Genomic DNA, 144179 nt, shown 5'->3' on the forward strand with positions numbered 1-144179 from the left:
GGCAAGACATGTTGGAATGTGTACGGTTATGGGTGAAGGAAGTGCGTGAACGAGAGAAACGTGAGAAAGAGCTGTTTGATAAAGAGCAACGGAAAAATGATCATGTGAGAGCGCAGGAAGCGAAGCGTCGGGAAGAAAGAGAACTGGCGGAGAGACAAGAGAAAGAGCGTAGGTTGCAAGTCTCGGGTCAATATGCTGTCCGCCAGCCACTTTATCCTGTTCTTACTAATCTTGAAGATGATTTTTATTTATTAGATCGTTCTCTGCCCCCTTATGTTGGCGCGTCCGCCCCGAGATCGCAGGATTCTGGATCGGTATCGGATAAGGTACGTTATCAGTTGAGCGTATGGGTGAGCTTCGGAATATTTCTTTGCGTGCGCTTAAAGGCAAACTATCCCTTGCTGAAGTGTTGGAATCTTTGGGAAGTTGGCAGGATAGAGAGAAGCTGTATTTTGCGGCAACTTTTTCTGATGAAGTGATTACTGCCTTTCGGAAATATTCTGATGTTTTCGAGCCTGATGCTGTAGTTTTAGATGCTAAAGCATTACGTAACGGTACTTTTTCTCCCTCTAAGGTACCCGATGCGGTTCGACGGTTGTTTGCATTACGGGACACGGCGTCCGAACTTAAAGAGAGAGCGCGCCTAAAGGCAGGGGAGACGGAGCATTCGGATTCACGTACCGGCGGCGACCAATCATCTACCTCCCATTCGGATAAGAGTGAACTAGTGCATGCTAAACCGATGCGAGAGGCGGCACCTTTGTATGTTCCTCCTAAAGGAGCAGGAACTAGTTCAGACATGTCTTCCCCTGATGCTAGGGGATATTTTGTGTATAATTGGGTTGATACTCCCTGACATAGGGCTGATGTTATGGCATTAAAGAATGCATTGCCTGACCCCCGCAAGAATCCAGCGGCCTTTTACGAAGAGGTCGAGGGGGCTTTGAATTCTTGTACTATGACTTTAGCAGATATAGATTTGTTCTTTGGGCTTATTTTACCACCGGATATGTGGCGATCTGTGCGGAAGGTGGATGATCACGCCGCTTTTAAGGCCAAATGGTCTGAGATTGAGGATGTGGATAGGGAGAGAAAACTCGCGAAAAAACCACCCCGGCTTATTTTAGATCTTCCCACTGCTATTTTGACTAAATTGAAAACAATTATCCCCCCTAAAAAGATTGATTGGAATATGTTAGCCTCGTGTAAACAGAAGGTTGACGAATCAGTCTCAGACTTCTTTACACGTTTTGAGGAGACATTTCATGATTTCAGTGGTCAGTCACTTACGGATGATACGGGTCGACATCTTTTTGTCGATAAATATGTGGCGAATTTATTACCGGGAATAGCAGCTCGTTTAAAAGCGAGTGAAAGTTCTTGGTCTACCTCGTCTCCAGCATCCCTCCTGACTATGGCTCAGTATTACGAGCGTCAGGAACAAGAAGCGAAGGGGCATGAGGAGAAGAAATTGAAAGATTTGAAAACTAAGGTGATGTTAGCACAAGTATATGGTTCGCCTCGTCGGGGTGTCGACAGAGGTAGAGGAGGATCCTATGGTCCCTCTTCCGTTCGGTCAGACGTTAATAGAAATAAATGTGCGTATTGTAAACAGTCGGGTCATTGGGCTAGAGATTGTCCGGTATTATATGCATCTCGTCAGGGACGTGGTCAGGGACCACCGAGAGGTAGAGGGGGCTTTTCGAATTTCAGAGGGAATTCCAATGATCGTGCTCGATTTGACTCTAACGTGCAGCAACGAGATAGACCTAATGTATTTGATCGACAAAATCAGTATCAAATGTCTGGGAATGACCGCCCTGGGTACTATGATTCGCAGCATGCATAGGATTGCGTTGGATGGGGGTTGGAATCAGTTGAAGTACCGGTTGATCAGAAGGGTCCTTATGTTTCAGCAAGCGTTTTGGGTTCTACTGATCGGTTCCTAGTTGATACCGGAGCTACTCGCAGTGCACTGTCCAAACAATTGGTTCCGAGGGCTCCCCCATCTGGCTTAATGGTTACATTGGTAGGGTTTGATGGTACACTCTCTCGCAGCCCTCTTTCTCGACCCCTTGCCTTCCATGTTGATCACTTTTCTGCACCCTGTCCGTTTTTGCTCGCTCCGAACACGCCCGACAACATTATGGGTCTTGATATGCTTAAGCACTTTAGGGCTACGATCCGCTGCTCCCCTACTGGAGTACGTGTGATATTAAACGATAATTACCCCTTGACAGACCGGATGTGTGTGGTTGCGGAGGATACTGCATTAGCTTCCCTCCCTCATTCTTTGTGGGCCACTTCGCATACTGATGTGGGACAGATGGTGATTCCGCCTGTCCACATTAGTGTCCAGGAGGGTGCGGTGTTACCTCGCCTCCCTCAGTATCGTATTTCCCAGGAGGGGGAGGAGGCACTCATACAGATTGTGCAAGATTTGATTAAGGTGGGAGTAGTGGAGGAAGTTCCCTATAATGTTTGCAACAGTCCTATTTTACCCATTTTGAAGAAAGATACCGATACCAGGGTTTATCGTTTTATCATTGACTTAAGGGAAGTGAATAAGATAGTGATACCTCAGTATCCAGTGGTTTCTGATATCACGACGTTACTCACTTTGGTCCCGCCAACGGCGACCACGTTTTCAGTCATTGATTTGAAAAATGCTTTCTTTTCGATTCCTATTCATCCTGATAGCCAATATCTTTTCGGCTTCACTTTGAATAATAGGTCTTATAGATTTTGCAGAGTCCCTCAGGGTTATACAGAGAGCCCTAGTATTTACAGTCAAGCATTGAAAAGGCAATTGGATTCTTTTGTTCTGCCTGAGTGTGTCGCCCTCATACAATATGTCGATGACATCTTGTTGGCGGCTGACACTCCTGAGCTGTGTGAGCAGACTACGTTATCTTTGCTTTCCTTTTTGGCATTTCACAATCACAAAGTGTCGAGGAAGAAATTGCAATTCTGTAGACCAAAGGTGACTTATTTGGGTCACCTTTTGTCTAAGGAGGGGCGTGCACTCACACCAGATCGTATTCAAGCAATTTTGGACACGCCAGTACCTTCCACACAGAAGGATGTGCGTGCATTTTTGGGTCTTGCCTCTTTCTGTAGGCAATGGATATTGGGGTTCTCACACATAGCTAAGCCATTGTTAGCACTTTTGACAAAAGACACTCCGATTCCTCTTCCCTGGTCAAATGAGTGTGAAATTGCCTTCCAGCAATTACGGCAAGCCCTTTGTTCAGCACCAGTGTTAGGTACCCCTGATTATACGAAGCCCTTTTCACTGTATGTGCATGAGAAAGATGGATGTGCATTATCAGTTTTAGTGCAGATGCAGGGCGACAAGCAGCGCCCTTGTGCATATTTTTCGGCTGTACTTGATCCTGTTGCACGAGCATTACCAGGGTGTTTTCGCTCGGTTGCGGCGACAGCTGTGTCAATACGCCAAAGCGAGGGAATCGTGTTATCTCACACATTGTTGGTTTAGTTCCCCATGCTGTGGATGCCCTGCTTAATCAGACAAAGACGCAGCATTTGACCAGTGCTCGTTTAACGGGATATGAGTTGACGCTTCTGGCTCCTCATATTACGTTAAAGAGGTGTGCAACGTTAAATCCAGCCACATTGTTGCCGTTCCCGGAAACTCAGTCTGAAGCACGGAAAGCACATGATTGTATTCTTGCAACTGAGGAACAGACAAAGGGTCGTATTGATCTCCAGGATACGCCCTTTACAGATGTAGATGGAGAACTGTGGGTGGACGGATCATGCCTGAAGCTACCAGATGGTACGACTTCAGCAGCGTATGCAATTACCACATTACAAACAATAGTGGAGACAGCACGCATACCGCAGAAATCAGCTCAAGCAGCGGAACTGATAGCATTAACACGAGCATGTGAGCTCAGTGCAGGATTGTGTGTGAATGTTTATACAGATAGCCGCTATGCCTTCGGAGTAGCGCACGATTTCGGCATACTCTGGAAGGAGAGAGGGTTTCTAACATCACATGATAATGTATGGGGAGTTAGTTCACAACCTTTTGACTGCATTAACATATCCAAAGAAGATTGCTATAGTTAAATGTAGTGCCCATAAGAAGGTGGTTGATAAAGTGGGAGAAGGGAATGCTTTAGCAGACCGGGTGGCACGAGAGACTGCGATGCAGCCTGGTGCTACTGCAATGTATGTTGTGAAATCGCAGATAGGCAGATAGGAAAATGGCATGATGCCAGGAGAGAAGTGTTGGAGATACAGAGGACCGCTTCCGATAAGGAACGGGAGCAATGGTCCAATGATGGAGAATTAGATGATGAAGGGTGTTGGAGAAGTAAGCAGATGGATAAATGGAAGTTACCCACAGCCTTCGTACAACCTATGGTTCAGATGGCACATGGACTAGCGCATGTCGGAGCTTCCGCAATTGTCAAATTACTCACACGAGTTTGGGAGCATCCGGAGATCGCTAGTACGGCCAAAAGGGTAGTGCAGACCTGTATGATTTGCCTAAGGTACAACCCAGGAAAGGGTACACGAACTCCAGCAGGAGGATTTGCAACACCTACTGCACCCTTCGAGGTTTTGCAGATGGATTACATTCAGCTTGAGCGCTGTAACAATCTGAAGTATGTTCTAGTAGTGGTTTGTGCCTTCAGTAAGTGGGTGGAGGCATACCCTACGAAAGACAATACTGCAATGACTACAGCCAAGATGCTATTGAAGGAGTTTTTCCCTCGATATGGTGTTTGCAGATTGTTGTGGAGTGATAACGGACCTCATTTTATAGCAGACGTTATCAAGTATGTCCTGAAAGGCCTAGGCATTACTCAGAAGTTCCATGCAGTGTTTCACCCACAGTCTGCGGGACTGGTTGAGAAATATAACGGTACTTTGAAGCTTAAGATTGCGAAGATCCAAGCTTCGACTTCTCTGACTTGGCCAGATGCTTTACCGCTGGCATTATTGTCAATTAGATCGATACCGCATTCTCGGACCGGTCTCACACCCTACGAGATTGTGTTTGGACGCCCAATGAATATTTGGGGTCCACCAAAACCGCAGTTAGTGTATGATGTACCTTGTGTAATGATGAGTGATTATCTGGCACAGTTAATTTGGTTTCTATTCATCAACAGGTTCGAGAAGCGCTCCCTGATCGGTCCACAGGTGAAGGTCATAACCTCCGACCTGGCGATCAGGTCATGATTAAGGTGTTCGAAAGGACGAACAGTCTGGAGCCGAGATGGGTTGGTCCTGAGCAAGTCTTGCTCGCAACGAGGACAGCTGTGCGAGTTTCCAATCGGAAGAACTGGATCCACTCCTTGCACTGTCGTAAAGTGCCGCCTGGATTGGTGGACCCTGCTGTGCTGACCGACCATCGAGAAATCCTGACTGCGGAGAAAGGCCGTGCTGTGGAACCGAACGACACTGAGGAGCTCTTCCCGGACCAAGCGATCCCTGGAGGAGGGAGATATCATCTTCGACCGAGGAAGTGATTTTTCTTTTTCTGTACCCAGATACGTTGTCAGAACGGCCCTTAGGTTAGTGAAACGGAGAGCCAATGAGGCAAGGGGGGGGATCAGCCCTGCATTAGTGTAGTGACACCCGTCTTGGCCCGCTGGTGAAGAAATCAACCGCTGCCTAAGGGGAAGAGTTCTGACAACCTTTTTAGTTTCAGGAAGATATTGACTTTTTACTGCAAGATGGAAAAGAAGAAGATTCTTTGTGCGACAAGCTTTATTATCATTGTAGCTATTGTTGGTATAACCACATGGTTTGTTGAGGATGTGACTCCTGCCCGTGAGTTGCTTGTTTTGACCACTCCAGTGCCTGAGGAGCACTACTTTTATACCCTTCCGTATCAAGAATTGAAGCATCGTCAGTCTTATTTGAATAACACTTTCATCCAGATGCTGCATCATACCCATGTTGCTACGAATGCTACGAACTGTTGGATATGTGGTATGATGCCAGCTCATCAGAAGAAAGGAGGAACGCCGTTCATACCTCTTCCTTTCTCTCATAATGGCTCTTGTAGAGCATGGTATACTTTGCTTTTTGCCACACGGAAACCTACAGTGGGACGATTACTTTTCAGACTTAATAGGGAATGTCATCAAGATAAAGATGGCTATCCACAGGCGAATGGGACAATATGGGAATGGGAAGAATATCGACCAGACAATGAATCGATTCCCTACATTTTCACGAACACCAGAGACACTGCAGGGAAAGAGCGCTTTGTGATTCAAGTGGCACAAGCTCAAGCGGACCTGTGTGTCCAGAGTGTGGGTCATATTCCTGTTGGTGTTAGTGATTGTATTATTGTTCTGAATATAGATGGACTAAATAATAGTACTTTCTTAGCCTCCCATAATACGTACTTCGTATGTGGGAATAAGGGTTATTATCGCTTGCCAGCCGGCTGGTCCGGAGTATGTTATGTAGCATTTTTATTACCTCCTGTATTCTTAGCACCCGCATCTTATCATAAAGATTTGAAGTTGTTGAATAATGTGACTGTAAATAGGTATAAACGTACTCTATCCATTGATGATGTTGATCAAACTGATACTAGCCTACAGCAGTATGTTAATTTTAATTTAGGATTGTTTTTCTTTGTTGGAGCTGCCCTAAATAGTAGGAAGGTTCGAAGATTGACAAGAGTCGTAGAGGCTGTGACGAATCAAACCGCTGCTGCTCTTGGGAATCTTACGGAAGAATTACAAATTACTAGAATCGTTGCATTACAGAATCGTATGGTATTAGATGTTATGTTAGCTGATAGAGGTGGAGCATGTAAAATTATCGGAAGTAGTTGCTGTGTGTTCATTCCTGATCATATGCCATCAGTTTATAACGCTATTAATAAATTGCATAAAATCGCAGCTGAGATTCATACAGAAAATGGCACTTGGTCCTTTTCTGGATGGTTTTGGGCATTGATCACTACATGGGGATGGAAGGTTTTAACTGGTCTCTGCATTATTGTAGCAGTCCTGTTTTCCTGTTGCATCTGTGTCCAGTGTGGTCCTTTACTCTGTTCTCTATGTGTGTCATTTTGTATTCCTGATAAGAAAGCTATTGCCAACGTCACCCATCAGAAACATTTAACCAAAGAGGTGGAAGAGATGATGAAAATTGACATATATGATGATTATCCTAATAAGCCGAATGTCTTCAGTAAATGCTGAAAGGGTCGTCTGTTGAAAACTAAAACGGCGATATGATTAAGCATTTACTAAAGACATGAATTCTGCTTCCTTAGAAAATGTTTCTTGTCTTATGTTGACTAATGTCTGGACTCCATTTTGTATTGTCATGTCTCCACGTGCTTCGCACGAGAAGAGTCCTTCCTTCTTGTTAGTTGCTCTTGTAATCTGCCTAGTAACAGTCTATAAATAGCTCCTTTGTCCGTCTGGCGCATGCCCAGACTTGACCACATCTGTTATCAGTTAGTCCTTGCTTGACCATGTTTTCGCGGGCTCAGGAAATTGCTGCCCCCGCCCACATATTGATTCTGTATCGAAAATGTCCATAAAAGGTAAAGAACTTTGCCTCATGTTGTATCCACCCACTTATGAGCCCCTCTGTTGTGTATAAAAGGGGACCGTGTACGCAAGTTCTTTGTGCTACTCTATGCAATACTGAAGAGTGTTGTATAGGTTGTAGGACCACCCTTAAGGGTTAATAAACTTTGTCTTTGTATTTGCAGCTTCCGTGCCAACTTCCTTCTAACTTTTGTTACAGGAGAGCGAACCCTTGTATTTCTGCAGGCCTAGCTGGGGCCTGTATTCTTCATCTGGGACAACGCATTTTCCGAGATAAAGTTCTAACTCTGACTGGATGACCAGTTCAAAAATCTGCATGTTGTGATTTGAATTAAAATTGCACTGTGTCACGTGCGTCGTACTGTCACGTGAAGTGCTGTTGGAGACTGGGCACTATGGTGCTCTCCCTGTACTCGAAGTCTGCCTCCTTAAAAGTACTTCATCATCACTACTGTTGGAAAATAAAGTCGTCTTGTGCTTAGCTGCGCTGACTGCATGCTCCTTAGGTTTCAAAATAACCTGCTTCCCAAACCATGCGGGTTAGCACTGTGGGAAGTATTCTCCACATGAAACCTAAAATATTACATTTTTAACCATTTCTTTTTGGCAATTTTGCCAGTTACATTTACAATTAATTTTAATTTTCAAAAATAAACATTCTTACGTGTGTACTGTATGTTGATGTGATTAAAGTTTACTACAGCTCGAAAGCCTTTGACGTGCAATAAGCCGTAATACAATGTTTGTGACCTGAGTTATTTATCTTTGTCTTTTTGCATTTCTTGGCTGTATCATCAGGGATTTTCTTCTTGGGAGGCCGCATTTACTTGAGTATGAAAAATCACACTATTTGTACAGTAGTCAGCAGCTGCCATCTTCCTTCGCTATAATTTGCATATTTGAAGTTCCTTTATTTTTGTCTGGGACGCAGCTGTCATGACCTAATACATCTCAGTTCCTTGCTCCAACATTAGATCCTGAGTTCTGTTTTTTGCATCATACATCTCACCTAGCAACAGTTACGGAGAGTTGTCCTGAGCTAGAACGCAAGAGCGAGGACCATCATATTTTAATTACGGCTGCAACGTTCCTGTCAAAGCTTATTTGGCTGAAATATTAGAGGTCCTCATGAGGTACCAATTAAAATACTGCATTCGTGCAAGTTGCAGCTTTGACACACTGAGCTATCAGAAATCTGGTACAATGTCATGTCTTAATGACCTGAACTAGTTTACATCTCACACAGCCCCTTCAGCATGTTGCCACCGTTTGAAAGCTCTGCCATTAAAACTCAGCAAGTTTGCTTCTGAATGCTGCGCTGATGCTCCTTTCGGCAGATGCTTGCCCTTGATCTTCCTGGAGAAAGTATGGTGATGTCAGCACTAGCTATGCATATGGGGTAAACTGGTTTGTAGTTCTATCGAAGCGTTTGTTGATGCCGAGGAAATGTGCTTACACTTATTACCCACCCATGAGTCTTATGTAATTATTTTTGTGTCACAATGTGTGTTCTGTACACCATTTTGCCCACGTGCAGCCACTGCGGCCTAGTAATGTGTGGTGCCCACTGAACCCTAATGTTATCTTTTACTAACCAATCAGGGCCTGTTATCTTTACTTTCATCGGAGCCAAAGCCACCTTTGTCAGGCCACAGGGGGTAGCGCTTGAGGGGGAGGGTGGCTGGGGGGGTTAGGGTGTCTACAATGTGGAGTCATGAGGTAAACTTTATTAAGTTAAAGCCATTTGCTTTGCTATATAATACTATTAGCAAAGCAAATGGCTTTAGCGTAATCTAAGGCGAGACCTATTGCATTTTCAATGCTTGTTATGGGTAGGGCTCCATGAGTTGCCAGGGTGCGTGTCCCAGAAGCACACAAAATACTTCCGGGGTCTGGTACCACCAACAACCAATCGCCACATGCCTTGTTGAGGAGCCCGACCCCCAATGCCAGCCTGGCAAAAACTGCCATATGTGCGGCCCCCCTGTTATCGGGGAGCTTTTGCCATCAGGCTTTTCGGTTATCATGCGACTGGTGTTTAGCCTTCCTCTGTACTGCCATTTGTGGATGGTAGGGGTGAGAAGTGGGACTGAAGACTGTTGTGAAAGGCGAGGAATCCTTTGTGTGTGTGAGGTTTGCTCTTTTGTCGTTCCCTGTTTACTCCTTCAGTTGATCTGCAGAGTGCCAGGGGCAGAAACCTCACATCTCTTTGTACCTCCGTTATGGTTGCTCCAGGCCCAGCTGTGAGAGTCATCACTCTGCACAAAGGCTGTGTCTAGAGAACACTTGAAAGAAGGACCACCCTAAACAGTTCCACAGTTTCAGACAGTGGATGCACATCTCCTGTCTGCTAGTTGTGTATACAAGTGGAACCCCAGTTCCAATTTCTATATGGCCAAGGAAAGGAGTGTCAATAGAGTAATCGGAGGGCTGCTGTGCAACCAGGGCTGGTGTTTGCCTGACAGCCAGTCTCCCAGAGGCAAGAGGACCTCACCTGAAGCCTGGACCTTTTGCTAGAGAAGCTCTGAACTTGTCCTGAAGCACCTAGACTCCTGCCTGTTACACCTGTCAGCCTTAGGATGGTCTTTTCAGAAATGTTTTTCCTTCATTCCCCTGTTTAGCTGAAATTTGTTTATGTTGGCTTTAAGACTCTGTGCACTTTACTACTACTAACCAGTGCCAAAGTGCTTCTGCTTGCTCCTTACAACATGGTGCAATAGGCCTACACCTGATTGGCACATTTAATTTACTTATAGGTCCCTAGTAAGGTGGTAAAACATGTGCCCTGGGCCTGTACATTAAATGCTGCTAGTAGGCCTGCAAGCCTTATTGTGCCACTCACTTAAGTAGCCCTTTAAAACATGCCTCAGCACTGCCATTGCAGCTTGTAGTGCAGTTTTAAACTGTCTATTCGTCCTGGCAAAATTAACCTTTTGCCAGGCTTGCACCTCCATTCCATTTTTAATACATATGTCACCCCCAGGTTAGTCCCTAAACAGCCCATAGAGCATGGTGCATTGAATTTAAAAAGTTGGATATGTAATTTTAAGTTTTACATGTTTTGGTAGTAAAAACCCATTAATTCGGGTTTCACTAATGTGAGGCCTACCCCTCCCATAGGATAACATTGGGTTACCCTATTACATTTAATAAGTGTCAACATTTGTTTAGGAGCAGGTTGATGTAATCTCTGATCACCAGGAGGTAAACACAGAGTCATGAAGGACACCTCTGAAACCATCATTGCCACCAGTTTGCTTTGCATCTCTGCCTCTCTTGACTATGACACCACTCGCTGCACCAGACTACTAGCATACCAAATGAAAAGACTACACGGGCCCGATTCACAGAACTAACTTAAGACTAAATCCTAAACTTACTACCATTTTGGTATTCACAGAAGGCACTTACTCATTTTGGTATTCACAGAAGGCACTTACTCATTTCGGTATTCACTGAAGTTAGGAGTCCTAACTTTAGTGAATATCGAAAGTCTTAAAATTAGGATTTTTCTCAGTTTAGTAGTAGTATAGTTAGGACTCCTAACTTTAGGACTCCTAAATGCCTTCTGTGAATACCTAAAGTCTTAAAATTAGGATTTTCCTCAATTTAGTAGTAGTAAAGTTAGGACTCCTAACTTTAGGACTCCTAAATGCCTTCTGTGAATACCGAAAGCCTTAAAATTAGGATTTTTCTCAGTTTAGTAGTAGTAAAGTTAGGACTCCTAACTTTAGGACTCCTAAATGCCTTCTGTGAATACCGAAAGCCTTAAAATTAGGATTTTTCTCAGTTTAGTAGTAGTAAAGTTAGGAGTCCTAAACTGAGAAAAATCCTAATTTTAAGACTTTCGGTATTCACAGAAGGCATTTAGGAGTCGTAAAGTTAGGACTCCTGACTTCTGTGAATACCGAAGTGAGTAAGTGTCTTCTGTGAATACCAAAATGAGTAAGTGCCTTCTGTGAATACGAAAATGGTAGTAAGTTTAGGATTTTGTCTTAAGTAAGTTCTGTGAATCGGGCCCCACAAGCCTAAAATACAGCAGGACACCTGCATGTTGAGCTAAATTATTCTTATTCTTATTATTAATAAACTGAATTTATAAGGCGCTCAGCTACACCCAGAGGTTTCCCGGCGCCAACAGGTAGGAGAGAGAAAAGCAGAATAGGGAATCAGAGATTGAACAACCAAATCTTCAGACTTTTACAGAATCTACCATAAGTGGTTTCCTTGTGTAAAGTGAGAGGCATGGAATTCCATCGAATGGGACCAAGATAAGAGAAGGAACGGCCATGCATACGAGACAGTTTGATTTTGGGGATAATGAACCTAATTTGCAGGGCAGAACGCAAAAGTCGTGAAGGAAGACAAAGTTGAACCAGCGATTGCAGGTATGTCGGGGCCACTCCAGTTTTGATCTTATACATATAGCAAAAAGCTTTGAACTTGATTCGATTCTCTATCTTCAGCCAGTGTAAATCGCGAAGATAGCCAGTGATTGAGGCAGTCTTTGGTACATTGCACAGCAGTCTAGCCGCCGCGTTCTGCACTACCTGGAGCCTTTGGATGGTAGCTTTGTTGAATCCCAGGTAAAGAACATTGCCATAATCCAGCCTAGACGTGACTAGGGCATGAACCACCGTTTTCTGTACCACGCGAGGTATCATCCATAAAATTGTCCTCAGCCATTTTAGGACATTAAAGCATGTGGCAGCTACCTTGGTAACTTGTTGTTTCATTGAGAGCTGGTTGTCAATAATGAAACCCAGACTGCGGACTTGGTGTACTGGCAGGGGTAAGGTACCCATTTTAGAGGGCCAGTGATGCAGTCCCCTGAGGTCGATTTTTTTTCCTAAGATCATACCCTCCGTCTTGTCTCCATTAAGTTTGAGCAAGTTGTTTTGTATCCAAGACGCAATTTTACTTAAGGAATGCCAACCAGCAACTTCCCAAATAAGAAGCCCCATGGGTTCACTGCACAGGCCAGAACCTCTTGCACAATCCTATGCTTTTGATGTAAAGGAGATTTCGGGCCTAAACATCTGCAAGACAAGACCAAACCTTATCACTCACTTGCCTAACTCCACTCGACCAGAAGCAACCTACCGATACTACCACACCCAATGCAGACGCAGAGATAAAAGATGTTTTAAAAGCAGGCATCCTTCCACCACAACATAACATAACATAACATAACATAACATAACATAACATAACACAAGTATTTGTAAAGCGCACGTTCACCCCCAAAGGGCCATCTTGGCGCTGAATAACAGATGTTTATTGTTACCCAACTTAATGGTGCCCATTGAGTTGGGTACTGCTTATGGGCCAGCTTACGCAAAGACATCCACAACACCCTAACCTCCTGCTCTCGAGCTAGACTGACAACTCACTTCTGACACCTTGGCACACAATTGTAATGGTCCACAGTAACCCCTCAGGATACGGGCGATGCACAAAGGGGTCCACCTCTTGATGTCCCCAACTCTGAATGTAAGACACAGAGTATTGAGGCAATCAAGCGAGGGAAAGGAATTAGGTGAGGAACAGCGGGGATGGGGATACCTGCAATCAAAAGAACACAAGATCAATACAGTTCCAGAAGAGGCCACTCAGTATATTCTCACTACGATGGACAGTTACCTGAAAACAATCTAGGTAGTGGCCGCTGTGTTCCTCTCTATGACCAGTAAAGATACATCTCTCAAACTGAAATGATATGTACCTATAACAACAAAGCAGAAACAGATTATAACACCATTCATTCCCACTCCTCATTGAAGGCGAACCCAACCCGCTCATACTTACCCTCCATTCCTTTCAGACAACAGAAAGAAGAAAAGAAACCAAGAAGAAAAAAGAATGCTGAGGGATACGGTCTTCCTGCACAGCAGTATCCGCAAGGTAGTCTCCTGTTTCACCGAGAGAAATCCCCGGCTCCTAGCCCTCCTGTGGAACCTTCAGAGAAATCCCTACTCAGAGCCCCCAGTAGTCTTGATAAGGAGCAAAACAAAAGAGAACAAAATAGTATCAAAAAATAGCCTCCATGGCTAATAAGGAAAACGTGCCCAAATCCAAGTCACAGAAAGTTATATACCCAGGGAAAGTGTCTATCATCCACTAGAAAAGGAAAGCGTTGATACCTGAAGTTATTTGATGCGAGGAACTGGAATCTATCCAGCACAGACTTCTGCTGCCACTCGAGCCCGAGCAGCAGTGAGTCACAGCCTTAAATGAATACTACGGCAACCGGAGATCAGAGACACTGGAATGTCACGGAAGGCTGACCTTTACCCAGTTACCTCCGGAAGACGATAACGAGTGGAATGCTCGCACCCAAGATCCGATCAAGGACAAAACTCATCCCTGCTTCTAATCAGCTGACAAGACAGCGATGCTCAGCGAAGCTTCTCAGCAACATGCAGCTCTCACGATGCGAACTGCTCCCCAGGAACGGAATTGGGGTCTCTAGTTGGCAATGGTTTGCACCTTTGTCCTAGTAGGTACCCATCCTTCTAGTCAGTATAAGGGAGCTACACTCCTAACATAACCTCTGCTGGTAGGTTGGCATGAGCAGTCAGGCTTATCTTAGAGGCAGTGTGTAAAGCATTTGCACATAACCAACAGTAATACAGTGAAAACACTACAAAAGGACACTACACCCGTTTTCAGTTGATGAACTGGAGTCGATGGCAGCAGCATCGGTAGGCCAAGGCCGCGGTGCGGGATGAGGACGGTGCGTTGTGTAACTTACGAGCCGTGCCCTCTGACCACCGTGCAAGCAGTGGCGTCAATGTCGGCGTGGAGCGGTATCGTCAGGGATACCAAAGTGATGTAGTGAAGTGAGGCGGTGCGAAGTGCGGTTCACACAGGTTCCGGTGCAAGCAGTGGCTTGGTGGCGGCACCAGATGGTGTTGTCGGTAAGACCAGGGTTGCGGTGCGGTATTGCAGCAGTGCCCTTGTGGTGCCTTCAGGACACGGAGTCAGCAGCAGCGTTGTAGACGGCGTCGGGTTTTGCTTTTTCTTCTGTTGCAGCACAAAAAACACTATCCCCAGTGCTGAGGACAGAAGAACTTGAAGTCTTTGCTGTTCCTGAGACTTCTTGAACAGGGGGCAAGCTCTACCTCAAACCCTTGGAGAAACACAATAAAGAAGTTGCAGACAGTTCAGTCCAGTCCTTTCACTGCCCAAGACAGAAGCAGCAACTGCAGGCCAACACAACAAATCACTCAGCAAAGTGGTAGTTCCTCCTCACAGCTTCTCCAGCTCTTCTTGGCAGTCTTCCTGGTCCAAAAGAGTTCTAAGGTTTAGAGGTTTGGGCACCACTTTCTATAGCCCAAAATGATTTGTTCTCTGGGGGCAGAGAGTGTCTGTGCCCATCCAGAACCAATTCTGTCCTCTCTGGTGCAGATTCCTGGTAGGAGGTGGAGACAGTATTGTCAGAGGCAGACCAGGCCCATTCAGGTGAAAGGAAATCTCCTCCCTCTAATGCAGCCCAGCTCCATTCAGCCCATCCCTGACCCACCTGGACACTCTGGAGCCACTGCTCCTCCCCAGCCCCTATCATCCCAAAACCAGACAGTCAATCCACAAACCCAGCAGAAGCATACTGGATGGTTGAGAAAGAAAATGCCTACTTTCTAAAAGTGGTATTTTCAAAAGGATGCATGTTTAGATTCTGAGTTCAGGCATACTAAACTTTATTTTTCGAACTTGTTCCCAGTGGTAGTTACATGTATACGATGTTATAAACAAACTCCCCATTCTGTCCTATGGGAACAGGTGTCCTTGCAATAATGAATAACGAAATTGACAGTAATGCACTATCAGGAATGCCACACACAGCAGGGCATGTCCTACCTTTCACATACACTGCACTCTGCCCACAGGGGTACCTTGGGCCTACCTTAGGGGGGACTGATATGTAAGAAAAGGGAAGGTTAGGGCCTGGCAAGTGGGTACACTTGCCAAGTTGACATGGCAGTACCAGACTGCACACAGGCTCTGCAATGGCAGGCCAGAGATACATTTAGAAGCTGCTTGTGTGGGTGGCACAACCAGTGCTGCAAGCATTTGATTTACAGGCCCTGGGCACACAGTGCATTGTACTAGGGATTGACTAACTAGTAAATCAAATCAGCCAATCATGGAAACACCAATCCATAATTACAATTTACAACAGGAGCACTTGCACTTTAACACTGAACAGCAGTGACCCGTTGTTTCCTGCCGCTGTGCCCCGCGGCCACGCCCCCTCGCCGCCCTGCTCCCGCCTCCCAGCTGCTCCTCCCCCCTCCACGCCTCATAAGGCGGCCGCTGCCCGACGGTAGAGGTGACCTCTGACCCTGCTTAAGGGCCAGGTCGCATTACCTGTGCGCGGCCACCCCGCTGCTGCCGCTCTTATGTGGGTTCGATCCTCCTGTGCCCAGGATCACCGTTCTGACTGTGGTTTGATTTCTGTTTTTCTCCCTCCTGCCTGTTTGTATTTTGTTTTCAGTCTGCTCCTGTATTTTACCGATTGTAGCCCACCTGCCCACCCCCACTCCCCCTTTTTTGCTCTCAGTGACCCGTTGTTTCCTGCCGCTGCCCCCCTTGGCCACGCCCCCTCGCCACCCTGCTCCTGCCTCCCAGCTGCTCCTCCCTCCCTCCGCGCCTCATAAGGCGGCCGCTGCCCGACGGTAGAGGTGACCTCTGACCCTGCTTAAGGGCCGGGTCGCTCCCCTGCCGCCGAACAGCATCACCTGTGCGCGGCCACCCCGCTGCTGCCGCTCTTAGTGTGGGTTCGATCCTCCTGTGCCCAGGATGTCAGGGACCCCACAAGTCTTACCTGTTACACTTGTGGAGCCATCTCGCAGGGACGCCGTGAGCAACCTCCACCGTTCCCCTCCCTACCTGATCAAAGGGAAGAATCAGACCCAGGCATGGAGGAGACCAGGGAAAGATGCCGAATGGGATCAGGGAAAAGACGTCGTGGTGGATCAGAGATGGAGTCACGCTAGGCCGGGAATGTTCTCTGAAGAATCACCAGCTAAACAGAGGAACAACAATGATCAGTGCACCTGCTTTCCTTTCGTGGTTCACATGTACAGACGTAACAACCTTACATGCTATAGGGCTGGTAGTAGGAGGGTATAGTCACCTGGCAGGTGGTTGTGGGTTCTTTCGTGTACTCCAGACAGAGGTTGGTCTTGACGTCTCAGGTGTAGAGGGTTCAGTGGCCGTCATAAATGCCTGTTAGGACAGCAGCATGTGATGGGCACACAAACGCGCTCCTGCGCGGTAAAGGGGCAAAAGAAGGAACTGTGTGACCACGCTTCCCTGTGCGTGTCACAACTGTGGTAGGAAGCGCTCCTGCGTGGTGAGGGGCAAAAGAAGGAACTGTGTGACCACGCTTCCCTGTGCGTGTCACAACTGTGGTAGTAAGCGCTCCAACGCGGTGAGGGGCAAAAGAAGGAACTGTGACCACGCTTCCCTGTGCGTGTCACAACTGTGGTAGTAAGCGCTCCTGCGCGGTGAGGGGCAAAAGAAGGAACTGCGCGACCACGCTTCCCTGTGCGTGTCACAACTGTGGTAGTAAGCGCTCCTGCGCGGTAAAGGGGCAAAAGAAGGAACTGTGTGACCACGCTTCCCTGTGCGTGTCACAACTGTGGTAGTAAGCGCTCCTGCGCGGTAAAGGGGCAAAAGAAGGAACTGTGTGACCACGCTTCCCTGTGCGTGTCACAACTGTGGTAGTAAGCGCTCCTGCGCGGTGAGGGGCAAAAGAAGGAACTGCGTGACCACGCTTCCCTGTGCGTGTCACAACTGTGGTAGTAAGCGCTCCTGCGCGGTGAGGGGACAAGGTAAGTCCGTAATCACGCTTCCAGCGTGTCACGGAGGAAGACTCGGTTGAAAGCGCTCCGGCGCGGTGAAAAGCAAGGCAAGTCCGTGACCACGCTTCCAGCGTGTCACGGGAGAAAGTGGCTTGAGGCGCTCCGGCGCGGTGTAACAGGCAGGGCGAGTCCGTGACCACGCTACCAGCGTGTCACGGGAGAAAGTGGCTTGAGGCGCTCCGGCGCGGTGTAATAGGCAGGGCGAGTCCGTGACCACGCTACCAGCGTGTCACGGGAGAAAGTGGCTTGAGGCGCTCCGGCGCGGTGTAATAGGCAGGGCGAGTCCGTGACCACGCTACCAGCGTGTCACGGGAGAAAGTGGCTTGAGGCGCTCCGGCGCGGTGTAATAGGCAGGGCGAGTCCGTGACCACGCTACCAGCGTGTCACGGGAGAGAGTAGCTTGAGGCGCTCCGGCGTGGCGTAACAGGCAGGGCGTGGAAACAGGCAGCCAAGCAGCGACACGTCCAGTACTGGAAGCACTGACGGGAGCGGCCGCCGTGGTTAAATGCGGCAGCACCCGGAAGTGCTTCCCAAGGTCCTCGTGAGCCCTAGACCGCGGACCTGAAAGCGGCGCGTGCTCCGAGAACCGGAAGTCGGTTCCTGCCCTAGAACGTCCCCGGCCGGAACCATGACAGTATCCCCTCCCAAGATCTCCCCTCCCCCACCCTACACAGGGGTAGCAGGGCGAGGTTTGCGTGGGTATTGGGCATGAAATGCGCGTAAGCATAGAGGGGCATGGCGGACATGGGACAGAGGTTCCCAGGAACGTTCCTCAGGACCATACCCTTTCCAGTCTACTAAATAAAAGAGCCGCCCTCTAGTTCTTCGGGAATCGAGTATGGCCCTCACCTCATATTCTTCGTGTTCGTCCCTGAGGATAGGAGGGGGCGGGCCGGTGATGCGAGTGCCTGAATGGACGGGACGTAGGAGGGAGACATGGAATACTGGGTGTATCTTCATCTGTTGAGGTAGAGTGAGTTTCATTGCCACTCGGTTGATGACCTTCTCGATGGGAAATGGGCCTACGTACCATGGTAATAACTTCTTAGGACCGTGCACGTTGAGGTTCTTTATGGATACCCATACCTCTTCCCCAACTTTGTACTCGGGTTATTTTTGTCTGTGGGCATCAGCGTAGTGTTTCTGGTTTTCTTTGGCTTAGCGAGCTCGAACCGTGCTTCCTGCCATATGGTATGTAACAGGGTATGGTACTCTTGGACAGTAGGGATGTGACAGGACAAAGTCTTTTCCCATGGCTCCGATCGTGGGTGCAGTCCTTGTAGACAGAAGAAAGGCGACATACCGGTAGATGCATGTTTACTGTTATTGCATGCATATTCCACCATCCAGATGGCTTCAGACCATTCTTGCTCTATGGATAACAGTAAACAACGGAGGTATTGTTCCATGGTTTTGTTGGTTCGTTCTGCCTGTCCGTCCGTTTGTGGGTGGTATGCCGTGGAAAGACGGGTTTCCATGCCCATGTTTTTGCATACCTCACCCCAGAACCTGGATTCGAATTGGGAGCCCCTATCTGTGATGAGAACAGAGGGTATGCCGTGCAACCGGATCACATGTTGTGCGAAAATCAAGGCTAGTTCGAGTGCTGATGGTAATTTTTTCAGGGGAACAAAGTGTGCCATTTTTGTAAGGTGGTCCACGATGGTGAGGACAGTGGTATAGCCGGTTTTTGTCCTTGGTAGCTCGACTACGAAGTCCATGGACACCGTATGCCAGGGGCAAGGAGGGACAGGAATCGGGTTCAAGAGTCCAATTGGGGGACTGGAGCGGGTCTTCCCTTGAGTACAGACAGCACAATGTTCTAAGTAGGAGCGGACTGTGGCTTCCATGGAAGGCCACCAGAAATGTCTGTGTAAGAGGTCCATGGTTTTGTGGAATCCTGGATGGATGGACAACGTATGATCATGGCACATGAACAACGCTTGTTGTTGTTGCCTGTCGAGCGGAAGGAAATATCGATCTCCTTTGAACAGGAAGCCATCCCGTACGGTGATTCCGTCTAGGTCTCCGATCCATTCTTCTGCTCTTCGTTGGCGTAGTTCGTCACGCAGCTGGGTGAAGAAGTTGGAGGAGAAGACCACCCCTTGGAAGCATTGTTCGGGGAGGATGGTCAGGAGTTCGGCCTTCGGTACGTTGTCTACGGCTTCGTCCAACCTGGACAAGGCATCGGCCTTGGCGTTTTCTCTTCCAGGGCGATAGGTGATGTGGAAGTTGTATTCATTGAAGAACAGGGTTCACCTTAATTGTCGGGAAGTGAGGGCTCTAGCTGAGCGAAGGAATTGTAGGTTCCTATGATTGGTGTATATGGTCACCGGGTATCGTGCGTCCTTGAGGTAATGTCGCCATTCGTCAAAGGCAGCCTTAATGGCGAGGAGTTCGTGGTCTGACACCGTATAGTTACGCTCCGCCGGCAGGAGTTTTCAGGAAAAGAAGGCCACAGGATGCAGAAGACCTGTTTCAGCGTTGTGTTGTGACAGGACCCCTCCCAGAGCGTTCTGTGATGCATCCGCTTCAACTATGAACGGCTGTCCTGGGTCGGGGTGCCGAAGGACGGGGGCGCTGGAGAAATGTTGTTTCAGGTCTTGGAATGCTTTTTCGGCTTCTGAGGTCCAGGAGAACGTTACTCCTTTACGTAGTAAGTTGGTAATGGGGGTAACGATACCAGAGAACCCCGTAATGAAGCGCCTGTAATAGTTGGCAAACCCCAGGAATCTCTGGACCTGTTCAATGGAACACGGTGAAGGCCATTGAAGGACTGCCTTGACCTTTTGGGTATCCATTTTGACCCCTTCCGGGGTTAGGATGTGACCAAGGAACTCTACCATGGTGGTGCGGAACACGCTTTTCTCCAGTTTAACGTACAGGCCGTGCCGCTGTAGTTGTGTTAAGACAGCACGGACGTGGTTAATGTGTTCTGGGATATTGTCGGAGAAGATCAAGATGTCGTCAATGTAGATGAAGCAAAACAGATCCAAGTATTCTCGTAGGACTTCGTCTATGAAATATTGAAATGCAGCCGGAGCGTTGCAGAGCCCGAAGGGCATGACCAGGTATTCGAATAAACCGTATCTCGTCCGAAAGGCGGTCTTCCATTCATCGCCTTTCCTGACCCTGACGAGATGGTACGCTCCTCGTAGATCAAGTTTGGTATAAACGGAGGCATTCTTTACCTGATCCAGAAGGTTGGAGATGAGAGGCAGAGGATAGCGATTCTTAATAGTTATAGCGTTTATGGCTCTATAGTCAATACACATCCTTAGATCTCCTTCCTTCTTAGCTACAAAGAAGAGAGGGGACGAGACAGGCGATTTGGAGTGGCGGATGAATCGGTTTTGTAGGTACTCTTCCAGATAGCTCCGTAGATGGAGGTTCTCCTTCTCCGTCAGGGAGTAGACACGGCTACAGGGAAGGGTCGAACCTGGTATGAGGTCAATCCGACAATCGAATGAGCGATGAGGTGGCAAGGTATGCGCTCCTTTTTTATCAAAGACAGAAGCCAGGTCTGCATAGGCCGTGGGTACACTGTCATGGGTGACCAAACCTGTCTCTATCATAGGCACTGATTGAGCTGGTATCGAGGTTTCACTAACCGCCGTCTCAGGAGGATAGAAATTGGCGGTACAGTGAGAGGAGTTCAGAGTCACGATCCGGGTCCTCCATTCTATGCGAGGGTTGTGTGTCTCTAACCAAGAAGTCCCAAAATGAGCTTAAACTGAGGTGCATCGATCACGGCAAAGGCGATTTTCTCCGTATGCCCGTTCGTGCACGTCATCTGCATGGCTTCGGTTTGGTACCGTATGAGTCCGGATGTTAGGTCGGTGCCATCCACAGCCTTCACGCTTTCTGGTCTACTCATAGCCACAGTTGGGATGTCTAATCCCTCCATGTAACCCGTGTCGATGAAGTTCCCCGTCGCACCTGAGTCAATAAGAGCGGTGACTGCCCACATCCGGCCGGTTGAGGAACAGAGCACAATTGACAGACCCATATGTCTGACGTTGACGAACGAGGCGTTGGGGGGGTTTCGCATGGAGGTAGAACCCAGTAGACCAACACCATCGCCTACTGGGTTTCGTCGTTTCCCGCTCCATCCGTGCGTGATCTTGTGATAGCAAGGGATTTGTGGATTGTTGGCTTGGCCGGTTTCACAGGGCATTCTTTGATGAAATGTCCGTTTTTTCCGCAATAGAGACACAGGTTTTGTTTTCGGCGTTTGTCTCTTTCCTCCCGGGTCAAAGGACCGCGGATCCCACCGATTTGCATGGGTTCGGGTGCCTCCTGGGCCTTCACCGGTTCGAACCTGTTTTTGTCGTGAGAGGAGAGGAACCGGACTTCGGTGCCCTTCTGTTTTTCGTTTTTTCGCTCCTGCAACCTGAAGTTTAACCAAACTACCAGATCAATGAACGACCCGATATCCTCCGGGGGGTCAGCCTGTTGCGCGAGAAGATCTTTGATGTCGTCTCGCAGTCCCCTATAAAAGACTGACACTTGCTTATGGGCAGGCCATCGTGCTTCAATGACTAGTCTATTGAATGTGGTTATGTAGTGAAGGAGGTCGGAAGAACCTTGTTTCAAATTCAGGAGCTCGTTGTCCGCGGTCTGTATGAAGGTGTGGCGAGCAAACATGCGTCGCAGGGCTTCTTTGAAGACAGGGAGCCTGTATAACATGGGATCATCGTTCTCGACCAAGGCAATCGACCACTGGGCAGCATCTCCCCCGAGATAGGACAAGATGAATGCAACCTTAGAGGCATCATCAGGGAAGGCGGTAGCCCGTGCCATGAAATGTAGTTAGCATTGGTTTAGGACAATGCTATATTTAGCGCTGTCGCCATAGAAGCGTTCTGGAGGAGCTAATTGGACGGGGTGAGGAGCTATCACCTGTATGGGTGAGGAATGGCTCTGTTGGTCGGGTACCACCCCCCCAGTTCTGGGCCTGACTGCAGGATCTGGGCCCCAGGCCCCTGTCTGTCCTGCTGCAATCTGGCCTTGTAGTGCGGTGATGTCTTGACGAAGACTCAGGTTATCTGCCTGTATGCATGTCAGCATCGTTGCGATGTCCTGCAGGGAAATGTCGGTGTTACTCATGGCGCCCAGGCGAGATATGTCAACGTGGGCTTCCAGTTCTGTCAGGGACCCCACAAGCCTTACCTGTTATACTTGTGGAGCCATCTCGCAGGGACGCCGTGAGCAACCTCCACCGTTCCCCTCCCTACCTGATCAAAGGGAAGAATCAGACCCGGGCATGGAGGAGACCAGGGAAAGATGCCGAATGGGATCAGGGAAAAGTCATTGTGGTGGATCAGAGATGGAGTCACGCTAGGCCGGGAATGTTCTCTGAAGAATCACCAGCTAAACAGAGGAACAACAATGATCAGTGCACCTGCTTTCCTTTCGTGGTTCACATGTACAGACGCAACAACCTTACATGCTATAGGGCTGGTATTAGGAGGGTATAGTCACCTGGCAGGTGGTTGTGGGTTCTTTCGTGTACTCCAGACAGAGGTTGGTCTTGACGTCTCAGGTGTAGAGGGTTCAGTGGCCGTCATACATGCCTGTTAGGACAGCAGCATGTGATGGGCACACAAACGCGCTCCTGCGCGGTAAAGGGGCAAAAGAAGGAACTGTGTGACCACGCTTCCCTGTGCGTGTCACAACTGTGGTAGTAAGCGCTCCTGCGCGGTGAGGGCAAAAGAAGGAATTGCGTGACCACGCTTCCCTGTGCGTGTCACAACTGTGGTAGGAAGCGCTCCTGCACGGTGAGGGGCAAAAGAAGGAACTGTGTGACCACGCTTCCCTGTGCGTGTCACAACTGTGGTAGTAAGCGCTCCTGCGCGGTGAGGGGCAAAAGAAGGAACTGCGTGACCACGCTTCCCTGTGCGTGTCACAACGGTGGTAGTAAGCGCTCCTGCGGGTGAGGGGACAAGGTAAGTCCGTAATCACGCTTCCAGCATGTCACGGAGGAAGACTGGGTTGAAAGCGCTCCGGCGCGGTGAAAAGCAAGGCAAGTCCGTGACCACGCTTCCAGCGTGTCATGGGAGAAAGTGGCTTGAGGTGCTCCGGCGCGGTGTAACAGGCAGGGCGAGTCCGTGACCACGCTACCAGCGTGCCACGGTAGAAAGTGGCTTGAGGCGCTCCGGCGCGGTGTGATAGGCAGGGCGAGTCCGTCACCACGCTACCAGCGTGTCACGGTAGAAAGTGGCTTGAGGCACTCCGGCGCGGTGTAATAGGCAGGGCGAGTCCGTGACCACGCTACCAGCGTTTCACGGGAGAAAGTGGCTTGAGACGCTCCGGCGTGGTGTAATAGGCAGGGCGAGTCTGTGACCACGCTACCAGCGTGTCACGGGAGAAAGTGGCTTGAGGCGCTCCCGCGCGGTGTAATAGGCAGGGCGAGTCCGTGACCACGCTACCAGCGTGTCACAGGAGAGAGTAGCTTGAGGCGCTCCGGCGTGGCGTAACAGGCAGGGGTTGGATACAGGCAGCCAAGCAGCGACACGTCCAGTACTGGAAGCACTAACGGGAGCGTCCGCCGTGGTTAAATGCGGCCGCACCCAGAAGTGCTTCCCAAGCTCCACGTGAGCACTAGACCGCGGACCTGAAAGCGGCGCGTGCTCCGAGAACCGGAAGTCGGTTCCTGCTAGAATGTCCCCAGCCGGAACCATGACAAGGATCACCGTTCTGACTGTGGTTTGATTTCTGTTTTTCTCCCTCCTGCCTGTTTGTATTTTGTTTTGAGTCTGCTTCTGTATTTTACCGATTGTAGCCCATCTGCCCACCTCCACCCCCCCCTTTTTTGCACTCTGTGACCCGTTGTTTCCCGCCGCTGTCCCCCGCGGCTACGCCCCCTCGCCACCCAGCTCCCGCCTCCCAGCTGCTCCTCCCTCCACGCCTTATATGGCGGCCGCTGCCCAGACGCGCAGTGGACGCACGCAGCGGGCGCGATGCGACCGCGCCCAGTGCCAGAACCCCTGGACCCCGCACACGCCACAACACCAGAATACGATACGACGCCAACACTCTTCACGCTCTCAACACCGGCCGAGACCACCGCTGCTTTCAGGCCGCCCTGAAACACACCCACAGACACTTCTCCTGCCACACTTGCAACTTCACTTGCGACACAACCACCAAAACCCCAAGGAATGGACCCAACCACCTTCGTTGAATACTCCTCAACACCCGCTCCGCGCGAAAGCACGCCGTCGAGCTCTGGGACCTGCTCAAGACGACCGCCCCAGACCTTGCCTTCCTGACCGAGACCTGGTGGAACGACTCCTCGGCACCTGACATCGCCATAGCCATCCCAGACGACTACAAGATCTCCCGCAGAGACCGCACCAACGGGATGGGAGGAGGAATAGCCATCGTCCACAAGTCCACCCTCCAGGTCCACACCCTCGCAGATGACTCCCTCAACGCCACCGAACACCTTCACTTCCGGATCCACACCGACCCCAACACCACCCTCAGAGGAACACTCATCTACAGACCCCCCGGACCCCGGGCTCAGTTCAGCGAGTCCACTGCCGACCTCACCTGCACCCACGCTCCTCCATGGACTACATCCTCCTCGGGGACCTGAACTTCCACCTCGAGAGCAACAACGACGCCAATTCCACCGCCCTGATCGACAACCTCGCCAACCTCGGCCTCCGACAACTCATCACCGCACTCACCCACGCCGCCGGCCACACGCTCGACCCCGTCTTTTTCACAAGCACCCACGTCACCATCAACCACACCACCGAACTCCACTGGACTGACCACCGATGCATCCACTTCACCTTCAAGAAACCAACCACGCACCACCACACCCAACAGCTGCCTCGCCGCTGCTGGAGAAAAGTTAACGAAGACCAGCTGACCTCCACCCTCACCCAGAACCCACCCACTGGCCCCACCGACACAGACACCGCCTCCCGAAACTTCAGACAGTGGATCAACGACTGCACCAACACACTCGCCCCGATCAAGAAACCCTCCATCAACTACCCCAGCAAGAAAGCCGCCTGGTTCACCGAAGAACTCCAGATCTCCAAACGAACATGCCGGAAGCTGGAGAAGAAATGGCTCCACGACCGTGCACCAGACAGCCACGCAGCCCACAAGGACGCCACCCGCAGACATCACCACCTCATCAGAACAGCCAAGAGATCGTCCTTCAAAGCCCGACTGGATAACAATGCACACGACAGCAAAGAACTTTTCAACATAGTGAAGGAACTCTCCAACCCCAGCGCCAACACCAACGACATCCCGCCATCAAAGGATCTGTGCAACTCACTGGCCTCCTTCTTCCATCGCAAGATCGCCGACATCCACGACAGCTTCAACTCCTCATCCGCCCCGACCGCAACAGACCACACCCCGAACACCACCTGCACCAACCAGCTGACCTCCTGGTCCCACGTCAACGGCGAAGAGACACACAAGGTCATGAACTCCATCCACTCAGGATCTCCATCAGACCCCTGCCCACACCATGTTTTCAACAAAGCTGACGCAACCATCGCACCCCATTTGAGAAAGATCATCAACATCTCCTTCGACACAGCGACCTTCCCGGAAAGCTGGAAGCACGCCGAAATCAACGCCCTCCTCAAGAAACCCAAGGCGGACCCCAAAGACCTCAATAACTTCCGGCCCATCTCCCTGCTCCCCTTCCCGGTGAAGATCATCGAGAAAATCGCCAACATGCAGCTGACCCGCCACCTCGAGGACAACAGCATCCTAGACCCATCCCAGTCCGGATTCAGACGCAACCATAGCACTGAGGCCACCCTTATCGTCGCCACTGACGACATCAGGCGCCAGCTAGACAATGACGAAACCTCAGCCCTCATCCTCCTGGACCTGTCTGCTGCTTTCGACACGGTCTGCCACCGCACACTAAGAACACGCATCCAAGAAGACGGAATCCAGAAGCAGGCCCTGGACTGGACCACGTCCTTCCTCTCCGGCAGAACCCAGAGAGTCCGCCTCCCGCCCTTCCGATCCAAAGCCAGCGACATCATCTGTGGCGTATCCCAGGGCTCATCCCTCAGCCCGACGCTGTTCAATGTCTACATGGCCCCCCTCGCACAAGTGGCCCGCCAGCACAACCTGAACATCATCTCCTACGCTGACGACACCCAGCTCATCCTCTCCCTCACCAAGGACCCGCACACCGCCAAGACCAACCTCCACAAGGGAATGAAGGCCATTGCCGAGTGGATGAGGAACAGCTGTCTGAAACTGAACTCGGACAAGACGGCTGTCCTCATCCTGGGTTTCACCCCCTCTGCTTGGGACGACCCCTGGTGGCCGACCGCACTGGAAGCAGCTCCAACACCCACGAACCACGCACGCAACCTAAGATTCATCCTCGACTCCTCCCTCTCCATGTCAAAGCAGGTCAACGCCATCTCCTCCTCCTGCTACAACACCCTCTGCATGCTTCGCAGGATCTACAAGTGGATCCCGACCGAAACAAGAAGAACAGTGACCCAGGCCCTCGTCAGCAGCAGGCTGGACTACGGCAACGCACTCTACGCAGGAATCCTGGCCAAACACCTGCAACGACTACTACGCATTCAGAACGCCTCAGCCCGACTGATCCTCAACATCCCCAGCCGCAGCCACATCTCCCCCCACCTCAGAGACCTGCACTGGCTCCCCATCAACAAGAGGATCACCTTCAAACTCCTCACCCACGCACACAAAGCACTCCACAACACCGGACCAGCATACCTGAATGACAGACTCAACTTTTACACCCCCGCCCGCCAGCTCCGCTCTGCCAGCCTCACCCCTTGCCGCCGTCCCGTGCATCCAACGAACAACCTCCGGCGGCAGATCCTTCTCCTTCCTCGCTGCAAAAACCTGGAACACCGTCCCCACCCATCTACGGCAGACACAGGACCTGCTCACCTTCAGAAGGCTCCTCAAGACCTGGCTCTTTGAGCAGTAGCAGCCCCCCCCCCCCTTCCTTCAGCGCCTTGAGACCCTCACAGGTAAGTAGCGCGCTTTACAAATTCACTGATTGATTGATTGAGAAAGTGCGCAGAGACACTAAACCTGCAAAAACAGTAAAAACTGGGAGATCAGAAAGTAAAAAGTCTGGGGAAACACGCCAAAAGATGCCAAGTCTAATATCCATCCAGGGTGCATTACAGCCTGGGTGGAGAACACGCCCAGGCTCTCATTCCTCAACTGAGTGCTGAACCACGGCGCTCAGACCGAGCACAACGCTGCATTGCAGTGTTGTGATTTGCTCAGGGGAGCCTATCCAGCTTCCTATTTCAGCAGAAGCCAGGAAGACGACTGAAGAGAAGCGGCGGCCGGCTGACAGGTAAGTGAAATATTCTTACATTTGTTTTCTCCATACTTAACCCAGCCCCCCCCCACACCGCTCCCCGCCCACTACTAATTCGCGGGAGAGCCTTTACCTTCAGCTCTCACTGCCGCTGGGAGTTATTGTAAAGAAGAAACCCTGAAGCCTGTCTCCTATCCCTGAATAGAAGCAATTAGGTGTTACCGCGTGCTATATAAAAATCACTTAACCAAGTGGCTGTTGCCTAATAATACCTTTTTACGAAATGATATTTAAACACTGAGGGCCTGATTCGCAAAGGTCCTTTGCACTCACGGCTGAGGCCCTGCAGTCGCGGGGGCGTCTCTGCACTCGTGGCGGAGGCCCTGCAGTCACGGGGGTTTCTCCCCACTCGCAGTTGCATCTCCGCAATGAGAACCTGTTACCCTTTAGTAGTGGTGCGAAGCAGTAATGTGAAGATTCGACTGTGTGTGGATTTGCACCATTTAAATAACAACATTGTGACAGACCGTGTTTGTTCCATTAGCGTGAACGAGCGTGCAATGGATGTTGCTGTGGGCGTTCTACTGCAACACCCATTGCTTTCTGAGGCTGCTCCAGATTTACAAGGAGGTGTAAATTTGAGGTAGCGCCAAAAACTAACACCATGGAAGGGCAGGCGTTAGAATGGTGAAACTAGGAGAAATCCTTTTATTTCTCCTTGTTTTTGCTTTTTCTATGTGTGCTGCATTCTGCATCACACACAGAAAGAGCAAAATGCCATTAATGAAATAATGACAACTCGCTACTTCTATGTCTGCTGCATTCTGCAGCACACATAGAAGGAACAAATCACCATTATGGATTGTTCATGTGCAGGAAGGGTCACCTTCCTGCACATAAACAATTATTCCCTGCAACACAGGCACCTTTAAGGGTGCCTGTGTTGGCTGCTAATTTTAGCACCAGCGCTAGAGAAAACATAGGGGTGCCCCGTATTGTTGTAAATACAGCGCATCCCTGCATTTTGGAAACGTCAGAGTGCAGCGCTGCCAAATTTGGCACAGCTCCATGTTCCGACATTTGCTAGTAAACATGCCCCAAGTATACAGTTAAAAAGGTTTCTTTGGTGTTGCTTTAGAGGTGGAAAGATTTGTTAAAAAAGTGTTCAAATTGTTGTGTACCCGACATCTTTACACGCTCAGGAGTGTTGGTTTTATTCCCAAACAGCCTTGAGAATCAATGGCAATTGATTTTGTGGGACCCATTGGTGAAGCAAAGTACATCATTGTGCTTGCGGATCTGTCTTGAGACGGCCTCGAGCGGACATTGTGGGCAAAGCGGATACTGACTCTGTCCTGAGGTTTGGGGTACGGTTTTTGTTTCTGAAGGCATTCCACCAATTATTTTAAGTGACAAGAGTGTAATTTTAATCTCCTGCATCAAAATAGTATTTTGAGATGGTTGGTATCAAGCATAAAACTACTTCCTTGTACAACCCAAGGGGACATGGTATGGTTGAGAGATTCAACAGTGTGTTTAAATGGGTTGTTCAGTCAGCAGTGGCCAGTAATAGTGATTGAGAGGTACAAATGATTAAAGCTGGGTGAGCTTATAAGGTGATGAACAATGAGGCCACAGGGTTGTCACCTTTACTGATCATTAGAGGATGGAATCCCAGGGGTAAGTATATCCCAGGATGGCTGTGTGGTGTTGCTGTGGAGCAATGGTCACCTATATTGCTTTGGGCGAGAATAGTAGAAGTGCACAGGAAAAGCAAGTCCTACATTGATGGCAGCCATGGCGTCAAACCTGCTTGTGTTAAAATTGGTGATTGGGTGCGAGTCAGGAAGTTAGTCAAGGTTCCTACAGGTGAATTGTTTGCTATTGAGGATGAGGTGGAGTGTTGCAAATGCAGTAAAGGTAAGAAGTGGTAAAGACTGGGACCTTACAAGTGTACCTCTGGGTTCAAAGGATTCCAAACATGTTTTAGAGAATAACTTCCAGGGGTTAGGAGAAGACGTAGACAAATCATCAAATGCTGTAGATTCTGCACAGGATGGGTTTTTAGGACAGGGAGTTGAGTGTGGTGAGGCCACATGTGGACCGTGTGTGCCATCTAAAGTACAATTGGAAGTAGAAAGGAGGGATGTGGTGAGCGAGCGTGTTGTTTCTCATCAGGTTGATGAGGAAATGGCTGGTGTTGGAGGTGGTGTTAAGAACGCTGACAATGAGAGTGTCCTTACCTGTGATAAGAGTGAGGAAGGGCCTTCTGATGATCAGAGTGGAAGGTGAGAAAAGAATGCCGCCTAGATGGCTGAAGGATTATATTTATGGGGACAGTTTATCATGAACTATCTTTCTTTTATCATATTTGCATTTTGTTGATCTGTTTTTAGTTTGTGTTAAAGGGTTAATGTTTGCCTATTGATATTACAGGGGGGTGTGTTATGGGCTTGGTGTGTAGAGTTTAGAGTTTATTCCAAGGGGCGTTCCCTTAGATCTGCTGACCAAGCATTGGTCAGCATTCCTCGAGTTCTGAAAGCTAGAGCTGGTGGCCGCTCTTTTCGCAGTCTTGCTGCGAAACTCTGGAATTCGCTCCGTGCCTCCATCAGATCGATCCAGAACCACCTTGCTTTCCGTAAAGCCATAAAGACCTGGCTCTTCCCTGTCTAATTTTAAGTCTCCTCCTAGGTTCATGGCCTCGGTCTTTGGTGGTGCTGGGACGCCCCGTTGCTGGGGCAGTTATGCGCAATACAAATCCGACTAAATAAAATAAATACATTAAGGAATCGTTATGTGAAGTGTTCTCCTGGGATATGTGTAGTGCTTTGTGGAGCACCGATGATTGCAGGATGAGGAGTTGTTTAAAACCTGCCATCCTTTGCTACTGCATGTGGAATAAAAGAATTAAGTTACAAGCTGTGTGGAGTGGTTCCTGATACACCACAGCGCCTGCCATAGTTAATTACTGATGATAACACTGCTTTTCGACAGTACTTCGAAGGCATGTGCTTCTCTTCTCCCTTCCTTACCCCTCTTCTACTCCATTCCCTCGCCTCTCCTTCTTAGGTCGAATCCTATGCTGTCTGGTTGCGAAACGAAATCTTGTTGGCAATCTGAAAGCTTCCTTGCAAATGCATTCCCCCCATTGCTTACCACCGGCTTTGTGGTTTTTAACTCACATGTTCTGGCTTTTGATTTACTGGCTTTACTTGTTTTAAGCTGCCCAGCATGTCTTTGTCCCTCCTGTGGAGCAAAGCTTGTTCCTTGGGTTCTTCCACGAGTCCTTGCTTTCTGTAAACAGGCCTTTACATTTTGTCACATTTGCTGTGTGTGCAAAGACAGAGGTCAAATGTCCGGCACTGTCTTCCAAGGGAACTTGGCGTTTACTATTCTTTCTCTGACTTTAAATTGAGAGGAATTATCTGCCAATGTTGCTTGGTACTGGAAAATAAAATATTTTTTGCTAGCACAAAACAAAATGTAAAGGTCTGTAAATGAACAGTGAAAATATTTCAGAATATATAAAAATTAGAAAAGCATAAATGAAGCACATTTTTTTTGTAATTTGAACGTATGGTGGAAACATATTTGAATACGATCAAAACAAATCAGTACACTAGGTGATTTCATTTCGACACATTATCATTTGTGTGCTATATAGTTTATCAGTAAAACTATATGTGCAAATGTAATGGTCATTTCAATTGAAAATGATTTGTCTGTAATGACAGTATGCTAACACACCATGCATACACCACTCTAAGCCACTCCACTCTACGCCACTCAATGCCACTGCACTCTATGACCTTCTACTCCACTCTACAACACTCTGCTCAACTCTACGCCACTGTACTCCACTATATGCCACAACACTCTACCACATACCACTCCAATCAACGTCACTTCACTCTAGGCCGCTATACTTTTCTCTACAACACTCTATGACATTCTACTCCACTCTACACCACTCCCCGCTACGCCACTCAATGCCACTGCACTCTATGACCTTCTACTCCACTCTACAACACTCTGCTTGACTCTACGCCACTGTACTCCACTATATGCCACAACACTCTACCACACACCACTCCAATCAACGTCCCTTCACTCTAGGCCTCTATACTTTTCTCTACAACACTCTGACATTCTACTCCACTCTACACCACTCCCCGCTACGCCACTCCATTCTATGACACTTTACTCCACACTAGGCTACACCACTCCACGCCTTTCCAATCTACATCCCTCAACTCTACACCACTCCACTATGTGACACTCTACTTTACTCCACTCTACGACACTCCACTCCATGACACTCTACTGCACTCCCTGCCACTGGCGGCTGATGTAGTTTGATAGTGGTGAGGCATAAGATTATTTAATTAAATTTGGCAAATGAGCATAGCCAGCAAGCTGGACTTTTCCCAGGGGTGTTGGGTGGTGTTCACACCCCCAAAAAACTTGGTGTAAAATGATGGTATTTTCCTGAACAATTTCTATCACAAATTGACAGTAAATGGTGTTGCAGGCTTTCTTAAAGGAAAATGTATAAAATATTACATACAGTTTCGAGTTTGTCAATCTAATTTGACCTACCCAAATGTGTGAACACCAGACAAGAGGCTTAGGGATTTCCCCATTTAGGGTAAAATGCGAACAAGACAGATTGGCTGATTGACTGACAAACTCATCTAATGGCAGAATTACACAACGTGAAAGCGGGAAACCTGGGACAATCCCAGCTTTCCCATTTGTCCAAATTGTTTGTTCCTAGAGAACTGACTTACTTCACTGTGCCTCCTTGTCCTTCATCTTCACATTTGAGAATACCTTGACATACTTCAGCTCAAGATGCACTGTTCAAAAATCTCTCTTGTCACTATAATGTTGCATCATGTATGATAACAACCTAGGAGACATAAGGTGCATGGAATAACTGACTTGTCTCCCCATTATTGTTGCCATCATTGTGAGGAAGTTGGGGAGGCATGAATGTTTTAGACTTGGAAATTTTCATCTAGTGGCTGTAGTGCACAACATGAAACTAGGAAACCAGTCAGTCAGTCAATTAGTCTTTATTCGATAATTTACAATCATAAAAGACACAATACAAACATAAAAGTGTCATAAAATGTCATAAAAACAATAGCACCCTAAAAACTTACATCCTTAGAAAATTTAATATCAACTATATCGAATTTCCTAACATCATTGAATAAATTAGTAAATATGTAATTACATCCATAAAACCATTTCCTACACAATTTGACCAAAGGGATGCCTGCTTACCAATAGCATAGTCTGATAGGAAACCAGTCATCAACCTCGGCTTTCTCCCTTGACCAAACTGTGTCATCCTAGGCAATTGCCTTAATGCACTGTCCCTCTTTGTCCTTTATCGTCACATCAAATCAAATGTGATGATAACAGTGAAATACAGCAGCTGCTGAGGATCAAGCGGTGATGCTGTGATTGATAGAGCACCTTGGAACCAGAACAAGCCGCTCCAGCAGTTTACAAAAAAATACAATGTTGGCCCATCTCTGATCACAACCCAGGCCTAAGGCCAGGGTCACTTGAATTATGTGACAAGGGAGGGTAAAATCATGTGGCAGGGTTGAGAAAGTTATGCAGCAAGAAAAGGCAAATTATGTGCTGAAATGCAGCACTTTATTTTTATAATATTGCTTCATTATTTTGTACTTTTTACAATGTCTGGGTGCACCTCATTAGTACCAATTTAACACCCAAATATAGCAATATGAAACAGGAAAGTGACTAGTTAAGCTTTGGAAAAGTCCTTCCACTGCACGGCAACATGTGTCGCTGCGTTTTTGGTATCTTTTACTTGCTTGAGCTAGAATTTCATTTTTGTTAAAATCGGCAGATTATGCAGCAGATGATGGGTTATGTGGCAAATGCGGCAAATCTATAACTATGCGAAAATCGCCGCACAATCACATAATTCCAGTGGCCCTGTCTAAGGTGAATATGTTAAACCATGTGTCTCTCATTCACTCGCATGTTATCCAGCCAGGGGCTTAAGACTCATGTTTATAAGCTATCACTTCTTTTTTAAAAAATTTTTAAACCATATTTATTACATTTATGAAGACATAAGGTTCCCCCCTCTCCTACCCTCCATACAAGCATATACAGGACAACAAGTGCATAGGCCAAAACACAGGTTGAGTAAATAGCCGGAAACATAAAAAGAGAAAAAAATAAAGTAGAAAAGGCCTTGCATAATCCCTAGCAGTATCATTACATACTAAAAAAAAGGGAACAAAAAAGAAGAAACATACATAACACAAATTTCATTCCTGCCCTTGGGATAGAAACCATGCCCTCAGAGGGGTCCACATTTGAAGACCCCTTTTCCTAGTTTGGACACCTTTGTGTGCATATACTGCCCTTTGAATCTGATATACAGAAATTAGCCGAGCCAACCAATGACTGAATGGAGGAGGTGCCGGATCTAGCCATGCAGTTGCCAGGCACAGCCTTAACACCGCCATAGCCAAAAATAAAAATGGAGCAAGAGGGAGAGCCGTGGAGAAAGCCTCCTTGCTCTTGCTCCAGGACACCCAACAAAATCAGCTGGGAGGTAACCTTGATCTGCAGATTTAATTGAGCTTCGAAGAAGTGAGGTATCTCATTTCTCAGATTTGCTAAACCCGGACATTTCGCCAGCATGTGTAACAGATCTACTCTGAATTCCTGGCACCAAGGACAGTTTCTGCTGGACATTCCCCCCCCCCCCCCCCTCCTCCCCCCCGCCATTTACAGATTTTAGCCAGGGTAATGTATAGATTGAACCAGGTTTTATAGTGTTGGATCTGAAGATTGGCAGATATGCGTGTTGACCGGGCTAATTCCAGGGAGGAATGAATGTCCTCCTCGTTAGATTGTAGTGATTTCCCTCATTGAGCAATATGTTTATCTATATCCTCCCCCATCCTGTCATTTGATAGTTTATATATGTCTCCTATCTTAGGTCTGTGTCTGGCTAGTATGAAGTTGACAGCTATTGAACCCTTCCCCACCTCCCCTTTTCTTCCCTATAAAGTCCTTAATTTGCATGATTCTAAAAACTTTGTTATTCCTTAAGGAAAATTTACTCCTCAAATTTCTGAAGGTAGTGAAACTATGACCAAAAAAGAAATCCCCCAAAATAGCTAGGTCAGAGTTTGTCCTCCATCACTTAATATATGAGTCATGAAATATATCGGGCAATAAAGGGTTGTCAGAAAGAGGGGTATAAAAACGAAAACGATCCATCCCTAGTCTTTTCCTAACATGAGTCCATATTCTGAACGCATATATAAGAGTCTTAAACCTAACTTTTTTTAAATAACCGAATTCTAATTGTCAGAACAATAAGCCCTGAACTGAAGCCTCGGTGGTTAATTTAAAGCACGAGGGGACCATTTTTCGGGTGGACTCTTCATGAGGAGGCTCAAACAGCAGTGGTGTCAGTTGTTGTAGGGCTGAGGTCCAATAGTACAGGCGAAAGTTTGGAACAGCCCAACCTCCCCGTTCCCAGGAAGGGATAGGAACCTCAGGGCCTGCCGGGGCCTGGCATATGCCCAGAGAAACCGCCCAATCATACTCTCTAAAGCCTTGAACCAAGAATTATCCACCTCAAGGGGTTTAGCCCTGAGGAAATATAAAAAAATATAACACTCTTGAAAGGAACATTATTTTAATTAAATTACACCTTCGGATCAGGGAGAGTCTAAGATTATTCCAGCTTAACAGCTCAGCTTTGGTTGTGTGCATTAGTGGGCCCAGATTGCTCTTAACCACATCATCCAGATCAGCACTAATATTAACGCCCAAGTATGTTGCATTGGGGACCACCCAAGTATCCTCAAACTTAATGTGCTCATTTGTAAGAATTTGGGTTTTGTCCCTATTAAGTCTATACCCCGAGATGTGTCCAAAGCAGTTGGCTTCCTTTTCGATCTCCCTAATTGCTACACTAGGGGCGGGGGTCACAATCGCCGGATCATCTGCGTAGGCCAGAATTTTCGTTTCCCAGCCCATGGTAGCCATAGATGGAATAAACTCATTATCTTGGATCCGATGGATTAGTGGGTCTATATAGAGGGCAAATAATAAGGAGGAGCATGAACAGCCCTGCCTTGTCCCTCGCTGGATTTTAACCAACTCCGATTCTCCAATTAGAGAGATTTAAGCCGTAGGGTTAATACACAGCATCTTCACCCAAGATATGAAGTCCGCACCCAGACCTTTCCTCTCCAGTATTGCCCATAAATAGGGCCTGGAGACCCTATCAAATGCTTTTATAGCATCTAATAACAACAGCACCATAGGGTGAAGAAGCTATCACTAAATAAATGCCACTCATTGTACTAATGCACTTAAATTAAACGCTTTTGCATGTTGAATAATACAGTATTTCTTTAACATGCAATAGCATTTCACTTTAATGAATTAAATTGTTACAAAGCGAGTGGTAGTAGTGTAATAATGTAATACACTTAGATGAAATGCTTCAGCATGTTAAATAAATACTATATTTCATTGTTGGAAGTCAGCACCCCTTTAAACACTATTCTACCAGTTAACACATGCACCTTTCAAGGGCGTTAAACAATCACTGACATATAATGAGACCTTTTGGGTGTCCTCACCTTGAGTGGTACCTGTGCTTTGTGATTATTAGGCAACCTACAGCACGCCTGCCTCAGACCCCTTCAGCTGCTGGCTCCCATCCCCCCAAACAAGTACCTGCCAGAATCGGGTATCAAACGTGAACCTGCAGGCTGGATGTGCACCTCTTGCAGCAATCTGCCCATTGGCGATGCCAGGAGGACTCTTGGGAGGGCAGAGCCTGGCAAACGTGCTTACCTGTGGACACTGGCACAGGGCTCATGGCTAAGGGCTCGGTGCTCGGACCGGGTCAGGTGATGGGTCCTCACTTGTGGGTGGTCTGCCTCAGACCTACAGTTGCCATGCGGTGAATGGAGACGCTTAGACAGGTGTAATCACTTGCCATACTCCCCGCATCTATCGAAGCAGAAGTGGAGGACACTCCTTCACCCACATCGCAGTAAAGACCTGGAACAGCCTCCAGACCATCACCTCACTTCCGGAATTCCAAATGGCCCTCAAGACCTGGCTGTTCGAATAAACCTTCGGGACCTGCAAGCGCCTAGATACCCTATCAGGTGATTAGCCACGCTTTATAAATCCCGATTGATTGATTGATTGAAATCACCAACGATGGTGAGATTAGTTTAGGAAGTAAGGAGTTGTGGAACAGAGTCCGAGAAAGCATATTTGAGGGTGGCGGATAAGTGGACAGAGCAGTCAATGATTTAAAGATGCAGTTGACTCAGCAGTGAAAATAATAAAGCTGCAGCACAACTCGACCATGTGCAATAAGACAGTTTACGTCACAGAAGCAGCATGATTGGCATACTGGCTGTGCTGCATAGGAAGTAAACCCAAAGCACCCGGGGTGCCGTTACAAAGTGATACTGCTGTGTGTCATCATGGGGTGGTCCCTGAAGACCCATAAAACATTAGGCCCGGGCTGAATGCATGTAAGCCCAGAGCTTGCTCAAATTACGTAAAGTAAACCAAATATATGTGCACTAGCGCGTGTGCTTTTAAATAGTTTGTGGCTGCCTAGCTCTCGCTAAGGCAAGGGTCGGCCATCCAGGAACTGGCATTGTATTTCTATCTTTAGCACTCATTTTAAAAGAGCTCCTTGACAAATTAGTGTTAGGGAGAGCAATAGAATGACAAGTTCAATGATGCAGAAAGCAGGAAGGGCGTGGCCCGGGAGCCCTAAGAAAGCGGCTGTCCCTGCTCTATACTACTATACGCCACTACACTCTACACTTCACTCTGGGCCACTCCACTCCAGTCTATGCCACTCCACTCCCCCCCCATGACTCTACTCCGCTTTAAGACTCTACACTCTACACCACTTCACTCTGGGCCACTCCGCTCCAGTCTACGCCACTACACTCTACACCACTTCACTATGGGCCACTCCGCTCCACTTCACTCTGGGCCACTCCGCTCCAGTCTACGCCACTACACTCTACACCACTTCACTCTGGGCCACTCCGCTCCAGTCTATGCCACTCCACTCTATGCCACTCCCCCCATGACTCAACTCCACTCTACGACTCTACTCCGCTCTAGGCCACTCGACTCTACACCACTTCACTGTAGGCCACTCCGCTCCAGTCTACGCCACTCCACTCTATGCCACTCCCCCCATGACTCTACTCCACTCTACGACTCTACTCCGCTCTACGCCACTCGACTCTACACCACTTCACTCTGGGCCATTCTGCTCCAGTCTACCCCACTCCCCCCATGACTCCACTCCACTCTACGACTACTCCGCTCTACGCCACTCGACTTTACACCACTTCACTCTAGGCCACTCCGCTACAGTCTACGCCACTCCACTCTATGCCACTCCCCCCATGACTCTACTCCACTCTACGACTCTACTCCGCTCTACGCCACTCGACTCTACACCACTTCACTCTGGGCCACTCTGCTCCAGTCTACGCCACTCCACTCTATGCCACTCCCCCATGACTCCACTCCACTCTACTCCGCTCTACGCCACTCGACTCTACACCACTGCACTCTAGGCCACTCCACTCCAGTCTACGCCACTCCACTCTATGCCACTCCCCCCATGACTCTACTCCACTCTACGCCATTCGACTCTACATCACTTCACTCTAGGCCACTCTCCTCCAGTCTACCCCACTCCACTCTATGCCACTCCCCCCATGACTCTACTCCACTTTACGACTCCACTCCGCTCTATGCCACTACACTCTACACCACTTCACTCTGGGCCACTCCGCTCCAGTCTACGCCACTCCACTCTATGCCACTCCCCCCATGACTCTACTCCACTCTACTCCGCTCAACGCCACTCGGCTCTACACCACTTCACTCTAGGCCACTCCACTCTATCCCACTCCCCCCCATGACTCTACTCCACTCTACCCCGCTCTACGCCACTCGACTCTACACTACTTCTCTCTGGGCCACTCCACTCCACTCTATACCACTCCCCCCCACGACTCTACTCCACTCTACGACTCTACTCCGCTCTACGCCACTCAACTCTATACCACTTCACTCTAGGCCACTCTACCACTGGCGGCTCCACCGATAAGGTGGAGGAGTGTTGCTCCACTGCTTTTCAGCAGTGTAAGGAAAAATAAAATAATAACTCAATGTTATTATCATTTTATTTTTTCCTGTTGCAGGCGCGGCAGCTTTGCCAGAGGGGGCGGGGCTGCTCTGCTGACACAGCAGGGGAGGGAAGGAGTGGTGTTCACTCCCTGAGTGCGGACCGACCAAACTTTCATGCGCTCTTAGCATGTTCTCCACCCAGCGTCGGCGGAGAACATGCCTAGGCCCCCAATCCCCATCTGAGCAACAATCCAGGGCGCCCACACCAATCACAAAGCTGCATTGCAGCATTGTGATTGGCTCAGGTGAATCTGGGTGTTACCCGGGTGCTTCCTGTTCCGTCCAGAGGGACGAGGAGGAGAGACGCTACGAGGAGGAAGTGGCGAGGAGGTAAGTTTATTTTAATTTTTTATTTACCCTCTTCCCCCCCTCCCCGTCCTGTCACCCCCAATCCATGCCGGCCGTCACTGCACTCTACTACATCTATGACTATACTCCACTCTATGCCACTTGACTTTACACCACTTCACCCTAGGCCACTCTACTCCAGTCTATGCCACTCCACCCCATGACTCTACTCCACTCTACGGTACTCCACTTTTCGCCACTCTAGTCTATGACACTCCACTCCGCACCACTCTCCTCTACGCCACTAACTTTTAGCCATACTGAACAGCAGCCAGCTGGCTAAAACACACTGGCAAAGTCAACAGCTTCTGCATAGGCCACCAGAGTTGTTGGCTTTGCCAATGCTTGTTAACTCCTGTTCCATCATACTCGCCTCAGGATTGAGTGATTCCTTTATAGCACTTGGAAGGGATGGTCACCAGCTTTGTACGCTTTACCGTCCTATAAATGAATGAAGCTGGGTATTTTGGTAGTGCCTGCTTGGATTCCGCTTTTGTCTCTTCTCCAGTAATTACGGTAACCACACTCTGCTTCCCATCCGCTTTGGACTCAAGTGTAGGCACGTGCCCCGTGACTCACTTCATGCACGTGACGCACATGTCACATAATTAGACGCTACGCTCCGGTTGCCTGGTTGCACCTTCCTAAGTACTGTTTCTGTCCTTCTGTCCTGCGGTTTGCACACAAACACTTGTGCAGGGGGTGGCAGAACCCTGGACAGACAAGACAGACCGCCTCAGAGCATTCCATCTCTTTGTAGCCGGCCCCAGGGCGGTGGACTGGCACGGAGCACACAGGTTTCAAAAGACAGCAGAGGGCGCTGTGGTGATAAAAAGACCTCACTGGGGACGGGCACGGAGAGCACATCAGCAAGAATGTTTCAGTGGGGATCACATCTTTATGGGAGTGAAAAGGGTGGATGAGGTGGTAGCGTGGGGAATTTTTCTCAGAAAACATCGTCTAATGGTGCATTATGACGCAATATACTGAAATATATGGCTAAACAGTGTCAACGTATAGTAAAGAAAAACGACTATTTATTTAATAGGTACCATTAATAAACCAGTGTGGTTTTAGCCACGTTTGTTTTCCCAGCTCACTCTGCAACTTGTCCCTCCTGACCATTGACCTTCCCTTGTCCTTGAACAAACATTGATGGAGACCTCCTTGTTTTCTATCCTCTTTCTGAACAGCTTCAAGATCTGGGGTGCTGCTGCACCTCGGCACCCCTAGTTCCTGAACCCTTGGTTCAGGCAGTCGAAAAACAAGTGGGCACTGGTTGAAGCAGTGGAAAGACAAAGCACACTCCCTGTAGCAGTGTAAAGTGAAAGCACTCTATTTGGTGCAATGTAAAGTGAAAGCCCCCTCCCTGTAATAGTGTAAAGTGAAAGCACACTCCCTGGTGCAATGTAAAGTGAAAGCACACTGGCTGGTGAAATGTAAAGTGAAAGCACTTTATCTGGTGCAATGTAAAGTGAAAGCCCCCTCTCTGTAGTAGTGGAAAGTGAAAGCACACTCCCTGGTGCAATGTAAAGTGAAAGCACACTATCTTGTGCAATGTAAAGTGAAAGCACACTGGCTGGTGAAATGTAAAGTGAAAGCACACTTGCTGGTGCAATGTAAAGTGAAAGCATACTATCTGGTGCAATGTAAAGTGAAAGCACACTCCATGTAGCACTGTAAAGTGAAAGCACTCTATCTGGTGCAATGTAGAGTAAAAGCCCCCTCCCTGTAGCAGTGTAAAGTGAAAGCACACTCGCTGGTGCAATGTAAAGTGAAAGCACACTGGCTGGTGAAATGTAAAGTGAAAGCACACTCCCTGCAGCAGTGTAAAGTGAAAGCACATTCGCTGGTGCAATGTAAAGTGAAAGCACACTCGCTGGTGCAATGTAAAGTGAAAGCACACTATCTGGTGCAATGTAAAGTGAAAGCACACTCACTGGTGCAATGTAAAGTGAAAGCACACTACCTGTAGCAGTGTAAAGTGAAAGCACACTCGCTGGTGCAATGTAAAGTGAAGCACACTCGCTGGTGCAATGTAAAGTGAAAGCACATTCCCTGTAGCAGTGCAAAGTGAAAGCACACTTGCTGGTGCAATGTAAAGTGAAAGCACACTCGCTGGTGCAATGTAAAGTGAAAGCACACTATCTAGTGCAATGTAAAGTGAACACACACTATCTAGTGCAATGTAAAGTGAAAGCACACTCACTGGTGCAATGTAAAGTGAAAGCACACTGGCTGGAGCATGTGCTGGTGCAATGTAAAGTGAAAGCACACTCTCTGGTGCAATGTAAAGTGAAAGCACACTCGCTGGTGCAATGTAAAGTGAAAGAACACTGGCTGGTGAAATGTAAAGTGAAAGCACACTCGCTGGTGCAATGTAAAGTGAAAGCACACTATCTGGTGCAATGTAAAGTGAAAGCACACTGGCTGGTAAAATGTAAAGTGACAGCACACTCCCTGTAGCAGTGTAAAGTGAAAGAACACTATCTAGTGTAATGTAAACTGAAAGCACAATCACTGGTGCAATGTAAAGTAAAAGCACACTCGTTGGTGCAATGTAAAGTGAAAGCACACTGGCTGGTGAAATGTAAAGTGAAAGCACACTTGCTGGTGCAATGTAAAGTGAAAGCACACTATCTGGTGCAATGTAAAGTGAAAGCACACTGGCTGGTGAAATGTAAAGTGAAAGCACACTCGCTGGTGCAATGTAAAGTGAAAGCACACTCCCTGCAGCAGTGTAAAGTGAAAGCACACTCGCTGGTGCAATGTAAAGTGAAAGCACACTATCTGGTGCAATGTAAAGTGAAAGCACACTCACTGGTGCAATGTAAAGTGAAAGCACACTGGCGGGTGCAATGTAAAGTGAAAGCACACTCCCTGTAGCAGTGTAAAGGGAAAGCACACTCGCTGGTGCAATGTAAAGTGAAAGCACACTTGCTGGTGCAATTTAAAGTGAAAGCACACTATCTGGTGCAATGTAAAGTGAAAGCACACTGGCTGGTGCAATGTAAAGTGAAAGCACACTGGCTGGTGCAATGTAAAGTGAAAGCACACTCCCTGTAGCAGTGTAAAGTGAAAGCACACTCGCTGGTGCAATGTAAAGTGAAAGCACACTCGCTGGTGCAATGTAAAGTGAAAGCACACTATCTGGTGCAATGTAAAGTGAAAGCACACTCGATGGTGCAATGTAAAGTGAAAGCACACTAGCTGGTGCAATGTAAAGTGAAAGCACACTCGCTGGTGTAATGTAAAGTGAAAGCACTCTCCATGTAGCAGTGTAAAGAGAAAGCACACTCCCTGTAGCAGTGTAAAGTGAAAGCACACTCGCTAGTGCAATGTAAAGTGAAAACACACTCCCTGTAGCAGTGTAAAGAGAAAGCACACTTCCTGTAGCAGTGTAAAGTGAAGGAACTCTAGTTGTAGTACTGTGAAGACAAAGGAATAGAGTAAAGAAAATATACACTACTTGTAGCAATGTACAGAGAATGCACACCTACGGCGGAGGAGTAAAACAAGTGGCTGTAATGTAGGAAAAGAAATAGTAAACTTGCTGTAGCACTGTAAAAGCAAACTACACCTGCTGTGGCAGTATGAAGAGAAAGTAGACGCTGTGGAAATGTAAAGAAAAAGTGCCCTCACTGTAGAAGTGTAGAGGGAAAGCACGATCCCTGTGGCAGTGTAACAAGAAAGCACACTCCATGTAGCAGTCTAACCAAAAAGCACACTCCCTGTAGCGGTGTAACGAGAAGGCACACTCCCTGTAGCAGTGTAACAAGAAAGCACACTCCCTGTAGCAGTGTAATGAGACACTCACTGTTGCACAGAGCACAGGTCGAGGGTACACACGGGTAGACGGGGTGGATGCCGTCCCCCCTGCAAAGAAGCTGGCCCGCACAGCAATATGCTGACCTCGTCCCGTGTGATTTTCAGAAAACACCAGAACAGTTCAGCAGCACCTGCACGTTATCTGCTTTCTCTCCTGCTGCAACAACGTGCAGGCAGCGAGGGAACTTTGTTATTTTAAATTCCAGCTGAGCCCAAAACAAAGGCCGAAGTTAAGTGGCCACGAGGCCTCCATTTGATGGATTATCGTGGTGGGGAACTATCTGGGGCCTCACAACTAGCTGCGAATGCAATGGAGGTGGAACAAAGGCACACAGCTTGTACTTCACAGGTACTTAAGAGAGGCTTGCTTTTGACTTTGTTCACTCCCTGTATGGAAGAAATATGCATGCACTGTAAGAAGTTAAGGTTTGTTGGTCCAACTATTTACATAGATACATTAAATATGATTACTTTGTTTTATTTCCTTTAAAGCGCTACTCATCCCAATCCAGGGTGTCAGAGCACTTTAAACGAGACATATACATTATACATTGATAATAAATCATATCTGTGAAAACCATTGTACAGGATGTGTTACACAAGACAATGAGAGTTACAAGGTGTAAGAATCACTTATCCTTTATAGCTCACTGTGCTATATTAGAAGGATTACAATTTTGAACTGCAAGTAACAAAAGGATCTGTGTTAAAAGCAGTAACCCACTTACCCAGCATCTGTCATCCGCATGTCACATGATGTGATTTGCAGGAGACGTATTAACCCTCTATGCTACTTTGAGATCTGGAACCAGATACAACACAGATCTTTCCAGCAAGTGCATTAACCTCCAGAGTTATCTCACCATTATTATTATTCCATGAAATTTATTGGGCAAACAGAGCTATAAGGAGCAGGTGCCTTAACCCCCTAAGGTAATTTAAAATGCAGACTTTGCAACCAATTAAACAGAACAGATGTACTTCTGTGTTTCTCCTTGTTGCCAATTCCTTTGTAGCAGAGTTAAAAAAAATAAATGTACATGTTGAAGTCCAGATTTTGCTTTGGGGTTGCTTCGCTTTTTTGGCACAACTCTGACGCAAAATCAAATTCGTTAAATATTGTAGTGAGAGGAAATGTACTGATGATAGACCTGCTAAACATATGTGTGAGGTCTTAAGAGCCGATGTTGCTTATTGTGATGTCTTCCTGTGAGGTTATGGGTTGCGCTGCCACATGCGATGTCACGCTCTGTGACATCACATGATGTGATGTAACAAGCCATGATGTCACTTGCATTCTGCCAACTTGGTTAGTCCCCCCGCTTCTTTTTTTAGGACTTGTTCCTTGTTGTAGCAGTGTAAATTGAAAGCACGTTTGCTATAGCACCGTAAGGGAAAAGGCACACTTGTACTAGCAATGTAAAAGAAAACCACGCTCACTATAGCAATGCAAGAAAAACACACTTGCGGTAACAGTGTAAACAGAAAGCATGCTTGCTGTAATAGGGTAAAGAAATGACACACTTGCTCTACCAATGTAAAGAGAAAGCACACTCGCTGTAGCAGTGTAATGGAAGTACGCACTCGCTCTAGCAGTGTAAAGAGAGTACACTTGCTGCAGCAGTGTAGAAACACATGGGCAGTGGCTGTTACAGTGTAAAAGATAACACACACTTGCTGCAGCAGTGTAGAAACACATGATCAGTGGCTGTTACAGTGTAAAAGATAACACACTTGCTGCAGCAGTGTAGAAACACATGATCAGTGGCTGTTACAGTGTAACAGATAGCGCACACTTGCTGCAGCAGTGTAGAAACACATGGGCAGTGGCTGTTACAGTGTAAAAGATAGCGCACACTTGCTGCAGCAGTGTAGAAACACATGGGCAGTGGCTGTTACAGTGTAAAAGATAGCGCACACTTGCTGCAGCAGTGTAGAAACACATGGGCAGTGGCTGCATTGCACACTTGCCGTAGCAGTGTAAAGAGAAGGTACACTCACTTTAGCAGCGTGAACAGAAAGCACATTCACTGTGGATGTGTAAGGAGACAGCACACTCCAACCAGTGCAGGAAAACATGCTAGTTGTAGCAATGTAAAGAGAAAGCACACTCACCATAGCAGTGTAAAGACAAAGTACACTCTCTGCAGCAGTATAAAGAGGAAGCATGCTGTTTCAGCAGTGTAAAGAGAAAGCACACTTGTACGGTGATTTGTTTTTAGTGACTACAGTGATTTTTGGTGGATTTTAGTGGTGTTTTCTCAGTGTTTTAAAAACCTTTTGAAATCAGTGCATATCTGTGTTTATTCAGCTGCCTAACCCCCAGAATAGACAACAAAACTGTGTTTTCCGGGCGGTTAACAAAAATGTTTTGTTTATTCACGTTGATTTTTATAAAGCACATATTTAATTTAAAAGAGAAGCAATACAGGATATGTAGTGTCCTTCCACTGGTAGTGTGTACAATGGAATTCTGTTAGACTGTTTTAAGAATAGAAAGTCTGCATTTTGCACACTCACAGCTCACTGCTCTATCTCTCGTCACATTGCCTCTCACACTCACTCTGTCTGGTTTATATGACTATTAATGGATAAAAAAAAGGTAAAATGCGATTTTCAAATGCTCTAAAAAAAAAAAAACTTCCTGGACAGATTTGGGGGTCCCTCACCTGCTCCTTACTGAATATTAGGAAACTGAGGATTGGTCAACCCTGCCAAAAGCATGGTACCTTGCGAAACCTGTAACATTTTGAATTACACCAGATTAATATGTAGCCCTGCATTCCGAGGCAGCTGAAACTTGATGCTTTAAGCATGCCCGTCACTTCTTTTCTGCACAATTTGCCTGACTGCATTAAGGATGTGCTGCTGTTGTGTGGGCATTCATCGTTGCCAAGTGCCCCCGCGGCAAATGTCTGACCTTACCTTTTAACAAACATCACATTGTAATCTGCAACTTGAAATTGAGCTGATAACATTGTAACTATGAGCTCAAAAACCCAGCAGGGTAGTGCGGTTGGGTAGCAAGCCAGACGCCTGGGTGTTTGGCAGTTGTCCTGCTATCAATACTGACCTGTTAGAAAAGTGGGATTACCAAACGGATGTACCAAAGGTTTTTCCTATTCGGTGCCTGTGGGTAAATGTGATGTACATATTGGCCAATATTCTTACCAGTCAGACATTTTACCACTCAGTGAAAGAGTTAAACACTGCCAGAAGACCAAATATGATTTTCAATATTTACAGATTCTCTACAGTGCATAACAATCACATCAGACCTTGACCTCAATCACAGGCCTGCACACTCCCCGTCTGCTCCTTCGCTCCAACGCCACCGCTGAGCCCTCTGCCTCGGTGTTCAGGGCTGCTATATGCCCTGCCTGCTGCAACGCGGTACTTGTTGACCTCTGAGTTATTGTCTTATTGGTTTCTTTTTTGTCATTTGGTTCGTCATTTATTGTGCATTGTGCCCCGTTCACTGTGTTTTTTTCTGCTCTTCTATTTCACTGTATTCACTGCCCCTCTCTCTTCCCCTTGCCGTTCCCATCTCCGTTTCCACCGCTGCTGACCCACGGCCCTCCCGCAATGTCAGTTCAGAATGTGCTACTGTGTGTGTAATCTGTTCTATGGCACGTACCTTCCACAAATTATGGAACTAGAGGGCCGTGGGGAGGCTTCCTTTTCCTTTCAGTAGAGAGCTAGGAGTTGCTTGGATGGTCACATCTTATTCCTGTCATGCAATCCTATCAGATTCTGTTATGCTCTTCATGGTTGAAGGGGTTATGCCCAATATCACTGATATGGCCAGTATCTCCTTCCAAACGTATGGATTATCACGCACGACCATCATATGTGCAGCAATGTCCCTTCTTCTAAACCACATCCCCAAGTATAGTGAGGCGGATGGAGGGAGCATTTTCTGTAGGCGCGTCAAAGTACCATTGGTAGATACCTCTATAGTCCGATTCTCTCTAAGGGGATGCTGTGTAAGGCTTTGTGTATGTCGTGCCAGTCGTTCCTAGTCTTTGGGAGGGATGTCCTTGTGTATGTTTTTCTCCCATCAGGACTTATAGATGTGTGAGGGCATTGGGTCAGAGTCTTGCAGGACCAGGTACGTCATCTTGAACTTTGCCTCACGCTTGTAGGGAAGATCCCTGTTTGTACAAAGTTTTGTGTAGGTTGCCCTCTGGTCCATCCTAACCACAACCAATTTAATCTCTACTTGGGACTGCTGTCACATCTACCTAGTGGCCATGTGGGGCAAACTCACACAGTCGTGAAGACAACAACATCTCTGGGCTATAATTCTATCTATCTAGTTACTATGTGCATGCCAAAGCACACACCGATTCTCCCAGGACATGGCACATTAGATTTTTACATCTGTAAAGTTGTATGACTGGAGCACAAAGTTCTTTGTTAACTACAAAAATAAAACAGCTGTTGTTTTTGGCTAACAAAGAACTTTAGGCACCCATGTCTCAAATTTGTGAAACAATCTCATTGAGAAACAGGATTGATTTTACCTCTGCATTTTCCCCTGATTCACAAAGGTAACTTGCACTTTTGAGTAGGCACCAGTGAAGAGACTGCACCCCTCCAAAGCTCCCAAGAAACTCTCAGTCTGGCTCGGTTGCAGTGAATTGAACCTACAACCTCCATGTCTTCCAAGCAACATGATCACCAACGAAGAACATGTACCACCGGCGAAGTCCACCAACACTGAGGCTCTCGTACTGCTGCACAACTATGGAGTTGGCCCTGCTTGCCAAGCGGGCAGCACAAAGGACAGTTGTATGACTTTTCATGGCCTTGGAATTATGGACCTCTTTCAGGCATTACTCTGCCTGAAAGGGGCATTCAATGGGTGTTGCTGTGGGTGTTCCTTGACACATTCCCCGATTTACTAGGTTTTGCAAACCTGGGAACATCTCCCCAGGGGAGGCGTAAGGGAAGCATAAGGAGAAGTATCTTTAGTTCTCTTCACTTTTCCTATACGTGCTGCATTCTGCAGGACACATAGAAAGAGGAAAACACCTATCATGATTGTGTTTATGCTGGAAGGGACACCTTCCTGCACAAAAACAATCACCCCTACAACACAGACGCCCTTGCACCATGACGCAAGGGTGCCTGTATTGGCACATGGAAGCCTATTGTGCACCAGCGAGGGGAAAAAGACAGGAATGCGCCGTCTCTTGTAGATACGGCACATTCCTGCCCTTTTCTTTTAACGCATGGCAGCACAGCAGGAAGACCTGCGCTACCATGCATAAATAAATTGCAAATGAAGCCCACAGTACTTTGTGAAGGGTTGTGCTGTGTTAGTGTATGCTGGGGGCAAAAATCAGGAAATCATCCTGAAAGGCTTGTGCGCCTGTTATGTGCATTAAAATAGTCTCCATCAGTTACTGAAAGACACTGGCAGCTGAAGTTAAACCAAAAGTTAATCTGCAGGACTTGTTAGTACCGAATGTGGTCAATTCTTGAGAATCCAGAGCCAAAAGAATTTGGTGGTAAGCAGACCTAATGTCGAGTAGGGAAAAGAACTTGCCTTGTCCTAGGTTGGCTAGGAGATCATATATTTTTGGTAACGTGCGACTATTAATGAGAATATTTTTAAGTGTGCAAGGATCCTCACAGAGGCGAAGCTTGCCTCCTTTCTTGAGCACAATAACAACTGGGCTGACTCATTCTGCTGAGTTGGTGGGTTGGATGATACCATCACTGACCTGGCTATCAAGTAGTTTCTTGTGTTCTTCCCTGACACTGGCCCAACTTTATGCACCATTGTATGGCGTTTTTCCTTAATATAATATTGTGCACACATTTATTGATAACTAAGCTATTTTTTTCACTGTGACCAGCCTACCTGTCTGATGCAGAAAACCAGAGGACAGATTAAAATACTTATACTGTATCTTAGAAATGGGTCCAGCTAAAAACACAATCAACTATTTTAATAGATTAAAAATCCAATCCAATGGTGAAATTGTTTTTTAAATGTAACAGAAAAGTAACTTTTAGAAAGTTACCCATTAAATGCCAGAAATGTCAAAAGGCTAACATAAGGCTCTGCAAGCTCAGCGCCAGTAATTACCCTTGAATCGGTGGAAAAAGTGGTGAAATGCCTTCCACAAGCAACACATAAGTTGACCTGACTGGGCAAAGATGAGCCCTCTGCATAACAGGGTGGGGACTGTGAGCATCCTTTGTGACACCATGGATCAATCCTGCTTGACAGGTCTGCGGGGCTCACATATAATACTTGGGGCACACTTGAAAGAAGAGGGAACAGGATGCCAAGACAATTCTTGTGAATCCACTCTCTGGTTCTTGAAGGACACTGTTTGTGTGTCACTGGACTTCAGCCTTTGGGGTTTTTGTGGGTTCAGTGGCGGCTTCAACTGGATTTTAGTGTTAGATATTGGAAGACACAAAGATTACCGTAGTGCCCCCCTCCCTCCCCCCCCACACACACCCAGCCCTCAGAGCCCACGTTTTGTGTGGCCAAAGTATTTTGCCATCTTGAAAATGTCCAAAGTAGGTGGGGTTTGCCCGGGCACTTTTACTTCATTGGTTAGGGCTTGCCCAGGAGTCATTCCCACCCACTCTAGTGCCCGGCATAAATGTGTCATCTCCAGGCACCCCCTTCAGGAACTCTTCCTGTACCTGCGGGAGATCAGAAGAGGACTGGATCTGCTGTCTATGACCTAAAAGGAGCTACCTCTTGTACCCAAGACAAAGAAGTGGACTCCAAGGAACATAAGGTTGCCCTCCTGTTGAAGCTACAGGATACAATATACTACAAGGACCCAGCTAAATGGACTTAGATTGGGCCCTGCTGTTGTCCACTGCCTGACACCCTCAGACTATTTAAATGCCTCCCCTCAGGGCATTGTAAGTGTATTCCTATGCTGGAGTAGAACTTAAAGTGCTAAGTCAGAAGTTAAGATCTTTGACTAGGATGAATGTGGTTGGTGTATTCGACCCACACTCAAATGCGGTCAGCTTCAAATTGATCCTAGGTCCTGGTCTACCACTATCATTGGCGCTTTGTGGCACTATTTCTACTTAATACTTTAAAATGTTATATTTGAGCCAGTCCAACCTTATGATCGTGAGTGGTCTGTGTGCGGCACCTTGCTTTGCTGCCTCCTGTTCTGCACCCAATAATGGAGAGAGGTCTGTACTGCACCTTGCATCACTACCTCCTGTTCGGTGCCCAATTATCGCAAGAGGTCTGTGTGCTTTCACCTTGCATTGCTGCCTCCTGGTCTGCACCCAATGATTGTTAGAGGTCAGTACTGCACCGTGCATCACTGACTCCTATTCTGCGCCCAATGATTGAGAGGTCTGTGTGTGGCACCTTGCTTTGCTGCCTCCTGTTCTGTAGCCAATGATCTTGAGAGGCCTGAATGCTGCACTTAGCACTGCTGCCTCCTGTTCTTTGCACAATGATTATGAGAGGTGTGGTGCATCTTGCATGGCTGCCTCCTGTATTGCACCCAATGTTAGTTGGTGGTCTGTGGGCTGCACCTTGCATCACTGCCTTCTGTTCTATACCTAATGATCATGATCTGTGTGCTGCACCTTGCATCGCCGCCTCCTGTTCTGCGCCCAATGATCATCAGAGGTGTGTGTGCTGCACCTTGCATCACTGCTTCCCGTTCTGCACCCTATGATCGTGAGAGGTCTGTGTGATGGCACCTTGCATCACTGCCTCCTGTTCTGCATCCAATGATTGTGAGAGGTGTGTGTGCCGCACTTCGAATTGTTGCCTCCTGTTCTGCACCCAATGATCGTGAGAGGTCTGTGTGCTGCACCTCGCATTGCTCCATCCTGTTCTGCACCCCATGATCGGTAGAGGTCTGTGTGCTCTCACCATGCATTGCTGCCCCATGATCGGCACCTAACGATTGTGAGAGGCCTGTAACCTTGGCGTGGAATAGAGTGAATTGGGTTAGAGTGGAGTGGCTTATGTTGATGAATCACTTGGTAGAAGTCACTATCCTAACTTCAGGAGTTAGATTTCAATCAGAATGTTTCCAAAACAAAACTGCACTGATGATCCTCAGCCTGGTGATAGGAAATAATCAGTGATGGTGTTCTAGGAGAGATACAATGTGGAACAACCAGAAGTATCCCCTTGTCTGGATGAGGTCCCCTACCCTGCATAACATGCTCCAGACCTTCCCCTATCTTTAGAACATGTGAGGACGCTTGAGGATGCCAGTGGGCATTATCAATTTAGCAAGTAACAAATCTGTAGGCTGCTCTAGATATTGGACACAGATGGATTCTGAGAAAACCCCAAACCTGCTGGCTTCTCTGGAGTGTGGAGGAAGAACGGATCTAAAATAACCTAAAATCTGCAGGCTTCTCTGGAATGAGGGGCAGGGACGGATTTCAAAATAACACCAAATTGCAGGCTTCACTGGTATGTGGGGCAAGAATGGATCCAAAATAACACCAAATCTGTAGCCTAGGGTGCAGCATGGACAAATTCAAAAGTAACAGAATCTGTAGCCTTCTCTGGAGCGCGGAGCAAGGACAGGTTCCAAAATAACACCAGTGGGGCACATACAGATTCAAAAATAATACTAACTCTGCAGGCCTCTCTGGAATGTGGGGCTTGGTATATATCATGTACCTATGTGTTATTTTTGTGTCCCTTTTAGTGAATTATGGGACGGTTTCTTGATGAAGGCATCCCCGCCGAAACGTGTGCAGTGTCAATACACTGTCAGCCATTTTAAAGAAGCTGAGCCATTCACATTATGAACTAAATTGTTGTTGCATTATGGTTTAATGAATTAATACATTGTGTATTCAGTCAGATGTGTCATAGATTAGCACACTGAATAGGACCATATGATTGATAACCATGCTATTACATGAATGTATAATCTTATGCATTGACTATTGTCTAAGACACTGTTTAAGACAATCATGTTTTATGATGATGATTTCATATTTTTTAAACATTGTATATAAAAATATTTTAAATATTGTGATAACATTGGTAGTCTTCCAAATCATTTATATGTAATGTAATCAGTGTTTACTATCTGTCAGTTTACATATTGTATGCCTGCACATTCTAAATTTATTGTTTCTTGCTCAAGTTTGTTTCTTAAATATTAGTTCTCTCCCCTCACTTGGCAAGTTACCATGTATGCAGGGGCCGCTGTTTTTCAAACAAATGATTCCGATACATCACCTCACTGCGGATTACAGGCATCATCTTTGGGATGTAATGCTCCAGCTTACCCATGTAAGGCATATGTAGGGCGGAATAGCCTGCATACACCGCATCAACCTAGTGGTGACCCAAGCAATATCTATCGACCCCGCCGCGTGCGAAAACCTAGGCATAAACATTGTGAGCAACAGTCCCCTATGGAAATTACACTTGGTCTACCAACCTCCGGGCAGCAATCTTGCATTCACCGAACAAATCATGGAAATCATCTCTTCCAACCTGTGGCAATACTGCCCACAAATCTTCCTCGTGACTTCAATCTTCACTGGAACAATCATAACGACCCCACAGTTAACAGCCTAAAAACCTTACTACTTGTCCAACTCTGCGATAGCCCAAGGCACATCCTGGGTGCAACACTGGATCTGATCATTGCCAGGCCAAACTCCATCAAACTTAACTCGATCATCTCTTGTGACTGGACAGACCACCACAGCATCTCCTTCATCATCACTGAACCAAAGAAGACACAAACTCCAACTTAAGAAACCCAAACAATGGAAAACAAATACTCGTGACATTAACTGTAATGAAGTAACATGCCTCACCAACAATTTTCTATCGCCACCAGTGGACCTGACAGATGTACATGAACTCACAACCCACTACAACAACTCAATGACTAACAGTCTCGACACAGTGGCGTCCTTTCAACTAAAAAGGCCATCCTCTAAAGACTCCAAACCCTGGTACAATGGAAGCCTAAATATTCAACGCCGCAACCTAAGACTAGCGGAAAGGACCTGGAGATCCACACCATCCCTAGAGCACCTTAAACTACAAAGATCAAGGAGGAGTAATTACAACAAACACCAGAATCTCAAAAGCTAAACTTCTTCAAAGCTCAACTAAACAATGCTAGAAATTGACAAAGAAAACTATTCGAAATTACTAAACAGTCTGCTCAACATCACAGCGACTCCTCTGTAGGCCCCAAACCGCAACCCAACTGCAACACTTCTGCCGCACACTTCTTGGAAAAATCCAAAATGATAGAAAAAGAGCTCCGTACAGCAAATGAACAACTCTCTTTGGCGCCCCCACCTAACCCCAATGAGCCACAATCAGCATCAACACCTATCCAGCATGATCTTACCCTCAAAAACAATGCGTCCTGGAACACTTAAAATCTTTGACGAAAATGACATCTTCAAGTTAATGACAACACTTAAACCGTCAAACCACTTCTGCGATCCGCTTCCAGCCAACATCTTCAAAGAGATCAAAACTGTTCTTACACCCATCTGGACAAAGATAGTGAATGCATCTCTATCACATGGAACCCTTGCCAGGCTGCATAAGAGGGCAGGTAACCCCCATGTTAAAAAAAAAATCACATGGAACCCTTGCCAGGCTGCATAAGAGGGCAGGTAACCCCGATGTAAAAAAAAAAAAAAAAAAAAAAAAAAAAAAACTTAGCCGGCCACACAATTCCTGATAACTACCGTCCAATATCCACTATTCCTACTCTAGCAAAACTAATGGAGAAGTGCGTCCACTCCCAACTATGCAACCTTTTAACCCAATTCCAACTCACTGACCAGTTCCAATCAGGCTTCAGGCATAATCACAGCGCGGAAACGGCCACGACCCACATCGTCGATGACGCATTCAGAATACTAGATCAAAACGAATCCTGCCTCCTAATCCTCCTAGGCTTCATCAGCCTTCAATACGGTCAAACATATCAGTCTCCTTGACCTACTTGAACACAGAATGGGCTTATCAGGAGCTGTCCTTAAGTGGTCGCCTCCTTCTTAGACAACCAAACTCAAAGAATCAAGATTAACCAATCGCTATCCTCGACCACACCGGTCACCCTGGGAGTCCCTCAAGGTTCAGTCTTATCTCCTACCCTCTTCAATCCATTCATGGAACCCTTAACCGAAATTCTGAAACTCTCCAATATCCATTACCACATGTACGCGGATGATACACAACCATACCTAAAAATACCATCGCCGGATGACAACCGACAACTCAAGACAATTTTACAAAAAACCCACATCTGGCTAACAAAACACCACCTCAAACTCATTGCGCTCAAAAATGACTTTCTCCCAATCTCCCCACCACAAGGACAAGGTGACATAGTAAAATGGATGAAACACCTAACAGCCCTCAATTGCAAACCTCACATTATCAATTCCTCAATATCACTGGGAAGAATACTAGACAAGAATCTCAACATGAGAGAACATATCAGCACAGCCACCAGAGGAGACAACTTTCATATGAGCATTCTCAGAAAACTAAAACCCTTCCTCAAATACAACGACCTCAAAACAGCCGTTCAATCACTAGTTCTACCCAGAATAGGCTATGGGAATACAACCTTATGTGGCTTGCCGAGCTCCAGTCTGGCTCCTTTAAGAGCCTCACTAAACGTGGCTGCAAGACTCGTCACTGGCTCCAGAAAGAACAACCACATCACCCCGGATCTAAAGGAACTGAATTGGCTCCCTTATGAGGCAAGAGCGCAGCTACAAATTGCATGCATGATGCTCAAAGCCCTGCACTTCAACACACCAAAGTATCTAGTCAATAAACTCGAATTACCAGGCAATAGCAGAACTCTGAGAAGCACCAACACCCTGCTATTGAAACCACAAAAATTTAGGAAAAAGAAAACCTACACATGCAGCTTCTCTGGCCTAGCACCCAGTATATGGGACGCCCTGCCCCAAGCAATCAGAATGAACCCCTCCACCACCTCATTCAAAAAGGAAGTCAAACTACTTCTGACGAATGAAAACTCTCTCCTGATCCCAGCCCTGATGCAAGTTGATACCAACCAGAAGCTACTCATCAACCAAGAGCCGTGTTGATCTCTAAACGAGAATGACTAACACAATCATTACCTTCAACAAGAACTAACAACATACACGATTTCTTCTTAGATACTCATTTATATGTGACTAGCGTGAAACTTCTCTTTTGATGTAACTTTTGTAAAGCGCTCCGATACCCTCATCGGGTCTAGTCCGCGCTGTATAACACATTATAAATAAAAGGAATGCATTTACAGAAACCAACAAGATAAAAGCCTACTTTTGAGTGGGTATTTAAGAAACTAATACTTTGCTTTGGAGACCCTTTGAGGTAACAATGTCATCTCAATTCGAATGTTTCAATTTCTGCCAACTGCTTTAGCGCGCCAACCAAACAGAAGTCTTTTCCTTTCAAGAGATCGTAATCCTGCTAGCATGTTACAAGATAGTCTTGAAAATGTTACATTCCTGCTCTGAACTGGTGGTATTTCCCATAGGCTTAAAGAAGCTGCGGTTACACCGAAGCTCCAACAGCTCAATGCATAAGCAGTGGGGGCCCAAACTGCTGATGTATCTCGAAGTCACCGTACATTAGCAAGACTACTTCCAACTGTACACTGAAAAGCACAAATTGCAAACTTCTAACTACGCATGGGAATAGGAAAACCTTGGTATATGCCAGCGAGCTCCTGGTCGCCGCGAAGAGATATACAGGGTAACAAGCGCTATATATAAATGCAAACCTTTTTCCTTCTTCTATCCCTCTGCTACCCTTCTCAATCCAAATAACTGACTAACATATCATGCACCACTCAAATTACTTTCATAGTTCACTATACTAATCCTTTAATTGGTTCTGGAGTAGCGTACTACTCGCCAAAAAAGCACTTCAACACCCCAAAAGGGGTAACAAGTGCTATATAAATGCAAACCTTTTTCCCTCCGCTATCCTTCTCAATCCAAATAACTGATTGATATCCACCACTCAAAATGCTTTCATATTTCACTATACTAATTCACCACTAATCCTTATGGGTTCCGGAGCAGCGTGCTACTCACCAAGAAAGTGTTTCAACACCCTATTAGGGGTAACAAACGCTATATAAATGCAAACCTTTTCCCCTCTTCTACACCTCCGCTATCCTTCTGAATCCAAATAACTGACTAACCTATCCACCACTCAAATTACTTTCATATTTCACTATACTAACTCAACACTAATCCTTCTTGGGTTCCGGAGTAGCATGCTACTTGCCGAAAAAGCACTTTGACGCCTCGTCAGGGGTAGTAAGCACTGTATAAATGCAATTACAATACTTTAATCTAGCAAACTTTAAGATGCAACTATGCATTATTGCATCCGCAGTGCCTCCTGCTTAATACAGGTTTCTGGGGCCTTTCGGATTGGGACAAGTTGGTAGATGTTACAAAGGCTCTTCAATAGTGAGTTTCACACGTGCCAATATGGCGTGGTGAAAGTTGCTTATTCACTCAGTGGCTTTTGATACAGCACTCCTTCTGATCTTGTGGGCATAAATGACAGCTGTAAAAGGCGAACATTGTAGGCAGACGACATGCACACCGCACAAAACCCTAAAAAGGTTCCAGAAACAGCTTGGAGATCGCAACCCACCCAGGCTGCGAGCCTCTCCAGACTCACTAGCCCTGATAGACTCGCGTTTCTATGCTCAAATCAAGGCTGTGGGAGATTAAAACTCTTGCCTTTTCTCCACAAACATTATAAAGCCACTCTAGTCAATAATACCTCAATATCGTATATCTCACTAGCTCTCCTGGAGGTCTTATTACACCAGAAACAAAGGGTGAAAATCAGGACAGCAAAATGAATAATTAGTTTGTAACAAACTATGGAGCCTGCTGCACACTGCACCGGAAATACTTCCTAAACTGCACCAATGCAAACACTTCAGACACGTATGGTATAAAAATAGGCGGAAAAAATAAAAAAAAGAATGCCCGTTTTTGGAATCAAAACCTTTATTGTAGTTTATCAAAAGAACAAATTCTGAGGGATCGAATGCATCTTCTGTGGATATTGCATCTGCCTGGCCCTAGGAAACCTGCACAGGGCTGACGGATGCAGGGTCTGCATGAACTGTTATACAAGATGGGGTGGAGGAGAATAGGCTTGTCACAATAAAATTCCAATCGGGAAGGTAAAGACTGAAGAAGGGTTTCTGGCGAAGGCTCTGAAAGTAAACCAAAGAAGCTGCCAATTCCAGGGTGTCCAATTGTGGGAAAATTCATCAGGGGGAGTACTGGAAATCCCCAAAAGTACATCCAAAATGGAGGGGGGACTACGTGCGGGCATTGCGCTCTGTCTCAGCCAGACACTCACGTACCAGCGCCCGGGCATGGATGATGCCTATAGGAAGACACAAGAGACATCAATATTAACAATCAGAAAGAGCAGTCATCTGAAGGTTCTAAAACACAAATAAATGAAACACAGCTGTGACATTGACACTTGCAGCTCAGGGATGGGAGTGCTGTTAAAGAACAACATTCTTTCTAAGGCACAAGTTAGTATTACTATTACATAATATCTACTGAGCAGGACTTGAAGTCTCACCAAAGTAATAGCCTACAGGGAAGGCAAGTGCCTCCTACTGGACAGAACTTGAAGTCTCAAAGTAACAGCCTACAGGGAAGGCAAGGGTTGTCCTTACAGCGACTCCTACTGGACAGAACTTGAAGTCTGACCAAAGTAGAAACCTTCGGTGAAGACGTGCGATACCCCTATAGTGACTCCTGCTGGACAGGACTGAGGTCTCACCAAAGTAACAGCCTTCAGACAAGACAGGGCAAGTGATGCCCCTACAGAGGCGTCTGCTGGACGGTGCTTGGAGTGCTGGACACAGGCTGCATTTACTGACATTTCTTCTGAAATGGGAGCACTGCTGACAATATCAAACATCCCGACCGTTCAGATCCATTACCCATGAACCAAGATCCTACACTGCATATATATCCGAGTGTGCACATCAACAAAGGTGGGTGATCCTCGACTTGAATAGGTTGACGTCAGAAGAATACTCTAGGTAGGAACCGGAATGGGTAATATCCATGACACACACCCTAATGGGGACGCACATACACTGCAATGTAAATCCTACATCAGCATACGCTGCAGGAGTGTAAACTGCAAGGTTGAGAAATATAGCAGGTGTGCAACAAAGGCCGTGTATCTCTGAAAGAAAACTGAAATTTGCAATCACACAGTTCACAAGATGAAGCAGTGAAGTTGTTCTGTCCTGCCCCTGCAACTACTGTGAAATCTGTAAGTCCTTGTGATTGGGATCCTTCCCTCTCAGCCCAAATCAATGCTTCTTCGTCATCGTGTTTTTATTTATCTTGCAGAGAAAGGCTCTTCCATTCTCAAAGCCAAGTGCTTGCCCAAGTACTGTCTGCCAGTATTCTCTCTAGTAAGTAAGTAATTTATTATGCTGGATTAAAACCACTGCATGTACATGATATTTAAAGACTATTTCTTCCCAGATTGCCTCCACGAAGGATTTAAAAACTTGGCTTTTGTATTTTCTCAGCTGTGTTTTAGCTGAGACTTTACTGCTATTTACATGTAAACTCATTAATTAGCTTCATGATGCCTATATTGGTATACAAGCGCTTTTTACTTCATCGACTAACATTAAGCACATAACAACTGAGGAAAATTGCATGTACACAAGCTAATATAGTCTCATATACGCTTATCTCAGTATCTCTGAATTACATCATTTCAAAGAGGCACCAGCTTGGCTGCATACAAAAGCCCATACTAGCAGCTGCATCACAGTTGCCATTTTGAGTCTTTTACATCTGTAAGTGTGAGTGTTGCCTGAAAAAGTTATGGTTCATACCCCAGAATAGAAAATAACATTTGCTACTACAAACAAACAGGTACACACACAAAAAATCTCCACATACCTTAGCTGACTGTGGTTATTAATATTATAAATATGTGTTAAGTGCAACTGCAACCCCACGGATATCCTGGCGCTGCGGGACACACGCCTGACCATCCAGAGGGGAGACTACTGCCTGTAGATCCACATTTTCAGGAGTTTCCTGTGGTTGCGCGCAAAACATAGTAACAGCTGATATCCACAAGGGACGGAGAGCAACACATCCAGGAGTGCGCCAAATGCGCGGATCGTGGCTTCGGCCATGATGTCACAAATTACATCATTCAACAATGCGGTCATGTTAAAGTTTGTTGTACGGGCAAACTCTGAATTCGACAGATGAGACTAAAGGGCCACAGAACTGGATTTAAGCCAACAACTGTAGCACATACAATTGCTACTATGGATACCACCCAAATTGCAGCTTTTAGAGTTGTAGATTCATAGCGGTGCCGTCTAGCATTGGGCTTGGAATATTACAGGCTGTTTTTCTAAACTTCACATAAAACCACCAATACAAAGGGACAAGGACTCCACTTTAAATTATGTTTTTTCTTACAGAGGAAATCATGTCTATATGCTTTCAAGTTTCCAGTCTGCTTCTTTCATGCCCATCGGAGGTGGAGAACATGGGAATTTACAAACGTACACGCTGCCAACCAAGGGCTACAGGTAAATTAATACCTTCCTCTTGTGGTCTGTTTGGACCTGAAGATCCTGTCAAGAACTCAGTCCTGACAGCCACTCAGCCACAAATTGCAGGCATCCTCAAGCGAGATCTCTGTATAAAATGACAGTCAAAACAATGCCTTGACATTATTGGGGTCTTTGCCAGTTCCTCCACCACAGTTAAGGGCCCCTCACTTGAAGGGAAACGTGAGAATACAGAAGGACATGGCTTTTGCTGTTGGTAATTGTAACTTTCACAGGTTTTCTTTGGCCATGTTTGACATCTGCTGAACATTACGGTCAGAAAAAGTGGTTTAATTCATGAATCCCCGGATTTTCCATGTTTCTAGTTTTCAAAAGTGTCTAGGGTTCATAAGATTCCCGGAGTACCTGCTAACACAGAGGCACAAAGAGGCAGCCAGTCGGTGTTAAACAATCCTGAAAAATGGAATGGTCATGGTTGTGGTTTTCATTTCTTGCTCTCCAAGTGGACAAGCCTACCCACACATTTACTATTGGGTGTATAAAAAGGTGTACGGCAAAGCAGGATACAACAACATTAGCGGATATCTCTGAATTCAAGCAAACCATTAGAAGTACTACTTGCACAAACCCTCTGATAGATACATGGCTTTATGGGTATTCCACATTCCTCGGAGGTACACATGCCACCTATTCCCAAACTCAAAACGTTGGGCACGATTTCTAAATGCATCACCTTCTTTGACACCAAATTTCGATACATTTTATTTTTTCAGCTTCAAATGATGCATGTTCAATACGCAATTAAAAGATCAGTGCAAGCCAGATCTCAGGTGTTGGCTGTGAGTAGGTCTCGGTGACCCCTGGAATCAGGGGGAAGGAGCAGCATGTTACGAGTGGGAGAGAGGCTGGGGCACAGACCTGGATCTTGATAGGGAGGCCACACAACAATAAAGTCGACCTGTATGGCCACAAAGGACGTCTTCTAGTTCGCGGACTGCCAGACAGGCTGGCCTGGATACTTTGGTTTGGTGCAGAGACAGCTTCACTGTTCAAGTGTGTAAAGGTGCTCGTTTATTGTGTAGAGCGTGAGGATCGCTTGTCAGCGTAAAGAGCCGCTACTAGGGCAAGAACTTGTGCGCATGTGCGATTTTGATCCCAACCCAAAAGGAAGGAAAATAAACCTCCAGGGCTTGCCTCTGAACAGAACTCTGGGGAAATGACTTTGCTTATAGCTAATCAGGGCGCACAAACAGGAGCTCTGTAAGCAAAAGAGAACACGTGAAGTCTTCCAGCTGGTGGTTCAACAGAATATATGCAATGTCGCCAGACGGGAACATTATATACAGGCTTCTTTAGTGAGGGTTCTCTATTGAACAGCTTCATGCAGAAATAGTAAGGCATCGATCAAAGCTTCACTCAGCACAAGGCCACAAAAGAATAAATATCATACATACACATTTTGAAAATAAAAAAATATTGCAGTGTAATCTCAAGCCATTCACAATGCCATCCACAATACAAGGTGAATAAATATGGCAATCCTCAAGATAAGCGGACCCAGTCCTCCTGATTTTGAGTGCTTGACGGATACAACCCAATACAACTGCACAACACAATTCAGATTCTAGCGGTTGGAGACGAACCAAACAGACAGAAAAATAACTAAAACCCAAAGAGCGCACTAATGGGTCTGGAATAGAAACTACACAAAACAAGCATTTGTAATGCAATAGGTCTCGCATTTACGCAAGTTTAAGCTATTGGCATTGTAAATGACCATGCATTTTATTTATGTTTCAAAAACCAAAACATAAATAAAAGGCATTGTCATTCACAATGCTAATAGCCCAAACTCACATAAATGCGAGAACTGTTGCATTGCAAATGCTAGCCTGTGCTAGCCTGTGCTAGCCTGGACAGATGTGGACCACGCTGCAAAAAAAAAAAATTAAATATAGCAGTGCGACCATTTAAGTGAAAGCGGACCGCGCTGGAATAAGAAAAGACCATTAAAGAAAATAGTGCTCATCCACTAATTAACGGAGACTGTGGAACGAGCCAAGTAAAAGGTCCAGTCGTTATAAGAGGTAACAAAGGGAGATAAGGCGGTACCCAAGAGGGACTAACAAGCCCGATAATGAATCGGAATTCACGTTTTACAAAGGACAATGACTCCAGCCTTCCGCTGCATACTTTATTACAGCACGCCTCGCTGAACGAGCAGCACACGCGCGCGCGCTGCTTCTCGGCTGCACTTAAAAACAAAAATGGGCTAGAGATTGCTTAGAAAACCCATCACAAGGAAAGGGAGGTTAAAAAAAAAAAAAAAAGGGGGCCACAAGCCCGACTTTGACCATAACTAAGGGGGACCTTAACTAGATCCTCCAAAAATGCCAATCCAACTTTCAAATGAGTAATAAAAGATGTCGTACTCCTCAACTACACTTACTCTTATAGAGAGAAATAAGCTCTCTAATGGGTTTACAATCCAAGTCTTTTTGAAAACCTATCAGTATGCCTATGTAGCCCTTGTTCAGGACCTTATGCCTGCCCCCCCAATCCCATTTTAGATCAAGCCTGAGCCAGCGCGCAAGCACTGCTCAGGGGATGATCTGTGGTAGTTCAGTACGGGAGAGAAGGCTCGCCCACTCTCCATCCTATATATTTTTCATTGGCTTGTGTCTTTGTCCTTTGTAAGTGCTGGCTTATGATTCCTGAATAGGCTTGTTAGTCACATTTGTATCCTCCCATGGCTACTGGCCCCTTTACTTTGTTTTTACACGGTGGGCCTGATTCACAGAACTAACTTACTACCATTTTAGTATTCACAGAAGGCACTTACTCATTTTGGTATTCACAGAAGGCACTTACTCATTTCGGTATTCACAGAAGTTAAGAGTCCTAACTTTAGGACTCCTAAATGCCTTCTGTGAATACCGAAAGTCTTAAAATTAGGATTTTTCTCAGTTTAGGAGTCCTAAAGTTAGGAGTCCTAACTTCTGTGAATACCAAAATGAGTAAGTGCCTTCTGTGAATACCAAAATGGTAGTAAGTTTAGGATTTTGTCTTAAGTTAGTTCTGCGAATCGGGCCCGGTGCGTGTACTTTTTTCCTTCATTGAGCTTCTCCTACTTAGGCACATGCTTCGCTTACATGGAGTGCTGCAATAATCGCTTTCACTTTCAAAGCGCAGCCGGGACAATGCAGCGGTTTATTTGCAATGCTATAGGTCTCGCATTTAAATGCATATACCATTGCAATTATTTTTAATGGACGCCACTGTTGATTTACACTTTCTCTGCAGCCCTCCTTGGTGGCCGGCGCCCTGCTGCATTACATCAGGGTACGCTCTGTTCCAACAACAGTGAGAGCCGTCTGCCACATGAGCATACCTTATGTAATGCAACAGGCATCGCCCACAGAGCAGCCAGCGAACCACTGCAGTCTGCGAAGGCTGGCACTGGGAAAGCCGCCACGGAGAGCACCGCTGGAGGGGCCATTGGGGGCGGGGAAAAGACAGGCCCGGCTCCCAACGACGGCTGCAGAGCTGTCCGCGCCGAACCTCCTGCAAGTGGGGTTACCGAGCCTGAAAAGGATTTCAGAGTCCGCAGGAGGGGGCTCCAGTGCTCCACAGCAGGTTCGGAGTCTCTGCTTCACTTGCCTGGACCCTTTTGTGTACAGCTGTTAGACTTGGCATCTTTCGGCGTGTTTCCCTTGAGTTTTTTCTTTCTGATTCCGTTTTTGCTGGTGTAGTGTTTCTGCGCACTTTTCTCACTGCTGATCAGTGGTAAAGTGCAAGTGCTCCTGTGGTAAATTGTGGCATGGATTGGTGTGTCCACTTTACTTGTTAGTCCCAAGTAAAGTGTCCAGAGTGTGCCAGGGCCTGTGAATCAAATGCTACTAGTGGGCGTGCAGCATGGATTGTGCCACCTACGTCAGTAGCCCTGAAAAGGTAACTCAGACCCGCTATTGCGGAGTCTGCACGCAGTTTGAAACTGCCATGTCGACTTGGTCAGTGCACACACTTGCCAGTCCCTCACCTTCCCTTTTCTTACATATCAGCCACCCCTAAGGTAGGCCCAAGGTACCCGTGTGGGCCGGGTGCAGTGTATGTGAAAGGTAGGACATGCCCTGGTGTGTGTGGCATGTCCTGATAGCAAGTTACAGCCACTTTCGTTTTTTGCTATTGCAAGGCTACCTGTTCCCCGTAGGACAGAATGGGGAGTTTGTTTATAACATCCTATGAACATAACTGGCCCGGGGAATTAGAAAGGAAAATAAAGTTTAGTATGCCTGAACTCAGAATCTAAAGATGCATCTTTTAGTGAAGATGATTTTTACATTCTGTGTTTGAAAATACCACTTTTAGAAAGTAGGTATTTTCTTGCTCAGTCATTCCGTGTGCCTCTGCTGGAATGTGGCTTGCCTGTCTGGGTTTTGGATGACAGAAGGCTGGGGAGCAGGAGTGGCTCCAGATAGTCTAGGTGGGTCAGGAAAGGGCTGAATAGACATGGGCTGTAATTAGGGAAGGGGGGAGGAGATTTCCTTGCACCTCAAAGGGCCTGGTGTTCCTCGGACCATGCCGTCTCCACCTCCTGCCAGGAAGTCACACCAAAGAACGGAGAACTGGTTCTGGCTGGGCACAGACATTCCCTGCCCAAGAGATCAAAGGATTTTGAATATAAATATTGGGGCCCAGACCCCTGAACTTTAGAACTCTTTTGGACCAAGAAGACTGCCAAGAAGAACAGCTGGAGAAGCTGTGAGGAGGAACTACCACTTTGCTGTGTGCTTTGCTGTGTTGGCCTGCTTCTGTCTTGGGCAGTGAAAGGACTGGACTGAACTTTCTGCAATCTACTTTTGTGAGTTTCTCCAAGGGCTTGAGGTAGAGCTTGCCCCCTGTTCAAGAAGTCTCAGGAACAGCAAAGACTTCAACCTCTTCTGCCCTCAGAACTGGGGACTGTGTGTTTTGTGCTGCAACAGACGAAAAAGCAACCAGACGAAGTCGACAACGCTGCTGACTCCGCAGAGGGCACCGCCGCAACGCGACCCTGGTCTCACCGTTGACACCTGCTGACGGAGCCACCGAGCCGCTGTTTGCACCACATGTGTTCACCGAACTCCGCACCGCTTCACGACTACAGAGTGGTATCCCAGACGACGGAGCTCCATGCCGAAATCGACGCAGCTTGCACCGCCGTTCGAGGGCACAGCTCGTAAAGTTACACAACACACCACTCTCATCCCGCACCGCAGCCTTGGCCTACCGATGCCGGCGCCATCAACTCCAGTTCGTCAGCTGACAGCGCTTCAGCAACGACACCGCCGCTGCTTGCTCTGCGACCTGCCCGCACCACGACCCTGGTCTCACCGATGATGCCATCTGAGGCCGCCACCAGGCCGCTGCTCGCACCGTGACCTGAGGGCACCGCACCCCACACCGCAGCACCCGACCCCTGCAGACGCCAGCACTACTGACTCCAACAGAGATCGATCTGCAACGCGTGCGACTTAGAGGGCCCGACAACTCCTGCACCGACCTCCAGAACCAACGCCTGCGGACGCCATGCTTTCGGAAGCTTAACGAGAGGTCGCCGATGCCCTGTATTTCTAAAAAGTAATGTTTACGGGTCTTCCCGACACCGCAGCTGGCCTGCGACACTGCGGTCAGCCAGAACTGTTTGGATCGGTTTGCTCATGAAGCCGTTGATGGCCCCGGACGGAGCTATCGACATCAAGGAACTGTTTTTCGAGCATATTTTGAGAACCGAAGATTTTTAAGTATTGTAATATGGATTTTTTAATCGTTTTTGGTCTGGTCTTAAGTATATAAAAATATTGGATATTTTTCTAACCTGGTGTGGTGTCCTTTTGTAGTGCTTACACTGTATTACTGTTGGTTATGTGCAAATGCTTTACACGCTGCCTCTAAGATAAGCCTGACTGCTCGTGCCAAGCTACCAAGGGGGCGAGCAGGGGTTATTTTAGAAGTGTAACTCCCTTATCCTTACTAGAGTGGGGGTTTCTGCCTGGCTTTGGCACATGCTATAGCCTACCAAAAATCCAATTTTTAACGACAGCGCTCGCTTCCTGGGCGGGGAGGCATCCGTGAGGTAAGGCACTCTCTGGGATGGTGGGTTGAGTGCGAGCCTCGAGTCACAGATCCGCGTTTGAGGGGGGTTTGGGGGAGATAGGACTGACATGTACAGCGTCCCGGCAGACCCTGTGCCCTCGCCACTTGTTAAGTTGTGCCTGCTGTCCGCAACCAAGCCTTAGGTGGCATTGCCTCGCAGCAGTCACTGCGTCGCCCCTCATCGACCCGCTGCAAGACAGGCTGCCTTATGCAAACACAAGGGCTGCTCCTCTGCCTAAGCAGAATCTTCTCGGTTAGGAAATGCCACTTACAGAAATCTATTCCCACGCTGGTCTCATTAAAAATGTTTAAACTGCCTTCCATTTAGATAGTTTCCCCCATTGAAACTTTTGGATGGCTGGTGGCAGGTACGACATGGAAGGAAGGCTGGGGTGTAGGACAGGTTTGAGGTATGTGATTGGTTTTCACGGGCATCCCGCGTCGTTTTGATTTATGGCCTTTTTGTTATTCATTAAGGTCACATAGTTACCATGCACGCAAATTATTACATGAAATGCAAACCAAAACTTTCAAAATGGCTTGCTGTACCTCCGAAGACCTGAAACGTTTTTGAGAATGAACATCGATTTTGCGCGTTGGGAAATACAAGTGAATATTCCCGGTCAGGCTTCTTGAAATGATATTTCCAGAATCGCACTTACAGTTTCCAGGTTTGTGGTTTTCCAGTGATGCTTTAGTGTTTTAGGATCGACGGTTTAGGTTGTGCTTCTTGGTCCTAAGTTTGATTAAAAGGGGACTTGCTCGGTATAAAGCTCCATGCATGTAAATCAATCTGCAAAGCAATGCAGTGTAATTGCTGAACAATGCAATGCCATTTATACCAGGGTCATATTGTTTCAGTTCCCAAGGTCCAACGTTTTCTGTTAAGTGATTCAAGATCCTTTTCCAGGCCTGAAAGCTTATGCTTTCAGACTCTCGCTTCCTGATATTAGGGTAGCCTCCTCTTGCAAAATCCTAAACCGGAAATCAGGATCACTGTCTGAGTCTGTTTATGCTTTCAGACTCGGGCAGTGATCCTGGTTTCCGGTTTAGGATTTTGCAAGAGGAGGCTACCCTAATATCAGGAAGCGAGAGGAAACATGACCTCAGGTAGTGAGGCAAAAGGTAGATAGAGTTCATGAGGACAAAGGGCACATTGTGCATTGCATACGAACTGCTGGAGGGTGTTTTGGGGCAGTCTAAACGGGTTAAATAAGCAAAACACGTCACATCATGGCTAACGTGTGAATATGCTTTAGTGCTGTACATCCACATGATCAAATACAATGTGCAGTTCATCCTACTGAAAGCGGACCTTTTACAGGAAATCAGGACGCACTCTATCCCACTAAAGTGTGCCATAATCTTATCAAGAGATCATTTGTGTCTGGGGTTGGTCCAAAGAGCTACAGGCAAGAATATGTTCGTTGGCATAAATGGCCCTCTTAGGACAACTGTAGACCCAATATCCGTGGGAAAACCAACATCTCAAATGCTCTACACCTCGGAGAATTGAGCGGGTCTGCTTTTAGAATGATATAGGTCTACGGATATGAAGGTTTCTAACCCAACATGGTGTGTTTAAAATATGAAATTTGAGTAGGAGGCCTTATCTGTGGCTGCTAACAGTACACGTAGTCACACATTTAACCCTCGCAGGTGTGCACTGATGGCCTGTATGTCCTAAATCACCAACAATATATATTTTGCTAAATTCTCTAGCTACATGGCTATCGCATAAATCTCTACGGTAGTTTTGGGCTGCAACAAAATGGACACTGTTAGCGGGGTATTGGCCATTCAAAATGCATGGAACATCTACAAACCTGTACGTCCAAAGGGGTAGGAAGCACCTTAAAATCTTATGGTTTGTCCTGTTTATAGGCAAGGAAAAGTTCTTGTATGTGAAAAACTTTTAACTGCAAATGTTCTATTCCTCCTGTTATACTAATGCATTTTTTCTACGTAGTGGAAATTAGCTTACATAATTATTGAATGGGTAGGCATGTCCCTGGAAATCTAGAACTGCTGTAAACATCCAAGAGCCGTGCTAGGATGCTTGTGACTCCAACAAAATGTGAAAACTTTCAGGAGTAGTTTTCTGCCTTTTTTAAAAATAAAAAACAGGCCTCGAAGTATCGGCTCAATGGGCAGGACTTTCACTTTTTTTGTAAATACCATTCTGCATCAGCAAATATCAGCTAGCTGTGCACATCGTGAATCAAACAGTACATTTTGCAAAGAATTGGCCAACAGGTCTGTTTCATCCAATCTCCGAGCAGCTCAGTAGTTTATAGTAGAGAGAGGTAGGAAAGGGAGACAAGGAGACATAAATGCACAGCCAGCTTGTTATTCAGGGCAAGATATTCCGATTAAAACCCACCTGGGCCAAAACCGTGCTCTCAAACACTGAAAGTGAAAGAGTTATAACTCTAGAAGTTCAGAGTGAACAGGTGTCCAATTTTAGAACTTGGGTCCAAATAATTGTTCCCCTGTCCATTTCAGCTGTATTCCTAGCCGTGCCCTCGAGAGATCACAAACAGAACCATTCAGTTAAATTTTTAGATGGAGACTGGCCACAGATCTGGACAGCCAGGCTCTGCAGTCTATCCATTTCCCTACTTGTAACACAGCAGACCAACGCTGCAATGTGAGCTCTTTCCCTTATCTCACACCACTGTTTTTAGGTTGAGCCTAGAGGCAGCGGGCATGCACTGCTCGCTCTGCCAGACTGCTGTTGTAGAGTATGGGAGAGAAGCTGCACCCACTCGTTAATAGGCTTGTTAGTCCCTCCTTAGTACGGCCATCTCTTCATTTGTACCCTCCCATGGCGACTGGCCCTTTTACTTCAGTTGTTACACTGGATCTGTAACTCACGTATAATTTACAACACTCACACATGTTTTTCACTGCACTATTTATCACTACTTTGAAGACGGTGCAGGCCAGTCTCTTCCTCTGATATTTACAATCTAACAAGTGGTCGAGAGACCCTTTATTGGAATGCAATGGGTCACACATTTGCTAGAGTTGTAAATGACAATGCCTTTTATTTATGTTTTAAAACCCAAAACATAAAAGGCATGGTCATTTACAATGCCAAAAGCTCAAACTTGCGTGAATGCGAGACCTATTGCATTGCAAATGCTGGTTTTAATAGTGGGCATCTCGGGAAGCCATAAGAAAGATGTTTTATCAGTGGCTGCATTGGTTCAGGCTTGAGAAGATGGTGGGAGTGGGAATGCCAATATGTAGCCTGATGCTTAAAGTTACAATACCTCTCCAGTCTGATAGCATTTCAGCCATTTTGAGGCAATATGGGTGAGATTTTCCCACCCGAGATAGGCTGGGAGAGGAGATGGGTATCAATTGACAGCTGCTTTGCCACACTCCTCTCTGCTGGGAATCCACAGGTCTGACCAGTGAGGTGGACAAAACTTTGCTCTGCTCTCTTCCAGGATAGCTGCATATATGAAAATGCGGCCTGCGGGAATGAGTGTTAGATATGGGGCAAAACTGCATATCTTTGTCGTCTTCTAAAGCAGATCTCCAACCTTTTCTGTAATCTCAGCAATTTATGTTCAGTGAAAATCAGTGTGAATATAATCAGAGTTGTACTAGTGACCACATCCTACACGACTATCAGCAGTAACCACCCCAGTGACTCAGGCACGGTTGACAGCAGCATTATTAAAAAACGGCTTTATCAGTTTGGAATGCCTCTACACGGGTAATCTTAAACAGCCATAACCATAGGGCACCAAGTTTGTAATAAGTTTAAGCAACACTGCATGATTTACCACTAAAAGATCAGATTCAAATAGAACATAACGTGTATTCATAAAGCACACATTCACCCTGAAGGTTATCTTTGAGCTGAAAGAACAATGCTTATTGTAACCCAAAATCAAAGGCTGGAATTTCTACTGAAAATTCAACAGTTTTTCTCCAAACATCAGCTTTTGAGACCTGAAAATGTACACACTTTAGTCACAAAAACACACTTTTCAACTTTGTAATGCATATATGAATTTAACTAAGCAAACACTTCTAATTTAGTAGACTGGGTCCACAGAGGAGAGCTACTAACTGATAGCTGGAGAGCTGCCGGTAGCTAAGGAGCTACTCATCAGAGAAGCCTGTTCTAAAGGAATGAAAATGATGCCCATGGCAGTGTCAGCATCTTTCCTGAGGACCTCAGAGGCTTCTCTGACATATTAAAACAAATCTTTGTCCGCAAATAACATGTTTTGGACATAAACCCGCATGCATGGTCTAAAAACTACCATTTTGGGTCCAGCTGTATCTCGTTCAAGGAGTTCTAGTCGCTATTACCCCAAGAATGTGTTAACAGCAGCTTCTTGTACTAGCCAAGTGTTAGGAGGAAAGCCAGAGGAAAACTCCTACTACAAGCACATTGTGGAACTCCTTGAGAGAACAGAAGACCTCTGCAACAGCTCTTCCATTTTAGGAGGGTTTAAAGATTGATCTGTTTGGATAACTAATGGCTCGGCGTTGCTACAGCGTCTAGGTGTCCACGTGTATTTTAGGCGCTTTATTAGCAATGATGTGATCTGATGCTGGCATAGGTCAGTGATTTCGGTACCAAGTACACACTCCAATTCTTTTCATGTAATTTCACAAAATGAATGCATGTAGGAAGCTGAAAGGGGACGGATGCGGTGAGTTGGATTGCACAGGCTGCCCCTCACCTCTCTTTAGTCGCTCCATGGCACTCTTGCTGCCGGCGTATGTTGGCCTGATTTCTTTGCCCATTTCCTCGATCACGGACAGCAGGTCAGAGTATGTGCTCTGGGAGGCCTGAGACCCAGGTGGCTTCATCGCCTGGAGAGAAAGCATGTTCAACAGGCTAGTTTTACCACGTAGTTCTAGATTCATCACAAAATACCACAAGAGCAATGGAACAGTAGGAGCAGGGAGTGATGGAGGGCTGAGAAGGAAGAGGGTGAGTGTAGCACTGGTGAGCAGATGGGGAGCAGGGCAGAGTACATACTCTGGCAGACCTTAGAACCTTGTGCCTTCATGACCTGGGAGACAAGGACATGTTAACAGGTTAGTGATACCACACACTACTGAACTGGCATGGAACAGTGGCAGCAGGAAGTGACAGAGGCACATGAAGATGTATGCAGCAACGGTTAGCGCATGGGGAGCAGGGCAGAGTACATACGCTGGCAGACCTCAGAACCTTGTGCCTTCATGGCCTGGGAGACAAGGACATGTTAACAGGTTAGTGATACCACACATTACTGAACTGGCATGGAACAGTGGCAGCAGGAAGTGACAGAGGCACATGAAGATGTATGCAGCAACGGTTAGCTCACGGGGAGCAGGGTAGAGTGGAGAAGTAGGAGAATGACTGGGAACGCAAGCACCCTAAGAAGTGATGAGAGATGGGTCAGGCAGGAACTGTTGAGGACAAGACATGCAGTACAGGTAGTCAAGCAGGAGGAATTCTGGGACAGAATAAGTAGAGCAGCAGCAACTGGCTGTCAGCAGGGCAGGGAGGAGGAATTTTACTGAAGAAGGGAAGCAGGAACAGAATGAGATAGTTGAAGGCAGGGGAACGGCAAGAGGGTAAGCAAGAAGCGCATGGGGCTGGGACTGATGGGAGATAAGGAGAGGTAGAGTCAAATGATGGGAAAAGAGTAAGAAGGAATCGTTGTAAAGGAGAAGCATGGGGTCAGAAAGTGATTGGAAGCAGGGATGGTATAGATAAAGCAGAGAAGTAGCAACTAACAGGGAGCAGGGGAGAGAGGGAAAGCCAGAACTGAAGAGATAAGAGAAAACAGGAACTGAAGGGAAATGTGAAGCAGAGGAGCAGTAACCTCTGCTGAGCAGAGGAGAGGCGGAGGAGCAGAGAGGCAGGAACCACTGGGGAGCAGGGAAGGGGAGGAACCACTGGGGAGCGGGGGGAGAACCACTGGGAAGCAGGGGATAGAACCACTGGGGAGCAGGGGAAGCAGAGGGGCAGGAACCGCTGGGCAGCAGAGGGGCAGATACTGCTGGGGAGCAGGGGAAGCAGAGGGAAGCAGAGGGGCAGGAACCGCTGGGGGGCAGGAGAAGCAGAGGGGCAAGAACAACTGGGGGGCATGAGAAGCAGAGGGGCAGGAACTGGGGGGCAGGAGACGCAGAGGGGCAGGAACAACTGGGGATCAGAAGAAGCAGAGGGGCAGGAACAACTAGGGAGCAGGGGAGAGCAGAGGGGCAGGAACTGGTAAGAGGAGAAACACGGGAAGATAAAACTGCTTATGGGAAGAGGAGGCAAACAAAGCTGTTATGCAGAAGGAAAGACTTCAGGGAGTAGAGGCGTTCCCATTTCACCAAGGGCAGTGCAAGAAAGACAGGAAAGCAGGAAGTGTACCTAGGAAAGATAGCAAGCATAAACAAAGACAGTGAGGAAAGAAAAAGAGAGAGCAAGGGCTAAAGAGACGGTGAGCTTCAGAGAAAGCGGGAGCCCAAAAGCATGGAAGGCGGGAACTAATGAGAGAGGAAAAGACAACAGGAAAGAGGGAGGAACAAACAAAGCAGCAAAATAACAGACTGAGTGGTATGCTAACAAGAAAAGCAGGCAGAGCCGGAACAGCTAAAGACCGGCAAGCACGTGATCAGAAAGACCTGCTACGCAGTTCCTCTTTCTAGAATGTTTCAGGAGACAGTGGCTTTTGTCACTAGGCTGTCATGGCAATAGCATGGAAGGAGACTGCACGACCAGCAACCGACGGGAGTGCAGGGCATTGGGGGGGTGGGGTGGGGTGGGGTGGGGGGGGGGGGGGGGGGGAAGGAGGTGAAACAAATACATAGGCCAGAGCCGCAGCAGGAGATAGATGCCTGCTCAAAGCGGGACCCCTAGCAGGCCTTGCTTGCGAGGCAATCGGCGGAATGGGGAGGCAGAATGGCCAAGACAGTTTAGGTTATGCTTCGAATACTATGAAGGCAAGAGCCACTTCTACCCCAGGGGTGCCGGCGGTATTGATGACGGGGGTGAAGGCTGTTTACCAGGCTCCTCCTATGAGAGCAGACAAGCGAGGGCCCAGACTAGGTGGAGTCAGGAGCATAGACGACACGAACCTGCAAACACGACTTCCAGTTCAAAGCACACATACAGACCTACACTCCCGACACTAGCCACTAACGCACCACCAAGACGCCAAGCCCTCCGTGCTGAGAGCTAGGCCATAAAAAGCACCCTAAGGGCACACAGGTGTAAGCGTTTGGCTTGCCCGAAAGACCCCTACAAGAGACCAGGCTGTAGAAATAAAACCCACTAGACTCCAGTGTATTTTCAAGCCAGAAGTGAATTACTGGAAATGAGCCCACAAGCAGGTCAACGTACGGTAGCTCTGAACGACCAGCAGCCACTGACCATTCAGAACCATGGACACCACTCTGGAATGTGACTCAAACATACAGAGCAGTAGAATGCAGAACATATACAATGCCTCGCGACCCAATAAAAGGAGAAAGGAACATAACCTCCTGCCTAAAACAAAAAGAAAGTAACTTCCTATAAGAAATAAAACACTAATGAATAAAAAGAAATAAAGCACTAACCTCATCCCCTTTCCTAAAACAAAGAGATCTTAATAACAAAAAATACACAGTGAGAATTCAAGATAAATTATAAATCAGTAAGCTTGGCAGGTAATTTGACTGTACATCCAAGCCGAGTATCATGACACTTAACCACTTCTTCGTTTAGCTCAGTGGAAATAGGCAGAGAAGTACAAGCATCACTCCAAATTTACACCACTGGTACTTACTTCCGTTCTTATGCACATATTACTGTTTGTGGCAAGGTTGCGGTTACCAGAATATTGATCCAAACTAGTCCAGAGACTGACATCAGTCTCCAAGCCAGATTCAGCAACAGAGTTTGACTTCTCGTTATTCACAACACTTTGTCTTTGCATAATAATTCCCGCTTGCGAATTTGGGATGGGTAAAACACTACTTTTAATCCACCAACCTTAACCCCACAAAAGAACAGATGTCTCAGAAACTATCAATCTTGGTAGGTGATGAAAATTGAGATTCCCCCTTTGTAATCTTCATGGGTTTCTTGACAAGAACCCATTGTCCAAACCTTAAACTCATTAGGTCAAGCCTAGCGCAGCGCGCATGCGCTGCTCGACTTTTTGTAAGGGCTTTCAGAAATCTCACCTCACCGTCGCACACGCTCGTGCGTGTCTTTTTTCTCTCCCAGGATATTGGCCTTTGCGTGTGTCTTTTTAACAAAGACAGCACGCAATTGGCCAAAGGCTCTTTTTGTCCCCCATGTTCCCGCCCACGGACTAATGCTTGTGGTTACGCGCAGCATCAGCATATGTTTCCAATTATCATGCCCGGGCGCGATAATTGGAAACATATGCTGCTGCTCGCAACCGCGCGCGCACACCAGCAGTCTCCACTCCGGAAATTAAACCCTGCTGGGCCCGCCCTGCAGAGTGGACGGGCACAAATCATCCTCACGGCACGTTAATGTAATTCGCTGTTAACACATTTTTCTCGTTACTGAAATTGCAGGGATCGGCGTAATTGGGATACAATTTAAACAACGTTTTCTTGAGGTATGTAACTATAAATCTGTGGGATTACGGGGATGCAATTGGCATGGTTTGATACACTTAGGAGAATGATTAGCGAGGATCTGGCACACGCCGCAGCACAGGAGCTTTTATTTGTGGCACGCTTCAATAGGCACTGATTGATACAGCTTGCTATGCATGAAATGCTTGTGGTAACTTTAAACAGCTTTAATGGGTTGTAAAATAAATCGACATTCGCAGCGCATACCCTTTCACACAAGGTGGCCACCTAACTCTTAAAAACTTGAGGGAGGGTCAGACGGGTAAATAATACACTATCTCTGTCAATCGGTGTGCTTGATAACTGGTAATCTACATGGATTGACAGGACTATCCGTCACCATACTATATAAACTCGCTCCGCTCTCTGCACTGCTGGCCAGTACCCTCCCCTTCCGTCCCTGGACCCTATCACCTGCCTGTAAATCCCAGGTGGCTCACCCCCCAAAACCCTATTGTCATGCTAGCACCCCACAACTCTCCAGCAGTTCACGCAGCCACCAACCACCCTGCTGCTCTCCCTCCACACCATTGCACCTCACGGTCACTCGCAGTCCCATATCTCTCCCTCAGACCTCTCCAAAAGCTCTCACAGTCACCTGTCATCATAGCTCTTCCTCTGTTCCCTCACTTGTGATTATCTACCCCAGCTCACCTCTTCTGGCAGTATTTCACTCACTTCTCCTGTAAGAAAATGTCAGAGACTCAACCCCTCAGAACAATAATAGAATTTGACTCCCACCAAAGGCAATAGATATCACTTTCACGACCTTATAAATCTTTAGACATGCAACACTTTAGATTACTGCACATAAGAATATCTACCAGATAACTAACCACCTACAAAATACCAAAAGCGAGACCTATTGGCTATGCCAATGCTTGTTTTTCTTTAGCCTTCCTTCTATTGTCCATGTAAAGTTTATTTTTCTCATGTTTCTAAAAAATATGACTGCGAATTTTCTTATCAAGTGACTTCCCAACCTCAAGATTAAACTCATGTGCAGGCTCCAGCCAATTAGGAAGAATAGGAACATTACATTTAGGCTTTTAAAGGGGATAAATGCCAGTCTCCCCGATGGTAGAGTGAGGTTAGTAAGATACGACCAAACCTTTTGCTTAAGATATTTGTCAACACCTAAACCAGCTGACATACTGGTTTGTATACCCTCCTCCAACAAACAGTTGATTGACCTTTCAACTAGACCAATAGCAGAAGGGCGATAAAGTGCTACCTGCATGGGTTTAATATCCCGTGAGAGTAAAATGCCACATTTCCTGTGAGGAAAAATGGGTACCATTGTCTGATGATATGTTCAGCCGGACCTTCAATTGAAAACATTGTTTTCAAGAAATGTATAGCATTTCGGATAGATGCAGCATCCTCAAAAGAGTAGTGAATGTATTTTGAATAGTCCACTAGAACTATCAAAACTTCCTACCCCCAAGTAAAAGGCTGAAAGAGCCTCAAAATCAAGAGCTACTTTTTCCCAAGGTTTCTCTGGGAAAAGTACCCAACATAAAGGGCCTATCCTGCAATCTGCAAAGTTTGTCCAAAACAAGACACTCAGGACAAGCGTCAACCATCCTGTGAATATCATTAACCATCACTGGCCAAATTAAAACGATCGTTTTTAAGAAGTAGAAGAAATACCAAGATGGCCACTATAAGCCCCTTTCAATAGACCAGATTTCAAACTAACCGGTGGAACAAAACAGTCTTTCCTCAACATGGTGCCATTTTCACAAGAGTTCAGAAGCCACATTCGCAAACGTACAATACTACCTCCTGACCTAATGAAAGGAGAATGGAACACAGGCCGACTCTTATTCAGCACAATGTCCTCACAGGACACAACCATTAATCCTCAATAGAGATGGGGTTTGTGCAGGATGCCTCAAAACAAAATGTAATATAATAATATTCACTGGATAAAGTCTTGGCACCACAGAGAAGGTTTAGGCTTTCTTCTCAGATCATATCTAGATCGAACAGCTTGGGAAGCCCCAGATAATGTTGGTGGAGGATGTCAAGCAGTGGCTGGGCAGGCCAAAAGTGGGACTCTAACTGGCATCCAGGAATGTTGTTGCAGTTTCTTCATACTTAGGAGATGTACTGGGATCAGCAAAATCTCTCACACCCACCGATATCATTCGCCTCCAACAGCTGGTCATCATTTGAGACAATGTCTCCCTTGAATCTATGAAAGAATTACACATTTCTGTCCCCGTTTATGCCATCACCAGAGTCCTTCTATCTATTTCCTTCCTCCATAGGGAAGTACGATGGGAAAGATATTTGCCACCAGGATGCTGGTCTCTCAGGAGCACCACATACATCCCCAGGGACTAATATTGGTAGCCTTCAGCTCAAACTGCTGTACAGCTTTTTCTTCAGGCCTAAGTCCTTTCATTATCCAGAGGTCAGGATGTGTGATTTGGAATAGCACAGTGCACTATCATCCCCGGCATAGGCAAGTCAGGCCTCTTCCTGTGGTAAGATCGGGTGTTAGTCCATAATCTCTCTGAAAAACATAGGTAGCTCACTTGATGTTCCGACCAGGTCCATGAGCTACAAGGTTAGACTTGGTAAATGTTTTCATAAAGTGTTCTACTTCACCTTTTGCCTGCATCCATCGGAGTGTTATTTCCCGATGTTGGACTCACAGTGAAGAGATACTCAGCCACCTCCTGGCTCTGAAAATGGGGTCCATTGTCAGTTCTTAGACGACACCATAGGTGGACATTATTTTCTCCAGCTTCAAGAAAATTGCTTCAGTGGAGACGGAGTCTAAACTTTTCACGTCTGGATATTTAGAGTGGTCATTGATAACCACCAGCATGCAATGCCCATCAGGAAATGAACCAAAGTTCATGCTGGCTCTAGCCCCTGGGCAGGGTGGGACTATTTCTCGGTCCTGAAGACTAATGGGAATTAGTCACTTGGCAATGAATAGTTCCTCACCGTTTCTTGCACGATCTCGTGTAGCCCAGGGATCCAGACTTTAGAGTGGAAAAATAGTGAGTTGGTTGGGGGAATAATTTGCTGGATCCCCTGGAGGAAGCAACATTCCAGTATTGCTGCTAGTTTGTGACACACATTTTGAAGGGATCGGAGATGAAACTGGGCCTCATGGGCGGACATAGATACGCTGTTGAGAATCATCCAGTAACTCTTGCACTGCTCAGGCAAACCGAAATGAATCAGCACTGGTGGCCAAAAGGATGAAATCTAAGTATACGGGTTCATGTCTTAATCTCACTACAATGAGCCTAACATACTCTTCCATCTCACGTGCTTCGTCCAGGTCATGGGGTGTTGCGTGTCAGGGTGTCGTGACAGAAAAACTGCTGTCTCTTTACCTGCCAGAGAATTAATGTTGTTGGAGCTGGAGTATCCATTTCTCAGTTCTCTTGAATAGAGGAATTAGCAGTTTGTGGTGAACACTTAAGAGGGGGTATAGATGGAGATGGAGACACCCCCAAGTGAGCAGGGATTTTCTCTTCGTCAATGAGAGTGGTGCTGCTGTATGGGAGCCAGCACACTATTCACAAGTGTCTCTGACACTCACTCCTAACATGGCTGTTCTGCAAAAATAGAGCTTCCTGCCTGCTGGGATTGGAAAGTTAAGTTTCTCAAGCAGTGTCAAAGTACATTAGGGTAGTCTCTTCCAAGAGCTTTAGTGGCTTGTGATGTCACCTTCTGATCAATGCCACTAGACTGTTGATTTGGCCAGTTCTCTCAGCATTTCCTGGTAAGGGTGTTGGTTCTATATAAATCTGCTGCAATAAGTCACCACCTCTAATAAGCTAAGCTCCTCGCTTTCGGTACTGATGTAGGGTGTAGTGCTGTCTTAATGTCCTCCACATTGGTCGGTTAGTTGCGAATCCTTGGGCCGAAAATCTGTGTCCAAATAGAGGTCTGTTGTAGAGCAGAAATCTGCATTTCCTCCTGCTTTGTGAGAGGCTACAGTTGCTCAGTTTTTGAGAGCGATTCTGGAGGCGTTGTGGTGTGTTTCAATTGATGCAGCATGTGCTACGATGTCGTCACTATGTTGACTACTCCGACGAGGCCTATAAGTAACTCCCTGATGGTATTCTGGAAGATGTCTGTAGTGCTGGAGATTCAGAAATTCAGGCTCTTATAGAGCAAGAGGCCAAGGTGAGTTGTGCAAAAGTGATCATGTACCTTGACTGGGGACTCAGGAGCAACTGGTGGCACTGAAAATTGAGGCAGACTTTAGAAAACTACTGTGAGTTGTTGACCTCTGATTCTAGGTCATCTACTGTAGGTGTCAAGTGACATTCTCGCCAGAAACAATGTTTGGTAGGCACATATCTATACAACTGTACACTTTTTCTGGCTGGCGAAGTTTACAGATGATAACGATGGGTGAAGCCCCCTCTTTTCACTTTTCTGCTGGCCACAGAATGTTCCTCATAAGTCAATTCTGTGTGAAAACACCACCTGGGGCAGTGGTGACTCCCCCCCCCCCCTCCAATAGAGAAACACTTTCACCTTGGTGTGTTTGAATGTCGGTTGTGGTGTTAGGTTATACTGGCCCTTTGCCATGATGTTGATCGAGGAGGCACCAGCGTCACTCTACAAATATACCAGATATCTGGAACACCATCGCCCCCGATGTCATCTTCCTCACAGAGACATGGCTCAACCCCGCTTCTGCACCAGACATCGCCACCGCCACTCCCAGCGGCTACAAATTCATACACCGAGAGAGTCAACAAACACGGAGGTGGTATAGCCATAATCCACAAAGAGTCCCTCCACTGCACAGCAGCAACTGACGACACCACCGCCATTATGGAACACCTCAATTTCAAAATAAACACAGACTGCTAGTCCACCATCAAGGGCACCCTGTCATACAGACCACCAGGACTTCACGCCATCTTCTGCAAAGGACATCTGACTTCCTAGGCCCCCCCCCCCCCCCCCCTTCCCCTCCCAGCCATCCGCTCCAAGAACTTCATCCTCCTTGGAGACCTCAATTTCCACAACAACGACACAAACGAATCCAACATAGCAATCTTAATAGTGAGCATGAACAACCTCGGCCTCACCCAAATTGTCACCGACCCCCCCCCCCCCCCCCCCCACGCACATAGCTGGACACACTCCAGGCCCGATCTTTATAGCCAGCAACAGAATCAAGTACAGTCACACCTCTAGAGATGACCTTGTCCGACCACTCAATCGTCCACTCCTCCATCTCGATCACCCCCAACACCGCCACCAACCAGGCCAGCACCGCCCATAGGAGCAGGAGCAAGGTAACAGGAAATCTATGGACCAACATCTTCACGCTCCCTCTTTACCCCATCCCCAACACCACTGCCAACCTCAAGGTGGATAACCAAAATTTCAACACCTGGATTACCAAATGCGCTGACATAGTTGCACCCCTCAAACTAGCAAAACAAGGCAGACCCTCCAAACACACCAGCTGGTTCACTCCTGAACTAAAAGTCTCCAAAAGCAATTGCAAACCACTAGAAAGAATTTGGCACACCAACAAAACACCCAGTGACCGAGCCAACTTCAAAATAGCTCTCAAATATCATATAGGCCTGAAAAACACCAAAAAGGAAGCCCTAGCCATCCGATTTGCAGCTAGATCCAACCTTAGCAAGGAACTCTTCAGCATCATCAAAGCGTTCACAAACCCCATAGCAACTGAGAACACCGTTTTTTTTTCTTAGCTGTTGTCGATTGAATGTGGTACTACGGCGTGAGATAAATCGTGCCTGGTCTGGGTGGATCAGATATGACGTGAGGCAGACGTCTATCCGCAAGAATGCCACTCAGAATCATTACATCAATATTAGGTAGCAAAATCGGCCAGTAAGAGTTTGGTACCTGTGGGTCCCCATCTTGTTTGAGGATCATTATCACCAGTGCCTCCTGCTTAGAATCTGGCAACCCTTGCCGCTGTAGGGCTTTATTGTATAACTCCAGCAACCGATCCACCAGTAGTGGTGCAAATTGTTGGTAAAATTCCACCGGGAAACCGTCGCTCCAAGGTGGTTTGCCTGCCTTTAATCGTTTAATAGCCCACAACACCTCCTCTTTCGTGAATGGAGCCCCTATGCTTTCTTCCACCTCCCGATCAGATTGGGGTAGCTCTACTGCAGCTAGAAACTCCGTTATCACCGACCCTCGAGGCCCGTCCCCGCTACTATACACTTTGGCTAGGTGAGTAGTGAGTACCTCCTGGATACCCGCCTGTGATTGCACTACTCTTCCGTCCCGATCCTGTAGTTGCAGTATTGGCCCCATGGATGTTTCGCTCTTCAGTAGCCTGGCTAACATGGCTCCAGATTTGTCTCCCGCTCTATGGGAGGCGCTGTCTATATACCGTATGGTCATAACTTTTCTAGGCGTTTCCATGCCTCCAGTAATTCAATTCGGGCCTCACACCACTTCACCCTCCTCTGTGGGGACCTGGGCAGCAAGCTCTTCAAGCTTGGTCAGCCTGCATTCCTGTTCTGCGATCTCACTCTCCAGCTGTTGCCTAACCCCGTATGTCGTATGTATGCAAACTCCCCTAAGCACTGCCTTCATGGCGTCCCATTCATGGGCTCTATGTGAGGCCGACCCCCAATTTTCCTCAAAGTATTTAGTAAGAGCAGTCGAGACCGCCGCAAAAGGGGGGGTCCAGTAAGGCCTCCGATTGGAGTCACCACGTAGTGATAGCTGATCTAGGTCTATGACCCTCAAAGCTCACCAGGACCGGCAAGTGGTCAAATATATACCAGTCGTGATATGTTATCCCCTGAACCTCCTGAGCTAGGTCTGAAGTTATAAAGCAGGAGTCTAAATGGCTAAAAGTATTAGCGGCTCGGGTGTGGCACGAAAATACCTTCTGACCTGGATTACGTTCCTTCCATATAGCCATGCGTTGCATTTCCCTCAGGTTTCTGTCATGCGTGGTTTGGTATTCAAACGTGGAGGCTCCCGATCTAGATTTCCATTCAGAACACAATTTACATCCCCATTCATCAACATTGACTCTATTAGATACGGTGCGGCTGCTGTCACAACAGAAGGGAAAAGTTTGGGCAATCAGTATTAGGGGCGTAAACATTAATTATACACATTTCCCTCCCTTCTAGCGAGCCATGGAGGATCACATACCTCCTGTCCGGGTTCACCACATGGTGTAGGTATTTAAAGGGGACACCCGGTGCCACCCATAACTGAGAACACGGTTAACCACCTCTCAGGAGCTCTACAATATCCTTGCAGACTTCTACAACAAAATCGCCATCATCTACGAACACTTTGACCCGCAACCCACCAGTGACAACTTTGACGAACTCCTCAACAGCAGCGACTAGACCTCAAACACCATAAATCACTATGTGAGATCAACTGACAAGCCAAAAAGAGCTACAATGATGAGCTGTATCCACTCAGGAGAACCCAGAGACCTCTGCCCCACCACATGTTCAACATGGGGAGCAACTCCATCAGTAAGGAACTCACCACTATCCTCAACTCATCCATCACTTCTGCCTCCTTCCCAGAACGATGGAAACACATAAAAGTAATACCTCTGCAAAAAAAAAAAAAAAAAAATACTGCTGACCCTGAAGAACTCAAGAATTGCTGGCCCATCTCCCTTCTCCCGTTCCCAGCTAAAGTCCTGGAGAGAGCAATAAACAGCCAACTCTTCAACCACCTAGAGATCAACAACCACCTGGATCCACCCCAATCAGGATTCCATGCTAGAAACCTCCCTAATCCCAGCCACAGATGACATCCCATCTCTCCTAGGCCAGGGAGACACCTCAGCCTTGATCCTCCTCAACCTCTCTGCAGCCTTCAACGCAGTGTCACACTACACCCTACTACACTGACTCCATCAGAGGGGATCCGAGGATATGCCATTAAATGGATCGCTTCCTTCCTCACAGGAGGAACCCAGAGCGCCCGCCTCCCACCTTACATCTCAGGCCCAAAGAACATCATCCGCGGCGTTCCCCAAGGGCCTTCACTGAGTCCAACCCTGTTAAACACATACCTAGCCTCCTCTGGCCACGCTGGTCAAATCATATGGTATGAACATCATATATGCTGAAGACACTCCGCTCAGCCTCTCCCTATACTCAAACCCTACTAACACTCAAATAAATGTCCACAGGTGCATGACCAGCATAGCCGCAGGATGAAAAATAAATGCCTCAAGCTCCACACATACAATACAGAGGTACTCATCTTTGGGAGCAACACCTCCCCACGAGACGACTCCTGGTGGCCAGTGGAACAGGAGTCCTTGTCCTCTCCCACAAACCACGCCAGAAACATCGGAATCATACGCAACAAGCTCATCATGAAGAAGCAGATAAACATCGTCTCCTCAGTTTGCTTCTTCCCCCTCCGTATGCCTTGGAAAATATTCAAATGTCTCCCTATCAACACAAGATGCACCATCACTCAAGCCCTCAACACCAGCCGCCTGGACTACGGACACTTATCTCTACATGGGCATCAACTCCCAACTACTGAGCAGACTGCAAATCATACAAAACGCTCCAGCCAGGCTCATCCTGGAGCTCCCGAGAAGAGCCTACAAACCCCCCAAGCACACACCTCAGAGTGCTACACTGGCTTCCCGTCCAGAAAAAGGTGCCAGTTCAAACTGCCAACCCACATCTAGAAAGCCCTGCACAACAAAGGACCAGCCTGCCTCAACCACAGACTGAACTTCCAGCACCCTGGCAGACAGCTATGCTCGGCCTCCCTTGCATACATGCCTCGCTTCTACAAACGCAGAAGCGGTGGTCGCACCTTCTCCTACCGGACTGCTAAGACCTGCAATGGCCTCCCACTCCACCTCTGGCCTGCACCCACCATACAGGAGTTCAGAGACGGCCTAAAAATCTGGATGCTAAACTGACTACTCCCAGAAGCCAACATTCCTCCCTCCCTTCCCCCGTGACTGGATACTCTCACTGGCGATAAGCAGCGCTCTACTAATCGTTGGTTGATTGTCAAAGATGGTGGTGATCAGCTGCCGTCCTGGTTTGATTTGGTACTCAGAGGTTGGTCATCTATTTCTCACCGTTCCTTCTCTGGTGTAGACCAAGTGTATGGCTCTTTCTTCATCTCCCATGTTGCTTTGCCAAGTTTTCCTCAGGGAGAATTACATAGTTTTATTTGGCAGGGTCCGGTCTCCTCACGTTGAGTGGAAGACTCCTGCAGAGGGATTGATTTCCCCACAACCCTCACATTGTTTCGCTTTTGCTGGGCAGTCTCCTGAGCGTGGGAAGCTGCCACCGCACTGTCCACAGGTCCTCCCTGTGACTTCTGTAGGAGTCGTCTTGGTGTTTGTCAATCTTTTTTATTAAACGGTGCTTCACGAGTGCCACACAGGGGCGATGCCTGGGCAATGAAAAGTGCTGGATAGTCAGTCAGCGTAAGAGTATCTGGGAGCGAGTGACTTGCCAGGCTCCTGCACTACTTACCACCTCATCTTTACATGGACACACCCTTGTATGGACTGCACGTGCCTTTCCTCGCGTGCTGGAGAGCTCCTCGAGTGCGGAATTCACCAGGCTTCCGTTTTACTCGTCTCAGAAGGAAGTCTTCATAACAGGGATTGGCATGAGGGGCAAAGTACACCTTCCGTGCAGTCGCGAGGGGGGCGCATAGAAAGGGTGGCCCTGCTTCTCACACATCGCTGCCCTGCTTTGCCCACAGCGCTGCCCTGCTTCACCCACTGCGCTGCCTTGCTTCTCCCACAGCGCGGGAGAGATTGTAGACGTATTCACCTGCTGGATCCGGCAGCATGCCTCTGGCGGTCTTCGGGGATCACTGTTCCCGCCATGTACATCCTCAGATGGCCGACCCCGAGGGTCCATTTCGGTGCCCGAGACTACGGTCTTGCACAGTTCTAAAGAGGGCACCACAGAGGGCAGTCTCTTTCAAGAGGCAGTGAGAGGAGAAAACTAGTTGGTCGGCAGGGTTGATTTGCCCATGCAGTGCCCCTGGTCTCCAGCGGCCTCGGTTTTGGGCTCTCCTGGAGGTTGGATCTTGTATGTCTTCCAGTGGTGGCTAAAGAGTGAATCGTGGACTATCCTTTTCTGCCTCGGTATGTCATGGATGCGGCGCCACCGTGTGGCGGTAAGCCAGTACTGCGATTAGTGCTGGAGGCTCTTCACTCCGAGTCAGGCAGGGTCAGGCCCTCGACGCCCGCTCCCAGGGACAGGGCGCGCTGGAGACCTTACCATGCGTTGAGGCGGATCAGCACCGCCTGTGGCCCGCTCCATCCGTTCTCAGGCCCCTCAGACTGCAGGGGATCCGTCCGTCGGCGAGCTGCAGGGAGTGGTGTCGACGGCTTGTCGAAGAGCGGGTGTTGGTCAAACTGTGGAAGTTTCGCGGCTGGATAAGGCGGGGGCCCATCCTGGCCCTCGGTGTGGCCCGTGAAACCGCATTACACGGGCACATACGTTTTGGTTTACGGCTGGTCTTAAACAGCCCTTCCGGAGGCTAGGCAGACCCTTTTATTTGGCATTACAGCGACACAGGACGGGACCAACAATCCGTATTTGAGAGGGCGTTTGAGGAAGGTGGTATGTTCCAATAGTGTCAAGCAAGCATGGCAGTACATCTCTTTGGACTATCTGCATAAACAGGGGGTGTCCTTCCACTTCAAATGAGTGATGCGGCTCGCTCAGCATGCACCCCTTATCATATAAGACAGGATGGCATTGTATTATAGTGAAGGTACTCCTGATCAACATTACAATAATTCTGAGATACTGCCATCACTGGTGTTCAACACACCGAGATGAGAGCCTGGCTCAACGTTGACACACGCTCGGACACATGCGGTAACAAATCAAGGGCTGCAAAATAAAACCGCGAGCCTGGCTGAAGACCACAGTGAGGCCCTTTAGGGAGTCAATGCTCGCTGCTGACATCTGCTGTGAAGGCAGGGTGCCGGCCGGCCAGGCGTCCATCTTTCCACAGCCAATACATCAAGCACTATTCAATGCATCAATAAGAACATTTGGTATTTACAGCCCTGGAAACGGCGCGCGTGCGGTATGAAGCATCTTATCATTTCATGTGTTTTTCTTCTAAGTAAAAGAGCCGCAGACCTGTTTGCACATAAAAGAAGAACAAGGCTGCACTTGGGGACTGAACGTTTTATTTGTGGGAATGTGCTGGAACAGACACATGGATGTGCGTGGAAAGAGCCTGGTCAGACATGCACTATGCCTCACAGACCACCATTTAGTTTCATACAAATCATAGAGCGTGTGCTATGCAACAAAGAGTCTTTTATTCGCCTCTTCTGTGAATGAGTCACTCCACCTATACTGGATAGTTCGGGCGCTTTTGCGCCCGATTCCAGTCGCTTTTACTGCATCTCCTGACACGTTACAGGAGTGAACCATGTGCCTGAGAACACGATGGCCACCGGGGTTGTCCAGAGAGATGGCAGGTAGAGGTGCCCACATAGGGGGGTCAGTAGTAGGGAGCCCTTTGCAAACATCTCTCTTCACATTGAATGCTTTTCGTGGGTAGCAATACAAAGAGCCAAACGTGACCCCTCGCTCGGAAACTGTACAGAGGGGGAGAAAAGACAGACGAGGGTACATAGATTCAGTACTCCAGCATCCAGACGTCACACCGTATCCACACCAAGAAGGCGGAAGCATTCACCATGTTCTGATCTGACAATGGGACTGTTCATTATGGCAATGCAGCATCTTTCAAAGACACGGATCCTTGTAAAAGAAACAGCCCTGAAGTCTACAGACAGGAGCCCACAATTGCATGTCAACTCGGTGGCAGCCACTGTATCTTGGGCTAGACTTTCTTCATGGTAGCCCCCCCCCCCCCCTCATTGAGTCTCACACATGCGCGCCTTTCCATGCGACCCCGCTTCTCACATTATAACATGGTGCTACCTCTATGCATCACCAAGCCTGCTCTACGGTGCAACTTCCTCACTAGATCCCATATATCCCTTTATGCATGGTCCTCAACTTCCTGCATTTTGTCTCAGGAGATACTCCCTCAATAGTACCTACAAGAATTTATCACCACATATCAGCATGTTTGGCTCCTCTGGCCACCTCACCGCCCTTTGCACCCAAAGTGTCCAGTGTCACTGTATTTGCCCCTCCTCCCCAGTGTCTAGCATGTTTGAGTCTACCTACCCTCCTCAGTTCGTCCAGGATGTGATTCTAGACTTGACTGCTATAAATGTAAGTTTCCCTCTCTGCATGGCTCATGCCTCCAGAGGCGCTTTCTTTGAGGCACGTTAGTGGCCTATTTTTTAAGCCACATCTTCTAACCAGTAGAATAGTATGAGGCTTGTTGAGGCAGGGCTTATGACTGAATGAGTCCTTCCTAAAGGCACTTCATCTGATACTGCACTGATAGCAGAAACTCTCCTATTTAGTACCTCGGTATGGACAGACTAAACTCAGGCAGAAGGAGGAGTCACATTTCTCCTCTCTCACCCATCTCCTGATCACTGGCTTCAGAAAATACAGTCGCCTTACCTGTATGTACCCCATGGATGGTGGTCCGAAGTCATTGAAAAGTGGTCGAAAGGGAGCAGAGGTTCCACCTAGTGACCCAGACGGTGAGGGCACACTCACACTGGAAACTGCAAGAGAGAAAGCAGTTGCTTAAGAAAAAGAAGCATGCAGGATAGAAAACATGAGTGTTGGAGACAGTGGAAGGGTAGACGATAGGTGGTGGGTAGATAGGAGTTGTTTGGTTGTCATGTGAATCGAAGCACCAACTGATGAGACAATATATTGGGCAAAGAATGTGTTACACCAGCATGTGATGGTAGATATACACCGTAGTCCGAAGCTCTGGAAGTTGTGGGCAAACAAGCCTGAATCTGGAGGTTGGGCACAGCATGCTAAGGTTTACAAGTGAATAGCCAGAGTGACAGGCATTTGGATTGTGGTCGCTCTGAAGTTTATCAGCTATTCATTTCACCTTTGTGGAGAAGGTGGGATCTACGTTAGATACTGACAATGCCACCCATGCCCGTCGGAGCCTTTGCAGAATCTCTGTAATCAGTCCCAAAACTTCAAACACATTGCAGGAGTCATCAGGGGAAGAAGGATCCTCTCTCAGGATGGGCAATACTCCAGAGCTTCCAATTAAATCTAGAAATGGCTAAATGTCTTACTTATTCAATAGGTTTGTGGTCTTAAATGGGCTGGCAAATCCCAAAAGCAAGTTGCTCATGCTGTTTCAAGCTGACAAGCCAGGGTCTCTCAGTTACACAGCAAAAACCATTAGGTCAGCCTCCCTGAGGCCACCACCACTGGTGAAAGGATAAGACTGAACGGAGAATGGAATAATCCAAATAAACACTTTATTCAAGTCGTTGCAGCATAAAGACTGTTAACCCCTTTGCGAGCTGATTATACTCTTAAGAAAGAGCCACATCACGCTTGAAAGTCCCAGGCACCTGGCAATGGAGAGCCTCACTAGTTCCCTGCCACACTGGCCAAACACTTCAGTCTTCAGAACACATTCTAACTCTCCTTTTCCAAGTTCCCACCCAGACTGTAAAACAACTAACCTCGATTTCCTTAGTAAACTCTTTTGTTAATTCTAGCCAACTAATATTTTGTGCCACACCATAACCCTTTACCAGTATTAAAACCAAGATCCTCACGTGCTACCACAGTCAAAACAGAATTTGAAATACGGAGTCCAGTGGAGTGGTGTAGAGTGGAGTGGACTGGTGTACAGTTCATTGGTGCAGAGTGTTGCAGAGTATAGTGGCGTGTAGTGGTGTAGAGTGCAGCTGCATAGAATACAGTAGGGTACAATGCAGTACCCTAGAATGCAGTGATGTATATTGGAGCTGCATAGTGGGGTGTAGTGGCGTAGAGTACAGTGGTGTGGAGTGACAGAGTGGTGCATAGTAGAGTGCAGTGGTGCAGAGTTAAATGGTGCAGAGTATAGTGGCTTTGAGGACAGTGGAGTAGAGAAGAGTGGTGTAGGGTGGCAGAGAGTGCAGTGGCATAGAGTGCAATTGTTTAGGGTAGAGTGGTGTGGAGTCGAGCCGCATGGAGTACAGTAGCATAGACTGTTTCGGAGTAAATTGGTGCATGGTAGAGTGCAGTGGCAAAGAGTAGGGTGGCGTAAAGTGTAATGGAGTAGAGTGCAGTGGTGCAGAGTAGGTTAGAATGGCATACAGTGGAATAGCGTAGAGTTGAGTGTTACAGAGTAAAGTGCACTGGCATAGAGTGGAGTTGTGCAGAGTAGATTAGAGTGGCCTACACTGGAGTGGCGTAAAGTGCAGTGGTGCAGAGTAGACTGCAGTGGCGCAGAGTGGTGGGGTGTAAAGTGGAGGGGTGCAGAGTAGAGTGCAGTGGCATAGAGTGGTGCAGAGTAGAGTGAAGTGGAATATGCATGGTGTCGTAATGCATTGCCATTACAGGCAACACATTTTCAATTGGAATTGCCATTACATTTGCACAGACTAAGGGGCAGATTTACAAGCCCCTTGTGACACTTTTGCACCGCTGTTGCGTCACTTTTGTGACGCTGTGGCAACGTAAAAAAATGCAGCCAAATTATAACGTGATGCGTCACGTTATAAAACCCTGCGTCACATTATACCCGCGTCAGGTATACTGTATGCAGGGTGGGCGTTCCCATGCAAAAAGCCATGTAGAACTGACACAGTGAAATCTACAAGATTTCACTGTGTCACTCTACGCCTTCACTGCGTCAAAATCCCTGCGCCTTTAGGCGTAAGGAATGAGGCAGGGCTTTTTGAATGGGACTCACCGATCTGTTGTGGCGCATTGCTGGAGTTGCGTCACTTTCATGTCCAACTCCAGCAATGAGTCACTTTTGGGCCAACAAATGCATCAGAATTTCTGACGCATCTGTTAATCTTTGCGCCATGGAGCACTGCATTGTAAATACATCGCATCCATAGAGGCACAAGGACATTCAGCGATGACGCAAGGAAACCAATGCATCTATGCAGATGCGGCAGCTCCTTGTACTAATAAACTATACAGCGCACAAACAATGTGTGGAAATTACATCACATAGTGTAATGATTTGTTTTGATCATATTAAAGTACTGGTTTGCAACGCACTTCAGAATTAACAAAAAATGTACTTAATATGTGTTCCTAATTCTGAAATACTTGCACAGTTCATTTAAACAATGTTGTGGGATTGAAGAAAAACCTCTCCTACCCCTAGTATACAGCAAGAAATTCTCTCTCTTTAAAGTCAGAGAGAGAATAGAATACACCAAGCTTCCTCAGAAGACAGAGCCGGACATCTGACCTCGGTCTTTGAATGCACAGCGAATGCGACAAGATAAGAACAAGATTTACAGGCCTGTTCATAGAAAGAAGCACTTGTGGAAGAATACAAGGGGAGTTGGGGTGAAAAGGCTTTGCTTCCTGGGAGGGTCAAATTCACCCTCGACAGCCTCAAATAAATATAGCCAGCAAATAGAAAGCCATAAAATCTGAGTTACAAACCCCAAAGCCAATGGTAAGCAACTGGCAGAATGCATTCCCAGGGAAGCTTTCTGAACGTCCCCAAGATGTCTTTATCAAACAAGAGAGCTTTGAGGTCATGTAGGCTTTGACCTAAACTGGGCTTAACTCAAAACAATTAGATAACTATCCACAGGACTGTCCATAGGGAATCAGAAATTGGAGTGTACGGGAAAGAGAAGTCACTAATGAATGTATCAAAAAGGAACTTTCTTTGTTTTTTCTAGATAGGCAAGAGTGAGGACTAAGCTCAAAGATTATAACAAAGTAAGCTAACTTCTCGCTGCTGCACCTGGAAAGGGCCGGTTAGAGGCATGTTTAGTTGGGTACTTCTACGTTTTCACACGCTCAATTTCGGAGAGCGATACCCCCGGAGCACGAAACAAATTACAAACAATTGACGAACTATTAGGCAGTGCGTGTACTACACACCCCTTTTTCTAGTTGGGAACTTGGACATTTTCTCAAGGGTGTTTGGCCTCAACGTTCACTGAAGCGCCCCCGAGAAACCCTCTTGTTTAAAAGAATGCAACGATGACAATTGAGGTTATCTCCAGCAACTCTTCATACTTAAGTTTTTCTTACATTTTGTTAAAAGTTGGCGTTTTAATGATGTTTACATCATATAACGACATACTGAGAAAAACTGTTTAACATAGTCGCTGCTTGTGCGACACAGCCACACTATAGCCAAGCCCCAGGCCGTAGAGAAAAATACCCAATTATCTTCACCTCTATCAATCACAATGACCATTATAAAATAGCTACCTAGGCGTTCATGATGGGCCCCTCTTGCGCCAATATAATACAAGGTATTAGAACATCATCTAGGATGTCCACTACCCTCCATATTTTAGCACAAGACAGATCCTTTAAGCGTTTTGTAAGATCTAGCCCAAAGGGGTCTTAAGCTTTTGACTTCTGTGGACCCCACTGAATCATTACTGGAATCCAGAGAACCCCACTCAGTCCTTATTGTAAGCTGGGGACCCCTTGCCTAAATAATTTCTATGATTTGAACCTCAAAAAATACAAAAGCAAGTATACACCAAAAACATGCTCAAATATTGAAATGTTTCGTTTTATTCAATCAATCAATCAATTGTAGAGCACACTACATACCCGCGAGGGTCTCAAGGCACTTGGGGGGGGGGGGGGGTGAGGGGGGCTACTGGTCAAACAGCCAGGTCTTGAGTAGCCTCCTGAAGGTCAGCATGTCTTGGGTCGGTCGTAGGCTCAGTGGGAGGGTGTTACAGGTCTTGGCGGCAAGGTGGGAGAAGGATCTTTCGCCGATGGTTGTTCTACGGATGCAAGGGACGGTGGCGAGAGCAAGTTCGGCGGAGCAGAGCTGGGGATGTAGGAGAGTCGTCCATTGAGGTAGGCTGGGCCGGTCTTGTGGAGTGCCTTGTGTGCGTGGATGAGGACCTTGAAGGATATCCTCTTGTTGACGGGGAGCCAGTGCAGGTTTCTCAGGTGGGGGGTGATGTGGCATGGTACATCGAGGATCAGTCGTGCAGTGGCGTTTTGGATGCGTTGCAGACGTTTGATGAGCTTGGTCAGTGCGTTGCAGACGTTTGATGAGCTTGGTCAGAGCTCCAGCGTAGAGGGCGTTTCCGTAGTCTAGTCTGCTGCTGATGAGGGCCTGGGTGACTGTTCTTCTTGTGTCTGTCAGGATCCACCTGTAGATCTTGCGGAGCACGCGAAGGGTGTTGAAGCAAGAGGAGGAGACGGCGTTGATTTGCTTGGTCATGAAGAGCGTTGAATCGAGGAGGATTCCCAGGTTGCGTGCGTGGTCGGTGGGTGTCGGGGGTGCCCCCAGTGCCGCCGGCCACCAGGAGTCGTCCCAGGGTGAAGGGTTGGAGCTGAGGATGAGGACCTCCGTCTTGTCCGTGTTCAGCTTCAGTCGGCTGATCCTCATCCAGTCCACGACAGCCTTCATTCCTTCATGAAGGTTGGATTTGGCGGTGATGGGGTCCTTGGTGAGGGAGAGGATCAGTTGAGTGTAGTCAGCGTAGGAGATTATGTTGAGGTCATGCTGTCGGGCGACGTGTGCGAGCGAGGCCATGTAGATGTTGAACAGTGTCCTGCTGAGGGAAGATCCCTGTGGTATGCCGCAGATGATATCGGAGGCTTCGGATCGGAATCTGGGGAGGCAGACACTCTGGGTTCTGCCGGAGAGGAAGGAGGTGGTCCATTCCAGAGCCTTGTCTCGGATCCCTATGGGGTGGAGGTGTGCGCGTAGTGTGCGGTGGCAGACGGTGTCAAATACGGTGGAGAGGTCCAGGAGGATGAGGGCCGCGGTCTCACAGTTGTCCAGCAGGGTACTGATGTCGTCAGTGGCGGTGCTGTGGTTGCTGCGGAACCCTGACTGGGAAGGGTCCAGGATTCTGTTTTCTTCAAGGTATCGGGTTAGCTGTCTGTGGACGATCTTCTCGATGACTTTGGCTGGGAACGGAAGTAGAGAGATGGGCCGGAAGTTCTTGAGGTCTCTAAGTTCTGCCTTGGGTTCTTTGAGTAGGGCGTTGATCTCGGCATGTTTCCAGCTCTCTGGGAAGGTCGCGGTCTCGAGGGAGAGGTTGATGACGTTGCGCAGATTGGGTGCGATGGAGCTGCTGGCTTTGTTGAAGATGTGGTGCGGGATTGGGTCTGATGGGGAGCCGGAGTGGATTGTGCTCATTGTCTTGATGGTGTCATCGAGGCTCACGTTGGCCCAGGCTAGCAGGGGGTCGTGGTCGATGGTGTGCAGAGATTCTGTTGTGTTGATGTCTGTTGGGGCTGTCTGGGTGTTGAAGCTGTCGTGGATATCTGCTATCTTGCGGTGGAAAAAAGTGGCGAGGGAGTCGCACAGGGCTTGCGACGGCGGGATGTCGTTGGTGTTGGAGCTGGGGTTGGAAAGTTCCTTCACGATGTTGAAGAGCGCCATACTATTGTGTGCGTTGTTGTCGAGGTGGTCTTTGAAGGAGGTCCTCTTGGCAGTCCTGATAAGGTGATAGTAGTTGCGGATGGCGTCCTTGTGGGCTGCATGGCTGTCCGGAGTCTGCTCACTGTGCCATTCACAATCAAATATAGAAAACGTTTTCCTGTTTTTTTTATTTTGCTTTATTATTTGTATACAATTGATTCATTTACACATATTAATTTTAACATTATTTAATTTTGTAACATAGGTGCACCACCAGGGGTACTCGGACCACAGGTAATGAAACACTAAAATCTAGGATATATTTTGCCAAATGTCTAAGAATCCCCCTCAAAGGAATTGACCATCTTTCTTATCCCCAAGAGGTACTAAATCCTACCATTTTATTGTAAGGTTCCCTGTGGTAGACTGCGTCTCATCTAATGCGGATTTACTGTTAAGCCTCAAGCAAAGTAGGAATATTTGTGCGATGTCGTATGACAAGTGTGCGCATAAGGAGGTGTCCATCCTAATATAACAGCTTGGGACTTAGAGTCACCTGAAGCCCAATCAATTGGTTATGTCATTTAGCACCAGACCCCAGAAATCCAGTACGAAAAATGACTGAGTAAGTGTGATTCTCTGGCCCATCCCCTTCAACAGAGCTCTGATCTGACTACACAGAGGACCACAAGTACGACCGTTTACAGCAGTCGCAAATAGAGATTCCGGTCGATTTGCTTTTTAAGAGAGTTACTTAACATTATAGACCCTGTGCGATAATGCTTTAACAAATTTAGAGTAGAATTCAACCAGGCCAAGAAATGACCTAACTTCGCATTTGTTCAAGGGATGCGGAGCATTTTGAATAGCCTCGACCAAGGCCTGTTTATTAGAAACTCCTTCACTCAAGATATGTCCTATGTAGGTTACTGACTGAATAGCAAATTTACACTTCGACTGCTCTAAAGTTAAGCCTTGTCTCTCAAAAGTACCCAGCAGTTCCTCCAGAACCTTATCATGCTCTTGTCTATCCTTAACAAAAATCAAGATGTCGCCCTGGAAACATCTTACAGTTTGAATGTACCCAAATATCTGATGGATTAGTCGCTGAAAAATAGCATCAGCCAATGCTAACCCAAATGGCATTTTTTATATTGATAACATATTGGGGTAACAAAGGCTGTGCATTTCTTACTTTCTTCCTGCAGTGGAATCCGATGGTATGATGCAAAATGGATCCATTGTAGCGAACCATTTTGCACCTTTAACTAATGTCAACATTTCTGATATCTTAGGAAGTGGAAATGTATCTACTACAATATTGTTGTTCAAGTAACGCAAGTCAATACAAATTCTGATGTTCCCATTGCTGCGTCTAGCGACCACACCTGGGGCTATCTATTTAGATTCAATAGGCTCAATTATGTCAGCATTTACAAGTTTCTTGAGTTCTCAACTTCATCCCAGAGTAAAATGGGAATATTTCTCACCATGTGAACTTTCTGACATACGTTAGTTTTCAAAACTACATAGTGTTCAAATTATGTTGGCGTACCAATTCCCCCCTTGAACAAAGATACATTCTTAAACATTGCAGTACCAATATTTTCACTCTCATCCACAATCACGACTGGTTCCGGGCTATAGGGATTCAATATTATGTGCAGATTACCCTGTCCCTGCCATCTCAAAACCGAGGGACCTCTTTTTGCAACGTACAGTTTCTCATTAGTTTTTCTGTTCTTAAGCCTGAAGACTAATGTCCTATTTTATCAATTGTTGCTTTCGAAAAACCCTCTGCATGTATATTTGGTTCAAATAACTTTTCCCCCAAATTGTTCACAAAGTCCCTGTTACACCCTTCTTCGTTTATAATGGCATACGGGAATCCAGAATAAGCATACATACCCAAATTGACATCAACTGCATCAGTTTTTTTCAAGTTTTTTTTTCTGTCCATAGTTAATATTTAGAATAAAAGAATTCTGGGACTCAACATTTTTTTTTCACCCTTACTGGTGTTGTCACAAAATATTTTCTTAACTCTACTTTCTTCATCACTCAAATGTCCTTCAATCAATCAATTTTACCTAAAATGTTTTTTTCCAAAACACTTTTGTGGAGTCTTCAAACATCCCACACGTCAAACATTTCTGCTTGACAGCAGGACAAAATGTACTTGAAGTAAGGCGAGAAGTGCCATTGCAACGATAACACCTAGGGCTACCCTTGTTAGACTTCTTTCCCTTGAAATTCTCCTTTTTCTAGTTAACCAATTTTTTACTTCTTATTTTACCTACTACCTCTTTATAGCAGTGCGCTCAACTAAAGCCTTAGATAGCACTTCGACTGGACAGTTTAGCTTTCCCCACTATTGCTAAAATATCATTAGGGTCAGCATCTCTGCTAATACATAGCCTCTCCTGAACGCAGCATAACAAGTATGCATAACAACCTGATCTTTAATAAGTTGTTTCTGTAAGAATCCAAATTTGCAATCCAAAGATAATTTCCTAAGAAATGCAACATATTTATCAATTGTCTTAGTCATTTGTTGCTCCCTTTGGAAGAACTTATAACTCACCATACCAATACACACTTTGGGCACAAAGTAATTGTCAAAGTCCCCTATAGATTCATCAAACACATTTGGGTCTCCTCCACCCGAAACTCGAGTCATCTGTTCATATACTTTAAATCTTTATGGCCCCACTGAAAGTAAGGAAAAAAATGTTTTCCCGCTCGGAAGACATTTTCCCTTCTTTGTCAATTGTTTCTAAATAGTTATGGAAATAAGCTTTCCTCTCAGTCCATTCCATGGCCCGAACACTCGCTTTCGGAGACTGAAGGAAAAATTCTGCAAACTCATCGCCATTCTCTCAAAGGCTTAAATAGAATATCACCACAACAGGGAAGTGCAACATCCCTCCTTCACCCCAAAAAACAGATCTGTTGTCTTAGTGGGGCGGGTGCACTGTCCAGATATAAACTCCTACAAATAGCCGGAACGATATTACACCCCAAATTGCTCAAATATATCCTAAACCCTGGATACCAACAAATCTGCAAAACCAAGATGGCAGCACGTAACTTCACACTGCATAACCTTACGCAATGACATTCCAACGGGGACAGAGCTACTTTCAACACGGAGCTCAAGGTCTTGCAGCACCGCACGTCCTTGATGCCATGAGTCAGAGAAGGATTCAAAGGATATGTCCAACAGCAATACCAACCTGCGAATGGTAAGAATCTGCATGCGCTGCTCAGACCAAACAGGGAAGACTGGCCAAGTTGCACAAGCCACCGCCGTCCACACCAACTGCTGTAAATGCAGATATAAAATAACTCCTCCAACATCCCACGTCAAAGAATACAATGAAATTGCCCTCCAAAAATGAACGCACAAAATCCTTGCGTTGTGGGTTCCCTGGTGTTCCACGTGCCCTGGTAATCCATGTGCAATAAAATACTTTAAAGCTTTATTCAGACTGGAACACCAATGTACTGCAAAAGCAGTAGCAATTATATCATGCTAAAATTCTTACTCCATGCCACTCTCCTCTAAGGTTCTACATCCCGTACAAGAGATCTAGAACACCAAGAGGAACACACCCCAAGGAATATTAGCACCAACTGAATGATGCACAGAACCAAATACATGAAGTTACAATTTATAATATACATAACTTGAAATTACAGTAATGAACGTGTTGCAGGTGGATTTTCATAACCTTCAACTTGGCCGTTATAGGTGTGAATTGTGTCCGAAGTGCATCTTATACTTTGTACTTGTTAAGTGTAGAACAGCGTAGTGTAGAACAGAATTCTTTGATTTTCCAACACTATAACACTATGCCATGGGGATTGTTGCCTGGTTAAACGCCACCTTTGACATTCTGCTACCTTGAGTAGACACATGAGCTAGTAGGACAAGTGTTATTGCAGCCCCACTGCCATCTGTTATTGGGACATTACCTGGGGGAACAGTTGTCCTTACTGCCCCATTACCATGTTATTGGCGCATTACCTGAAAGGACAGTTGTCCTTTCAGCCCCATAACTGTGTTATTGGTTCATTACCTGGAGGAGCAGGTGTCCTTGCAGCCCCATTACCATGTTATTGGCGCATTACCTGGACGGGCAGTTGTCCTTACAACCTCAGTACCATGTTATTGGCTCATTACGTGGAGGCGCAGGTGTCCTTGCAGCCCCATTACCGTGTTATTGGCTCATTACCTGGAGAGACAAGTGTCCTTGCAGCCCCATTACCATGTTATTGGCTCATTACCTGGTGGGACAGGCGTTCCAGGTCCAGAGTTGTTGCTGCTCCCCGTGGTGGCTGTCGTGCTGCTGGCTGTGGTCGGTGCAGGGGCAATGGGCTTGTAGGACATCCCCAGAGTCCCAATTAACGTGGGGGGCAAGTCGCCCCCTCCGGTGAAGGTCGCCGCCAGCGCCAGCCTGGCTTCTGTGATAGACTGTCCTATTAAATAAGTATGCTCCCACAAAAGAGATCCAATACCTTAGTTACGTTAAAAACTGATTTATTCTTCTATAGTGATCAGTTGCTATCTTGAAATGCTTTCTGCTGACAGGTGGCAGGGTTAAGCCTTGTTGTGATGATCGAATTAGCAGAAGAACCAACGAATTCCTTGTTTAAGTGATATAAAACCGGAGTTTGTAGTTGCGGGCTGGCGGCTGAGTACTTGAGTCCCTCGGCCCCTTCTTCCACGGTGACCACCCGTCCGTTACATACACGGACCGCCCGTACACTCGGCCCGACTTCCGCCGGGCCCCACTCATCTAAGAAGGGGCGACATTAGTCGGTAAAATCCAGTATTTCCGGGTCACAGGCAGCCAATTCTGTGGTTGAACATATTCCCGAACGTTGAGAGCCTGAGGGGCGGGGCTGATAATATGTAAAGTGACCTCGGATTGGAGTCTTTTAGCAACCTCAGCCAATCCTATTGTTCTGCACGGAGTTCGGAGGTGCTGATTGGCCGAGGAGGCGGAGCGTGGTCTCGCGGTTTGTAAACACTGTCATGGGCTCATGGCAGATCTCCAGAGTCTGGCAGCCGGCTGCGGGTTGTGGACGCCAGCGGAGTTGCTGTGGGGCGTGAGTTACAGACCGGACAGTGGTCTGGAGATCGGCAGATGCAACTGGTCGCGGCCCACGGTTCTGGCCGGGAGGGCTAGGGGGTGGCCAGCTAGCCACTGCTGCCTACGATGACGTGGTTAAGGCCGGACCATTGAGCCACGTGTCGCTCACCTTGGGTGTAGGACGACCAGCTAAACACCGTAACGGAGTGGTGGTAGCACATGTGCTCTTCTCACATAAAGTTTATTTCGGGCCAAAGCCCCGAAAACCTTATAGATAACAAATAAAAGCCATAAGCAAACGGCAGGGTGCAGAATCAGGGTGATGATCAGCTGATTGTCAGCCGCATAGTCGATTACTGTTAACCCGTGGCATTCAATGATCTTAGCCAGATGAAGCATGCATAAATTACATAGCTGCCAAGGTTTCCGATTGCTAGGTGTGACATTTTCCATAAATTCAGTGTAATTATGAGTGTGTAATAAGTATAGATGTAGCCGAATTATGATGATTAAGTAGGTTTATTAGATCTTTAGTACAGGATTACAGAAGAATCAGGTCGTAAGTACAGGAATATAGAAAGCCCCACCAGGAGCAGCTCCCTTGCTTCTCAGCCCACTCTCTCAACTGACATCCATCCACCAGGCATCCTCCACATTCTATCATTACATCACACATACCAACATTCCACTATTCATCCACACTGGCTGAGCAGCAAGACAGGTAAGCGGGGAAGATACATAGCACCTAAACCAAGATACCACACACCTTCCCCCTTAAAGGAACGCAAACAAATGAATAATACAAGCATAGAGCATGGTCATTGTAAAATTGAAACTTACAGTAAAACCATAAATGAATCCAATACAAATAAACAAAGAATAACACAACACATGACCACCTCTTCCCCCTTTACAAATCAAATAAAGGAATGCAATTGTCAAACTATTGTTTCAATACATAAATCTTGCACTATTTTTTTTTTAAACGAAAACAAGAAATTGATTTCTATGTCACCAACAGGACATACTAGTTGGCCAGACCAGCATGGTGATGGTAACAGAGAAAAGAGAAAATGAAAGGCACAAGGAGGTACTCACATTAAAATCAGTCCATAGATAGTAAGTAAGTAGGTGCGAAGTCGCTCACAGGTACCATGTGAAAGTGAAAAACACCTATAGAAAATTATAGCTAATAGCTACTACAACACATACCTAACTTAATAACAATTCCTATGAAGAAACTTGTGAACAAAGTACTGTAAATTAAATAACATGTAGGAATCATGTAAGTGGCTAATCCACGGGCAGTAATTTAAGTAAAAGTGGAAAGTCACATGCAAAGTACTATAGAAAAAATAACATGTAGAAAACAAGTGGGTGACGAATCCACGGGCACTAAATTGAAGAAAGGTGGAAGGTCGCATGCTCATATGCTAACGCATAGCACTGTAAATTAAATAAATTTAATATCATGCACTAAAGGTCAGAAAGCAAGTAGGCAATATCTTAATAAAAGTTCACCTACTGAAATTCATAAGAAAATAGAGTGAACAACCATATCACACAGTTAAGTAATTTTCAGCAAAATGTAGGTGATGTATTCATTCCAAAATGGAAGAACACGGGCTAACAAACGTAAACTTCAATTAATGAAACTTCCCAAAATGAACCATATTGATAGTAATGGATTCGACCACTAAAACAGTAGAGCAGTTACCTTTAGCATGCTCAAATAAACAATTGAACTGTAAAAATAAATCACCCATTCTTTTTATAACAGTGCCAATTGTCAAAGCAAACACAGAACTTTGAAATAGAGAATGTAAGTTCATGCACTTTGTAGATGAAATGAAGTATCAGGAAGAAAACCTCTGAATAGACTGTTGACGCTGCCGTTATAAAATGCAGAAGTGTCGTTTGAAGTATACACTGAATTTAAATCCTGTTGCTTTTCGAATTGTAAAGATTAAAGAAAAGTGTGGTCGTAATCAATAAAATAGCGTGCGCATCGCTGAAAAGAATGACGTGCTGAAATTATATGCTGCTGCTTATAATTGTAATGTAGAGTAAAACTGAATTAAATTATATAGCGTGGGTGTCGCTGCAGAGAAAGACGAGCTTGATTTAAATGCTGCAGCTGTAAACTGTAAGCTCCGTCGCTGAAGAGTTGGATGTGCTGTATTTAAATGCCACTGCTGTAATGGATTAATGCAGACTATGACCACAATAAATCATAATGCCCAAAAGTCTGCCGCAATCGTCCCAATCACAGTTGGTTGGAAAGTACAGAGCATGGTTGGCAGAACGTGTTAGGAAGATGTCTGTCATTCACAAGATGGTGGCACGTATGGTGACGCCACGCCGGATGGCTCCTGGCGTCACCATGTTGTAAAGCGATTGTGAAGACAGAGAACCTCGCAAGGAAGCACACGCGAGAAAGAACGAAAGGAGGCATGGCAGGAATGGAATGAGGTAACACTGCGTGCGCAAGTGTGCGTGCACTGAAGGCAGCTCGTGGCAATGACGGCAATGAAATGACGGGTAACGGTCAACTGTCACCACAGCATGCCCAAGCTAAGCGCAGCACGAGCTCCATAAACAGAGGCGGATTAACTGCCGATATTGAGGAAAAAGTCTCAAATTGCCCCAATAAACAATGTACAAGTGCCTCACCTGGCAACATGAAGCAGCAGAGCCGGTGATCTCCACTTGTCACGCCGCAAACGAGCCACAAAAATAGGCTTTTCTTTCATCCCACACGAAGATGCAATCAAACACAAGTTAAACATACCTTCACCAGGTGGCAGCACCTAACCACCTGTTTCCACTGGTATACAATAAAATTATGTAAGTAACACTTAACTCGCTTCTTGATCCTGGGTCTCTTACTCAGGTTTCGTCTCTCAGATGCAAATCAGGAATCACTGGCCCGGTAGGCATTCCTTGTTCCGTTCTGATTCTCTGAAGGCTGAAGGAATGCAGCAAAGCAGAATCTGTGGGGAGGGTAGAAATTGAAGTAGTCCCTGACGCTCTTCCGTACTGGACAGGTAGTACCCTCAATAGCAAATAGAGGCAGACAGGAAGAATCATAACTCAGTGAACAGGTAGGGACTGGCATACTTAAGTTGCATGCAGGCAGTAACTGGCACATCCAAAGTTGAGGGCGACCGGTGGAAGGTCACTGGTGGGGCTTGGTCGGGGTGCCAGTCAGCTTGAGTTGCTTCTGAGAAATTCTTTTTATCTTGCTTGTAGATCTTAATCTTGGAGTTTCTTGAAGTTTCATCAAGTGTAGATTCAATCCAATCGTCGCCAAATGTAATAAGTATAGATGTAGCCGAAGTATTATGATTAAGTAGGTTTGTTAGATCTTTAGTACAGGATTACAGAAGAATCAGGTCTTAAGTATAGGAATATAGAAAGCCCCACCAGGAGCAGCTCCCTTGCTGCTCAGCCCAATCTCTCAACTGACATCCATCCACCAGGCATCCTCCACATTCTATCATTACATCACACATACCAACATTCCACTATTCATCCACACTGGCTGAGCAGCAAGACAGGTAAGCGGGGAAGATACATAGCACCTAAACCAAGATACCAGAGTGACATCCAATAACTATGAGTGACACTTTTTTTGCTGGCAAAAATCGAGCAATGAACATGAGGGAAACAAATAAATATCAGAAATTACACCTGTTTGAGCAACCAGAAACTCTTAAGATCTTAAACCGCTGCACTAGAGCTGCTGAGAAATTCTGTCTGTAACTGGCTCTGCGTGAGACTGCGATTGCACCAAGCAGCGCACCTCCTGCACCCATCCACTGCTCTAGTTGTCTCAAAAGGATAGAATGTCACATATTTGTTCCAAATAAAAATTAATGTGAGGCAGGTCAATACAAGAAGTTCAGACAAACAGCAAAGAGCTACTGATGGCGCTGTGGTTTGTATTTAAGTGGCTAACGCCTGACCTGTTTTTGAGTGTCCTTTGAGAGAAGAGAATATGCCCAAGCACCTTGAAGAAGTAAAGGATTAAAAATAATAAAAGCATAGAAACAGACAGACAATAAGTAACACGCACAGATGGAGAACGGTGCTTCAGGAAACTGCAGGGAATTAATATACATGCCTTGCATGGGCACCCTCGGGGCACTCCTGCTTCGGTGCTCCCAGGTCCCAGCAACTCTAGCGTGCACATTAGGTGGTTATGCCTATTTCTTGGTGCATTTCCATGCAGCACTTTGCAATTCCCACTCTGCCCTTACAGGCCTGTATGCTGCCCCATTGTGGCCCGGTGGATGCAGGCCCGGGATCATTGCAAGCTGGTAGGAGGCAAACAGGCTCTGGTAGTGTTAGGGGTACGCTTCCTAGGAGAGCGGGCACGCCCCAGTCTCAAAAAGCGTTTCAGGCCATTGTGGTCCCCTGGCGGCACCTGCTAGCAGCTTCAGCTAGTTCGGGGCCTAGGGCAGTGAGGGAACAGTGCAGCCTGCCGGCAGTCTCAGTTCGTGTCCTCCGGTGTGCTCCCAATGCTTTGCGGCCATGCCAGACGTGAAGTCTTACTCGTGCGCCTGCCCCATCCTCACCTTTTATTGAGGGTGCCACTTCTACCGTCTCTCCCCGCTCCCGCCGTTGTTCCCTAGGCTCCCCTGAGCCAGGGCTCAGCACACACTCCACGGCGCGCTGACATCCCAACTAGTTTTAGTCAGGATAGAAGCGCTATGGCTTGACCACCAAGGCAGGCGCTATGCCTATAATGCGTGACTTTCCATTTTAGTGTGGTGATGCAGATCACTGCACTGAGATGCGTTAGTCTAACGCCTGATGCGTGGCTCTTGGCAGGGCAGAAATTAAATAATGTTGGACTCGGGGAGGAGCCCTGAGAAACTCCCTGCTGCAGATTGAACACCCTCAAATGGTATGGGTTTTGACACACCTGGAATGTGCGTCCCTGAAGAAAGGAAGCCACCACTGTAAGACTATGTCTTCGACACCGCATTTCCACAGGCGCTCAATGAGCAAATTGTGAGATACGGTGTTGAACACCACACTAAGATCTAACTTCAAGGGGGGCGTGGCTTGACAACAGGGCCGCATAGACGCTTTCGGAAAGAGCTCCTTGCGGCTGCTCGCAGTGTATTGAAATCCTGTGGAATCCTGACCCCTACTGACTGAGGGATACATCTCCGGGGTGCTCCCAGACTTTCGCCCGTGTCGTGGAGGGGGCAAGCAGGTTCAGGGCCCCGTGAATTGAACTGGGGCTCAGATTCCCGGTGGTTTGAGGGAGCAGCCGCCATCTTGGGCTGCATCGGTGAAATCGGAGCGAGCTGTTTGGGCCGTGACTTGGTGGAGCTCTGTAGGCTGGGCAAAGTGTGTGCGGCGGGACTCGCGGAATGGTGCATGCCTACGTGGAGCGGCTAAATAAGTGAGTGATCCCGAATCTCTGCCGGTGTGGGCCCCCTGAATCCCGAGCGCCGCCTGGTGCTGTGTGGATTGTCTGCACCCCGGCGCGGGATGGTGGAGTCTTTCCCTAGCGACGGAGATGCTGAATATTGGCCCATGCGCATTCTGTGCGTTGTGGGGCGCCTGGGGCCTCCTGGTAAGACTGGCTGTGAAGGGGCTGCGCCCAGGGGATCGTTATGTGACTCACGGAGCCTGGTGCTGCAGTGACCCTTCTCACCGGGGCTAGTCTCGGAGCGCAGCTCCTGGCTCTTGCTGGTCCGGCTGCGGTTTAAGAGCGCTGGGCGGCTGAGCATGCACTGATTAACAGGCCGGATACTGGTGCCTGAAGGAGGCCGGGGGAGGCACATATGGACAGGCCCTGATTTCTAGCAGCAGTGTTTTGAAAGACAGTGAAACTGACTAAGTGCCCTGAAGTGGGTGTTTGGCACTGAAGGGAGTTCAGGATGCCGCGGGATCGGACGGCTCGCGGGCAGCGCGGTGGCCCGGCTGCGTGCGAAGTAGCGGACTCCCGGTGGCCGTGAGGGCATGCCGTGCTGATATTGAAGGTGAGGCTGCACTGCTGCTGACAGTACCTGGACCGCCATTGGACTCACGTATTCACTAGAACCAGAGAGGCGAGTGATTGGGGACGTTCCATAAGATATATGGTGAGCAACTAGACGGGCAAGATGGGTAAGGATAAGACGGCAAAACCGCAATCCAATAAAATACTTAATTACGCCCAGCCCATACCCCAGGGTCCAGTGGACAGAAACGAGGATGGACTGCCGGAGCGAGGAGCGCACGATGGGGCTGGAGACGATTTTCCGACATTGTTGGATGTTATCAGAGCCATTCAGTCGACCAGAGACGAGATGATCTGGAAGATTGATGCAGTGGCTATCGACGTAAATTTGTTAAGATGTGACCTCAGGAAAGTCTCGAACAGAGTGACAACTACTGAAAAAGATACGGGGTCCTTAAGGAGGAGGTCAAGAGCCTTGGTGCCACAGTGTTGGAGTTAAAACGACAGGTGATCAGGCTCGAAGACCGGGCAGAAGATTCAGAAAGTCGGTCCAGACGGGGGAATCTGAGATTTGTGGGGTTCCCCAAGAAGGTGGAAGGTCCTGCAGCAGATCTATTCCTGGAGGATTGGATTCTCCATGAAATGGCTCACAAGCAGCTGTCAAAATTCTTTAGCATTGAACAGGCACTGATGGCCCCCCCAGGCCTGGAGCACCGCCCCATGCCATTACAGCAAAATTTTTTAACTTCAAAGATAGAGATCTGTTGCTTCAGCTCTCTCGCAGTGGACGATGGTTCTTCTTCGAGGGCCATTCTATAGCCATTTACTACACCCAAAGAGTTCAGGAGCAAAGAAAGACCTTTATTGCAGTCAAGCGGGGACTCAGAGACTTCAATTTCAATTCAATTTTCAATAATCTTAATTCGGATAAAAGGATATCCATAAAAGATGCACGTCATAAAACAGTCATACAATCCATAAAAAAAGTTTGAGTCAATTATACACATAACATATAAAATCAATAAAATTAAAACCCCTTTATACAAACAGGTTAATGGGATAAAAACGGGACAATCAGTTACTGTAAACCTTTATGTGCGACTATCATACATTAAAAAATATAGAATGTGTCTGTAAGCAGCCAATAGGTCCTACACAATTATCCACTGCCTGCTTCAATGGACCTCTCCTCTAGTAATTCTTAATTTGACTGCCAGTCGCAGAAAGTGCACAGTGCTAAATAAAACAAAAGGGTCGGTGGACAGTTTAAGGAACAGAAGGGCCACTTTGGCCTGTTTGATTTTGGCTCGTCTTAGGACAGTTGGGAATGCATAAAAGGGGCAGAGTAGGACGAAATGTAGGGTGTCTTGCGGAGATGTTAGATCGCAGCCGCAGCACCCTTTTGTCCTAACTTCGCTTACAAATCCAGCAGGGACTGACAGGATGTGGTGCAAGAGATTTAACCTAAATCTAGTCATCAGGAATCTATCCTGTCTATTATATATATTAGACAGGTAGAATTCCATCCCCACAGAGGTTTTTGTGAGCTGATAATCGCTAACACTACTTTTCCGCCCTTCTCTGTCCTCCCTGGCCCTGACTGTGTATCGCAGGTAATCTGCCTTTATAAGCCCCAGGTCCCTTTTAGCCAATATGGATGGATTATTGAAAAAATGTACATGGCCCAATATGTCTAGTGCGTCCCTAACGTATTTAAGCCAGGGTATTTGCAACCCCTTTTCCCCCCTCATGCAATCCTCCAACATTTGTCTGCTTAGCAGTGCCTCAGGATTTGTCCAAATTTTGGCCCAACAGATTATCTGGTTGAGCTGTACCCTATCACTGAGGTGGGGGATGCCCAGTTCCTCGTGAACAATATAAGAGGGAATACATTGGGGCACTTGCAGGAGTCTCCTTAAGAACTTATTTTCTTCTATTTGGATTTTTTGCCCGTCTATAAAGCCCCACACCTCACTCCCATACAGTGTCTTAGCGCAGCAAACCGACCTATATAGCTTTACTATTTCATTAGGCGACCAACGGCCAAGTCTGCTTGCATAGTTCATAATTGACCCTACAGCTCTCGGGTATTGACTGCATTTGTGCTTTACAAGGGGTTTAAAGGTGAGGTCCTTATCAAACATAATTCCCAAATAGTTAAAAGTTTTTACCTCAGAGACTTAAATCTTAAATATAGCCTCATGTTCCCTTCGAAACTACAAGTGGAGCACGAAGGCTGGGCCTTGTTCTTTTTCTCAGCAGAGGAGGCAAGGGATTGGCTGGACGTCAGGGCACCAGAGGGGAGGCGTCTGGTCCCCTCTACGAGTTCCGCCGGGACGCATGTTTCGCAGTTTCTCCCGAAGAGCCGCAGACAGCCTGCACGACGGGCGCCTACAAAGAGAACAATGAGTTCGGGCAGAATCACTGTCCTTCGAGATGGTACACTGCTGGCATCGGACTCGGAGGTTGTCCCGGAATCACTGGAGGCAACGCCGGACCTTGACCGGGGAGCAGAGGAAATGGACAATGGACATGTCTGAGCCCTATGAGTCCAAGATGGGTTTCGAACTACTGTGGGACCTGGAAAGACTGGTCTATAATATGTGTGGGAGTGTTGGAGGGAGGCTGGAGTTCTGAAATTTGGGCGACGGTCTTTTGATCCCTGGGGTGTTGTGCTCTTTCTTGAGTTCTTATGGTCAGGTTGGGGAGGGAGTTGAGGCGTCACGCTGATTCACTAATTGTACTGGGGATTCGGGCAGCCGCCGGAGTAGCAGCGCCCCCACTAGAGACTAGGTCCGCCGGGGCAGCTTGAGAGAAATCTCGTGCCCCCATGTAACCACTCTCTTGCACAGCACTTGGCTCTTACTTGAAGGGAAGGGTGGGAGGGATGGGGTGGTACGTATGGTTGTGTATGAGGGAAAGTATGCTCAAATTTACACTGCTGCCCGGGGAAGGAGGAAGGGACAACGATTATTCAGTTTATGAGAGTTTTTTGGTTACATGTGGGGGAGTTTCTGGGGTCACACGGGGATCACATCGCACAATATGGACAATGGGGATAAATGGAGGTAGGCCTTGGGTACGGGATAGGGCATGTCTGACAGCGTCCCTACACTGCCATGACAGCACAGATACTGAAGTTTCTTAATTGGAACGTCCAGGGGATTGCTGGTCAGGACAAACGTCATTGGATACACACATTCCTGAAGAGATATGGCATAGCGATAGCAGGGCTACAGGAGACACATTTGGGGGAATGCTATAAAATGCCTTTGTAAAAGATGGAGGGGCAAATATATGCTACATCCTACTCTGGCTTTGCGGTGGGTGCATTGGTATGGGTGGCCCCTGGGGTCCCGTTACAGCACCTACATCATGTTCTCGATCCCGAAGGAAGATATGTTATTCTGTTTGAACGGTAGGAAGGGAGGGAACTGTGCATTATTAACGTCTATGCGCCCAATCTAGATTGCTCTGATTTTTATCCGTCAGTCCTGAGGGCAGCGACTGTCACGACCGCCTTCGTTCCTGGGGCTTCGATTGAGGCACAGGGTTCCACCTCCCGACGTTTCCGGCTCTGATATATGAATACACAGAGTACCAGAACAATCAGGCGAGGGACAGGGATGAAGACCTGAGAGGATAGGTAAGAAATAAGGTAAAGCGGAAAAACAACTGAGGAGTTATACACAATAACCGTCTACTCTCATAAGGTCTTACTAAAGTCTTGTGTCACCTCACACACTCTGTTTCACTCACAGCAATCACACCCTGAGAGGACACACCCTCTCCAAAGTCCAAACGAACTTCATTCTTCCACAAAGTTTCGGTGTCCTCTTTCCCTAAGTACTAACCCACCTCCCTCCGTGCATCGGGAAGATCCCTTCCCTATGGTTTCCAAACAATAGTCTCGCACCAAGTTCCAGGGTGCTTCTTTGCCCAAAGTCTCGTATTAATTAGTCATACAGTTTATAGCATAGTCACCCTTAATCGAATGCGGCAACGTCTCGCGAGTAGCGCTACTTGCCAGAGTTGCGTAGTCTCTCGTTCTCCCTCCGGTACCTGTGAGAGTCCGGTGTTCCTCGAACACGGCGACGCTTCCCTCAGCGCCCCGCTGGAATGGTTCCTTGCTCGTGACCGCGGCGACGCTTCCCTCAGCGCCCCGCGGGGAGAATTCCTAGATTGAACCCAACACTCCTTCACGGGAGTCCGGTGTTCTTCAAACGCGGCGACGCTTCCCTCAGCGCCCCGCTGGGATGGTTCCTTGATTGAACCCAACACTCCTTCACGGGAGTCAGGTGGCGGAGTTTGCAGCACGACTCAGATACCGCTCTCTTCCCGAAGCCTCAGACGCGGACTCCTGCGCCGTCTTGTCTCGATAACGGGTATCCTCCAATGTGCTTCTCAATTCAGTATTACGCGCAGTGATTGGTCCTCCGCGACGCGTATTTCAATGGTTTCCGCCCCGCCTCCATACCGCCACGGATTCTGGGCCTCGTAGTTCTTTCCTGGCGGAACGTGCGGTAGGCGCTCTGGATCAGCGCCTGACAGTATGCCCCCCTGCCAAGCGCCTCCTAGGACCAGGCTTGGTCGGGAAGCGGGCGTGGAACGAACGCACCACCTCAGGAGCGTGGACGTCCGAGGCCGGCGCCCAGGCGTCCTCCTCAGCCGTATAACCCTTCCAAGCCAGAAGGTACCACAGACGACCTCTCCGGATCCGAGAATCCAACACTCGTCTCACTTCAAACTCCTCCTGGCCGTTCCGGATGACTGGCGGGGGCGCCCTCCTCCTGGCCCCACCCGCAGGCTTCAATAGACTGCAATGGAACACCGGGTGGATGCGCAACGACGCCGGCAGGGCCAGTTTGTAAGCCACTGCACCCACCCGACGGACTACGGAATACGGACCTATGAAGCGCGGATGAAAGATGCTGCGCAGCTTGAACCGAAGGTGTTTCGTAGAAAGCCACACGCGGTCACCAGGTTGATATGTAGGCCCGTCCTGCCGGCGACGATCCGCCCATGTCTTGTAGACGCATTTGGCTCTCTCCAAGCTTGTTTTGAGACGCTCATGGAGGTTCCTCAGCTTCCGTAACTGAGTAGCCAGTGCGGGCTGCTCCCAGATGCCCTCGGGAAACGCCAGCGGCAGAACCTTGGCATGGTAGCCATAATTCGCCCGGAACGGTGCTTCCTTGATAGAACAATGCCAGGCGTTGTTATAGGCGAGTTCCGCCATCCACAGCAACGACACCCACGAGGTGCTGGCTTCCTTGGAGTAGCACCGGAGATACGTCTTGAGTGTTTGGTTGAGACGCTCCGTCTGACCGTCCGTCTGCGGGTGGAAGCTGGTGGAGGTAGCCGCCTCTACTTGCAGCGCCGAACACCACGCCTTCCAAAACCTAGCAATGAACTGCGGGCCTCTGTCCGAAACAATCACTCTCGGGAAACCATGTAGACGTATCACATGGGTTAACAGCAGCTGAGCAGTGTGACTGGCTGAGGTAAGATTCCGGCAGGGCACGAAATGACCCATTTTGGTGAGACTATCGACCACTACCATGATAGCATCACATCCCTGGTCCATCGGCAGCCCCACCACGAAATCCATGCTGATGTTCTGCCAGGGTCCAGCGGGTGTTGGCATAGGTACCAACTTGCCTTTAGCTTTCGAACGGTCTCCCTTGGCTTGGGCGCACACATCACACTGTCGTATCCAACGTTGGACTTCCTCTTTCATGTTATCCCACCAAAAGTGCCGCTGGAGCAGCTGAAGAGTCTTTGCGCACCCTGGATGACCCCCCAACAGCGACTCATGACACCATACAAAGGCCTGTCGTTGTAGCGCCGCTGTGGGCACAAACAGACGGTCACAAACAAACGGCAATCCTTCTTTTATGTGCCTGTCCACCCCTTGGTCTTCCCACTGGAGCCATTGGGCGAGGGTATGGTGTGTCCGCACTGAGTGGAGAAACGTCTCCGCCCGAACCACGCAGATAACTTTTTCCGGGGCGATGATCGACTCGTTGACCTCTCTGAGAGACAAGGGCTCACCCCCCTGCCGGGATAGCGAGTCGGCCTTCCTGTTTTCCGACCCTGGACGAAAAGTAATGACAAAGTCAAAGCCTGCGAAAAACAGCATCCACCGCATCTGTCTTTGTGTAAGATGTCGGGCCGTTTTTAGGTATTGCAGGTTTCTGTGGTCGGTATACACCGTTATCTGATGCCGGGCTCCCCACAGATAGTGTCTCCACTCATGAAATGCCCTCCGGACCGCTAGCAACTCCTTTTCTGCAATCGTGTAGTTTGCTTCAGCCGGGGACAATTTCCTAGAGAGGAAGGCGATGGGATGCAGTTGCCCGGTCTGTGCCTCTCGCTGCGAGAGTACCGCTCCCACCGCAATATCGGACGCATCCGCTTCCACGATGAACGGAGCGTCGGAGCGGGGATGCTGCAGGATCGGGGCAGTAGTGAAGGCTTGTTTCAATTCACTGAACGCATGCATTGCTTCTGGAGTCCATGAAAAGGGGTGTCCTTTTCGTAGCAGACGAGTCAGAGGAGATACAAGTTGGGAAAAGTGAGAAATAAACCTCCGGTAATAATTAGAGAATCCAAGAAAACATTGGACGTCCCTCACGGTTCTTGGGATGGGCCACTCTTGTACTGCTACCACTTTTCTTTCTGCCATACTTAACCCAGCTGGGCTTAAGACCACCCCCAGAAACTCCACTCTCTCCACATCAAATTCACACTTGCACAACTTGCAAAACAAATTGTTTTCTCTCAACTTTTGGAGGATTTGTGACACATGAGTGTGGTGTAGGCTAGGATCCTTGGAGTAAATAAGGATATCATCAATGTATACTACCGTTGTTTTATCTATGTACTCCTTGAGCACATCATCTAAAAAGAATTGAAACGCCGCCGGGGCGTTACACAGCCCAAACGGCATTACCCTATACTCGAAAAGGCCGTACCGCGTTTTAAATGCCGTCTTCCACTCATCACCCTCCCTTATCCGAACCAGGTGATAGGCCCCTCTCAAATCCAATCGAGTATAAATGGTGGCCTCCTTCACCTGGTCCAGCAAGACAGGGATGAGTGGAAGAGGGTATCGATTCCTCACGGTGTTTTTGTTCAACACGCGGTAGTCAATGCACGTCCTCAGATCGCCATTGGCCTTTTTGACAAAGAACAGGGGCGACGCGGCAGGAGACCGGGAAGGCCTGATGAACCCTATGTCTACATAGTGTTCCAAGTATTGCCGCAGATGTTCTGTCTCTGGTTCGGACAAAGCATACACTCTACATGATGGCATTATTGCCCCAGGGATCAAGTCTATCTGACAATCATATTCCCGATGAGGGGGCAAGACCTCCGCCTTACTCTCGCTGAAAACATCTGTATATTTACCATATACTGCAGGGAGGACCGTTTCTTTCTCTGCCGCCGTGAGTATATGATACCCGTGGGTGAGCGCCATAATGTGGGTTCGGTGAGTGTTAGCGCATTCCCTTAGGCAATACTCGGTGTCAAACTCTACCGTTTTTCTTTTCCAATCTATTGCTGGATTATGGGTCGTTAACCATGGCATGCCCAAAATCAATTCATACTGCGGTGCCTCTATAATGTTGAAGGCTATTTCCTCCACATGATCCCCCAGTGGTCCAGTTTTGGACAGCGTTAAGGAATCCGTGACCTCAGTGATGGGTCCGGATATCAGGGGTTTCCCATCAACTGCCCAAACCCTTTCTGGACTAGATCTCAGGAGACGCCTTAATCCCAACCGCCGCACCAACCCATTGTTCACAAAGTTCCCAGTGGCCCCTGAATCAATCATTACTTTGACTTCATGTTCCGCTGTTCCCACGTGCAAAAGCATGTTTAAGATAACGTGTGATTCTGAAGCTATTGAATCTATGATCGCTAAAGAAGGCAGCTGTAACTTCTGAGCCTTGTCGCCTTCTTCCACCCTCGTAGGATCAGGAAGGGATGCCTGCAACGTGGTTACTGCCACTTTCCTCACCCCTGCATACCCTCCTTTTTTGGGTTTAACTGGGCAATCCCTTACGTAGTGGCCTTTCTTGCCGCAGTACATGCATAACCCTGCACTCCTGCGACTTTCTCTTTCGACCCTGGATAAAGGGGCCCTAATTGCTCCCACTTCCATGGGCTCTGCCGGACCCTCCGAGGCCACTGGATGTTTTGTCCCCCTCTCGGCTTTATCCACAGGGGCATACACCCTCTCTCCCTTTCGTTCGGACAATCTATGGTCTAGTCTCAACGTAAGATTCATCAAATCGGTACAAGTAGAGGGCTGCGGGTCGATTTGGGCCAATACGTCTTTCATGTCATCTTTTAACCCCTGATAATAGAGGGATATTCTTTTATCCTCGGGCCATGCGGTTTCCGCCACTAGACGGTTGAATTGCGTCAGATACGACACCAGGTCCTGTTTCCCCTGTCGTAATCCCAACAGTTCTCTATCCGCTGAGAAGGTGGTGGCCCTGCGATCGAAAACCCGCTCAAACTCTGTTCGAAAGGCATTCCAGTCTGACAGTAAGGGATCGTCATATTTGACCAAGGGTACAGCCCAATTGGCCGCGTCCCCTGACATATATGAGATCGCAAAAGCCACCCTCGAATGATTCGAAGGAAACGACACTGGTTTACAGGAAAAGTGCAGGGCTATTTGTGTCAGAAAGGATTGGATTTTGAGGGGATCACCCGAAAACCTTTCTGGGCTAGCTAAAGGTATGGGAGGAGACACATTCACTTGTATAGGAGATGAAGACAGTGTGGCGTCAAAGGGATTCCTACTCTGTCTGTCCACCCTGTCTCGTAGTGCGGCCGTTTCTGCCCTTGAGGCAGCCAATTCCTGCTGTACCGCCAGGAGAGCCTGTAACACTTCGTCTAAGGAGGCCATGTGTGTGCGTCACTCGGAACCCCAAGGATTTTTATTCGTGGGCGCGTAATTCTGTCACGACCGCCTTCGTTCCTGGGGCTTCGATTGAGGCACAGGGTTCCACCTCCCGACGTTTCCGGCTCTGATATATGAATACACAGAGTACCAGAACAATCAGGCGAGGGACAGGGATGAAGACCTGAGAGGATAGGTAAGAAATAAGGTAAAGCGGAAAAACAACTGAGGAGTTATACACAATAACCGTCTACTCTCATAAGGTCTTACTAAAGTCTTGTGTCACCTCACACACTCTGTTTCACTCACAGCAATCACACCCTGAGAGGACACACCCTCTCCAAAGTCCAAACGAACTTCATTCTTCCACAAAGTTTCGGTGTCCTCTTTCCCTAAGTACTAACCCACCTCCCTCCGTGCATCGGGAAGATCCCTTCCCTATGGTTTCCAAACAATAGTCTCGCACCAAGTTCCAGGGTGCTTCTTTGCCCAAAGTCTCGTATTAATTAGTCATACAGTTTATAGCATAGTCACCCTTAATCGAATGCGGCAACGTCTCACGAGTAGCGCTACTTGCCAGAGTTGCGTAGTCTCTCGTTCTCCCTCCGGTACCTGTGAGAGTCCGGTGTTCCTCGAACACGGCGACGCTTCCCTCAGCGCCCCGCTGGAATGGTTCCTTGCTCGTGACCGCGGCGACGCTTCCCTCAGCGCCCCGCGGGGAGAATTCCTAGATTGAACCCAACACTCCTTCACGGGAGTCCGGTGTTCTTCAAACGCGGCGACGCTTCCCTCAGCGCCCCGCTGGGATGGTTCCTTGATTGAACCCAACACTCCTTCACGGGAGTCAGGTGGCGGAGTTTGCAGCACGACTCAGATACCGCTCTCTTCCCGAAGCCTCAGACGCGGACTCCTGCGCCGTCTTGTCTCGATAACGGGTATCCTCCAATGTGCTTCTCAATTCAGTATTACGCGCAGTGATTGGTCCTCCGCGACGCGTATTTCAATGGTTTCCGCCCCGCCTCCATACCGCCACGGATTCTGGGCCTCGTAGTTCTTTCCTGGCGGAACGTGCGGTAGGCGCTCTGGATCAGCGCCTGACAGCGACACCTTACTTGGGTAATGAAATTCTTCTATTTGGACATTTTAATTGTATTTTTGATGGGGCATTGGATCGGGAGCCCTCTAGAGATAACACTAAGCCCCGTATGGGGAGATCCCTTAAGGTCATTCTGCAGGGTATGCAGTTGCAGGATGAGTGGAGAGCGCAAAATCCAACTAAGAGGGAGTTCTCCTGTTTCACTCCGGCAGCCAGCACCTTTTCGCGGATTGATCATTGTTGCATTACTGCAGGTCTCTCTACTATGACTAGGGCCTTTGCTTATTTGCCGCGATACCTATCAGACAATGCACCTTTCTTGTTGACGCTGTCCTCTGGCCCGGGGAGCCATCCATCCCGCTATGGCGGCTTCGTGCTTCGGCTCTCACGGACCCTTCATATGTATAGACTGTTACGGAGGCTCTCGAACATTATTTTGGAGAGAGCGGGGGGGGGGGGGTGGTCCACCAGCACTAGATCTACAGAATGGGAGGCCATGAGGGTGGTTATTCGAGGTGTTTGTATGAAGACCACCTATGGGGTCCGGCATCAGCTTAGTTCTGATATCGATCCCCTGGAAAACGGTTTGCAGATCCTAGAGACCGCACTATACAGGAACCCTACTGATAGGACTGCATGGACACAGGTGCAGGGTGAGTTGCTTGAGGCCTGGTCATGACTGGAGAAGCACAACTACACCACTTACAGACAGAGGCTTTATATGGAAGGCGACAGGTCAGGGGCGTTGTTGGCTCGACTTATTAGGGCGGAGGCTGAACACACAACAGTGCTACAGCTTCGGGATGGTCTGGGAAACGTGATACACACCTAGGATGCGATCATTCGGGAATTTGCATCGCAGTTGTGCCGGACATGTTTGACTACTGCTCTGGCTGGTCCTAGTCAGTTCAAGAATTCTTTGAGGGGATAACGCTTCCCACCCTGGGGGAGGAGGAGGAGGCGGGAGTCCTCGGGGCGCCGCTCAATAGGGAGGAAATATTAACCTCCATTTAACAGCTGCAGTCTGGGAAATGCCCCTGAAGCGATGGCCTCCCGGCTGAATTTTACAAGACATTTGCCCCCCAGTTAGTGGATTACCTTCTTGAGGTATACACGGAGGCTTTAGGGAAGCTTCCTAATACTAAGATGGAGGCGTTAGTCTCCATGATTCCCGAGCCGGATAGAGATCCCCTTTCCCCGAGTTCCTGTAGGCCTATCTCTCTCCTGAATATTGAAGAGAAAATACTCAGTAGTATCTTGGCGGAGCGTTTATTGCCATACATGGCTCGACTGGTCCATGTAGACCAGTCTGGGTTTATCCCAGGGTGAAATACTATGCACAATCTTCGTAGACTAGCACATGTGTGGCATGCATCGAATCTTGAGGAATCGGAGTGGGCTCTTTGTCTCTTAGACATAAGGCAGGCCTTTGACTCTGTAGAGTGGGAATATATGTGGACGGTACTAGCTCAGATGGGGTTGGGTGACGATTATAAAAAATGGCTGAAACTGCTCTATTGTAAACCAATGGCTCACATCCACCTCCGAAATCAAGTATCGGAAAGTCTAGAGCTCCAACGGGGTACCCGACAGGGATGCCCTCTGTCACCATTACTTTTTGCCCTTACGACGGAGCCTCTGGCAATCACTCTCCGAACCCGGATGGATGGTTGGGGTATCCGGATAGGGACAATGATACATGTGGTGTCCATGTACGCCGCCCCAGGTCGGCAGTCCCGGAGCTCCTTCGGGAGCTAAATAGTTTTGGTGAAATATCAGGTCTCTGCCTTAACCCAGGGAAATCAAAGCTGTTCCCGATGGGCAGCCTGAGGAGTGTGCCAGAGAGTGAGCTACCTGGAGTGGGGATGAGCTGGGTCACGGATATGGTTCGATATCTGGGAGTCCGGCTGGTGCACAAATGTGAGGCCTATCTAGAACACAATATTGGGAGATGTGTGGACGGTTTTGCTAAGTCAATTGAGTTTTGGCGGGAGCTCCGTCTATCTTTGATGGAATGGGTAGCCCTCATAAGAATGGTAATCCTTCCAAGATGCTTATATGCTCTACAGAATTACCTCTATCGCGATCCATGGTTGTACTTCCGCAAATTGGACCATCTGTTTGTTGACCTCCTATGGGGATCCAAAAGGAAAAGGGTGAAATTGGACAGATTACAAAGGACGTGGGAGCGGGGAGGGTTGGAGGTCCCTCGACTGAGTTTTTACTATATAGCCACACAGCTTCAACATGTAGTACAGTGGTTGGACGAGGGCGACAATTTGGAGAAACGGCTTTTGGATGGTACATATCCGGGGTTCTCATTATCTGGACTGTTTATGATGGGAGCGAGGGTGCCACAGAGATTCCCCTACATTATCAGGCATTTGGCTGCAGTTTGGGAAACTGCACTTAAAATAGTGGTGAAGCGTGTGCCATACGCCCCGGAAACCCCGCTATGGGCAGTGGTTCCATTTAGAAGAATTAGCCAAAACATGGCAATCGCTCGATGGACAGAGGGGGGTTGTTGTCTGATGGGTGATCTGTATAGGGAACAATGGTTCCTCACGCAGGATGCGGTGGAGTCGACGTTCGACTTGGGCAGGGGGCAGTACCTCCAGTATGCAAAGGTCTCGACGGTGGCGCAAGAGCTGTGGCCGATGTTTCCAGAAGAACCGCCCAGTACTGCCACTCTGCAAGCTCTTGTGTTGCTGGTGGGGGGACTTAGATTAGTGTCACATATATATATAGGGCGCTACGAGACGAGTTTGTCTCGTATCAGCTTCCGGTTCAGGCCAGATGGGACAGGCTATTGGAGGGTCCTTTGACGGATTTAGAATGGAAGAGAGTGCAAGAGGGGGTTAAACAAATTAGTTCCAATGTGCGATTTGAGCTTACCCAATTTAATATTGTTCATCAAACATACCTCACTCCACATGCGCTGCAGAAAATGTACTCGTATCGTCCAGCTTGTTGCCCCAGGTGCGGTCATTTGGATGCTGAGATCCTGCATATGATATAGGAATGTTCAGAACTGAGATTGTTCTGGGGGTCGATCCTGGAACGCCTAATGCAGGTCTCGGGGTGGTCGTTGTCTCACCCCATCAGGGAAATACTTCTGGGACTTCTTCCCAATCCCAAGGGTAAGAAGCTCACCCGTAGGTTCATCCATCTGGGGTTAGTCCTGGCCAAAAGACGGATTGCGATCAGCTGGATGAGCTCACGACCCCCTACGGTAGGCAACTGGGCAAAGGATTTGAGATAGTGGGCAACAGCAGAGCTAATTCGAATGCGGCATGTTCAAAGAGATGAAAGATTGGAGGAAGACACGAGGTTGTGGTATATCATGATCTCAGAAATTTCTAGTGGTGGAACCCCCAGCTCACAAGTGACTGTGAGAACGCAAGATGACAGTAGTGGAACAGCTGAGGGGGGATAGGCAGGCTACACCTTTTAGTTGCAGTACGTGGTAAAGCCCACGGTGTATCCAGTGCTATTGATACAGAATAAGCGGTGTTGTATAGAGCGTGTGACTCAGGAGAGGGAGGGGGGTGGGGAGGGACAAGTTGAAATTGTTGGGTTAAAAGATGGAAGAGCAATTGGTACCTCTGACTCATCTATGAGGTGAACTCACGTTGAATTGTCAATATGAATATATCCTTTGGAGATGTGGATGTCCTATATCTTCTCTCTGTACTCTATTTGTAACTCTAAGTTTGTACCTTAAGATGTCATAACTATTATTATCCTGGTCGGATGACATTCAATAAAAATATATTCTTTTAAATTTAAAAAAAGATCTAACTTCAAGAGAGCAGCAGTGTCTCCTGCATCCAAGACTTAATGAATGAATTCTGAGGCTAACAGCAGGGCTTACTCCATGCTAGAGGACAGACGAAACCCCGACTGTGTCCTATGAAGAAGGTCATTAGTCTCGATGAACTGGGAGAGCTGTTGATTCACATTTTTCTTGGTAACTTTAGCCAACAATGGCAACAGAAACATGTCGGTAGTTTTCTGGGCTAGTAGGATCCAGCTATGGCTTATTAAACAAGGGAACAACCATTGCATGTTTCCACTTTTTTGGAATCTGCCCCACCGCTAGGGTACTATTTAGTAGCTCATGGACCACAGGCAACACAGCTTCCACTCCTCGTTTTAAAATAGAGGGCGAAACTAAATCATGCAGTAGGCCTGATGAGACAGACATCAGCAAAGCAGACATCTCCTTCAGTTCAATCGGTTTGAGATGCTGCAGCCCTAAACTATCTCCCGTGGGTTCAAACCATGAATTCAGACAGGCAACTTCACTAACTACCACTGGGAAAGATTTGTAAATCCTTGCCATTTTGTCCCAAAAAAAACAGAGCAAAGGTACTACAGCCGTCCTCTGAAGGTACAGTGGATGCGGACACTCGGGACAAAGATGTAAGGTGACTTTACAATGGCAAACACTTCTTGTGAAGCTCTGTGCTGAAAGAATTGGATTAGAATAATACTCCCAACAAACATGCTTGATGCGTCCCTGGTGTTATTTGAGCATAACCACATAGTTTGTTTTACTGTCAGGATCATATGCCCTCCGCCAAAGGCGTTCAAGCTGCTTACAATTCTTTTTCACCCCCATGAGTTCCTCATTAAACAATTCAGCAGATGGTTTCTGTTCCTGAAAATACTGTTGTGTCTGAGGGGCAATTTGATCTAAAGCACCAAAAATCCAGTTTTCCAGAAGAAGATGAACTCCTTCAACACAGCTGCCCAAACTAGGGGGCATATTTAAAAGCCCCTATCGCCACAGGAACGTCACTTTTTATGACCTTCCTGTGTAGAGATAAATCCTTCCCCTTATTTACAAAGCGACATTAAGACACTTAACGTGGCATACCTCTGCCTTGTAAATAAGGCCTCCTTTCACGCTACACTTAGTGTGAAAGGGGCATGAAAAGGGTGTTGCAGTGGGCGATCCATCGCAACACCAATTGATTTTGACACTGCCCCCTATTTGCAAGGGTGGCGTAAACAGGAGGCAGCGCCAAAATTAAAACCAGGGAAAACCTGGTCTTAACTTGGCGAAAAGAAGAGAAATGTTTAATTTCTCTTTGTTTTTGCTGTTTGCATTGTTGTCCCTTCCTGCACATAATCAATTATTCCTCCCAATGCAGGCACCCATGCAGGGAATTTTTAGATGTTGTTACTATTGTGATGCACCCTTCCTGTGTTGTGTGTGTTCTGTGCAGGTGAGCATGACTTGCTTCGCTTCTGTCTGTGCTGTATGTATATTATGTGCGCAATGTAGGATTGAACATCTGGCACCACCTGGGGTGGTGTGTGTGTTTATCTTACACTGACTTGCCCTGCGGTTGCTTGTGATGTACTTTCCATGTCTGTGTAAAAAGGTCTATTCTGCTTCTGTTTGTATTGTTCTTAATTCTGTTGCCTGTGCTCTACCAGTTGATTGAGTTTTAGGGAAGCTTGCCTTGCTGGCCATACTGTACCTGTTCTTTGTGTTTTTATGGCAGGGATGCGTGTATTGCTGTAGCCTGTGATTCTCATGCACATACTCTCCATGTAAAGACGTATCGGATGGAAGCTAGCATTGCCACTGCCAATATTTGACCTGCTCTGTGTTTGTAATGCAGGCTTGTGCTGTGCATGTGTATGTTCCTGTTATACCTGCTGCTGTGCAACTCATTCTCTGCCTTAGTGTATCAGGAGAAGTGATAAAACCACTAGCTGTGTCCCTTCTTAACACAGTGCAACCATACTGGGAAGATACCTTTATTATTGTAACAGGTTTGTTTGGTAGCTTTCAGCACCTGACTGGTCCCTTTCTTGAGGGCTGATCCTACAGTTGAAGCCGAAGTTTTGTTTCTAGGACTGAAAGGTACATCCCTCTGAAAGCATGAAACGACCAGCTTCCACGTATAAGAGCCTGTTCCTCACTTACTGAATTCTGCAAGAACCTAAAGACATGGCTTTTTGAGTAGTCCCTCTAGGCCCTAGGTGGTGCTAGACTCACGCCTGCTCAGCGCTGGAATACCCTCCAGATGCTCTACAATCTGTATAACATAACATAAGAGAGTTGTAACAAGAGTGTCTCATGAAAGCAGGGGTGTAGAAGGTCTTTGGTCTTTCACACAGCGGACGTGGGTGAACATAGTGGTGAATGGCACATAGTGCCAATGTCATTGGTAAACATACAGGGTTGTATCAAACATCTACCAGACTACCACAGTATGTTTTTATCATAGGCAAATTATTATCTACCTACAATATGATACGTTTAATGTACACTAAGTGCTTTACCATAATGTCATCAACATATGTTGTGTCAAAATATTGTTTTTGGTGCATTCAGATCATATATTTACATAGTGATTACCAAAAATATTGTTACACACTTAACCCTATCCCAGACCCGAACCGTATCGCTGAACCTAACCTTATCCCTATGCCTAACCCTTGCAATGAACCTATTCCTAGCCCTGAACAGACCCCTAGCCATCAACAACTACAGCCCTAAACAGAACCCTAGTCCTGAACCTAAACCTAACCTTAGTCCTGAATCTAATTCTAGTCCTGAAACAAACCCCAGCCCTGAACCTAACACTAGTCGTGATTCCAACAACAGCCCTGAACCCAACCCTAGCCCTGAATCTAACCCTAGCCCTGAAACCAACCTTAGTCTTGAGCCTAACCATAGCCTTTACTTAACCCTAATCCTGAACCCAACTATAGTCCTGAACCGAACCCTAGTCCTGAACCCAACCTGAATCCTGAACCCAGCCCTATTCCTTAAACTTATCCTCAACCTAATCCTAGTCCTTAACCCAACCCTACCCCTGAACCTAACACTACCCCTGAATCTTATGACGCCATGAACCTAACCCAAGCCATGAACCTAACCCTATCCCTGAACCTAACATCTTTGCTGAACCTAACCCTAGTCCTGACCCTAGCTGTGAACCTAACCCTTGCTAGGAAACCAACACTAGCCCTGACCCTAAGCCTTACCCTGTGCCTAACCCTAGTTCTGAACTCAACTTTTGCCCTTTGCCTAACCCTAGTCCTGAACCCAACCTTAGTCCTGAACCTAACCCTAGTCCCAAACCCAACGCTAGTCCTGAACGCGACTCTAGTCCCAAACCCAACCCTAATCCTGAGCCCAACCCTAGTCCCCAACCTAACCCTAGTCCCGAACCCAATCCAGTCCAGAACCCAACCCTAGTGCCGAACGCAGCCCTAACCCTGAACCTAACCCTAGTGCTGAACCCAACCCTAATCCTGAACGTAACCAAGTCCCTAACCCAACCCTAGTCCTGAATCCAATCCTAGTCCTGACCCCAACCGTAGTCCCGAATCTAACCCAGTCCTGAACTCAACTCTAGTCCTGAACCTAACCCTAGTCTTGCAACCAGCGCTGGCTCTGAACTTAACCCTAGCGCTGAACCAAATACTTACCATTATACTTACCTTACAGTACTATTGCAGATGATATTATGATTTCCTGATATTTTTGTCCTGATTATATTCTTTCAACAATATTTTTGTTCACTGAGGTTAAAAACTCAGTATTTTGGTGGCTCAGCGATACAAAACCACAAGAAATGTACACGACAACCAGATCCTTATGGAGATTCTGCTCCATGTCCATCAATGTGTCTCCTTCGTGTCCCCAGCAGACAGTAGCACTAACTCCCCATACAGGACAGCACTGCTTTCCCGCCTCTTATGCTCCAAGCATATTTGTCCTTGATTCGAAGTCTGAAGAATGGTCAACAGAGATTTGTATAGCGCTGTAATGACATTAGTATGGCCTTGCAGCTCTGCTGATTTTGGGTACCTTCATGCCGAAGTTGGGTACCTTCTTGTCCAAGTCGTGAGGGTACCGCCGTATCAGACCACCAACTTAGGCGAGTGTGCCATGTTCTGGATACAGTTCTTCTTCTTAGACAGCTAGATGTGCTAGACGATCTAAATGGCATTCTTAAGTGGATACTAGCTCATTTCTTTTTGGAAAACTGTGTTCCCTTCTTGTTCCATCGTCTCATTTTCTAGGTTTCAATCTGGTTAAAAGGGGGTCACATTCATGCATAGCTGCCAAGCTTCCCAGGTCCGTGCGTGACTAGTTAGGCGATTGTCCTTTTTTCCTGAGAGCTCTGGGACTTGTACTCTTATTTATCCCTGCATAAAATCATGACTACAAGCCCCAGAATGCTAAGAAAAACACTAGGGGCCCGATTCACAGAACTAATTTAAGACAAAATCCTAAATTTGCTACCATTTTGGTATTCACAGAAGGCACTTACTCATTTTTGTATTCACAGAAGGCACTTACTCACTTCGGTATTCACAGAAGTTAGGAGTCCTAACTTTAGGACTCCTAAATGCCTTCTGTGAATACCGAAAGTCTTAAAATTAGGATTTTTCTCAGTTTAGGAGTCCTAAAGTTAGGACTCCTAACTTTACTACTACTAAACTAAGAAAAATCCTAATTTTAAGGCTTTCGGTATTCACAGAAGGCATTTAGGAGTCCTAAAGTTAGGAGTCCTAACTTTACTACTCCTAAACTGAGAAAAATCCTAACTTTAAGACTTTCGGTATTCACAGAAGGCATTTAGGGGTCCTAAAGTTAGGAGTCCTAACTTCTGTGAATACCGAAATGAGTAAGTGCCTTCTGTGAATACCAAAATGAGTAAGTGCCTTCTGTGAATACCAAAATGGTAGTAAGTTTAGGATTTTGTCTTAAGTTAGTTCTATGAATCGGGCCCTAGTACTGGAGTAGCTATTCACACATGGATCTAGAAACTAGTCAGCTATGTCCCCCCGAGAGATATTACCCAAATAGAAACAAGAAGGTCTAACACTGACCTTCTGATTCTGCCTCGGTTCTAGAAGTGCTTTGCCGGAGCCAGGCCGGCCTATATGTTTAGGGTGGGGGAATAGCGGGGGGGGGGGCAGTTGGCTCTCCTTCCAAAAGGTAATACTGCAGGAGGCGACGTGCACACTGTCATAGGTGTGGGATGTTTCGGTGATCTAAAACACATAATGGCATACTGGGGAGAGCTGTGGGGAGAATTAAAGAAGAGGCAATGTGGCTGAGGGAGGTTGGTGTGCCACTGTAGCATACAGTGTTTGCTTACAATGCGTGTCCGTGAAGCACCCCTGCTGTGCATTATGTGGATATCACAAGTCACTGAGGAGTTCCACGACCATAGAGAGGAACGAGGCCGAACGACACCATAACCCCTCCCTTAATCCACTTAAATCCTTGAAATGTTGCTATTGTATATAACAAAGATGCAACGTTTGTAGACATGAATAGTAAAATAACAACATTAAGTCCAAAATTAAACACACCAAAGAACATTTAGACATTTGTTGCAAAAAGATATTAGAATCTCTTTAGTACAGGTGAGATTTTAAAAAACGCTGTAGCTCAGAATGCGTGGAAACATGCATGATCTGTTTACCCTATAATTACCTAAAGTGTTGAAAAAATAAACATTGCCATAAATATCTCCATTCTGCTTATCACTGTTCATCTAGAAAAACAGAACAGAAGAAGGAAAAGTCCTGTTTCGTTTTTTTTTTTAAACTCTAGCTTCAATTATGCTCTGCGATCTGCCTTTGCCCTTGGGTGCAAACTCTCGTAGCAGGCATTACGACATCAGAACTAGACTGTAATAAGCTATTATTACAGTGAAGCAGCTTGCCATTTCTGTCTTACAGGCGGCTGGGGACTTCTGAGTTCACTGTAATAAGGAAATAGAGACTGGGGTTTATACAGGGATTGCAGGCTCCTGTCTACTACATTAATATAATGTATACATATTGCTTATCTCTGGTGTCCCAGACGTTGCTAAGCACACACTTTATTTGTCTGTTCTGTTGGTATAAGCTACTTCGTATAATGTGCTTACTGCGGATACATGTATACAACCTATATATCGCATGTCTAAATGCTGGCAGATTCTGTGGACATCGATTCACCAACGTACCAGAGGTGGCTGAAGTGATAGCACATACTCTTTGACCTTAATGACATCACAGGAAGTGACATATGATTTTTTATCAGGAAATCATGTCACATGACCTTAACCCTGATGCCATCACATTAACTCATGAAGTTTATTAATAATTGCATGAGTAATATAACAACACAATACAGACAAATACCTATTTTCAATGGGCCCCACATTATGGTGCTGACTTGATCTATGAAGGTTCTGGGGGGTGATATTTGTCCCAAATTGTAGTGAGTGAGTTAAGTGATTAAGCCAGACCTCTTGTAGGGGGATTTCTCCTCATGAATATATTTTGAAAAGAATGGAGTCTAACAGTGCATTTTAAATCCCAATTTTCACATTGCTAAAAAGACAAAGGGCCTGATTATGAGTTTGCCGCAGTTGCGCCGGCTCTCCACCAGCACAGCTGAGCCAGACCCGTGCAAGGACCACATTGAACTAATTTACGGCAGACGGTCCTTCGCCTTTCACATAGCGGTGCCTGGAAAACCGGCACCGCAATGGGAATGGCTAAAACGTTTCAGCACGGCATGGATGGTGACGTCCATGCTGTGCTGGAACTTTGGGGTGATACAGACAGGAGGGCACATGTTGTGTCCCCCTGAATGCATCTCCAAGGCGGGGGGTCATGGGGCCCTGTAGGGCCCCCTTTATTCCTGCCCTGCCAGTCTTTTCATGGCGATTCTCCTGCTATGAAATGGCTGACGCTGCAGGGGCTTGTAATATGCTCAGCAGGACTGCGCCAGTCCCGCTGAGCATGTTACATTATGGCGTACCTCCGCCACTCCTTGGCTCAGCCAATGGGCCTTCACCGCAGCGACTTTTCAAGTCGTAATGTAGCGAATGGACAACCGCGAGTCTGGCGGGCATAAGACCGCCAGACTCGTTATTGGGCCCTTAGGCTCTGACAAGATGCTAATTACATTTGTATAATCTTGCATGGTGTGCCAAGTCAATGAAACCCAACGCTCCTCAGGCCCGGACTGGGGCCTTTTTTTTCTAAAATGTGCTAATGGTGACCCATATGTCCCCTTTCAGTACAAAACCTATGCTTGCCAGAATGCACACACCCGTGCACTATGGTGGAAGGGTGTGTGCGTGGCAGGTGCCGGGGCGGTTTAAAGAGCGCCACATCTGAGTAGATATGACATTGTTTTCCCTCTACATGTGTTGCATTTCTTGGTTGCTGGACTTCGTTGTATCAGGTGTTGCATCCACTCTCACTCGCCCATTCACAGGCTGCCTCACATACACACACTCTCGCCTGAAAGGACGCGCACAACATACGTTGAAAAGCCGCTTTTTACTGCCTCACCTACCACCAAAGGTCTGCTTTCAGCTCATTGTGTGTGTTTTTATTGCACTAATAGTGAACAATGGAACATTATTCGCTAGAAGGACAATGCAAAAGTGAGAGAAAGCAGGAGTAGACGTCCTGGGTTCGCGGCACCGGTCGCGCCACTTCTGAGGCCAGGGGTCGCACAGGCAGTGTCCGGGATAGCAGGGGGCAAGCCAGCTCCGACTCCTAAATGTCGTCCATGGCAGATTCTCTTGACTTTCATCCTTCCAAGGCCAATAGATGTATTGTGTTGTGAGACCCCCTGAGATGTTTCACCCTGGGCCTCGTCAAAGCCTCTGGCAGCGCCTCCTGCATGGCGCCCGTATCAATATTCTGAGAAAGGCTCAGCCGAGCCAAAAATTGAATCATTAAGATGATCTCCGTGAGGAGCAGTGCGGGGTTTGCAACACTGAAGGAGCTAGTCATACGCTAACTAAAATGTACGTTTTCAGGCAGCTTAGTGCTTTGGCGCCACCTAGTGCACCGAAAGGCAGCGTTCAGTTCAGGCCCACGCTTCACTCCGTCGCTCCACACGACTCAGCGCGCCAGAGTCCTGGTCCAAGAACCTTGAGTTAAGAGGCCTTTGTCATTGTCTAAGCTTCTTTGTTTTTCTAATTGGCAAGCGAATACTTCTGTTGCTTTCTAAATGAGAAAAATAACAACCCGATGCAGTGTTCGGTGTTTATTGTATCTTGTGAGAAAGGGAGAAAGTGAAAACGTGGCGATATTTTTGTGTGCTCAAGTTTTTGGAAGCCTAGTGGCGGCATGATGAGGCGTGGAGGAAAGGGAGTTAGGGGGCATATTCACAAGCCCCTCTCTCCACAGGAGCGTCACTTTTTATGCCGTTCCTGTGGGCATAGGGGCTTCGCCTTATTTACACGCTGCCTTGTAAATAAGGCCCCCTTTCTCGCTATACTTAGTGTGAAAGGGGGTGGGCAATGGGTGTTGTGGTGGGCTTTCTGTCGCAACACCCATTAATGTTGACGCTGTCCCATCTATACAACAGTGGCGTAAATATGGGGCAGCGCCAAAATTAAGACCAGGGAAAACCTGGTCTTAACATGACGAAACGAGGAGAAATGCTAGTTTTTGCTGTTTCTATGTGTTCTGCATTGTGCAGCGCACATAGAAACAGTAAAACACCGTGAGTGATTGTTTATGTGCAGGAAGGCTCCCCTTCCTGCACATAAAGAATCATTCCCCCCAACACAGCCACGGTTGGCACTAGGTAGCTTAATTAAGTGCCAGCATTAGGGGAAACGCAGGGCTGCACCGTATCTTTGCAAATACTGTGCATACCTGCGCTTTCAGATTGGCAGCGCGTGGCGTCAGCAAGTTTTGCTGAACGCCACGCTCCGTCCTTCTGTTGTACATATGCCCCTAAGTTCGATAATAGGAGAGGAATTCTTTGCCTCATAACTGACGGCAGCAGCCCTCATTGCACCCAGAGCCTGGCAAGTTTCAGCATGCCGGGCTCCAAAGTCTGAGTGACAGTAATAATGCACGGGGTCAGGGCAGTGGTCTTCCATTCCCAGGTGTCACAGTGACACCAGGAAGTGGAAGACCACTGTCCTGACCCCTTGCGATCCACGCCACTCCCGTAAGTGTGGGGCTCCTACATTATGCATGCCTTCCTGAGGTACTTAGAGAACTGAAAGTGGAATTGCAAAGTGCACAAAACATTAAGCAACAACCATTGGTAAAAACAAGTGTTTTGAAATTTGTCTAGTGAAAAGCATTTCCTTCTATGATGTGAAACACACAAACACTCTGGCTTGCTGCGGGGAGGTAGATGCCGGTAGAGAAAACCAACTGGGGTGTTAGAAAAGAGAGTTGCCGACAGTGCAGATAGTGGGCGATAGTAAAGTTGTAGGAGGGGTGGGAGTAATAGCAATGCATCACAGAGCAGTGAAGGTGGCAATAGAGGGACGGACTGACACATGAAGGACAGGGACTGCATTATTGGAAATGTTGTGCGAGTGGGAAGCAGGGTCACTGGAGCCCTCGGTTCAGAAAGAGAAGGACCTCGGAGGCTTGGGCTGAGGCAGAGAACATAAACTATCCAGGCTAAAGTCGTCTAAAAGAGATGAGATGGCCACAGGAGACGCGGCTGGGGCTTGAGCGTTGGCTTAAACCAGTTTTGATACCTACCAGCTCACAGCATACAAGCCAATGAGCCCGATTCAGGCGGGAGACTACTGATTTTTCAAGCCAAACATGGCCTTATTTTAGCTGTCCCCCGCCTGAAATTGCATTTTCTACAATAGAAGTCAATTGGGAATTTCCATTCTCCCGATTTGTTTTATTTTAAATCTCCCACGTCCCTGTCCTAAAATGTTGGCATGTATGTCACAGGCCTTTAATTGGGATGAAAAAAGTGGGACTGGTGGGTTGCTAAAAGGGCTTTGTCCCAAGAAGCATAGCTAGGAATACTTCTGAAGAGGTGTGGCCTATAATATTATTAAGGGCGTGGCTTAAAATGTATAAACTAAAACCCTGTTCTTCCCATGGGGCTCCACCGACTGGTATTTTGGCACCTTTCTCTGGGGTTTCTGCATACAGACAATTCACAAGTATTTGCCAAAGATGGTCAGCCATGTTAGATAAACGAGTAACAATTATTTTGTTGTGTAAAATACGAATTGAAAATATTCCAATTCTGAAAATATGAGACTACGTTTTGCGAAAGGCGTTGTAGTCTTTGCTGCAGATTAGTCATTCCAGATCTTGCCTTTGCACCACTTTTCTCTGCAGTCCCTCTGGTAGACACTTCTGCCAGTTTTCCCCCACATCTTCCTAAAATCCTCTACCTGGATATCTCACAGCTCGAGCCCACATTATTTTGAGTTTTGCAGCTCAGAACAAGAGAGAGCCTGTTTTAATACCATGTTATCACTCTTTCTGAGATGCAGAACTCACAATGGCTCGGTTACAGTGCTTCAAGTGGCCAGACATTTCTAATGGGAGAGTCCCAGTGCTTGCCCCTGAGAAGTGTCTGTCCAGTTGAAGCACTGGTAGAAAATACTACAGCTGATACCATATTAGCTGCTCACATACCGTGGATCTCATGAGACTCACAGTGTTCTAATGTTGCTGATCATTTTTGAAATATTTGCTAAGTTTACTTTGTAAACCAAGCAGATTATTTTTATCAATGCGCTATGAAATCATCGCGATATAAGACAAGCAATTGTCCGCAGGTCATTTTACAAAACGTATTGTCTTTTGAGTCAATGAACAGATAAGTAAAGACTTTGTTGAAAGAATTATCAGCAGCTAGACAGAAGAATGCCTCTGAGACTTAACAGTCTGTTTTTGAGAAAATATCACAAGTTGCGAGACAAATATGCAAAGGCCTCTTTATTGTACATTGTCAAAGTGAGATTTGGGGTGGGCCCTGCAGCACCTCTCACCCCCCCCCCCCCGCTCCAGCATCAGGGGGTGTGGGACTGTAGTTTGGACAATAAGGGAAGTGCTGGGTGTTGAGAAGGGCTTCAGTGCAGCTGCAGAACATGTGGAGTAATAAGTAATACTTTATTTGTTTCAATTAGTTAAAATTGTTACAGAATGTTGCAATGTGTGAGAATTCAGATAAAACAACATTAATCACTCATTAAAACAAATAATATACAGTGATAGTTGTCATTTTAGACAGGCTTTGAAAAAACGATGAGGCTTTGAAGAAAAGGTGTGCCTATTTTGCGCAATCCTGGCCTGTCAAGCCGGACCTGTGTTTATAAATCTTTGCAGTGGCTAGCAGAGTGCAGGGAGTCGCTGAAGTGCAGAGTGCTGATCATAAAACATAGTCTGTACTTATAAAATACCCGACAGCTGGCAGGGAGCACAGGGGTGCTAAAGTGCAAGTGTGTCAAGAGTGCCAGGCAGGGTCGATAGCATCAAAGGAGCCTACCGGATGGGGTCTGTGCTCGTTACAGGTTCGGGCATCCAAGAGACGAAGCCAAAAGAGCAGTGTCGATAGTAGAGGCGTGGGCTGTGTATTTAGGTGTATTAGGTCTGAAAAGAGACGCAATAGGTCATTTCACAAGCCCATGTGAAAAATCCTTATGCCTACTTCAAGCAGGCATAAGGATTTGACGCAGTGAGGCTGTAGAAGTGTCGCAGTGAAATCTCATAGATTTCACTGCGACACTTCTACAAGCCATTTCTGCTCCGGAACGCCCTCCCTGCATACATTATACCTGTCGCAGATATAATATAGTGCAGGGGTTTACAAAGTGACGCATCTGCCTAGATGCATTCCAGTTGATTTTTATGCTGCCATACGCACCTGTCGTGTAGTTTTTGCCATCTTTAACATCAGCTTCTCAACTAGAATCAAATGACTGAAAAAGGCTTTCTGAAATTCAAGGTGTTTGTACTATTCATGTGAGTAGCAATAAACATCTATTACCTGTCAACAGCCCCAAAGGACTTGCTTGGGATGAACATGCTCTCACAGCCACCCAACGTTTCCTCGGCACTGGAAAATAAGCTACCTTTGGCACCTCCTCTTAAGGGTTAACATTTATAAACAATTTCTTTTCTGGAGAATTTGTCCTTGTCAAAAATGTGAAGCAGTTTTAGGTATTTTTAAAAGGGCACCTAAATGTGTTCTTGTACATTACACAGTAGATTGGTTCGGGACAATGCAAGTCAGGCCGCCCTGCTTTAAGCTCTGTTAGTAGAGCCTGGTGAGCACCAGTTCACCATTGTTCCTCTCTGTGCACTTGTCGAGTCTCCACAAGACAAACAATTTCCAGTGTGAACACAAGACACTTGAATTGAGTGCATGTTACAGGACTCTATGCCCCTTTGTCGCAGGCTTCTTGTGCATGCACTCGGGGCCAGATTTAGGGCTGATTGCGCCTGAAGCAACTATCTATTTTGGCACCCCACATCACCTCCTTCTCGGCCACCATGTAAAAGTGCCCCTCATCTCTCCATAGCCCCTCTCTCACATACATATCATTTGTTTTAAAGCACTGGTAAAGGCTGGCTTTACTAATCCACTCGGCTAGCCACACAAAATACAGATCTGTTCTTTGCAGCAGGCACATTAGCCCTCTGCAATGCTTTATGTCCCTAGACAAAACTCCGATCTCTCTCTAGCAGAAACATTAATCACAAGAGTTATTTTGACATTTCTATTGCTGTCTGAAAGCTGAAAACACAAGAAACGCAGCTCGAGGTGCTTTTAAATTATAAATTATTCCTAAACAAAGCTGCCTCCCTGCTCCAAAGGTCAGTGCCCTGCCCCCTCCCTGGTTAGCCCCCAGTGCAGTCAGACCACCCTGGATGCCAAGGCACTGAATACCAGATGTTTATTGTTTACCAACTCAATGGCACTCACTTTATCAACCTCAGAAGGATGAAAGGCTGAGTGGACTCGCCAGGATTTGAACCTGTGACTATAAGGTCAAACACAGGCCCCTGCAGTGGATGCATTAGTTCACTAAGCCACCAGACCAGGCTTGTTTACATAGATAAGATGAGACAGGCCATAGCTTATTTTATTTCATCAGAAATAAACCTGGGAAGTTTACGGCGCAGTCAACTGTCAACCTGAGCATGAGAAACTCAGGTGCATTTTACATTTGATGGACAGCGAATAGGATAGACAGGATGCAAAAGAAAGCAGCAGGTGCAATCCGATGTTTATGTTAATGTTATGTTTATGTTTGTGAGATTTATAACGCGCACAAATACCCATGGGTGTCTCAGCGCGATCCAATGTCATTTCATAATTCCATTGTCGAATATCACCATAGTGCAAGGGCAGTTGTCAAGTTTACTTTGGCCTGAAAACGTAAGTGCATATAATAAGATATGACAGATAAATGAAAGACTTTGTTGATAAACAGGAAACAAAACGATAACATCTTGTGTAAATAACCACTCCGCAAATGAAGACACCATCATGTGAGACAACCTGGGGTAGAGTTATACGATTAATGCAACCTTCCGAACCACCCTTCACCTCAAACCAGCCCCAAACCCACATCCAGGACAATTTAGAGTAGTTGAAGTGTACCACAGATGCCCAAAGTTTGTCTGTCATGCTCGTTTTACTGTGTTTCTAGATGCACTATATGCATTCCTCACCTATTGTGGCTGCTTTTCATCACAGCATTTAAGCAATGCTTTACCTGGGAGGGAAGCTGCACACACCCACTACAAACAAGCAGATGCACCTTTTTCTGTGCATCAAGAAAATAACCTTTCCAAGGAGCTGAACTAGATCCCGCCACGGAGCATACCTGGTTCTCCTTTTGGCCCAGAGAAGCTCAGGACGAACACTGGCACCCTGCATCTATCTCCGATGGAGCAAAGTCCAACATTACATGGGATAAGACAGATCCTGCATCAGGGGAGGGGCTGAGGTGCTCTGAGATTTCTCTGAACCCGACTGGACCCTTCGTCTTCACTGGCATGGATGGCTTAGTAGCCTTAAGCTAGGTCAAACTGTCCCAGGCTGCCAACGCCCCTGTTATCAGATATACAGGTCCGTGAAGCCCTTCCCCCACCCCCTTGTAGCGGATATCATTGGTGAGTCAGTATGGCACTCTGACGACTTTGTCTCTACCTCAGCTCCGCACAAAGTCATTGAATACCCATGCCAAACATTAAACACCAATAAGTATGTAGGTGAATACCCCTACTTTTAGAAAATAGATCCTACCACAGTGCACTTAACTCCTGCTAAACAGGAGCAAAGAGCCTGTTCTCTCCCTTTGAACAAGAGGAAATTAACTTACCCATTATTGGCATATTTACCTTACCTACAAGTCCCTTGTTTATGGTGTAGAAATGCACCTAGAGCCTGGAAGCTAAATGTCACTTGTTGACTGTAGCATCTATTGTGCAATCCACAGAGTGGGCCTGTAAAACATGGCTTCAGGCCTTCCATGTGTAGCGTGACTGCAGCAGCCTAATAACCTGCCATCAACCCGTTCAAAATAACCCTCTCTGACCGGTAGGAAAACCTCCTTTTAAATATTAATAAGTCACCCCTAATTATCCTTTTGTGTCCATGAGGTAGGAATCCTGATATTTAAAAGTGGAACATGTACAAAATTAAAGTTGAAATGTTCCTCCAGTGACTAGCCCCCAAAAGCTATTTTTACTGGCAGGGCTGAAGCTGGGCTCTTGAAAATGTCAAAGTACAATATTCTAAACATTAATTTGTAACTTTTTACAGGTAACAGCTAGAATAAGGATTCAAAGTGTATTTTTCATATTAATTCAAATGCAATACATTGGAGAAATCAGAATGTTATTAAATATGTTGGACAAGTAACTTTTAGAAAGTATACATTTCCTGATTGAGTCTTAATTAGACTGATTAGCATTAGCATGGGGTAGTGGCCTGAAATTGCCTCCCTGACAACGAGGTGTGAAAACTGCCCCTACAGCATAGACAATAGCCTGGGTATGAGGTGGAGTTGAGGTGGAGTTTTTCTTCTCCTTGCCAGAAAGACATTTGGGTCCTTTTCATTAACTTGTGAATGAATCAGGCGAGGCCTGCCATGTCACATGCAAATGTCAAGTGAGACCTAAAGGAGGGCAAGCCTTTGTTACCTAGGCCCAAACTAGCCAGACTGGCACCAAACCCACTTGGAGGGAAGCACCCCCAACACAGGTTCAGAGTGGATACAGGGGAAGGGACTGCTCATTTACCTGTTCCCATCCCCGGGTGGACACAAAGGCTCTTCACAAGGAAGAATGGTTACCTTATCTTGATTTTCAGGAGCCTGTATGACCTGCATGACCAAATTTCTCAAGCTTACTACTGACAAGGCAGAAATAGTAGCCCTGGAAACAAACAACTCACCTTGGGACTCCACCTGGTTGCCGGCTGACCTTGGACCCAATCCCACTCCCAAGCCTCACACATGGAACCTCTGGATCATCATTGAAAAAAAGCTGGACATGTGCATACAAGTCAACACAGTCACTGCTTCCTGCTTCACACCCTGAGGATGCTGAGATACATCTTCAAATGACTTCTGAGCAACACCAGAAAAACTGTAACCCATGTCTTCATCACATGCAGGATAGATTACGGGAACACTCTACACGGGTGTAGGAAAGTGGGTGATTAGTAGGTGGGGGGTATTCACCGGTAGTTAGTAATAATACCGCAATCACTAATAGGTTCAGTCAAGTCTCAGTAAATTAATCCTTGTTCAACCTTTGGTAACATGCTAGCTGGCTGCAATCCAAAGTTAGACTTTATTACATTTAATAAAGTCCTCTCTATGTTAGCCTATGGGACTAGCAGCCCTACTATAGGAAAATATTAACTTTGTTGGTTTTTCCATATTAGGGCATTAAAACATTTTTTATATTGTCCCTGCTTTTTACAAATATGCACCCTGCCTTTGTATCACACAGGGCTAACCTTAGGTGTGACCTATAAGTAATAACAAGGTATATTTTATACTTTGGAAGTGCTTTAATTCTAAAGCTGAATTTGGACACCTGCAAGGTAGTCCTGGCTTTAAAATGACAGCATACACCACAATAGTGCACACTTAAGTGCATTAAAGCCATACATGTCTTACAATATACTAGTGACTTACAGGTAGGTTGCCCCTACCAATTAGGTTCATATCAATCAGCATATACCTTTAGTGGATAAAGCAATGGCCCTGGTTAGCAGAGCCCAGGGTATCTTCAGAGTCACCAGGGTGTGCAGTCTCGCATCATCATTAGCGAGGAGGAGGCAGCCACACTCGTTTTTTTATGCACCACCATCTCCCCTCCATGTTAGCAGCGGCCGCAGGCCCATGAGTGAGTACGGTCTGTGGGAGCATTGGCTGCTATGGGGGAGGGTGCACTGTTGCATTTGTCAAAGCACTGGAGTTCGGCGCACACAGCAGCAGCTGATGCACCTCTGCGCTGATATCCTGGACTGGGACAGCAATCAATCAATCAATCAGGGTTTATAGAGCGCTGCTACTCACCCGTGAGGGTCTCAAGGTGTTAATGAGGGAGGCTGCTGATCCTTCTGGGCTTTGGGTTCAGTTGAAGAGCCAGGTCTTGTGATACTTCTGGATTTAGGTCAGCGATGGGGATTGTCTGAGGTGGAGAGACAGGGTGTTCCAGGTCTTGGCTGTGAGGTAAGAGAAGGATCTTCCTCCGGCTCTGGTCTTTTGGATCCGTGGGACAGTGGCCAGGGCCAGTTGGGCAGAGCAAAGGTATTTGGTGGGTACGTGGAATGCAAGACAGTGGTTCAGGCATGCTGGTCCCGCATCATGGAGGGCTTTGTAGGTATGTGTGAGGAGCTTATAGTGGATTCTTTTGTTGACTGGGAGCCAGTGGAGTTCTCTAATGTGTTTGGTGATGTGCCTGTGGCAGGGAATGTTGAGGACCAGTCTGGCTGCAGCGTTTTGAATGTTCTGTAGTTTCCTGAGGAGTTTCTGGGTGCCTCCAGCGTAGTGTGTGTTGTCGAGTCTGCTGGTGATAAGTGTGTGGGTGACTGTCTTTCTGGATTTGGTGGGGATCCATCAGAATGTCTTTCAAAGCAGGTGGAGAGTGTGGACGCATGATGAGGATGTGGCGTTGATATGGCAGTTCATTGTGAGCGAGGAGTCCAGTATGATACAGAGGTTACATGCATGGTCCGTGGGGGCTGAGGAGTTCCCAATGTGGCGGGCCACCAGGAGTCAACCCAAGCTGAGGGGGTGGGTCCCAACATGAGTACTTCAGTGTTGTCCGAGTTGAGTCTGAGGAAGCTGTCTTTCATCCAGGTGGTAAACACAAGGAGATGATAGACGGAGTGCTGAAACCTTTCAGACACTCACTCCAAGTCACAGATCTGGGTTGAATCCATCATCGTTCTTTAGCTCACTTTGCCAGCAAGGGAAGACCTGGCTTGGCAGTTCGGGCTGGACTGTTCCCATGAGGAACAGGGGCAGGACTGATTTGCATATGGCTGGGTCTAAACTGGGGTTTGCTTTGCTTTCCCTAAGTTCGCAGGGTATGTCCAGCGTATTATATCCCCGAGTTAGGCCCATGTAGCGAGACAGCTTTTCCCTACATTATCCTAGAAAATAAAATTTCAGAGGCAACTTTTTGCACACATTTGCATGAACGACAATGTTGGATGAGTTTCTCTGTAACTACTTTGCTTATACACCCAGCTTCGCACAACATTATCACGATGCCTTGAACATCATGTACTAAGGCCATTCTATGCACTAGGTACAAAGTCGTCCTATCTTCATCCACGGGGCGACAGCGCTATCCACATATCCATAACATCAGTAATCTAGCGCGCATATCACCAAGGCTGCTTTTTATTATAAATAATAGGCATCCCCATAGATTGGTAGAGGAGGCACTTCTGCTGACACTGAAGTTCTCTACATGCTGAGAATTCATCATGCACCGGTCTGACATTCCGTGAGGGGTGTACAACTCAAAACCAAGACGGGGTCCTTCACTCTATCCACTCAGGTAATGGGGTTGGATCGTCCCTTTGGGGTATTCTTGGCTCTACACCTACACACACTCTAGGTACACTTAGAGTAGGGTCCGCATCGTAGGAGTGCATTAGATTAATATTGTTATATGCCTGCATATATTCATTATTTCAGCACCATGGTAGAAATGTACCAAGTGTTCACTCTCTTGGTGCTTGTAATCGCCTTCGTTTGCCTCTGTCTCCTAATCGCTGCAGCTCACGTATTTTATGCAAGAATAACATTGGTTCAATAAATATTATTGAAAACATCCCATTGTGTATTCTCTGTACATTTCTCTGAGAACGTTGGTTAGGCACTCATTTAACGGTCAAAGCTGAGTAGTTCAGTAGTGCTTTCTCAGAGACCCCTAGTCACATTTAACCGGAGACATCCGTAGTGGGAAAAGGGAATCCGCCTCAGCTGAATAGGTACGTCTATGTATTGGCTGTAAGTTTTATCAAGCTTGAAGAATTCAAGAATATTCCCATATTGTACAAACAGGAATCTCAATAAATTCATTTTTGTAAAAATACCCTATTTTGTAACAATTATAGACAAGCTGATTACATTGGAGAACAGTTATTAGGACTAAATATTTCAGAAGATTGCAGACAGGCAATACTATGAAACTATCACAACATGGCCTCCTGGCAACAAGTGGAGATCTTACCTTCGTGGTAGAGGCGCACAAAGCATTCAGGACAGAGTTATTTTATTCATGGGTTACTTTCCCTGCTGCCGACGCACGCACAAAACTGTTTCACACTTACATTGAAGATGAGACACCAGAGGAATACTTTCCGTATGTGGACACAGAAGTCCCATTAACTTACTAAGAGCACATATATTGGTTTAAAGGCGCCCTCCCCCACACGGTTGAAAATGTGAGACTCAGTCGGTTCAGTAAAGAAGAAGCGACCTGGCCAGTCTTAGCTTTCTAAACCCCACACCCCTAAATACACAGGTTAGGAGCAGTAGAAATGCGCACACAATATATGAAAACTTAGTGAAAATCTACAGGAATCTTACTCAATACATAATGAGAACACTTATAGTTTGACCTGCTCCGGCTGCACAACCTTAATGGGCTACCATGGGTATCAGCCCTCAAACGCTGAACGGCGTAATGGGAAGAATTCCCACCAGTCGGGTACAAGTACCGTTCTGGGTGGCCCAGAAAATTGCACAGCTTGAACTGTTTTTTCCCCATACAGGCCCAAAGGAAAAACACAGAATTTTAACTGTCTGCTTGCCAATGGGAAATGGCCAATGGGAAGATTGTGCTACTTGGGGTACCGTCTTTGCTGCCCTTTATGTCAAAGCTCATGGTACCCCTTCGATAGCGGTAATACCAGATGTATTGAAACAAATACATCATGAGTACGGGGCAGAACCTGCCCTTGACTTGGGGATGAACTTAACTGGCAGTTGGCCCAGGTTTCTGCAATTATGTTAAGCAACATAAAAGGGAAAGCAGCCGCAATGGCCATACGCTAACGCCTAAGGGAACTCTTTCTTATACAACAGGAGAGAGAGTTACCAAAGATTATCGCAGAAACTGTCACGTGGCCCATAGGGACATTGTCGTTTTTCACTAAGTTAGCATGAGCACGTCTCATCGTACCCACTGCTTTTGCGCACATTACTACACATCTTTATTTTTGCAATAATTTCAATGATTGCTTTCACATGAGAACTCATTGCTGTGTTCACTCTCTGCATGTTCCTGGGCATTTTGACTGAACATTATGGGCAAGGTCGAAAAACAATGCCCCTTATTATTTTGTTCTGGCCAGACCTTAGCCCTTAGACAAAACATACCGCTGCAGCTGTTTTTTGGACAATGTATTTTGGTTTTTAGTGGGGTACACAAATGGGTAACAGACACTTGGAGAGAGACCTTTCTAGGGAGAAGAGCGAAACAGCACCTATGATGTCCATCTGTAGGCTAAGGTATGGGGTCTGCTGACAAAGCCCAGAGATCTTCTATCATATCATAATACTTCTTCTTAGCAAGGGGAGGGAGGTTAGGCACTATAATCCTTTCTCCATGGTCTTTCTATAATGACATCTCCCTTCATGATGTATGGACTAGCTGCTATGCTGACTATATTTGTACTACGCCTTTTTCTGCTTGTTGTGGCACGTATACTGCATGTTAGGGCACGTTAGTTAAAATAGATATTTTAAACTGTTTCATGTCTCTGTCAGATCTTATTGTGGACAATTACAAGAGAGTGGGCGAAAGGGTGTGTCTTGTTACCGCGATTCCTCAGAAATCTAGGAGTGTGTTTTGGGGTGTCTAACCATTTGTTTCTCTGTGAGTAAGTAGGAGAGCAAGTGAGACCTATAGCTAGTCGGTCCTGGGTTCGTGGATACTAAGGTGGTAGGAAGACCCAGTCCCTATACACCAAGGTACCACATTCCTGCACATAGTTCTGTATTTTTGCAGAATCCCTGCAACATGGTACCACCAACGTTTGGTCTGGTTCTTATTCTCAAGACCCCTGAGTAGCGCTTGTGCTTGTCCACAGAACCCTCACACCGGTTTACGGAGATATCTGTCGTGTTAGGGCTTAGCCTCCTTATATTTATGTTTTATAGGTTTTCAACCTTGAAATTTAAAAGGTTTTGACACTCTTTCTATACCCTGTTTTGCGCTACCATTTTCTCAGTTTCTGTGTCCCATTTATAATATGGCACAACTGGTCGCTATAGTGTCTCATAACCGCTCTGTGGTCATGGCGTATTTGACTCAACATGGAGTCCCTAATGCGGGGGCTGATTTCATTTTTGTGGTTGAAGCAGATGCAGCTTACCGCTTCGAGGTTTTATCTATTTCTTGAAGTTCTGTTGACAGCCTGGGAGCATACCATCTGGTTTAATGGCACCCTTTCTCACCCTGTTTCAGCGGTCCCTTTAGGCCCCTTATTGGTTGATGGGGCCACTTGGTCTGTTTTGGCTGGTTTTAAGCCACATCCTAATTATCTTCATGTTAAACATGCAGAGCTACATTAGTTACATACATTACTAATTCATATACACAGAAGTGTCATACAATTCATGTCACGTAGTATACAAGTGGCTCCGGCTGGAGCCCCTCCACAGCCACCTGGACATGGTAGTGGTCTTGTAATTAGTCCCATTATGAATAATTCTGTGATGGACATACCTCCTCAGAAAAGAGATGATCCGCCATATTGGTTGACAGAAAACTTTGAGCAACTCAAGGCTGTTTTTCCACATAGTACTCATGTTGAGAAATACAGAATCCCTACAATGAGTTTGACGAGTGGTATTTTTCCCACTTTAGCTGAATGCACCACCTGAGGGATGGTGTTTGCTGCGGTGTATACACTGTGCTTTTGCACCACCTCAATGAGCGTTCTACCGAGCGTTCTGAAGAAGGTACAAGATGAACATGGGGTTGGTCCAGCCTGGAATTTGGGATGAGATTAGTGGGCATGTTCTCTATTGTCTCCGATATGATTCTGGCCAATGTAAAAGGTGAAGCAGTTTGCTTGCAAGTTCTTCAATGCCTTTTGGCGGTGGCAGACGTTGATAGGCAGTAGCATTTGCCGATCATTATTGCGGATGTATATACATCATTGGGTCGCAATAGTTTGGGAGTAAGACCTTATACTCATGTACAAAATATGCCCCCTCTAGTAAAGGAGGGTCATCTGGACAAGTGAGCACGAGTGACTGAGCGAAAGATTCTGTACTGTTTCCACGATTCCTGAGGAATCAGGGTTGACATGTTCATTGGTTGCCTGAAACTGTTTGCTCCCTGGTAGGTTAGGGGGGCTCACGGTGGCACTGTGAGCTAGCTGGTCTTTAGGCCAACGTATCCTGCGGGGTGGTGGGGGTCCGGAATCAGTCTAAGCATCAAACCCTTTGTTTATGTTGTCCAAACATTGTGAGATCCTACAGTTTAGTAGGAACTACACAACATTGAGTCTGTTTTAAATGAAATTGACCCTGATGGTTTCTCATACGTCCATGACATTTATTTGACAGATGATGAATTGATACTGCATCTTATGCTTGTGGACTAGATCATAATGTTGTTTGCTGACTTGGGGTACAAATTCAACTCTGCCAAGTCACATATTGCCTGTTTGACAGTTCTTTTTCTGGGTTACCAACTCACAAATGAAGGTAGGGGGTTAGCTCCCCACTTTCTGGAGAAATGTGCTTAATTGCAACCTCCCTCTACACTTAAAAAATTGCAATCTTTTCTGGGTTTTTAAAATTTTGGGAGGACTTACATTCTTGATTATGCCCATCGTATCAAACCGCTTTACTCTTTGATGCAACATTTTTCAGCTTCCTGTTAGCTTCCGGAACATACCGCAATTCTTCGGTCTCTGCAGTCTGATCTGCTTGTAACCAGCTTCTTGTTAACACAAGATAATTCTACAAATTTGGTCATAAAGATTGTATCAGGCGCGTTAGGCTTTACATACTTCACGTTCAATGAGGGGGACACTGTCCCCGTTGCTTTTAAATCACATTTGTACACTCCTGCTGAGATGCTTTTCTCTCCCACTGAATATTTTTAACTGCCGTCCAGATGGCGATTCTGAAAGAATGCTCTCTGGCACAAGGTAAACGCATTTTCATGGTCTCGCCTGTACCTGCTTTGGAAGCAGTTACAAAGTCTAGTGTTCCGAATTCCAAAGCCTTGCATCCACGTTGGATACAAGGGGCTAGTTCTCTGATGTTGGCTGATGTAAATTTTATCTATGACCCGTCTTTGCAGACACAGGAGTTTTTACAAGTTGAACATGTTCACCCGCCTCCTGTCATTGATTCCTCTTGCCCAGTACAAATGCATTATTTACACTGAAGGATCTGCGCAGCCGGCCATTGGTTCCAAACATGCTTATTCCGCGGCCTGCGCGAATGTGGCAGGGAAAATTGTTGATGGGGATTTTAAATCCTCCATAGTGCACACACAGTCTCTTGGTGACTGCACGGCTCAATTGGTGGAGCTATGTGCATTGGTTTTGGCCCTGGAATTTGCTGATCCTGAGGTTCCTATGCTTATAGTGTACAGTTCATTTTACAGTGTACAATCCTTCAATGACAACTTGTTCTTCTGGACTCAAAATTAATTTTGTGATTATAAAGGTAGCGCTATTAAGCATAAAACGTTTTGGGTTAAAGTGGCTGCTCAGAAGGAGCACTTGGAACTCACACATGTAATCCATACTTTGGGCCATCAACGTGTGGGAGCACAAGTTGTTGATAATTCGTTGGCTGATGAGGCCGCCAAATCTGCAGTTGCACTTGTTCAGTAGCAACAGTCACCCGGTCTATGACTAAAGTTGATGATGATATTCTAGCAGCTATTGCGGCTACTAAGGAGGGAATAGAGTTTCCTCAGAGTTATCCTTCACGTTATGCACATCACTTGTCTTTTGATCATGTCCCATTTGCAACTATTCAGTCCGTTGGGGATCGGCTGATTCCCAACGAGGAACGCAGAATTTCTTTGATCATTGCTGCTCATGAAGGCGTGGCTTCTGCGCATGCCAGAGTGTCAGTGACAGTGTCTCTTTTACAGCCATATTTCTGGTGGCGTGGATTATATCAGCAAATGCATAAATATGTTCTTTCTTGTGACATTTGTCAAGAAATTAAGCCTTCCACTCTTGCACGTCCACCTCATGCTCATCTTTACATCTCAAATCAGCCATTTTGCTGCATTTATCTTGATCACTGCGGTCCTTTGACATCTGACACTGCATTTAAACATATTTTGGTTGCAGTGGATTTGTGCACTAGATTTCTGTGGGTCTGGCCCGCAACGTAGTGCTGTCACTCAACCTGTCATTAAGGATTTGCGTGTCTTTGTCGGGACGTTTGCCTGTGACACCTTCCATTCTGACCAAAGTCCTGCATTTGCCTCTAAGGCTTACTGGGATGCGATGAAGTCTCTGGGAGTGCAGGTGCAATATTCTTCTCCATACCGGCCTGAGGGGAATTCAGTTTTGGAGCGGATGAACCGTGACTTAAATCAATCTTTGACAGCTAGAGTATTAGGTACTAGCAAGGGTTGGCTGACTCATATGTTTGGAGTCCAACGTGCAATAAGTAATCTCCCTAGAAGATCTCTGGGTGGGTGGAACCCATACGAAATGCTCTTTGGCATTAAAATCTATGTGCCAGACCTTGATGGTCTAGACGTTGTGGCAGTTGCCACAATCTTTTACATAGATAATCATTGTGCTATGTTACAGGATCTACAAAAAGCTTGTGATTCACAAGCAAAAGCGGTGCTGATTCCTGTTTCTGGCTGGCTTCTTAATGTTGGAGATCTGGTCCGAGAAATGGTGGAGAACAAAAAATAATTTGGTCCATCCTACTGTGCACCGGTCAGAGTCCTTGGTTTAAAAGGCACCCGTACTGTGATCCTGCCTCTACCTGGTCATAAGGAAAATCTTCGCATTTCAATCGAACATGTCAAGCTAAACCATATGGCCGATGTTGAATAGTATGCCCCCAAGCATTCCACAAGATGTTTAATTGAATCCGATGGTTTCTGTTTCTTCGACCACTCCCCTGCGAACCAAAGGGGAGCTAGAAATTTCAATTGATTTATTACCTGTTTTTCCTTCTGCATCCACATCTGATATTAAGTATGCTTCTCCTCCAGTTGAAGTCATAATTGACATTCCTGAGAGTATCATACCCGAAATGTCCAATGCTTCACATCCACCGTTGTTTTAGCTGGGGTCCAGTGGTTATTTACAGTGACCGTACAAGCTTTTCCTGTGATATCTTCCTCGTCATCTTCTGAGGCAGAACCCCCTACCCGTACCAGCGTTTTCATCTCCTGGTTCAAACAGACTTACTTAGTCCCGCCCTGGACATATATCTGGATGGTGCTATAATGATATTCCTCTTCATGTGGATAGGCTTTGTGACTGTGTTTTTCCTACTAATTAATGGCCATTATTTACCTGAACGCTCTGCTGTGAACTTTGTTGACAGAGTTCTGGCCCCTCACACATAATCCCATATAATGAAAAGAGATCAATCACTTATCAATATATCAGCGTTTCCTGTTGTCAATGGCATTGTCTGGGATAAAGTGTCATACAATATGCATGGCCCGACCGAAATTTTTAACATTCCATATGTCTTCCGCGTTTCCTTGGGAGATGTGGTTTTGCCCGACATACATTCAGATGACTGAGATTTTCATGTTGTTCATTCATTATTCTCTGATTTGAAATATTATGCTACATTTGACACTAAAGATGTGTATTTGAATTCAGCTAATTACGCCGATTTATCCTGTTATTAACATTATGGCCATCATTTTTTACATAAGACAAAAACACAGAGACCCTTTTTTAATTATACCCAATGGGAACATTGTCCGACACCGTGACAGGGAAGTACAAAGACCCAAAAAAGTACATTTATATATTTGTCTGGTTACAATCTGTCTGACCCACAGTCATATTTTTATAACTTGAAGATGCTGCCCCAAACTACATTTATGTTTACACACTAAATTGATTTACCACCATGTCCTTCAGAAATGATTTGTCCGAGAAGGGTTATGATCATTGGAAGGACACAATTGATTTAAAATCCATTTGGGGTACTAAAGATTGGCAAGTTCACGGTATTGAAGCTATGCATTGTGCATGTTTGATACCTTCTCAGATCTTATTTTGAATGACATGGTGCAACAGACTACTTGTTTTGGTTTGGCCAGGGCCAAAGATCTAAATATTTCCTCAATTCCCAAATTGGCTTTGTATGATACAAGGCAAACACACACCAATTACACAATTGAAGATCTGGTGGTCATGCTTTTAAAATGTCACACTTAACTCTTCGAATATTGACCATTTGAGATGGTTAGTGCGGCCGACAACTTCATATGCATGTCAAGAACGTTGTCGTGTTCCCTCGGGTTTCCTCTCCTCAGGATGACGCTGATGCTGAATAGGGTCCACCTCCCATCTGCCCCTAGTCCGCGGATGTGTTATACACTCGGACGGAGGAGGCAGGTCAGCGAGGGAAGGTAGGACAGGAACGGCAGGGACGGAGATCTGTAAGGAAACAAACACTCTGTAAGCGCGGGCCTGCTCTGCCAATCCCCCCCTCTGATCCCCTATGAGTGTAGCTCGCTTACCTGACTTCTCCTCCCTCCTAGTTGTGGGAATTACCAAGGGACTCCCCTTCTTCTTTAGGAAAGGAGCAAGGTGGAGTACAGGAAAGACCATGCACCGGGCTAGGTTTCTCCTAAAT

The 144179-nt window shown here is 46.9% G+C and overlaps 1 protein-coding gene across 2 annotated transcripts; it reads right to left on the bottom strand.

The window, feature by feature from the left end:
- Positions 1 to 57209: 57209 nt before the first annotated feature.
- CDK2AP2 (cyclin dependent kinase 2 associated protein 2) lies at positions 57210 to 97872 on the bottom strand. Of its 2 annotated transcripts, XM_085651659.1 has the most exons (4): positions 97286 to 97872; positions 87094 to 87200; positions 70654 to 70786; positions 57210 to 57615 (listed from the first exon to the last, which is right to left on the bottom strand). In XM_085651659.1, the coding sequence occupies exons 1-4, from the start codon at positions 97386 to 97388 to the stop codon at positions 57548 to 57550; spliced, it is 411 nt and encodes a 136-aa protein (XP_085507785.1). In that variant the 5' UTR covers positions 97389 to 97872; the 3' UTR covers positions 57210 to 57547. The 2 variants fall into 2 exon arrangements, with proteins under 2 accessions (XP_085507785.1, XP_085507784.1); XM_085651658.1 differs by lacking the exon at positions 70654 to 70786 and having other exon boundaries at positions 97286 to 97853.
- Positions 97873 to 144179: the final 46307 nt, after the last annotated feature.

Source organism: Triturus cristatus, chromosome 4_1 (genome assembly GCF_964204655.1).
Source record: "Triturus cristatus chromosome 4_1, aTriCri1.1, whole genome shotgun sequence".
NCBI lineage: Eukaryota > Metazoa > Chordata > Amphibia > Caudata > Salamandridae > Triturus > Triturus cristatus.

Excerpts from the sequence above, each read along its gene's own strand:
- CDK2AP2 (XM_085651658.1), bottom strand. The coding sequence starts at position 97,388 with ATGTCCTACAAGCCCATTGCCCCTGCACCGACCACAGCCAGCAGCACG. Across the intron at positions 87,201-97,285 it reads TGGAACGCCTGTCCCACCAG|TTTCCAGTGTGAGTGTGCCC; the intron begins GTAATGAGCCAA and ends TCTCTCTTGCAG. Across the intron at positions 57,616-87,093 it reads CATCCATGGGGTACATACAG|GCATCATCCATGCCCGGGCG; the intron begins GTAAGGCGACTG and ends GTCTTCCTATAG.